General features: G+C 42.7%; 1 protein-coding gene and 1 long non-coding RNA gene across 6 annotated transcripts; one reads left to right on the forward strand and one right to left on the reverse strand.

The window, feature by feature from the left end:
- Nucleotides 1–2,458: 2,458 nt before the first annotated feature.
- LOC110122594 (TLE family member 1, transcriptional corepressor) lies at nt 2,459–95,474 on the forward strand. Of its 5 annotated transcripts, none has more exons than XM_070480308.1 (20): nt 2,459–3,737; nt 4,515–4,615; nt 6,060–6,123; nt 6,237–6,281; nt 33,623–33,685; nt 35,246–35,350; nt 50,393–50,594; nt 51,341–51,357; nt 62,508–62,624; nt 66,000–66,053; nt 66,556–66,708; nt 68,114–68,258; nt 69,310–69,500; nt 70,896–70,972; nt 85,645–85,894; nt 87,599–87,846; nt 91,233–91,380; nt 93,617–93,767; nt 94,661–94,737; nt 94,881–95,474. In XM_070480308.1, the coding sequence occupies exons 1-20, from the start codon at nt 3,714–3,716 to the stop codon at nt 94,986–94,988; spliced, it is 2,340 nt and encodes a 779-aa protein (XP_070336409.1). In that variant the 5' UTR covers nt 2,459–3,713; the 3' UTR covers nt 94,989–95,474. The 5 variants fall into 5 exon arrangements, with proteins under 5 accessions (XP_070336409.1, XP_070336410.1, XP_020725761.1 ...); XM_020870102.2 differs by having other exon boundaries at nt 2,460–3,737; nt 50,390–50,594; XM_020870104.2 differs by having other exon boundaries at nt 2,460–3,737; nt 35,246–35,320.
- Nucleotides 95,475–108,511: 13,037 nt separating this feature from the next.
- LOC110122595 (uncharacterized) lies at nt 108,512–123,254 on the reverse strand. The gene is made up of 4 exons (XR_011492678.1): nt 122,844–123,254; nt 122,084–122,172; nt 110,072–110,190; nt 108,512–108,585 (listed from the first exon to the last, which is right to left on the reverse strand). It is a non-coding gene; the product is annotated as an uncharacterized lncRNA (long non-coding RNA).
- Nucleotides 123,255–144,179: the final 20,925 nt, after the last annotated feature.

Genomic DNA, 144,179 nt, shown 5'->3' on the forward strand with positions numbered 1-144,179 from the left:
CCAACTCAAGGAAGCTATGAAACAAGCCGTGCAGGGCCACCCAATAAAGACAGGTCATGGCAGAGAGTTCTGACAAATTGTGTTCCACTGGAGAAGGGAATGGCAAACCACTTCAGTATGCTTGCCTTGAGAACCCCACAAACAGTATGAAAAGGCAAAAAGATATGACACTGGAAGATAAGCCCCCCAGGTCAGTAGGTGTCCAGTATGTCACTGGGGAAGAGTGGAGAAACAGCTCCAAAAAGAATGACTCAATGGACATGAGTTTGAGCAAACTCCGGGAGACAGTGATGGACAGGGAAACCTGGTGTGCTGCAATTCATGGGGTGGCAAAGACTTGGCCTGAGCGACTGAACAACAGGTTGCCAACCCATGGTTGTATGATTCAAAAAGTCCTGTATGTGGAGCAAGACTGCGCTCATCGCTAAATATAACCAAGAAAAGGGGCAGTGCTTCCTTGCTATTCATTTCCAATGTCAGCAGAAATGAATAATAGGACCCACTCCCTTAACCCCACTTAATGAGCCACAATACTGAACTTGTTTGAGAATTACTATAGCGTTGTACAGACTGGCTAAAATCGCTCCTTTAATTTTTCATTTATAATTGATATTTGGGATTGATCCAATTATAGACAAATCAATATCATACATATTTAAGAACTCCACCAGTGAAATGTATTATCTAAAATGATTCTTTTAATATTTCAAGGAAAAGATCTCTGTAAAAGCAAATCTTCGAATAAATTGTATTTCTATTTAAATAAATGCCTTTCTATAATTCTCTTGAAAGTAAAATAATGGGAACATGGGGCCATTAACACCAAAAACTGAAGTATATTCCAACATTAGATGAATGCTTGTCAAAGATGTGTCTTTCTCATGGAAGAATTCACCCCTATTTGGCTAAAACAGCATTATTCACTTACCAATCATGTGGAAATAGCTCAACCGAACTGCTCTTTAACGTATAAAAGCAGCAATATTGAAGGTTTTCTGTGGGATGTATTTTAGAAAAACTGACAAAAACTGGAGATTTACGCAGTATGCTCCGTTTATTTAAAATCTTAAAATCCTTTTCAAGTCAAGTTCCAGCTCATAAGAATTTTTGCGACGTCTTTTCCACAAAGCTTCCCATTTAGCTCCTTACATAGTTAAGGGGGGGGGGGGGTGCCACCCGAACTGTGGGGGTGGAGTGGGCAGGACAGGTTTTTCAGGTCTCAATGCTGTTTATCCCATTGTCTCCCTTTGTTTCTAGAAATTGGAAACAGAAACTGGAAACAGGTCGTGTTCCTCAGAGGCCCCTGGAACGCTCAGTAACCCTCTTCCACCCAGTACAGCGAAATCGGTACTTTAAAAGAGAAGGACCCGAGATTTCGCGCGGCGGGCAAAACATATCCATGATCGGGAGCGCCAGCCTTACCCTGAACAGCTCCTCGGGTATCCTTCCCGCCAACTTAGCAAGATCTTTTTGCAAAGTGGTTTGAAATACTACAATAAAAACCAATTCCTACCACCTTGACTGCAAAAGGGGGCGTGAGCATTTAGAAGCCTAGTCCTAAACCGCTGGTCTATCTACGCAGCCAATGAGTTGCCTATTTATGCAGTTTCCATGAAGTGCACAGTCCACTCCTCGGGCATCCGCGAAAAGACAGCTCAAGGCAAAACAATCCTCACAGAAATCTTGAATATGAAAGTGATTTCAAGAGTGGCATCGAACAGGGGGCTCCGAAAGACACCTTTGGCTTGAACTACCAGAAAGCACCCACTCTCCCGCTTAAGAAACTACGCGGTTAGTCTCTGGGTTACTTTCACTGAGATCTGAGGATTTTCATTAAAGGGAAAAGTGAACAAGTGGCAGGATTTCTGCAAACTCGAACCCCCGGCTTCCGAGGCTGCACGCTCGCGGGTCCCTCCAGCTCGCGCGCTCCCGCGCGCTCCCTCGTCAGCCCCACGTTACTTTGATTGACAGCCCGGCCCCGCCGCTCTCCTTCCCACCGACCTTCCCATCCACCGTGCCAATCTCCGCGTCTCGCTGCTTCCCATTGGCTGGTTTCGGCGTCCCGCGGCTCCTCCAGGAACAGTTCCTCACCGAGCCCGGGAGGACGCGGCTGGCGGAGGAGTGGTGGGGGTGGATGGGAGGGGAGACGGGGGAGACGGCGGAGATGGAAGCAAGTGGGGTGGGAGAGAAGAGGGGGACCGGGTGAGACGGGCTGTCCGGTGCCGCGCTGCCATAGGCTCTGGGGAGGCGTCTCGTCAGCACCCCACGTTGGGCGCGCCGCAAGCGATTGGCTGACGAGGGCCTTCCCCCCGCCCCCCTCCACCAGACAGGCTCGCGTCCCCCGCCGGCTCCGCGCTCGCGGCCCCCGCCCGCGCGGTGCTGGGCGGGGCCGGCGCTGGTTAGCTCCGGAGTGTGAAACCGCGTGTTAATGTAACCGGCGCGAGAGGCGCGGGCGGCGGCAGCGGCTGGAGCGGCGGCTGCTGGAGCAGCGGCGGCGGCAGCGGCGGCGGCGGGTACCCTGTGTCCTGCGTCCCCGAGGCAGCCGACTGCGCCACTCCCGCCTTCGCAGGACCGGGCGGGAACCGCGCCACCAGCCGGGACCTCCGCCTGCCCTCGGCAACTTAACCGCCTCCGCGACTACTCCGGACTTGCCCGCGGAGTTTGCCGGCCTGGGAGGGAGGCCGAGCGTCGGAGCGCACTCTTGGGCTTTTCCTCACCGTCTCTTGGATGTCTTTCCCCGGGTCGTGAGAGAACTTTGCAGCGGGCTGGAGCGCCCGTTGAAGAGAGGCAGACGAAAAGGAAAGAAAGGGGGTCGACGGAGAGGCTCTGAGAAAGGGTCCGGAGAGGTCTGGCCGGCGGTGCAGGACCACTGCGCGCGGGCCGCGGCGCCCGGATGCGCCGAGGTCTGGAGGAGCAGCGGGCGGTTGCGGGACTGCCCTCGACAGAGTAGACCCGTCGGCCCAGGAGGGTTTGTGCAACCTCGGAGAACACCCAGAGCCGGCTGCACTGGGCGTGCCAAGCCGCCTTCTGGCGCGCCCTCCGCACTTTCCCCGCCTCGTCGTCATCCCGCGCTCCTCGGCTCGGGTTAAGGCTGCGGAGCGCCGGGCGCGGAGCCTCCGCGGCGACCGGGACCTCGCACCCCGTCGCCTCACGGGAGCCCGCGAGCTCCCGGTGGTGAGCGCTGCCTGGGCCCGAGGGGGTCACCCCTGAGCACCGTCAGGTTTGTTTGTGTGGGGTTAGCCGGGGGCGCCGCGCCACCTGCATCTCGCTGGCGGGCGCCTCGGGGAATACCCGAAGAAGAGGCGGACCTGGAGAAGACCAAAGGAGAGCAGTCTTCCCCTGGATTTGTTGCCCGGGACCGCTGCGGCGCACGCGGATCGCCGAGAGGAGCACCGAGTCACATCTCAGCCCGGGCGGCCGAGGCCCGCGGGTGGAAGCGCAGCCCCCAGCGCCCTCACGAGCTCCAGCGGCGTCCGCAGGTTCTTGGTGCGGCCGGGCCCGGAGTGCCCTGTGATGTGGCCCTGAGCGCGGGAGTCCGCGCGGGCGGGAGCAGAGCGGCCTGTGCGTCCCCCCGAGCGCGCCTGCGTGCGTGGCCAGCGCGCTGCCCGCTTCTGCCTGGCTTCCCGGCTTAATTTTCCTCGGCGGGATTAAAGTTGGAAATTGAGCGGAGAATTGAGTTGCCCGGGAACAGAGCCGCGGCCGCCGCCAGAGCGATGTTCCCGCAGAGCCGGCACCCGGTGAGGCGCGGTGGTGGTGGAGTGGGGGGCAGGGAGGTGGCGGAGTGGTGGTCGCTCTTTCTGTGCGGTGAGGAGATGGGTGGCTGCTACCATCTGGCCGAGCCCCCTGGCCTCCAAGGGTGCAAGACTTGGGAGGTCCCGGGCCCTCTCCTCCTGTGTGGGAAGGGGGCTGAAACTCTCAATTCTACCCCTTTGCTCTAGGCTCCCTCCTACTTGACGTCTAGACCGGGCGGGCGGGGCGCTTAGGGAGACTGGGGTTTCTCCCGCGGCCGCATCCTCGCCCTTCCCCAGGCGGGTAGTGCGCCCCCCGCTTTGTCTCTCGTCTCGCCTATTTACATGTCAATGAGGCCCCGGTTCCGGCGCGCCTGGAGGTGGCCCCGGCGACTCTGGGAACGGGGAACATCAGGGAGTTTTCTCCTCTGGTCCCCGGGGTCATTATCTCCCCCTGAGGGAGGGGGCGGCGTCGTCGACGACAATCTGGCCAGGTCCTCCAGGGCCGCCGCCGGGGACCCTTGTCCCTTCAACCAGGTGACCCAGGCGCACTCACCGCGTCCCACCCTGGAGGCTGGAAGAGGCTGCGAGCGTCATTTGAGGAGCTTCAGATCTGGGAAGGTCCATCTTCCCTTCTCCCTAAGTGAAGCGCAAACTCGAGTTCCGGACTCCGTTTGGCGCCGCTTCTAACTTTATTTTTTGTTTATGTCCCACCCACTCTTGGATTGTGCTTTATCCACCCGCCCGCATCCCGGTCGCTCGGTCCCCCTCGCTGATCGCCCTTAGACGCCGCACCAGGCTGCAGGCCAGCCCTTCAAGTTCACTATCCCGGAGTCCCTGGACCGGATTAAAGAGGAATTTCAGTTCCTGCAGGCGCAGTATCACAGGTGCGTGTCGGGCCGCGCCCGGTGAGTGGTGGCCCGGGCAGCACTGTGCCCCGGGTCGCCCCTCCTGGTGGCGGCGGCGGCTGTACTTAGTACTTGCGTCCAGGCGGTGGCGCGTGGAGTCGCGGTTAAGACCTGTCATTCACGTTACCCCTTTCCCCTGCTCTTCCCGGGCCGCCTCTTCTCTTGTCTCCTCCTCCTGCTCCCATTGTTTCCCCTTTGCCCGTTTGCTGCTGTTCCAAGGAGCCTTTCTTCGTGTATTTAGGAGTTGCATGAGAACTGTCAATATTTGTACTTCATTTATTTATTTTGCAACAGGCTGAGCTTGGTTCAGTCGATGCCCCAGCTCAGGAGTGCAGGTTCAGAGAGGCAAAGCCAGTGTTGAAATCGCTGTTTGCCATACTAGAATGGGTTCTTTGAGGCAAAGTCCATTATGGGAGGGTAGATGCTTTTAGCTGTGCCCATCATTAGTGGGGGTGCTGTGGATGTGTTTAGGGGACAGCCCACCTGCTTTGACTTCATTCTGTGTTGGTTTGGGTAGGGCAAGGGATTGGAATCACATTTGTAGTCATCTCATCTTTAGTCTCTTCATCTAATGAAAGCTGCTTCAGAAAATTTATAAAAGAAAGCTATTTTTAAAGCACCCTGTCCATAGTAGATTTTCTAGAAATGTTAGTTTCTTCCCCTGTTTCTATGAAATCTTAGCTCATTAGAGCTAAGAAATAACTATAATGACAGGTTTTGTTTTTATCATGCCAGAGAGAAAACACACAGCTGCTTGGGTGTGAACTTTCTTATTTTTGTCAGCGGCTTTCTGATTATTGACCTTTTGTCTACTTGAAGATAATAATCTCCAGAGCTTGAAGCATCCCTGCCTACATGTTTGCCAGGAAGGGAAGAATTCAGCCCACTTTTATTGCAGAAGCTACATGATATATTTTGGCAGGGCATTAAAAACAAAGGTATTAAAAGGGACCAACAATTGTAGAAGTAACTTTACAGGTACAGTTTTCAAACCAACAGACTGTTTGAGTTGGCAGAGGTGACATAGCCTGTGCCTGAGACTGAAGGTTATACAAAGGCCAGATTTTGGTTAAGTCCCGGGAAGCAAACTTTGATGCAGGAAAGCAAGTAGGAGTGAACAGATGACCATGAGGAGAAATCAGTCTTCTGAGTAGATCAGAGGTTTTGACAGATCTTTTGGTCTTGGCATCAGACCAGGTATGCACCAAGAAGGAAAAGCTTAGTTTTTAAGTGGATACCTTGCACTGTTCCTCTTATTCCTTTTCCCTATTTAATGCAAGGACAAAGCTTTTGGGTGTTTACCTAGATAGTTTATGGCTTTTCCAAATTGGTCTGTGTTTTCACTTGAAGTGCAAATATGTGAGGCAGATGTTAAAACAAGTGACATAATATTTACATTAAGTTGCCTATTTTGTTTTTGTAGCCTTAAATTGGAATGTGAGAAACTGGCAAGTGAAAAGACAGAAATGCAGAGGCACTATGTGATGGTAGGTATCAAAGATTAGCTTTTTTCCCTTTTCATGTAATAGTAACAAATATGTGTTCTCAGCATTACAGAACATGAGTTAATGAAATGCTTGGTTCTTTTTTCTTTTTACAGTATTATGAAATGTCATATGGATTAAACATAGAAATGCATAAACAGGTAAGCTTTAGTGAAGTCTCAAGTTGAAATGAGAAATAAAGTCATGATTCTATAGTACTGGCTTTGTCCTTAGTAGTGGGAGGTATCTGCATGCCATATTTCAGCCTTGGTTTCCCTTCTTGGGAATTGGGGGGTAGTGTTCTGCAGCAAGTGCTGGTTCTTGACAGTTTTAGAATGTTTAAGTTACTAGGTGAGAGGTGCTTTGGAAGTGTAAACTAGCCTGTTTATAGGCAGACTGGAATTGAGGCTTTGACTTGACTTTACTGCCTGGATACATTTATTCTCTTCTTGGAAGATCTGGCTGTCAAGTTCTGAAGTTCAGAATAGCTAATGTTTTTGTGCTGATTTGGAAAGAAGTGTGGCTCTTTGGGGGAAAGATGGGTATTCAGGAGTTTCTTTACTCAGGTTAAACAAGGTATAAGACGAACTGTGGAGTTTTGGGGGCTACATAAAGCGACACTCAGGATTAGTGGCATATTAGCAAACAACTTTTAAAAAAAAGTCTCAGTTGATACAGGTTTGGAGGTGAAAAAAGCATCCTTTTATGACCACAGCTTATGTTGGGAGTTGTTTCAGTCCTAGTGGTTTTAAAAGCATGAAAAGATTAGTGACTGGAAAGCTCAAGCTATGACTATGAGTTTGCAAGTTCCCATAAAATTCACACTTATGGCTACTATAATGGTGTATAAAAAGAGTATTGAGCTGGAACAAGGCACTAAGGACCTCATAAGAGAAGAAAAGCTAAATGATTGCTCAGCCCAAAGGACCCTCAATTGAGTAGTCATTGTCTGCCAAAGAAAGCATTAATGGCAGGGTATAAGTATTCTGGAGATATGCTGACATTCACTTTTTCATCAGGGCTCTGGTACAATAAGTCTTTTAGAAATCGATTGCCTCTTAAAAAATTATCATCAGATAAAGTTGCACAGTTGGACACATTTCAAAGTGCAACAATACAATTCTTACTTGATGTATATGTGCTATTTCATCTCAAACCCTTGTTTCATTAAATTAAAGAGCATGGCTGACCGGCTGGGGCACAGTGGAGAAATTGATTAGTTCAGCCTTCAGATCTTCCTTATATTCAAAGACTTTCATTAAGCAAGTGTGTTTCAGAGTTGAATTCTGCTTTTGTAACTCTGCACTCTTTGATTTTTAATTCATCATAGATTTCATAATGTTATGTTATCATCGTGTACCTTAGATCTGTTCTCAGATATGTGTTTGGAAGGAGATGGTTAAGTTCAGGGCTTTTCATTAGCAGTGTAATTGGGCCTTTAAAAATGCCAGTTCTGTTCTGATTTGCAGAGTTGGTAGCCTAGTTTCTGTTGGGTTTATGTCTTTGTTTCTGTGTGCTTAAAGGGGCCAGTGCCTGATTGAAGCAATTGTAACTTGTTGATAGTAATTATACTAAAAGATATATGGTCATTTAAATGAATTATGCAAATAAACTTGGTGGAGGAGTTCTTATGTGCCACTTTGTTTTTTTAAAGTTACCCTAAAGGCACATTTTTTCCCCCCAACAAATTTTCTGGAAGGGTATGGAGGAGATTGAGCTTTCTCTTAAACTCATAAACTCAGAGGGTGTAATAACCTCACTGACTCCATACAGGGGAACGCCACCTCTGTGTGATGTGTATTGGTGCTGGATTTATTGGGGGAGCTACAGGAGGTGTGAAATTCTCCTGGGTTCCTGTAGGTTACTTGGTGGGCCTCTATCAAAAGGAAGAAGGGAGAAGGAGGATCAGGAACCCCATGGTGTGAAAATAGTTTTCTAATGAGTTTCTGGACTCCATTGGGCATTTGTGGGTATATATTGTCTGTTCATGAGCCAGTGTGCGTTAATAATATGTTGTGTATAATTGGCTCAGTAATTTGAAAAATGTGAAAAGCTGAGAGATGTTGTGTTCTCCATAGTAGGATATTAAGCCCCCTGAAATTTGGTTTATATTGTAAATGCTGACAGACCCTTAACTAGAGTGGTATGCAAAGCCGTGCTGTAATTCAGTTTGAAGTGGCCTTACATTTGAAAAACATCCTTCTGAATGTCACACATTAATAATAACTTCTGAGGAGGCATTTGGTGCAGCTAGTAATCATAATTCTTATTAAAACTGGTGACGTCTGGCCCCCAGGGTGTAGCCAGGCTCAAATTGATGCTTTTTGCCGCCTGATCACCAGCATGGCCTAAGTGCTCATTATATTGTGGAGAGGGCTTTTGGAGCTCTCATTAGATTTGACAGGAATTCTCTCTAGGGGGAAACTGGGCATTAGCAAGACTCCTGACAGGCTGAAATTAGTCCTGCTTTATGGCTTATGACCAAATGCTAGCAAGGCATCATCAGGGGACTCAAAAAATTGTCATTTCTGACAACATCTTTGTTACTGGAAAAAAAAATGCAGTGATGGGGAAACTTTCCATGGAGAGTGCTTTAGTGTCGTTAAGGTTTGTCTCCCGTGTGACGACCGCTCTCCTCCTCACCTTTCAGCGGCTTTGTTGAGGGGTGAGTTTGAGAGATTTCAGCGTCAAATCTCACCACCACCTTTTCCGTCTGGAAGTTTGAAAGTGGAAGTACATCCAGATCAAGAATGGTATAATTGTGGTTTCCTTAGCTGGTTTGGTGCCCGCAGTCCGTGTTTATGTTGTGTCAACACTTCCTGATAAGCCTTCCCCTTACTTTCTCTGCTGCCATCTGTGGCCAGTTACCAAAAAGTCAATGAAATCAGGGTGGTCATGGATATTGAAATCTCTAATTGCAGCATGACGACAAAATCTTTTTTCCTTTGTGCTTTTTATAGTTTCCCGCCTGTCTGTCTCTTTTCAGGTAGGTCATGTAAACTCTAGGTATCTCTATACAGGAAGGCGGAGACTTCTCAGGAAAGTTGGAGTGATACTGCTACCACCAGTGTTCAGGCATATGAAAAAATAGGCTAATGTGACTCCAGCTGTTTTTGAGGATAGGACTGTGCTTAGTGTTTGGCAGCTTGATAAAAGTTTTTTTTTTTTTCCCTGTCATTGGCATGGTATTGTTTCATTTGATATTTTGGGGAAGAAGATGCACTGTAAATCCTTACATAGGGCTTATTTATCCCACTTGTGTACCTGTTCAGCACACTGATAAAGCCCTGCTTTGTAAGTTGTCATTAGTGGCATGAATTTGTACAGCACTTAGTTTTCAAAAGCACCTGGCCTTGTCCTGTGAAGTAGATTGGGGAGGTGTTGTGCTCTGCCTTGTCATGTGGGGGCAGATGCTCAGAGTCTGCAACTTGTCAGGGCCAAGAACCTACTGACACTTGAGTTTGGGTCCCCTGGTTCCGCATTCAGGGCTTCTCCCCTGTCTCCCCCAAACCTGCTGCCTTTGGAGGGTGAGGCCAGTAGTGGAATCACACTTGAGCCTGTGCTTCACGACCAGCATCTACTCTGCTGCAAGCCTGTGTTCGATCTTTATCTGTCTTGACCAATTTCACCATTTGCAAGACACCCTGGGGCAAGGCGCATATTGTAGAAATTAGGAAAATCAGCAGTACTGACTGGTGGGTGGGGGCTACAGCTGTGGGCAAGTAGAAAGTTGTAACCAACTGAGCAATACTGTCCACAGGTTAAAATAGGCCTAAGAACCAAAAAAAACCTGAAATGCGTTATCAGGATTCCTAGTTGAAACCCAGCAATGCAGTGAGTTTGATCGATTACTTTGCCTCTGTGCCTGTATTCTTTTGAAGAGCAGGCAGTGCTTAGGGCTCTCCCGGGTGGTGGAAGAATTTAAAAATAAATGAAAGGACTGATAGGAAAGTTTTCTGCAGTGCTGATTGTGGGGTGGGGAAGGAGAGGAGAAGGAGGGGGAAAAAAAAAAAAAAGATGAGAGCTGAACATTTCCAAACTCTGTGTGATAATTCAGCAAGCATAGTGTCTCAGACCATATAAATTTTGAAGTTAAAACTGCTTTCACAGTTTTGGTAAGTGCTTTAAAGTTCCTGTCTAGAAAGAAATGTTCTTCAGTAGTATATTAAAAGTGTTGTGGTGGAACTGTCAGGGCTTCACTCGTGGGTTAATTCCTTAGATATGACCCTTATTATTTTGTCTGTACGTTTTCCCTTTCTTCCTGCTTTTAAACCATGTGGGTTTTCAGTCTACACCTTCTCATTTTGAGATCTTGTTTTTTTTTTTCTTTTTTAAGTCAGCGTCTCCGAATGGAACTGAGTAGGCACTTGGAGTTAAAGCTCCATCTTGTAATACAAAGAAGATAGCTGTCATCGAGGTTGGAGTGGTCCCTCCCTTCATTTCATTAGCCAGGCCTGTCCTTTACAAGTAGGAGTTAAGAGATAAAGCTCCCTGTGTGTAGAACCTAGATTCCGAGGTGCAAGATTAGCCTTTGTTTTTTTTGTTTGTTTGTTCTTATCAGCTAGCCAGGCGAATCCTTCACTCCTTACACAGCACCCTCCTGACCCCTTCCACAGCTGGGCTCATTGTGGGTTTCTTTCCGGGCCGGGACTAGGGTAGGCGAGTGAGGCATTTGCCTTGGGCACAGAGTTTGAGAGAGGTGTCAGAAAGCCTAATTGTTTGTTCAGGCACTCAGTTGTGTGCCACTCTTTGCAGCCCAGTGGACTGCAGCACGCCAGGCTTCCCTGTCCTTCACTATCTCCTGGAGTTTGCTCACACTCATGCCCCTTGAGTCAATGATGCCATCCAACCATCAAGCTTTTTAAATACTTTTTTCCCCCATTTATTTTTATTAGTTGGAGGCTAATTACTTTACAATATTGTAGTGGTTTTTGCCATACATTGACATGAATCAGCCATAGATTTACATGTGTTCCCCTTCCTGATCCCCCTTCCCGCCTCCCTCTCCATCCCATCCTTAAAGTTCGAAATCAAAGTTAAAAAATCCATGAGGAACAAAATGCCAGCAAGTTATGTAGGGGCAGAATCTGACAGGGTTGGGAATAGGGTGAGGTGAGGCCAGGGAGGCACCTGTGGGGTCAGAGAGCCGCCCTCCCCTCCCCTCCGCTCCGCATCTCCGGAGGGCAGGGCGAGGTGGAATGTCCCAGTGATGTGTGGGATCTGTCTTGGTGTAAGGTAGAGCTGACTAAAGTCACTCACTCGGGACTCTGTTAGTGATGGGGTGAGTCATGAACAAGTTGCTTGGACCCTGGTTTCCTGCTCTGAGAAGAGGGTAGTGAGACTAGACAGACTCTGACAAAGAGCTCTGTCCTCCAGAGGGGACTCACTCCTCCAGAGCAAGGAGCATCCCCCACCGGGCTTCAAACCCAACTCTGAGTATGTGTCAGCTGAGGAGAGTCTGTCCAGAGGCTTCAGAGGTCCCTTCAAACAGTGTTTATTAAGAAACGCAGAAAGGAAAATCTGTTCTTTAGCAAATATTCAGTTACTGGCTCCTGGAACCATTTTGAGTTTCCCTAGATCTGAGTCTTCGACTTTTCTTTTATTAAACTTTTGTGGTCTCCAGGCTTACATTAAATTTGAGGAAACTAAGAAACTGACTGGGCTCTCATTAAGCCTTGATTGACTCAGTCGTGTCCTGTGACCCCCGACCCTTCCCATCCTTGGTACTTAGCTGTTGCTTCAGATTTTTAAAAATTGGAATTCTCAGGACTAGTATGCTTAATGCAGAGTATTTGGTGTAATGGTCTTTAATTAAATTTTAGACAGCTATTTTGGGAGGTTGGTTGATTTGACAAGATTAGGCATTTATAGCTTCAAAAATAGTGTTCGATAATGGAACTGGTGAATTCTGTAGTAAGAAATGTGCTATAGGAATCTTCCATGAATATGGCTTGGTGCTTGAAGGAGAGAGAGAGAGAGAGAGAGAGAGAGAGAAAGTGTGTGTATGTAGGCATGGGTCCCTCAGGTGTGGGAGAGATTTTCTAACTTTTTTCTGAGGCATGGTTTGATTGGAAAAATGAAAAAAATTTACACTGAAATTTTAACATAAATTAAGAGATTCTTGTATTACTATTCACTTGGCTAAAGAAAAAACAATGGTTTCTAAAATTGTTTGCAAGACCACAGTGATTACAGAACTGTTCAGTTTATAGATCACCCAGTCACCATAATGCTTTTTGTGAAACTACAAGAAATATTGACACAAAGTTTTACCAACTAACCTGTGATTGCAAACAAGTCTGTATTTCATTATTTTACATTTCAATTTTTGGTACCTAGTAAATTTTTAATTCTGTTTGCCTACTTTAAAAGCAGCGTAGCAGTCATAACCATGAGAATATTGTTGACCTTCATCCCACCCCCCATGTTTTCATACTAGATGTAACAAACACATTTTTCTAGTTTTTCTAGTAGCATTATTTGCTACTTGGTCATTTTTTTACCATAAAATATGTTTGCCGGAAAAGGGATGGGGGAAGGCTATTTTGAGTATAAGGAAAATTAGACCAGAAGAATTCTGTTCATTGAATCAGCTTTTTCACCTGCCAAATAGAGGGAAAATTGCTATTAAGCATGGTGGGTGTGCCTGCTGAAAGGGGTAGTGTACCTATTTTTAATAGATATTCAGTTCAGTTCAGTCACTCAGTCGTGTCCGACTCTGCGACCCCATGAATCGCAGCACGCCAGGCCTCCCTGTCCATCACCACCTCCCAGAGTTTACTCAGACTCATGTCCATCGAGTCAGTGATGCCATCCAGCCATCTCATCCTCTGTCGTCCCCTTCTCCTCCTGCCCCCAATCCGTCCCAGCATCAGGGTCTTTTCCAATGAGTCAGCTCTTCCCATGAGGTGGCCAAAGTATTGGAGTTTCAGCTTCAGCATCAGTCCTTCCAATGAACACCCAGGACTGATCTCCTTTAGGATGGACTGGTTGGATCTCCTTGCAGTCCAAGGGACTCTCAAGAGTCTTCTCCAACACCACAGTTCAAAAGCATCAGTTCTTCGGTGCTCAGCTTTCTTCACAGTCCAACTCTCACATCCATACATGACCAACTGGACAAACCATAGTCTTGACTAGAGGGACCTTTGTTGACAAAGTAATGTCTCTGCTTTTTAATATGCTATCTAGGTTGGTCATAACTTTCCTTCCAAGGAGAAAGCGTCTTTTAATTTCATGGCTTCAGTCACCATCTGCAGTGATTTTGGAGCCCAAAAAAATAAAGTCCGCCACTGTTCCCACTGTTTCCCCATCTATTTCCCATGAAGTGATGGGACCAGATGCCATGATCTTAGTTTTCTGAATGTTGAGCTTTAAGCTAACTTTTTCACTCTCCTCTTTCACATTCATCAAGAGGCTTTTTAGTTCCTCTTCACTTTCTGCCATAAGGGTGATGTCATCTGCATATCTGAGGTTATTGATATTTCTCCTGGCAATTTTGATTCCAGCTTGTGCATCCTCCAGCCCATCATTTCTCATGATGTACTCTACATATAAGTTAAATAAGCAGGGTGACAATATATAGCCTTGATGTACTCCTTTTCCTATTTGGAACCAGTCTGTTGTTCCTTGTCCAGTTCTAACTGTTGCTTCCTGACCAGCATATAGGTTTCTCAAGAGCCAGGTCAGGTGGTCTGGTATTCCCATCTCTTTCAGAATTTTCCACAGTTTGTGATCCACACAGTTAAAGGCTTTGGCATAGTCAATAAAGCAGAAATAGATATTTTTCTGGAACTCTCTTTTTCGATGATCCAGTGGATGTTGGCAGTTTGATCTCTTAGATAGTCATTATTCATTTGATGAAGTGGAATAAGTTGTCTTTGAGAACATAGGTACATTTGAACTTGTATGTCCAAATCATGCTACTTGTTAAACCGCTGAAATAAATACACGTGGTACTAGGCTGTGATTTTTTTTTTTTTTTCTTTTTTCTTTTTTCCCCTCTGCTGCATGGCTTGAGAAATCCTAGTTCCCCAACCAGGGATTGAACCTGCACCTTCAGCTGTGAAAGCACCAAATCTTAACCACTGGACTTCCAGGAAATTCTCTAGGCTGGGTTTGATAGTATTGTCTTTAGTGATCTCACTAGCTTTGTACAGCCTGTCAGTAAAAAGTTTAAAAACATATCCCCAGACTTGTTTACTTATGAATTGGTAAGTTCTGTAAGCATGTTACTGTGCTGATTGTTGTATACATGTATAATAAATGGAAACTTTAATTGGAGGGGTTAACGTCAAAGTTCTCACAGTCTCAGGGCTCCCTGTCGGCTTGTCCGGTGTGGCCCCTGGGACACCCTGACTCCAGGGTCCATGTTAACCCACATTGTAAACAGTCTTGGAATGCTTATCCTGGAAGGGAGCATCTTTAAGGAAGTGAGTGAGGGGCTTGGGTCTTTTCATCTCTTTGGTATGCCCAATTTTCCTAATTTCTCTGGTTGTTGCCTCTTTGCCCATCACTCACAGCCTCTGTGTCTGCCTCTGGTCACTGTCACTGCCAGCCTTACCTAGTCACCTCCATCCTCTTCCCTCCAGGTCGTTTAATCCAGCCAAATGGGTCCATTCTTCATACCTAAAACATGCTTTGTGTTTTTCTGTTTTCTTAAATGTCCAGGCTTTTTGGTCAAGTTCACGTGGCCTTCTTCAATATCCTTCAAGATCCAGTTTAAATACCAACACTACCTTTTTACTTCAAGACCTTCCATGGCTGCTCCCAGCAGGAGGCTGTCACGTCACTTATTTTTGCTCTGATTTTTGTACTAGTGTTTTCATATGCCTTTTTCTGTTACTTCAACTATGCTGCAGTCTGCATGAGGCTTGAGTTTGAGATTTACATCTTTCCCAGTGAGTTTGAGTAGGCATTTAAAAATTTTAAAAAAAAAAAAGTATTTATTTATGTATTTGGCTGTGCCAAGTCTTAGTTGTGGCACGCAGGATCTTTTTTCTTTTTTTTTTAATGCAGTGTGTGGGATCTTTAGTTGTGGCATGTGGGATTTGGTTCCTCAACCAAGAATTGAACCCAGGCTCCCTGCATTAGGATTGTGGCATCTTAGCCACTGGACCACCAGGAAAATCCCTAAGTAGGCATTTAAGTAGCATTTAATGTGCCCCTCAGAAGAGGTAGAGTAACTATTTTGGATCCTGAACCCATATGAAAATCAGGTAAAACCTGCTTGGCAAAAAACCATATGTATTTTGATACACATGGAGCTCTGCCAAATAATTTTGGCTGTTTGTGGACATCTTGAGATCCATCAGCAAGTCCATGGAATCTAGATTAAAAACTTGAATTTAGAGTACCAGTATGAGTCCTTATGATAAAATTAAGAGTGAAATCTGTTTGGTTTCACCAGATGTTTTGTGGGATTACAGTTCTAATCTCATCCAACCACTTTTGCTTAGATGTTTTTCTTTTGGAAAAATGATTTATAGTCAAATATCTACAGAGGCTACTTAGGGAAGGCTACTTAATTAGAGTAATATATTTCAGTTTATAGTAAAAAGATAAAAAGAGAGAAAACAGAAGTAGTATGTTGCTGAGGTCTGGGTTTCCGTGTGAATTGAGTGTGTGGATGCATTACTGCTCTGGGAACCACCATTTGTCTCCTAAGGATGACCACAGCCACTAACAGAACTGCAGATAAGCTGCATTACAAGCTTCTCCCAGGACATTAGACTTGACTTAGTCACCAGGTTTCTTAATAATTATACTATTGATTATTTACTTACAGAGGCTTCCCAGGTGGCTTCCCAGGTGGCTCAGTGGTAAAGAACCCACTTGCCAATGCAGGAGATGCGGGTTTGATCCCGGAGTCGGGAAGATTCCCTGGAGAAGGAAATGACAACCCACTCCAGTATTCTTGCCTGAAAAATTGCATGGACAGAGGAGCCTGGTGGGCTACAGTCCATGGGGTTGCAGAGGGTCAGATCCGACTGAGCATGGGCATGATTTACTTGTCTTTACAGAGTTCATCCCCCACCCCAAACATTTTACTATGAAGAGTTTAAAATATATAGAAAAGGAGAAAGAAATGTAAAGTGAACACCTTGTATTATACCCACCTATTTGATCCCAGGAGTCTGTAAAGGAGCATTTTTGTAATATCTCTGCCTGTCCCATATCTTGCATAGAGCGCACTTGCCTTCTGCTCACCCTGAAAGATAAATAGATAATTCAAGCCTTTCTTTTTTTTTAAATTAATTAATTAATTTATTTTACTTTACAACAAGCCTTTCTTTAGCAACCTTTGAGGCTGATGCACATGGAAGGGGAGTTTCTCCAAGTATACTCTGAAGAATTCCATCTGAATAGGTGTTTATTGCATTTTGTAACATTTTCCTTCAAACTTGTCCTTTGTGTTTTTGGTGTGATTGTGTTAGATGATCCACCATTAAGTGGTGTTGGGGTGCTTGCTCTTACGCTGTCATCTGAAAGCAGAGGTTTGTCCTTAAAAAAGCCAGGTTCCCCTTGCCCTTTTGGCGCTGGATAATGCACCTTTCAGATGTGATCAGCCAATTCACCAGGGGAACAGCTTAAGTGTTGATAGGTAGGAAACTGGGAAGGACTCTGATTAGGACTCTGATTTTGAAGTTTGTGTGAATGGAAGCTCTCCTGATGGAGAATTGAAGGTGGCCTCTCAGATGCTGTGGGCATAAGTATCAGGATGTGGATTGCCGGAGACCGAAACCTCTTTCGGGATCCTGGCATGAGGAGGAGGCCCTCCAGTGCTGGGGCCTCTAGGAGTGTAGCCTTTGTCCTCTGTGCCCTCCTGAAGCCTTGAGCAAATAGCCGGGCAGAGCCTCTGACAAGTAAGGTGACTGGCCAGTGTATTGACACGCACAGATGCGATAAAAAACTGCATTAGGAGGTGAGCCATTGGGATTTGCAGTAAATATATTACAGAACACAAGTGACTTGCCGATACTGCTTGTTTAGCAGTTTGCAAGGGCAATGGCAGTATGGATTTTTGAATTAGAAGGGAAGGGCTGTTCTTTCTCTGCGCAGGAACATCTAGTTGATGGCTGGGGAGAAAATTGATTTAGAGAACAAAATGCAGCCGCCTTTATTTGTGCCATTTGAAAGGCTTCTATGGATTAGTGAGTGTAAGTAAAAAGGTTGCTTTTGGTTTAGGAAAGGGGGTCTTAAACATTGATCTGCATCTTGGTCTGGTATGGAGAGAAAAATGGTTGGGCCCCTGCGATGGAGGACCAGGGCATCTGGTCCCCATGCAACCTGCAGCTGCAGGTGCCCACTCAGTTCTCCGACACGTGTCTGTTTCAGCACTTTGGCTTTCAAAAGTCAGCTTCTTGGGTTTATTATTGTTGGTTATTGTTCAGTCGCTAAGTCGTGTCAGACTCTTTGAAACCCCATGGACTGTATCCCTCCTGGCTCCTCTGTCTATGGGATTTCCCAGGCAAAATACTGGGGTGGGTTGCCATTTCCTTCTGCCAGGGATCTTCCCGACTCAGGAATCGAACCCGTGTCTCTTATTGGCAGGCAGATTCTTTACTACTGGGCCACCAGGAGTAGGCTTATTTGGGACATGAGAGGAAATATTCTTAGCTCCATGTATTGAGCTCCATGTGCCCCAGAAATTGTACAGTAGGTTGTTATTGAGTCACTGACTCATGGCCAACTCCTTTTGCAACTCCATGGATTGTATCCCGCCAGACTCCTCTGTTCATGAGATTTCCCAGGCAAGAGTACTGGAGTGGGTAGCCATTTCCTTCTCCAAAGGATCTTCCTGACCCAAGGATCAAACCCTTGTCTCCTGCATTGCAGGCAAATTCTTTACCATTTAGCCACCTAGGAGCTCTCTGTAAATCCTTCCAGCCTCCCTTGGATATTAATTATCCCTCCCTGCAAAGGAAAAAACAGGCAAGAAGGTTAGGGGATGACAGTAGCACCTACTGGATAGGGTAGTTTTCAGGTTTGAGCAAGTTTCTGTGTGCAGGCGCCTGTACTTGGGCAGTCTCAGGACAGCTGTTCTCAGAATCCGTTATTGGCTCTATTATTGATTCCTTTTAAACTGTACACTGTATTTGGAATTCTAGGCCATGCTCCTTATTGTTTTTCCAAGTCCAGTTTCCTTCCTTCCTGCATTTGAACTGTTTGCTTTCCAGTATTTCCCTTCAAAATTTTTATTGTTTGTTTACTTCTAAGATCAGGAGCATTTGTCTGTAGGTTCAAAAGGACATTTTTTTTCCCCTCTCCTTTTTTAATCTCCTGTTGGCAGTCTCTGTGGTGGCTCAGTGGTAAAAGAATCCACCTGGAGTCCAGGTGGATGTAGGAGATGTGGGTTTGATCCCTGGGTCGGGAAGATCCCCTGGAGGAGGAAATGGCAACACACTCCAGTATTCTTGCCAAGAAAATCCCATGGACAGAGGAGCCTCTAGGGTTGGAAAGAGTTGGACACAGCTGGGCACACACACACAGATACACACAGACACACAGACACACAGACACACACACACACACACACACACACACACACGGTCTAGAGGAATTAAGATGCCTTATTTAAGTCAAACAGCAAAGTATGCCCTTGGAAGGCAACAGCGTTAAGTAGTTAATACAGCCACCAGTGAGAATAGCTTTGTGTTGAGTTTTTTCATTTAAGGGGATGGGTGAACAACATAGTACAGTTTTGGTTCATTTTTATGGAAGTGAGTTCTGGCAGAATAAAGGATGGGAGGTGTGTTTCCTTTTTTTTCTTTTTGATGTAATGTAGAAAATCAAATTTTGAATTGGAAGAGAGTTTTATTATCCTGAAAAAAAAAAAGGGGGGTGTGTGTGTGTGGGTGAATTAAAGACAGTTGTTACTTTGTTGGAGAAAGGGAGAAAAAAATCGTGTCTTGATGACGTATACACGGTTTATTTTTTTATTGAGGGATAATTGCTTTACGGTGTTGGGTTGGTTTCTGCCATACATCTACACAATTGAGCCACAGTCATACATACGTTCCCTCCCTCCTGAACCGCCCCCCCCCCCCCCATGTACCTCCCCATCCCACCCCGCTAGGTTGTCACAGGGCACTGGGTTGAGCTCCCAGGGTCACACAGCAAATTCCCGTTTGCTCTCTGTTTTACATGTGGTAATATGTATGTTTCCACACTGCTGTCTCAGTTTGTCCCCGCCTCTCCATCTCCCGCTGTGTCCACAAGCCTGTTCTCCGTGTCTGTGTCTCCATTGCTGCCCTGCAAATAGAACCATCAGTACCACCTTTCTAGATTTCATATGCATGTGTTAACATGCAATACTTGTGTTTCTCTTTCTGACTTCACCCTATATAACAGGCTCTAGGTTCATCCACCTCATTTAGGACTAATTGCAAATGAAACAACTGACAAAGGATTAATCTCCAAAACATAACAGCAGCTCATGCAGTGCAACACCAGAAAAACAAACACCCCAGGCAAAAAGTGGGCGAAAGACCTGAACAGACATTTCTCCAAAGAAGACATACAGAGGGCCAGCAGACCTGAAAATATGCTCCACATCACTCATTGTTAGAGAAATGCAAATCAACAGTGCAGTGAGGTGCCACCTCGCACCAGTCAGAATGGCCATCATTAAAAAGTCTGCAAACAGAATTGCTGGAGAGGATATGCAGAAAAGGGAACCCTCTTACACTGTTGGTGGGAGTGTAAATTGACATGGATAGTTTTCTTTGGCTATGAAAATTCTGAAGTGCATGCAAAAATTTGAGTAGATGTGTTGCAGTATTTTCCACGTACTCCATGGGCTTGAGATTTTTGTAGACTGTCAGTTCACAATTGCTACTTAAGTGCTAATATTTGAGGAAGCAGGAAAAAACACACACACCCACAAAACCCACAGGAGGGAGAGAAAAGCGAGACCATTGGGACTGGATGGACTGGAAGTTTAGGCTGTTGACTCTTACTGCCAGGCATGATGCAGTAGCGACTTTTTGTAAGTGTTTGGGTTAATAGAGAGCACAGCTGGACAAACCGTGCCAGCGCCTGCTCTCTCGCTTGCCTAAAAGCCCGGCTGCCTGCTGACTTCAGTGTGCTGAGATGCCCCACGTTGTGGCTCTGTGTTTAGCTCAAGCCTTGAAGTCCTCTGAGTGTCCGTAGGGGAAGCATGAAGTTCTTGACAACCCCTCGGCCTGCCAGTTGGCCTGGGTTGCGGAGCCTTTTCCTTTTGTAAGCCGGCTGGCCCTCTTACAACGCCTGGGCCCTGAGCTCCCTGGGAGCCAGTGTCCTTGTCCAGCTACCGAGAAGATTGGAATTGGACCATTGAAGTGTGTCCAACTCCTGTCCTTTTTAGCGGACCAAAGGCCAAAATCCTACCACTAACTCAAGAGCGGAACTGCTAACTTTTGAATCTTACGAAAAAATCTCTATTTCATAATTGATTATTCTGAATGCTGTGACTATTCTGAATTCATGAATGAAATGAATGGGTTGTCACATTTCGACTGGATTTCTCTAGGGATACAGAGATTTTTGAACTGGTTGCTAAATCTGTATCCATTCTTACTTTTTATAATGTACAACATCAGATGTGGCTTGCCCGCCTGAAAGAGCCCCAGACAGATCAGTGGTGGTGTACCACTATCATCTTGTACAGCCATTGTTTTGGTCATGATTTTATCACAAGGTCAAGTACCCACCAAAAGTTGAGATTTTTATTTTATGATTACTTTTTCTGATAAACTCATTGGTGTTCCTCAAAATGCTGAAATTGCTTAAGGTTTGTATGGAATGGGTACCAATTGTTGCTTTGCAAATTAAAATAGTATAAAAGGGAAGGGGCTTTTGGGTAGACTTTGCACAGTGAGGATATTGGTATTGACATCACTTAGAGTTTGGAGTATAGTTTGAAGACCAGACTCTACTGTTTGTCGCATACTGGTTAATATGGCTGTAAAGAGGAGATGAATGTGGCTACTTTTCCAAGTCTATTACTCAGGAGGACTGTAAATTTGATTGGCTGTTACAATTCTAGCAGAATCATTCGATTTGAGAGCAATAGAAAGATAAGATATCCAATTACCCAAATGATTTGCAGGGTTAGCCAACGTTGTCATGGAGACACGAGTTGGAACAAATTAAATTTTAAGCAATAAAATAATCTTAAAGCCCGTCTGGGAACAAGAAAATTTGGCAGTGGCACTTACCTGAATTGAATCTTAGCTTGACACGATGTTGTTTGACATTGATATACTGTGGGGGCCTAAACTTACATATGGACTAGCATTACCTTCACAAAGGAGCTTGACCGAACCAGTGAAGAGGAGTGTTAGCGTAAAGTCAGGATATTAACATTTATTCCGTGGCTTAAGTGATAATTAGGCTCAGGGTTCCCAGGAATATTTTGTATTTAATGATTGAAATGCTTTAATAATGATTAAGCAGCATTAATTGGACGCTTGCAAGAAAAAAGATTCCTCAGCAGCACGCAGCTTTTGGAACTGCTCTTCTCCTTTGTGTCAGCAGACGTAATAGAAATCGTGTGGATGTCTTTTGGTGGGGGGCGGAGGTGTGTGAGCTTGCATATATTTGCATGTACAAATAAGGAGATTTTTGGCACATGACCCTGCACTGCAGACGATTCTCCATATTCGTTAGAATTTCTCCTTTGCAGTACTGCTCGCAGACTGGAAAACTGCTTTCCAAACTTGAGCTGATGCCCTAAAACCGGAGTAAGTGTCAGTCTGGGGCTTAGAAGGTTGTTTCCCCTTATTAACGTATTGTTTAACTGGTTCCTGGCTTGTGCGGTGGGTTTGAAAACAGCAGAGTAGCCCAGAAGGAGGGAGGCTTTTTATCCACATGTCTATTAGACAGATGGAGATGGAAATTGGTCTGAGGTCAAGCCATTTGCAGCGTTCTCACAGCCTTCGATTTTCCTCTCATCCTCACCGCAGATCATCTCAAATGATTCAGTAATGACCAAAAGTGCAACATTGACCTTTATTCCCTGGTGGATTACTGTGTTTCACAGTCCAAATGGCAGGAAGTCTATTCTGTTCTTCCAGAAGAAGCTCGACATTATTGAGCCAGCCCAGCCCTGTGGGAACCATGCGAGTGCAGACCCGTGTAACACAATACGTGGGTTAAATTTGGTTTCTTGTGCTCTGGGAAACAAGAATTGACATGTCTTGAACCCACATAATTAATGAAAGAATATCTAGGATGCTTTCTAAAAACACACGAGCACAGAAGTTGATTTGTCCACTTGTAAAATAACTGGTGAATGATAGGAGTGGTAACTTCTGGTGGCCCCTGGTTTATAAACTGTTCTCACTTGGATTATCCAGTGTTCTTTCAGTATTCTTTCATCCCTTCTTGTTTAATTCTTCCCTGGTAAATGTTAGGCAACACATTATAACATTGATGTGTCATTTTAAAGTTACAAGGTGATATGACTGGTCATAAGGGGTCTTTTCTTTAAATACTTTTAATTATATATATATTTGTGGTCAATCCATGTAGCCCTGACTAAATTATCTTCAGACAGCACACTATTTACCCCCTGAAAGTAGCTTGATTGTTATGTTGAAGAAGTGATGATTATTTTTCTCTTACTGCTTAGATTTCTCTGTGGATCGTATTGTGATGCGATGTGATGATCAGGTGCTTTGTTTAAGAATTAATTTGTATTTATTTGTGCTGGGTCTTAGTTGTGGCATGTGGGATCTAGTTCCTCAACCAGGGATTGACCCAGGCCTCCTACATTGGGAGTCTGAACCACTGGGCCACCATGGAAGCCCCTTAATTTGTGTTTAAAATGCTGTTTCTCTTTGCATCTACCCGCATAGCCAAGTTAATAGCCTGTGGTTCTTGAGTGTACTAATGAAGTCTGTCCTCTAGGATCCTTGTACTTACCATCTTATAAATACTTAAAAAGTTCTTCCGAAAGGTGATGCTTTGAACACTACTTTCACCAGCCTGTCAGATTTCATTTTTTGTAAATTAATACTTTACTTTGGCCGCATTAGGTCTTCGTTGCTTTGAGTGGGCTTCCTTTAGCTGTGGTGAGCGGGGGCTGCTCTCTGGGCGCAGTGCGCCGGCTTCTCTTTGGCTCACGGGCTCACAGCCCGGCCTCGTTAGTTGGGCTGCGTGGACTTAGTTGTCTCACAGCATGTGGAGTCTTTCCAGATCAGGGCTCAAACCTGTGTTCCTTGCATTGGCAGGTGGATTCTTAACTACTGGACCACCAGGAAAGTCCCCAGATTTCATTTTAATTATGATCGAAGGTGCTTTTGAGAAAGGAATTTTTTCCTTGACTTTTGATGTCACTGTGCACTTTTTTTTTTGCCTCCAACTTTGATGCTTTTCTGGCACTTCTGGGTTCAGGAGAGGACTGTCCTGAGGCAGAAGCCCAACCCCAGTCTGCAATAGAGCCCCCTCCCTTCAGATTCATCCTCTGGCCACTATAGGGGGTAACTTGCATTCTGGAGTTTCTTGGCACATGATGTTGATGGAAAAGAGAGCCCCAGGTTTCAACTGGGAATGCCAGGAACCTTGTCTTCCTTCTCAAAGGACCACTTCTCCAGCAGTTCAGCCTGTGAGGAGTCAGGCCCAGAAATGGGGCTTTCCACCTGAGAGTTGAGTTTGGGACTCAAGGATGGCCTTACCAGTGCATACACACACGTGTCTCTCTGACTTGGGGCCATTCTCCTGCATGTCACATGGCTTTGATGGCTTAGACTTCCTTTGATGGCGTAGACTTCCTTTGATGAAGTAGCTGCTTTTCCCAGGAAGTTGCTCCGGCTCAAGAGTGGCAGCCGTCCTTCATGTGTATGGGTCATTCAGCTGCAGCATGCTTATAAAATTAGGGTCCCTTCAGGCAGGAGATTCCTTTCCCACCATCAAGATTGGCTGAGGATTCCAGCCTTTTAGGGAAACATTCTTACCTATCCAGTGATCTCCAGATAAGATGTGGGGTGTGGGGAAGGGGGATGATGAGAAAAACTAAAGCTGATGATAAATTGTGCTTTATAGTTGTGTGCACTGGATGTTTGCTTTATCATGATGGAGGGGCAGGGGCACAGTGATGCAGACTGTTGGAAGCCAGTACCATCCGGAAACGGGTTTGTTGTTGTTTCGTCGCTAAGTCATGTCCAACTCTTTGCGAACCCATGGATTGTAGCCTGCCAGGCTCCGCTGTCCATAGCATTTCCCCAGGTAAGAATACTGGGACCCTTTCCTTCACCAAGGGATCTTCCCAGCCTAGAGATAGAACCCTCGTCTCCTAAATGGGCAGGCAGATTCTTTACCACTGAGCCACAGGGAAACAGGCCTAAAAGGTTGCTCTGATGAAAAAGAAAGGGTTTAAGTGTTATTGCAAAGAAAGTAACTTTCCAAGTTTTGAATCAAGATCATTCTCACAAACCCGGTTTTCAGAGGCTACTTGGTTTTTGCATATTCTTGTGCAGTCTTTGTCTTTACGTAGGCATATTTTATTTTCGTAATTGTAATTTTAGCCTTCGTGCCATGATGATGTAGCTGGTTCTTCCTCCCACTGATCTTGCTGCTATTGTATGATACTATCTCATTTCTCATGAGTTCCCTAAACCACTTAAGACCTGTGAAGAGGGTGAAAGGTGTAGGCTTGCTCTCTTTCCATTCCCAGAACAATAGGTGATTAATTCATGGTAGTGTTCCGTGGTTCACCCCGTGGAGTTTGTCTTGAAACCCTTCTTGTGGCACAACAGAGTGCATTTTCCTCTGACACCACTGAATGCTGTCTTTTTCCATCATGGAACAAGTCAGAACGATTTCCTGTGAGCAGCACTTTCTGAACTCCACAACAAGGGTTTCTGAATAATGGAAATGTGCTGTTTAGGCACTGAAACAGCTGCGATGCTTTTGTCAAGGATGCATCTTTACCAAAATGACAAATTAAAGCCCAAATGCTCTGCTTGGCAACAGTTGGGTCAAAACATTTAAGTCATTAATTAGAAGGAACTGAAGGGGGAAGAATTTACACAAATACACAGCGTTGCAGACTCAACTTCATCTTGGAAAATGCAACTGAATTCTTTAAAAAAAAAAGAAAAAAAGAGTGCCGCCCTCAAGTGGGGCCTGCCAAGCTTGTCATTTGCAAATAAATCAGAAAACTGTCATTGCAGGAAGGAGGACCAATGAATAGAGTTGCTTTGTCCTTCTTTGATGGGCCCCACACTCAAGCCTGCTATTAAAAATGAATGCATTCAAGAGGCTCTGCATTAAGAACATAAACAATTAAGGGCACTTGAGTTGCTCTGCTGAGAGCTGCTGCGAAGAAGATCAGAGAGCTTTCTCCAAAGATGCAGGCCCCTGCGATCTGCCTCACAAGGAGCCAGAGAATGGGAGCAATTAGTGTTGCTATCTCCGCCCAGGCAGCCTTCAGCACGTTTTTCTTTCCCTTTATTTTAACCCCTCCTTGCTCTGAGAGAAACTGTGAGCGTGAAAGGTGAGCAGGGGAAGGAGAGAGTCCTGTTGGAAAGGCTGGGGTCTAGAATGTGCTTGTAGAAGCTGCCAAATGAGGAGGAGGCCGAACATGAAAGTTATGATCTGCCTGTAATTGGCAACTTTGTATTCTGATTAATTGAGCCACTGAAGGGGTTCTGTCATCTGGTCCTCTTTGTTTTGCTTTAATTATCGGGTTGAAGAAGGGATGAGATTACATTGCCACGGGTGGACTCATTTAAATGAATATAGTTTGAGGTTTCCCACAGCAGGCAAATGGCTTCCTCCAGCCTTGGTTTGTGTTCTTGCCTTGGTCTGATTTTCTAAAAAGGCGTGGAGAAAGGCGATCGTCTCTCTCTGTGGCAAGGCTTTGGAGAGGGACAGATCTGACCTCCCTTCCTGCTTAATTCTGACCCTGGGCGAGTTATTTTAACCTTTCCAGTCCAGTCTCCAAGGGCACCTACACCAACTGACATTTAGAGCCTCTGTGTAATTGGAGCTCAGGTGTGTTAAGCAGTAGATGCTGCCTCTGTCATGATTATTCAATTTCCAAGGTTCTCAAAGTGTGGTCCCTCATCCAGAAATCTGCAGAGCACCTGGGACCTTGTTAGAAAGGCAGATGCTGGGGCCCCAGACCTCCTGGCTCAGAAATTCTGAGAGTGGGTCCAGCTGTCTGTTTTATCAAACCCTTCAAACCTTCAAACTTGGGGCACTCTTAAACATGATAACCTCATCAGTATATCCTCAACTTAAAGAGATCTCAAGTCCTTTTCATTTGGATTTCCCCCAAATCGTGGCTAGTCATTTATCTCCATCATTATATTTTAAACAGAAAAGCTACTCTGATGCGTTAGAATTTCTGATAAAATTCCCTTTTCATGAGTGTGCTGGTGAAGCAAGGTGCTAGTCTGGTGCGTCGCCGTTGTTCTGAAGGCGCTCTCTAGCCCAGGAAGCCTTTTCCCCTCCTAAAGGGGTGGGCAGAATATTGGAAGATTATTTGCAGAGTTTTGCATGGATGATTTTGGGTATGCAGTATTAGGCAAACATCTTGAATTATCTTAAGGTACGTCAGAGACCGTGTTCAGGAAATGGGAGATGTATTTGTGGCTTTGTTTTCGCGGATTCTGGTTCATTGGTGGGCCAGGCTGTCTGAAGTTAGTGCTGAGGCTCTCGTTCTCTTTGCCTCTGAAGGGCAGGACAGAGCTGTGCTGTTTGGCTGCTGTTGTTTATTTAAGGTTTGCAGTGTAGGACTGAGGCTCCTTGTGAAATACCTCCTTTGCCTTGCACAGTACTCTGCCCAAGGCAGCAGGAGTCCAGTGACCCTGTGATTGACATCCAGGGGCCACGTGTTGTGGTCCCGTCGTTGGCTCCGCAGTGACATGGCCTTGTGCTGCTGTGGTCCTGCGTGGGCTCTATTGCTTTGGATACAAAGCTGAGTGTTTAAGCTTTGTTTCTGGTCTAGAGTATGCTCCAGTTTCCCACTTCCACTTCCCTGGAGAAAGAACTAGGCAGTGAATGTGGCTGCTTATCTTCATGATCCTGGGCAAATCGTTTCATGTAGGCATTTGCTTCTCCATGTACGATAGGATGATGGTGAGAGGGCTGGGCACCCAAAGGTTGTCAGGTTTGTCAGCATTCTTAGGACAAAGTGCCAGGGTCCGTCACAGGAGTGGGGGGCCTGATCACCCTTCCCCATTGAATAGTACAGTCAAACGGTAAATCAAGGGTAGGCAACATCTGCAAGGTCACTCTTGGCGGAAATAAGGCGTTGATAATGCTGCCATTGCAGGATAATCACTGGTTTTATTTGGGGTATCAAATTACAGTGCTTCGCCACGTGCATATGTTTTTTAAAAAAAACAAAACAAAACACAAGCACGTGAACACCACAGCTTTGTTCTACTCCTGGTTCATTTAGTAAGTATGTTGGCTATTTAAGCATCATTATCATAAATATGACTTTAAAATGGTTACCTGCCATGCCTTTGGGTTGATGTCATGTATTTAACCATTCTCCTAGTACTAGACAGCTGATTTATCAGGAGAGCAAATGTTAAGTTTTTAAAAAAAGTCTGCAGATGGTTGTGATGTGTCAAACTACTGTTATATCTTTACCTGACTTTTTCTCTTTTGCTTTGAAACTTATGCTGCAGTGAGCAGCTTCATGCATGGAATGCTTTTCATTTGAACTATTTCCTTAGGATAAATTCTTAGCTGTGGGAAGCCTTACCAAAAGGTTTGAATAATTTCATGCTCTTGAAACGCATTGCCCAGTTGCTTTCCAAGATGACTGTACCAATTTACCCTTGTCATCAGTAATGTATGATTGCTCCAGTTTCCCAGAAGACTCATCAGCTTTGGATTTCATTAATTTTTTAAAAAATAAGCTAACATAACCGGTGCAGAATGACCCACCTTACTTAGAACTACATTTGCATTTTAGTTGGTTGCTGGTGAGGCTGAACATTTTTTCTGGATTGAAGGCTGTCATTTCACAGACTCTGAACCTTCTAGTCAGAAGGGATTTAGAGATTATCTATTTATTTCCTTTTGTATGCTTTGTTTTCATGTTCTTGCCCGTTTATCTTTTGCCAGATACTTATGACCAGCTCTCCACTGTGTTTTTCTCTTGGCCTCCCGCTTAGTTCGAGGAAACCAAAAGATCAGTTTGCCAGCCCTCAGCATAAGCGGCATTTTTTATGATCCATCAATTTGCAATTTAATGGTGGTGGAGTTTCGCCTCCCTAAGCTGACTTTGGGCAGGGTGCCACTGGATTGCTGTGAGACCCATGGGCAATTTACTCTTAAGCAGTCCCCGCCCAGCTTTGAGCCCGCAACAACCCTCATTATATATTACTCGGTGTGTAGTGGAGAAGTGGGCAGCCGTTGGAAAGCGGGCTGGCTCTTCAGTCTGGTAATTAGATGAGGTGGAAGGAGTATGAAAAGGTGGAGAGCTGAGCTTTTAGGAATCATGAGGTCCAAAAACGTAAGTTCAGATGCCCAGAAGATCACATCTGCAGTTTAAGAGCTCGGTTCATTGCTGGCCTTTGAGGTATTTGACCTCTTTAACTCTCTTAAAACATACGTGTATCTGAATCTTGCCGGCTTCCCAGATGGCTCTGTGGTAAAGACTTCAGCGGCAATGCAGGAAATGCAGGTTCGATGCCTGGGTTGGGCGATCCGCTGGAGAATACTTTATCCAGTATACTTTCCTCCTGGAAAATCCCATGGATAGAAAGGAGCCTGGCAGGCTACAGTCCATGGGGGTTTCAAAGAGTCAGACATGACAGAGAAGCTAAGCAACGTCAGCAACCTGACTCTTGTACTGAGATGTGATTTCTTACTGGAAACAGAGTCTTTTCCTACCACTGGTTAGGAATGGTTTATGTAGTTCCGTGTTGGTCATTGCGTTTAGGACGTATGGGGATTCTGTTTTGGTTCTATAAAGCATTCCTTTGAAAGTTCCAAATGTAGAAAGGGTATTCTGTGGTCAGTTTCGGTGGGGAGGGTTCAGCGAGGAGCTGTATTAGGAGTCTTCTCCTGCTTTCCTGTTAGGTTGAGATACATGATGCCGGCCTTGATGCCAGAAGCTGTAGGAAACTGTCCAGAAGCTTCATGCCAGATGTGATTTTCAACATTTAGTCTTAGTTTGCTAGATAAAGTTAAATTGCTCTGGAGGATCTTGAAGGGCCTGGAGTTTGTTTATTGGTGTTACAGGGGAAAGGCAGCTTCTGTTTGGATTTGAGGTCGTCCTTAAAGGATTGGGCTGAGAGCACAGCACGTTATAATAGTGCAGCTGTAGTTTACGTATTAGCTTATGTGATTCTGGTAAATCACTGAAGGAGATTGGTGATAAGAGACCTGGCGCGCAGCCGTTGAAGGGACTTAACTCAGGACACCTAGGACTACTTTGCTGAGATGCAAACCCAAGTTCTTGGCTTATGAGGGCTGACTCTTATTACCGTAAGCAAATCAGTGAGAAAGGAGTTGGCACTGATGAGAATAAAAGCTGGTTCTGGGGACTTCCCAGGTGGTCCGGTGGTTAGGAATCTGCTTGCCAATGCAGGAGACATAGGTTCGATCCCTGCTCTGGGAAGATCCTACATGCTGCAGGACAACTAAGCCATGAGTTGCAGCTACTGAAGCATGCGCACAGCAAGAAAGACTCAGTGTAGCCAAAAATAAAATAATACATAATGCACTTTTTTCAAAAAGCTGGTTCTGGTCAGACGGACTCCTGTGGCTTCGGTGGGTGCTTGCCGTCCCTGAGGCAAGGCCTGATGCCGGCGCCTTTACCAAGCTGGGTAAGCTTTTGGGTGCAATGTTTCCATGCAAATCTGGTTTGGGGCTGGCTCTTGAATGCTGACTTAGTGTTGTTGCCTTACATGGTGTCAGAAATACAGACAGAGGGTAAGTTTACTTATAAATAATATGTCTGTTAGAAGGTCCCAAATACAGCTTCAGTTTTGGTCAGGAAAATGATTTCTAGGGGAAAACACAGTTAGCCTGCAGTTTTTTTTTTTTTTTTTTTTTTTTCCATTTTAGTTGTCTGGTCTTTGAAAGAGGTAGAAAGAAGGCAGTCTGAAAAGGTTATGGGAATTTCTCAACACCTCCTTAAGCAGGGTCAACTATCCAGTTTAACCTGCTTGTAAACTCTGTGGTCAGGAATAGAAGCACAGGTAGAGAACACTACTGCTCGTTAATTTGTGCTGAGTTCTTGTCAGAACATCCTTATGTTGAAGCAAGAGATGATGCTGGAGAATCGCTGTCAGTTGTCATGCAGACTATTTGAAGGGCGGCAGTGGTGGTGATGTGTTAGACCTCCCAGAGCACTGTCAGGGAGATCAGATGCGTCCTCACTCTGCCAGAAGCAGGGACTCTACAGCTGGCTGGGAGAATTTCAAGGTAAATCAGAGGTGAGATTGGAATCTAGATTTCCTGGATCAAGGTCAAGCTCACTTGTCAGAGGATGGTTTTAAGATTAGGGATCAGAGACCTGGCAGAGGAAGGAGACAGCTGGGACAAGATCCTTCTCTGTTGTTCTCGTTTCTGTTTCTTTCCCAAACCATTTATTTAGAATTCCCAGGACAAATGGTATGGCTTTTGATGTTTCTGCATCAGTTTGAGCTTTGATCTTTAACGCTCGTCCTCCTGTTGCAGTCTTAGCTGCTCTAACCCAATTTATGTGGTCTGTGCTTTTAATCCGTACTTCTTTTATTTTCCTCTTAATATTAAAGGATTAATATTAAAGGTTTATGAGTTCATTTCATTCAGACCAGGTCTTAACTGTCCCCTGACAGTGAAGTTCACTTCTACCTTGAAGCCACTCTGTGTAATAACATATATAATTATTAATTAAAGAGGAGATCATCTTTCCTTCTTAAACTAAAATAAATTCCATGTAGGTCAAGTAATTAAATGTAGAAAGTCCAGCCATAGCAGCACCAGAGGAAAATTAAGAATGGCTTCTTTAATTTGGGAGTGTTCTCATCCTGAACCAAAGGCCAGGAACATAGGAAGGCTATTCTTTAGTCCAACCATGTAAAAACGTAGTTATGTACAGCAAAAAACCCATACTAAGCAAGGCTGAAAGACAGGTGACAAGGTGGAAAAACTGTGGAAAAGTCAGTATTTATCTTATGGAAGGAACTACTACAAAAAGACAAGGGTGAATAATTACCAAAAGAAAAATAAAGTGGGCCAATCAATAAATGAAAAGAAGTTTAACTTCAGGAAGAATCACAGTAATGCAAATAAAAATGAGATCATTTTTTTAGTCTATTAGATGGATAAAGATTTTAAAAAGGTCAGTGAAACGCAGTATTGACACTGCATGGGGAGCAAGCACCATCATAGACTGATAATATAAATCAGTAAGCTTCTCTGCTAGGCAGTTTATCAGCATGCATTACAGTTTAAAATATGCAGACACTTTGACCTAGCAATTTCACTTCTAGAGATTCCTTTTAGAGATCTGGGGAAAGGGTTATTTGATGTAGAGCATGTAATTGTGGAAAATTAGGTGAAAAATAAATATCCCCCGATGTTGGGAGTGTTCACACACCTGACTGCTTGTGTAGTGGGGTATACTGATGATGATCTTACTCACATCTGTTTCTTTGGAGTGGAAGGGTGTCCGTGACACATTTGAGGAGAAGGAACAAATTACAGAATAGCAGTATACCTCATGGGACGCGTTGATATCAAGGTGTCTCTCTGTACTCTGGCCTTGTGCACACACAGATATTGAGAGCCTGGGGGTTGCTTCCCAGGATCACCACAGGGTTACTGTGGTTGTCTCTGGATGGCGGACTTAGTTCTTGTGTATTTCTGTGTAGCATACATCTGCGTATATGTACTCAGAGTGAGCAGATGTGATTTTTAACATTGGAAAACATGAAGAGAATTTTGGAGGCCGGGTAAGAACAGAATGCTCTTGGAGTGTGTGGCGGGTGGAAAGTGGAGAGCGAGGACCTCAGACCCCACAAAGGGCATCTCTGCCTCTTTACACCTACCCAAACACACAGGGTGGAACCTTGTTGCGAAGGCAAGGGTAGCCGGCCCGTGCTTTCCAGGAGAGCCATGACCTTGTGTTCGCTTGAGTGGGTGGCTGTGATCAAACGAGCTAGGTGGGGCTGACCCAGTTTTGTGATTGCACCTGCTACAGCTCTGCCCTTTTTGCATGTACGTATCTGTCAGCTCCACTTGTTCAAGCAAGGTCATGGGATTGTTCTCTATACCAGTGATTTCCCTTTCCAGTACATTTCTTCCAAGGCACGGTCTGTAACCCTGTCTCAGCGGTGGTCAGGGAGAATTGAGTTGGATTGGCATAAATCCAATCCCATAAAAGGAAAGGCTTGTTGCTCAGTTAACTGGAATCCTCTCAGAGGACAAAAGGCAGCTCTTTTTTATGTACTTGATTATACAGTTCCTGAGGTTTCTACTGTATCTCAGCTATTCCATTCTCTCTTTCTCAAGGGCATGGGCTGTGCTCTGCTTATTTTTTTTCCTCCCCATAGTTCTTTTCATTGCCTAGTTCAGTAATGGAGGTGGCATCAGTAAGCATTGACAGAAATGATGAAATACATACATAAGGTCAACTTGGGACTCTTCAGATGTCTTGCTCCCCCCAACAGAACTGTTCTTCAGAGTTGGAGGAAAGCAGGTTCCTTCGCACTGCTGCAGGGCTTGGGAGGAGGGGTGGGCAGGGGGATCCCTCCTAGTCTGGGAGCAGAGCACACTCTCTTCCCTCCTTTGCCAGTTTGTCCCTCGTGTGGAGGGATTCCTGTGCCTTTGGAGCTGAGCAGGGACTTTTCCTCCTTGCTCTAGAGTAGCCTGTGCCGCAGACACTCGGGACCCGTTTTCTTAAACTCATTGGAACCGTGGGCCCTGTCATTTTGCTCCTGGCATTTGATGCTGAATTGTGGTAAAACTTTACAGATATCCAGAACCCCTCGACTTGACTGTCTGGATTTGAGTCTGTTTCAGCAGTGTTTTCTAGGCTTGTTTGCAATTTTGAAACTTGGTGAAGGCTTACTAACATTAAAGTTCAATTTCAGTTGTGCAGGAGTCAAAACAAGTGGAAGGAGGTCTTCCACTCTCTCGCTCTGGACCTTATCTTGAGAGCTAGTCTGCTTTGGCAGTGCTTCTGCTCTCCAGGGTTCTTTGTTCGAATGAACTTGCTTCATAAAAGTGCTCTGGTATGCCATAATTGAATAAGTGTACAGAAGGGTTTGGAATCACCAGGTTAAATGATTATATAGCCTCAAACTGCATAGATTTTCTGACTCAATTAAACTACCCATTATCTCTTATTTAAGTGACCAATAAAACGTGCGATTATGTCTTTCTTTGCAAGTGGGATTAATATCTACTGTTTATCTCAAGATAAATATTGCTCACATAGCCTGGGAAAGCAGTTTTATGCCCTCAGTGAGGCAGTAGAGGACTCCACTGTTGGGTATGAGGTTTTATCTTTCTGAACCGATTATGAAATATGCTAACCATTTATATGGCTTTGTCTTTATAGACTGAAATCGCCAAGAGATTGAATACGATTTGTGCACAAGTCATCCCATTTCTGTCTCAGGAAGTAAGTAAAGCTGTTCAGCTGTTAAAGTGCAATTATGTTGCTTCTCTGTTTGCAAATTAGCTAGTTTTAAGATGTTAATTTTATCACGAGGAACAAGTGTGAAGAACATCTGTTACAGCTGAAGTGTGTAAACCCCCTGCTATTCCATCTCATAGATCTAAGGGCACACTGTGGAAGTGGTGACGATAGCTCAACCTTAAATTAATTCTTTTCTATGGAAAACTGCAAAATGACTATCAAGCATAAAGCTTTTCCTAGAGTAGTGTAAGCTTGATAGCTTCTGATGATTAATGTGTGCTTTTACTGTTTCTTTTACTGCTTTTTAAAAATGGTTCCATCAGGGTTGACTTGATCATGGGAGCAGGTATTTCGTTTGTCCTTGTACCTCAAGGCAGATTGACTTAATGCTTTCTGTGGAGGGAGTGGATGCCAATACTCTTAAGGTTAAGAGCATTCATGTTACATGTTCATGTTACCTTGGCTTACAGAGTTATATCCATATAGGAGCCATTTTATTAAGTTGCAAAGTCATAGATAGGAGTTTAACCTTCATATTTTGAGAGGGGAAAGCTCTTTGTGTGAGTAAACCTATGAAATTGACTCAAAACCAGTTTTAGTTTTGCCTTAAAGTTTATTTTTGGATACAAGCTAATAAATGTAAAACGGTGTGTTAAGTGTGTACAGGATGCGTATATCTTGAGACAGAGTGAAAAGCTTGTGGGCCTTGGAGCTGGAATGCTGAGTGTCTGTTCTAGTTGGCGTCTACTGCTCCATGCTGGGTAGCACCATCTCTGCTCTTACTATGGCAGCCTTTGCCAACATAGCATTTACGTGATGTTACAGTTCAGATTTGTGGGCCTTTTGAAACCTTTAGTAATTCGGGTCTCTGCTATATATAGTCTCCTTTCTCCCAAAGAGATGTGCAACTTTGTTTTTTTTTGTGTGAGTGTACCTGGGAGGTGTGCAGGCTATTTCCAGCCTGTGATCTCAGAGAGAGAGCGTGTGTATGTGTGTCTGTCTGTCTGTGTGTCTTTCCTTTCTCCTCTGGATGGTGAAACATCTAAGGACTAAAGGAGGAAAGGAATTCCCAGAGTCCAGAACCAACTGGTGGGTTGAGATTTGTTGACCGGAGAAGAGATTGCAGGTTTAATGTTTAATATTTAAGTATCCAAAGGGGTGTTTTAAATGGCTGTAAATTTCTCCTGCTCAAATTTACCATAGCAAACCCTTTCTGAGAATCAGGATGATCTTCCAGGTCCCATACGATTGATTTCTAAGGCTTCACATGACCATTTTTTATGTCTTTTTTTGACTTTCTACCATTCTGAACCCCAAATTCCCATCAGAAGTTGACTGGTGCTGCTTAGAAGGATGGGCAGCACCACGGTTTTCCTTTCCCTGGTTGTCTGTGTTCTGTGAAATGATGTGTGCTCCAGCAAGTTCGCATTTAAACACATTTTACACCTCAGTCTGCACCACATGCAGCATTTGTCCTGTTGTTGGAAGGTACAGTGAAGTTCTTGGCTGCCTCACTAATACCTTTTCTTCTTGTTTTCAAAGCATCAACAGCAGGTGGCCCAGGCTGTCGAGCGTGCCAAACAGGTGACTATGGCAGAGCTGAATGCCATCATCGGGGTACGTGGCCTCCCAGGTCTACCTCCTACAGTGTGTATAACCAGCTTTCATTTCTTCTCAATTTGTTGGCTTAATCTATATCTAATCTGTATATAATATGAAGTTAACCTTGACCTTTTTGGTAAGTGGGAGGGGGGAGGCAGTTTCAGGTATGGGGAAGTGGTTTCAGGTATACCGAGGTGTATAAGGGAAGAACACTTGGCGATAGGGAGGTAGTAGCAACCTTTTTTAGCATGGGAACAAAATAAATCTTCTTTTCAATGGGAAAATAAATATAGTTTATCCTGCTCCCTCAGGCTAAAGCTTTAGGTGAAGGTTTTAAACACCTACTTTCCTTACTTCTGTCATATAACTTTAGATCCCAATTGGGGTCAAGACATCACTTGGAGTTATTTCATTTTGTTATCTTTTGCTTCTTTTGCCTTTTGCTTTCCCAGGGTATTAGAACCCATGTGTAACTGTTTTGCTTTCCTTGTGGCTCTTTCATGAAGTTTTAAGTGGCACCCGGACGAAAAGAAAGCCCTCTTGCCGTTGAAGAAGTGATAATTGTCTGCCCTGGTGCCCTCTAGCCTTTCACGAGGTTTCTGCTCTTCTGGGTTGAGTTCAGTTGCTCCTTGCTGGCAACTGGTTGTCAATCACAAGTCATTTGCTCTGCATTAATGAGCCTGGTGAACCGTGGGGTCGTCTCCTGCTTGAGTTCATTCCCCACCCCCCGACCACGCCCCCTTCCTTCCCCCCAACTGCAGGATCCAGGACGGTTCTCAGGTTTTTTCTGCCCTTCCAGCCTAAGCGAAAGAAGTAGCTGAAACAAGGGACCGTCCTTTCTGATTTTATTCATACGTGAGTGCCTTGAGCGGATTCAAATCACTCATTTATCAATTTATGTTAATTGCTTGTGAGAAGATGCCCTGCTGGTCTTTATAGTTCCCTCAGACACTTTGTAATGATAATTAGACATGCTGCTGTACGGATTAAGAGTGCCATAGTGCAGTGACGGCCACAGACAATGGAACCAGTTAATCCATCAGGGTTTAAAATTACATCCCAACTGGAGATGGAGAAAAACAGAAGAGCCAGGGAGGATTAAAGAATGAGCCTCAGCTTGAAAACTCTCCTTTCATCAGTTTCTCAATTGCAGATCTGCAGTCGGGTTGCCTGTGGTAAGCTATTGGCAGTCAATTAGGTGAAATAAACTGGGAGGGTGACCTTCATTTCCTTTTAATAGCTTTTTCCTCCCTGAAATGGGGAGCTTCAGTGGATTTTCAGCTTAAATTTTATTCAAGCTGCTTTATTACACTTGACAGCTTAGCTCTGCATAAACAATTCTCCCAGCCCCCCCTTCCCCCCAGATCCGGGCTCTGCATCTCTCCCCCTTAGTATCACATTTTTGACTGTTGCTTAGTGGGCTCTAATCACATTCAACAAAAAACACAATTACATCTGCATTTGTCTGCTGCCTTCTGTACCCTTTTCTTGTGTAATGAATTGCTTTATTTCAGAGATCAAATCAAATATTCACTGGTACTTTTGCATGTACTGTGTTTGATTAGCAAAGACTAATAGCAAATTGTACTTGTAGCTCGAGCGCAGAATTTTATTTAACCCAAATGAATGAGGATGGAAAAGCCTGTTTTGATTAAAGGAAAACATATGCAAAGCAGTTCTCAAGTACCCAGTTCAACTTTGTGGAACATGTTTGTTTTCTGATAGGCTCTAAATTTTTACATATCATTTCTTGATGGTAAAACTTTGTACTCTTTACGTCCTCAAAGCCACTGCCCAATCCTACCCATTAGAAAGGAGGAAATTGTGTTAACCAGATGTTTATAGGTAATACTCATTTCAAGTTGAATCAGAAAATAAAAATAACAGGTTGTTTTGCAAGGGCAGATGAATCGCTAATTTTATGAGTGGCTTTAGTCCAGGAAACATGTTGTTGAGATTATAAAGGCAGATTAGCTCTGATAGCTAGCAACAATAACCCAAATCAGTGAATTGGGACCAGCACAAGACTTGACGCCAATTACGAGTTTTCAGCATATTGGCATGTGCGGCTTTTATAATTGTAATGTTTGGATCAGTATATTAATTTATGTCGGCAGGCTCTTTTAAAGTTTGTAGTGATCAATAATTATCCTGCACCATAAGTTTCATGCTCTGGCATATGCTTGATTTTTGCTTGAAAGGAACTGTGCGCGTCCTGGAAAATCGAAGTAGCATAAAATTGGGTTGACAATTCAGTGGACCTTTGCACCCCTTCATTGAACATGCAGTGTGTCGACCTGTCTCCCCAGAGGGGAGGAGGCTCTGGGAGGCTGTCTGTTCCTACAAGCAGCAGCTGCGCGCAGAGTAAATGCAGCCTGGTTTGATAGCAGCTGTCAGTATTGTTCAGGGGCCGACTTAGGGGAGAGAACAATGGGAGAGGCCATGCTCTTCGTCTGCATCGACTTTCAGGCTAAGAAAAGAAATAGTAATTTAACGGTTTAGACATCTATTACAAGTGTGAAAGATCATGAAGGGGTACCCTTTAAAATGCAGATGAACCGAAACATTCTCATCCCCTTTAAGGTGCAATCAAGGAGCTTACTGCTTGCTTGACAGGGCTAAAGATATTTCTCTTTAGCGAACCTGGGAGAAGTTATATCTTCCTAAGGACACCAGGCTTCTAGGTGAGGTTAGCTGTGTCCTGGGACTGTGGATGCTCTTTTAGGAGGAAGAGAGAGGTTCTACTTTTTTCCATTTTTGTGGAGTGAATTAATGGTACCCATTTTGCACTGGCATAGGACACTTAGTTCTCATATCTGAGGGAAAATACTGAATTATAAATCTTTTCCACTGTAGCACCTGCCTTCAACTTACATAGATTACTGGTATTTAAGAAAGATAAGCTTCTTAGATACTTGAGATATTTTTGGTTACACTTTTTAAAAATAGTTTTGATGGTAGATTTGATAATCAGCAGAATAATAACTGCAACCCTACATTTTGAATTTTTTTAAGCTCTCTTGCTATTAAACATATGTTCTTGTAACAATAAAAAGTAATAATGCAGAGATCTTAATAGGCACAGGGTTTATTCAGTTTGACACAAGCTCACTTGTACTTTAGAAAGCAAGTTCATTGTGGGAAGGGAACTTACTTGAACCTTGATTTCCGCCCCCCACCCCCCTCCATTTAATCAGCATTCCTCAAATATTTTTTCAAACTTGGAATGCTAGTAAAAATGCTCAAAATGAAATAGTTTATTGACTTAATGTAACATTTTATTTGTGGAATAGCTAATGGCTACCTGAAGGAAAAGAAAATTGACCAAAGGACTCTAAGTTCATTACTCCCCATTGTAGTATTTAGGTAGTTGGGGAACTTCTACCTGCTCTGACACTAAGTAACTGATTCTAAACTGAGATTAGGATTCCAAATAATTAGTGTTGTCTTTTAACTGGATTTATTATATCACATATGATTGGTTTTATATCATAAAATTAATATGTCATACAAATGTAGATATAGCTATGTACATACCTGTACACACATGGATTTTTAAAAATTGATGTGTAATTCACATGTGAAATGTACAGTGTACAGACCTGACCACTGGTACAGGCACATGCTCTTTGGGCCACACTCTCTCAGGGTACAGATTGTCCCCACCACCATAGGAAGTCCCCTTGTGCTTACTGTCAGCCAAGTTTTCCCACTCTCTGAAGAAACGTGGTTGCTTTTTGATTAAAAAGTGAAAGAATAATTAGCAGAGTGCAATTTCTTTTTTAAAGAGAACAATTGCATAGTTTTACTATTTCTAACCAAATACCTGCTGCCTGACTTCTCAGTGTTTCATCTGTGCTCATGTTTCTAAGACCATTTACATCATGTTCTAGAACTAACACCCCAAAAAGATATCCTTTTCATTATAGGGGACTAGAATGCAAAAGTAGGAAGTCAAGAAACACCTGGAGTAAGAGGCAAATGTGGCCTTGGAGTACAGAATGAAGCAGGGCAAAGGCTAGTAGAATTCTGCCAAGAGAACGCACTGGTCATAGCAAACACCCTCTTCCAACAACACAAGAAAAGACTCTACACTTGGCCATCATCAGATGGTCAACACCGGAATCAGGTTGATTATATTCTTTGCAGCCAAAGATGGAGAATCTCGATACAGTCAGCAAAAACAAGACTCAGATCATGAACTCCTTATTGCCAAATTCAGGCTTAAATCGAAGAAAGTTAGGAAAACCACTAGACCATTCAGGTATGACCTAAATCAAATCCCTTATGACTATACAGTGGAAGTGAGATATAGATTTAAGGGATAGACAGAGTGCCTGATGAACTATGGACAGAGGTTTGTGATATTGTACAGGAGACGGCAATCAAGACCATCCCCAAGAAAAAGAAATGCAAAAAAGCAAAATGGCTGTCAGAGGAGGCCTTACAAATAACTGTGAAAAGAAGAGAAGCAAAAAGCAAAGGAGAAAAGGAAAAATACTTATTAAACTATCCATTTAATAAATACTTATTAAAAAACTCTCCATTTAAATGCAGAATTCCAAAGAATAGCAAGGAGAGATAAGAAAGCCTTCCTCAGCGATCAACGCAAAGAAATAGAGAAAAACAATAAAATGGGAAAGACCAGAGATCTCTTCAAGAAAATTAGAGATACCAAGGGAATATTTCATGCAAAGATGGGCTCAATAAAGGACAGAAACGGTATGGACCTAACAGAAGCAGAAGATATTAAGAAGAGGTGGCAAGAATACATAGAAGGACTGTACAAAAAAGATCTTCATGACCCAGATAATCATGATGATGTGATCACTCACTGTCACCTAGAGCCAGACATCCTGGAATGTGAAGTCAAGTGGGCCTTAGGAAGCATCACTATGAACAAAGCTAGTGGAGGTGATGGAATTCCAGTTGAGCTATTTCAAATCCTAAAAGATGGTGCTGTGAAAGTTCTGCACTCAATATGCCAGCAAATTTGGAAAACTCAGCAGTGGCCACAGGACTGGAAAATGTGTTTTCATTCCAATCCCAAAGAAAGGCAATGCCAAAGAACACTCAAACTACTGCACAGTTGCACTCATCTCACATGCTAGTAAAGTAATGCTCAAAATTCTCCATGCCAGGCTTCAACAGTATGTGAACTGTGAACTTCGAGATGTTCAAGCTGGATTTAGAAAAGGCAGAGGAACCAGAGATCAAATTGCCAACATCTGCTGGATCATCGAAAAAGCAAGAGAGTTCCAGAAAAACATCTGTTTCTGCTTTATTGACTGTGCTAATGCCTTTGACTATGTGTATCACAATAAACTGTGGAAAATTCAAAAAGAGATGGGAATACCAGACCATCTGACCTGCTTCTTGAGAAACCTGTATGCAGGTCAGGAGTCAACAGTTAGAACTCGAACAGTTAGAATGGAACAACAGACTGGTTTCAATAGGAAAAGGAGTACGTCAAGGCTGTATATTGTCACCCTGCTTATTTAACTTAAATGCAGAGTATATCATGAGAAATGCTGGGCTGGAGGAAGCACAAGCTGGAATTGCTGGGAGAAATATCAATAACTTCAGATATGCAGATGACACCACCCTTATGGCAGAAAGTGAAGAGGAACTACAGAGCCTCTTGATGAAAGTGAAAGAGGAGAGTGAAAAAGTTGGCTTAAAGCTCAATATTCAGAAAACTGAGATCATGGCATCTGGTCCCACCACTTCATGGCAGATAGATGGGGAGACAGTGGAAACAATGTCAGACTTTATTTTGGGGGGCTCCAAAATCATTGCAGGTGGTGATTGCAGCCATGAAATTAAAAGACACTTACTCCTTGGAAGAAAAGTTATGACCAACCTAGATAGCATATTAAAAAGCAGATCACCAGCCCAGGTTGGGTGCATGAGACAAGTGCTCGGGCCTGGTGCACTGGGAAGACCCAGAGGGATCGGGTGGAGAGGGAGGTGGGAGGGGGGACTGGGATGGGGAATACATGTAAATCCATGGCTAATTCATTTCAATGTATGACAAAAACTACTGTAATGATGTAAAGTAATTAGCCTCCAACTAATAAAAATAAATGGAAAAAAAAAAAAAAGCAAAGACATTACTTTATCAACAAAGGTCCCTCTAGTCAAGGCTTATGGTTTTTCCAATGGTCATGCATGGATGTGAGAGTTGGACTATAAAGAAAGCTGAGTGCCAAAGAATTGATGCTTTTGAACTGTGGTGTTGGAAAAGACTCTTGAGAGTCCCTTGGACTGCAAGGAGATCCAACCAGTCCATCCTAAAGGAGATCAGTCCTGGGTGTTCATTGGAAGGACTGATGCTGAAGCTGAAACTCCAGTACTTGGGCCACCTCATGCAAAGAGCTGACTCATTTGAAAAGACCCTGATGCTGGGAAAGATTGAAGGTGGGAGGAGAAGGGGACGACAGAGGATGAGATGGTTGGATGCATCATCAATGGACATGGGTTTGGGTAGACTTTGGCAGTTGGTGATGGACAGGGAGGCCTGGCACGCTGTGGTTCATGGGGTCGCAACGAGTCGGACACGACTGAGCGACTGAACTGAACCTTGGATAACATGGTGCCCGTGTTGGTACCCGTGTTACCTGGGCCTAGGCTAAGACTGGACTTGATTGGGACACTTTGGCACGACCATGCTTTGTGATCTCATACAGCCAGTTAACCTCCATGAGCGCCCATCTTCAGGTGGACAGTACCGTTTACCTTGTATGGTTTTTGTAGAGGGTAAGACTGACTGGTAGCCTTTTCCTGACATGTAGGTGAACTGACTTCCCTGAACTGCAGTTTTTCCTGCCTGCTTTCTCTCGGTACCTACAGCAGATCTCGGGGTCCAGTTGACCAAGCTTCTTCAAGGGGTGGTTACTCCAGGCAGTGGGTCGCCTCCTTTTTTGTCTTTTCTGGTGGTTATGTGGATGTTGGTGTTTGAGATTAGACCCAACCAGATGCTCTGCTTCTGCAATTAAATTGTGTGTGAGTGAGTTTTAATAAGGACACGGCAGTGCAGAAGCACTGCCATTTAACTTTTGGTGAACAAACTTAAAATTCAGAACCGAGGGGAGAAGTTCACTTTGGGGAACAGATGGAGAGAAGTTTGAGAAGCAAAAATGTGAGGATCAGGCACTTTTGGCTTCCTTACTCAGCATAAAGGGGGAAGGGATCAGTTCTTTTGTTGGCACTGCAAATTGGCAGGGATCCTTGAGATAGAATTAGAAGGAGGGCAGAATTAGAAGAGATGCCCAGATGACCAATTCCCCGACCACAAAATGCCAGATTTCTGATAGGTGCTTCCATGCTGATTGTTGGATATAAGAAAGTATATGAACATCAGGAACTCGGGGAAATTTGGAGTTAATATAAGCAGCCTTGTTTATCCTTTCTCATTTATTTGGATGTGATCTAACTTACTTTCCCCAAATATAACTTCTCTCAAGGTCTGTGAGGCTCTGGTCTGGGGCTCCGGTTTTGGCCAGGTGTGTGTATTCTTATTTCATAGGCAAATTTATAATTCTCTATACTTTAAAACAACTTAGTATGAAATAAGCCTAGAGTGGTTTGTGGTATCTGACTGTGTGTGTTTGTGTAGGTGATGGCTGTGAATACAAACTCCTGATGTGACTGTAGAAGGAGCCTTTCTGTCCTGAAGAGATTGAGTTGTAGACCTAAAGGACTCCCCATTGTTGCAAGAGATGATTGGTTTAAGGATTAGCAGAAATGTTGGATTATTTTTCTCCTTGGCTGTAGCTGTCAGCCATCTATAGGATTGTAGTGTGTGAAGTTTAAGAGGATGAGGTTAGCCTCTTATTCTTATGAGTATGCAGTTAATCCCCGGAAAGCCCATCAATAACCCAGCTGTAACTTTCTTTATAAAACAAATTCACTCTAGGAGAATAATGCATAGCCCGCTACCACAGGAAGTAAATAAAACAACAAACATGGGTCTTCCAGCTCTACCAGCTTCTATTTAGTGACTTACCTGCCACTTAAATTCCAGTAATTCAGCCCTTCTATTAATTTTCCAAAGGGATGAAGCAATACAGCTGAGAAGTCTTCTCTGCATCTGACTTTTTTTTTTTTTTTTACTGAGGGTACAGGTAGGTATCTCTAGCAAATGCAGGGCTTGGCTTCAGTGTCTCAGTTCTTCTGAATAGGCAGTGTGCTTTTAATTATTAGGAAGCTTGCTGAAGCATTGTTTACTTGTTCATGTCCCCATATACTTTCATATGATTTTTATTTGGATTTATTAGAATGCATTATATTTTCCCTCTTCTCAGAGGAAGAAGAAAAGTCTTCCGAATAGTAGAGCATCTCATTTTAATTATTAGATCTATGTGGTTTTTTTAAATTGATGGGTGATTTATGTACTGTATCATTCACCCCGCTTTTTTTTTTCAAAGAGTTTTTTAAAATGTGGACCATTTTTAAAATCTCTACTGAATTTTTCATGGTATTGATTCTATTTTATGTTTTTTTTTTGTTTCTGGCTGTGACACATATGAACTTTTAGCTCCTCAAGTAGGGTTTGAACCTGCACCCCCCTGCGTTGGAAGGCAAAGTCTTAACCACTGGATCGCCAGGGAAGTCCCTCACTCACCCTTTTAAAAGCACAGTGCTCAGTGTTTTTAATATATTTACAAACTTGTATAACTATTACTAATATGTAATTCATGAACATTTTCATCACTCCCAAAATAAACCCATATTCATTAGCAGTCAAGACCCCCTTCTCCATCCCTTCAACTCCCTGGCAACGCCTAATCTTGCTATCTTTTATGGATTTGTCTGTTCTGAATGTTTCCTATAAATGGAATCACATAATATATGGCCCTTGTGTCTGGCTTATTTCACTTGGCATAATGTTTTCAAGGTTTTTACATGTTGTAGAAGGTATGTATTTCAGTCTTTTCTGATGAACAATATTCTATTACATCAATATACTCCATTTGTTTATCTGTTCAGTCACTTGCTGGTCATTTAATTGTTTCTACATTTTGGCTATTATAAATAATGCTGCTGTAAACATTTATATCAAGATGAGATGGATGGCATCACTGACTCAATGGACATGAATCTGAGTAAATTCCGGGAGTTGATGATGGACAGGGAGGCCTGGCGTGCTGCAGTCCATGGGGTCACAAAGAGTCAGACACGACTGAGCGACTGAACTGAACCATTTGTATAAAAATTTTTCTGTGGACATGTTTTCTTTTATCTGGTGTTTATATCTAGGAATGGAGTCTCTGGGTCATACGGTAATTCCATCTAACTTTTTAAACAACCCAGTGGCTGTACCGTTTTACATTCCCCCCTAGCAGTGGGTGAGAATTCCAGTTTCTCTTGCTTCTTCAACACTTGTTATTGTCCATTGTTTGATCCTAGTCCTCCTAGTGGGTGTGACATGCCGTCTCATTTGTGGTTTTGATTTATATTTCTCTGATGGCTGGTGATGGTGAGCATCTTTTTATTGAAACCTTATGTGGTTTTAGAAGTGGATCTACTTAAGTAAAAATGGCTTTTAAAAACTCACTCTAGTTTTAGGTCTTTAAGTCATGATGGAAACAGGCACCCAGGGCAGATAGAATGAATAAGTCAGGGTGATGATGCAGAACAGGTTGGCCTGTGCAGATTAGCTGAGAAACAGAAAAGATGAGTTTAGATCCTTTTCAGAATCTTAGGCCTTCATCTGGGTGCCTGCCTACATGTAGATCATCAGTTTTGCTTCTGTGTCCTCCTGCATCAAAATGGGGCCTTTCAGTGGATTTATTTATTTACTTACTTTTTATTGTCTTCAAGTGGCTTGTGAATTCTTGGCCCCAGCAGGCAGTTCCTGCCTGTTCATCAGCCCTGCCCCTCTTCACACAGGGAGGCCATCCACATAATGGGGGGTTTTCAGATCACTCCCAGAGCAGTGTCCTTGATGTCTCTGCTGCCACACAGCCCTTCCCCACCTCGCCCACTTGTTTATCGTAGCATACCAGTTTTCTTTTTCTGCACTCTCCCGAGATAAGAACTGAGCATTTTAAAGAACAGAGTAATAGCAAAAAAAAAATCAAGGAAGAATGATTTGGAGAAAACTGTCAACAAATGCTCCTTTTCACTCCCCGCCCCCCACCGCCCTTTTAAAAGTGTTTAAATACCAAGTGCTATAAATGCCACTTACTGTCACACTTTTAGCATTGGAGATGCTATTTTGGAGCATGGTTTTAGTTCTGGTTGGGTTCAGTTTGTGGTCTGTGTGACATAGTTTTCCCAAAGGTTATAAAGTGGGTTAAATTTCAGAAATTCAAATTGATTCAGTGGTTGGTAATGAGGAACTTATTAACATCTAGTGGGGGTGAGTGGGGACATTGGTCTTCATTTTTATTCTGGTTTCCTTCTTACTTGTATAGGTAGCTATGTGGTGATAAATCCTGTGCTATACCTGTTTTAGAAACAAAAATGTAAAAACCACCTCACTATTATTAAAGCTCTGAATGTAAACAGCAAAGTCAATTTCATTATAGCAACATAATTGACCTGGGCTGCACTAGGTAAAATGTGAATTAAGATTCTAAATGCATGGCTGTTGTTTGACATGGATGAGGTTGTTTTATTCCTTGTGGGTTTTCAGTATCATTAACTCAGGGTTTGGTGTTTGTTTTCCTCATTTCTTTCCCAGCCTATTCAAACTGTTTGGGTAAGAATGAGTGCATTTATCTCCTCATGCCCCAAACTAAACCTTTCCCTAATCATCTCTGCGGCACCAGAACAGTCCGTAAAAGTTCCCAGTGTCGCTCTTTCCCCAAATTATTTTGTACAATGTGAAGTTGCTGTTTGTTTTGAATTGTTAACTGGAGTCAGCGTAAGCAGCTGCTCATTTTGGGGGGTTGTGACAAGGTACTTCATGGAGAAAGGACAGGGAAGAATTGAATACTGAGAAGTACTTTTGGGTTTTAAACAATTTGGCAAATCCTTTGGCATATAAGAACATGGATTCTAACATAATGGTACAGCATTCTAGCTTAGACCTAGACCAGAATTTCTCAGTTTCAGCATTACTGACATTTTAGGCTTGTGGATTCTCTGTGATGAGGGCTGTTCTGTGCTTTGCACGGTGTTGAGCAGCATCCCTGGCCTCTACCTATTGGACGCCAGTAGCACTTCTCCTCCTCTCTCCCTCCCAGCTGTGACAACCATAAATATCTCTAGATGTTGCCAAATGTCCCTGGGGTGGGGGGGAAAGGGTGTCAAAATTGCTTTGTTTGAGAACCACCTGTCTAGATCGATACATATTGCCTCAAACCACCACTGTTCATCAAAAATGCCTTTTCTGATAGCTTTGTAAACTGTTTTGCTTGTGTGTTCTGTGGTTATAAATCTATAGCCAATAAGGTTAAAAAAAAAAAGTTTACTAATTAGTGCAAGCTGATGAATGGGTAGAAGGTTGAGTTTTCCCAGCCTTGCCGTCATGTTGAGAAACATTTTAGTTTCCCCGATGACTTGGGCAGGTTTGGGTCTATGGAGGACTGATGCGTGTAAATTCCCTTAATTGGCAGAGCCGTTGGGTTTTTTGAGGTGTTGTTGGCTGTATAGCAGTGTCTTTTGTTCTAACATGTATTTTTGAGTAGCATTCATGTTTTTTCCTTTTAGTGAAGGTGATGGGTATTAGGTTGTCTCAGGTAAACTGCGGGGAGGAAAAACATAAACAAGCATGTTCTTTCAAGAACACATGGGACAGGTCAGCTGCTCTTTTGGAGTCAGCTGTTTTAATCTCCTGGATGTGAGCCCTCTGTTCATTTCAATGAATGTTTTATCTTACAGACAACACTTCTTATGTACTAAGCATCTTCTGAGAGAAGCCGGAACTATCTCTGTTTCAGCTTGATTCTTCCTTGTCAGCTTCCTTGGAAGAGAGCTAGAGTGAAAGATGTTTTCATTTCTCATGTGTAGGGTGTTGGGAAGTGGAGACTGGAGAGATGGCACTTGTGAGTTGTAAATCTCAGAACAAATTCCCATCTGTCGCTGCTGCCGCGGCTGCATTGTGGAGATCGTTCTATTTCCCAGTAAACATCCGACAGTGAAGTGGATTGTCTCTTGGTGCGCAGTGTCGCGTGCCCTCAGGAGTCTCTCCTTACCTGGGAAGGGAGAAACGTGAAGTTGTCAGTGGAGAAAGAGCTTGCCTGCTTCCTTCCACCGCTTGGTAACCCTGGGTCTGTCCCTGACTCCTTGTGAACATGCCTGGGCTGCTGGGGTCACAGGAGAGATGCTGTTGAAGGGAATGAAAGGTTTTCAGTCATCATTCTGGCTGAAAACCCAGGGCAAGCCACTCTTTCATCTGTGAAAAGAGATGGGAGCCGTGCTTCCCGCCCTCCCTCCGTCTGGTGTGTTCTAAGCTGAGGCCAGATAAGGAAGCTGGAATCATGATCTAGGTGCTCTGCGTGGCAGGATAAAGAAGTAGCATCTGAGGCAGCAGGCTCATGTTTTCTGGGTCTGCAGCATCTTCAGTAACTGTGATTCATCCTCTTGCTCTCAACTTAAGTATTCCTTTCATTTTGTGAGAGAATTATGCTTTTTTTAAAAAAGGTGGAAGAAAGCACTTTCAAGATGGCCATGCTAAGGCTGGAAGAACCTCATTGTCTCTAATAATAGACTGTCTTCATGGGGCCTGATAATCTAGAGCAGGGTAGAGGTGGGGTTGCCTGTGGCCAGTGTAAGCTGCTGGATAGCTAGCTCTGCTGAGAGCCATTTGCCTAAGTGTTGGGCTTAACCTTTCAGGTCTGCCTCACAGCTGAAGCACGGCCTCTTTATTTTGTAAGCCCAGTCTTCTTTTTAGTAATGGAGAATGCTTTCCAGTTCATCTTTCTGAAAACCAAGTTGGCTTGCGCAGAAAATTCCCTTGTCTAGCGTCTTCAAATGTCACCTGAGACTGCCTTTACTCTGACATAAAATCCCACATCTGGAGTCATTTTTTGGTGACTCCATTTGGGGGGGAACTTTAAGGGGGGTAACTGGGAGGTGTGGGGTGCAGGCAGGAGTGATGGGGCTGTATCCCCCACCCTGTAGTTAAAGTCCTTCCCCTCCGCTTAGCCTCGCTCATCTTCTTTAATCAGCGCTGCTCTTAATTACCCCACTGCGCCCACTTCTGTATGCATCACTGCCTTCCCCCTGCAGCAGCCGGACATAGCTCTCAGTCTCCAAGTAATGATAGTAATCGCTTGTAGGGCAGACCTGTTCCTCATCCTTCTCTGAGCACATTTCTTATGGCAGGTGTCTAGTTCCTAATTAAGTGCTAATGAGCATGCCTAGTGGACCGTGATGCCTCTGCCAGCTTCTTCAGTTTTATGTCCTGCTATTGCTGAGCTCTTAAAAGGTGACAGAGCAGGAATTAGTGTCTTTGGGATGACAGGAAGGTGATTTTATGCATAAAGAAATTGTTATTATGATCTCGAATGGTGAATGAGTAGTTTATAAATACTTTCCAGAAATACTATTAATGTTGCTCTCTCTGACCTCTCTCCGTTTGCCAGTTTCCTTCTCATTAGAACTGTGCTCACTTTGGAAGGAATGGAAGTTTAAAGGAGTTGGCTTCTAAAGATTTTTAAAAAGATACTAGTGGGGTTGAAAATTCACTGTAAGATAACTGTAGACACTGATTTCTGCCTTTTAGCTGCTGCTTGCTCTTGAGGGCTGGAAACCTGTTTAGTATTCAATCAAATATCAGTAGTTGGGGTGGAAATTACTGAAGATCTGGCATAAAGATCTAATATATTCAGTACACGCAAGGGGGTAATAAATAAAACGAGTAATTGAGTCCCAGGGAAGTGAGCACAAATCAGAATCTTCAGAATTTCCTAACATTACACCTTAGAAATTGAGCTTTAATCGTTTTTACTATCTCATCAAAAATGAGTTTTATGTTGGACAGCTGAAATGCAGCCAGATTTATGGTGGAGGGGCCATTTCTGGGGTACTCTTTCATTTCCTCTAGTGTGTCTTAAATATAATATATGAGAGCAATGGTGCTTTTTAATATGAACCGATTTATAACTTCTGGAATGGGTTAAGCGATAGAGGCGCAGGCATTAAGGAATGGGGACTTGGTCATCAGAGTGTTTTCCTCTGCAAGCTTCTTAGCCTCACTGGGTCCCGGTGTTTTCCTCTGTGACGTACAGAGGGGCTGGGTTTGGGGCCTGAAGCTCAGGAGAAAGGAAGGGATAATCAGAGTTCTGCCTCTGTGGTCTCTTTGGGTTGTCACATGCATGTCCCCCTGAGGCCGCCCTCTGTGTGTGGTACCATGACGGCCGTTCCTGTGTCCACTTCACTCCCCTCCCGCCTGCTGGGAGAAACTCGGGGCCTTGAGCCTGGTCATCTGTGAAATGGGAGTATCAGTACTTCCTCATTTCTCTGAGGGTTTGATGAAGTAAGGGCACGCAAGTGCATAAGAGATGCTAGTTCTTCCTTCTTTCTGGGTTTGTTAACTAAAGTTAATATTTGGTTTTGTCTCATCCTACCATTGTGTCAAGTTAACACAAGAATGCTGGGGTAGAATGGAATCGCCTAGTAACCTGTGACTAGTTGAGAATATAGATACTGTATGGTAGGATGTATGTCTGTGCCTTCCCTATTTTAACCTTTCTGAAATCAGAATGAGCCCCAAATCTGTGGCATCTTAGATTCAGTGACGGCACTGGATTTCAACCCTGGAGCTGCCCAGAGATGGGACTAATTAATATGTGAGGGCTCACTTACCTATCCAAGCTTGCATAGTTACATACTCAGGGTGTGAGTTAGGCCAGGAAGTGACAGTGTGAGTCTGAGGATTATGTTTTGGGAAGATTATATGATACAAGGTAACTAAGCAAATGAAGGCCTTTGATGGACTGAAGGTACTAACCGCATTTTTTTTCTCCCTTTCCTCCCTCTCTCTGTCTGTCTCTGCTGTGTGTGTGTGTGTGACCTGATCTGTCTCCTCCATCCTCTCATGTCATGTCTGGTTTCTACCCGGATGCCGCCGCCGCCACCACCTTCTCTTTCTCTCTCCCTCCTCTTCCTCTCAACCACCACCTCCAACAGCAGCAGCAGTTGCAAGCCCAGCATCTTTCTCACGGCCACGGACCCCCCGTGCCCCTCACCCCTCACCCCTCGGGACTCCAGCCTCCCGGCATCCCGCCCCTCGGCGGCAGCGCCGGCCTCCTGGCGCTGTCCAGTGCCCTGAGTGGCCAGTCTCACTTGGCCATGAAAGATGACAAGAAGCACCACGATGCAGAGCACCACAGAGGTGAGAGGCCGGGCAAGCCAGATTAGGACCTTGTCCTAGCGCTCTTACAGTGCTGCAGTTTGTGCACCGCTAAAGAAAGCCCCATCCCATACAGAGCGCAAACAATGAGCTAAGAGGAACTGTCTGTCGCAAAGCTTGGCCACTGAAACACAGTTCACCCTGGAGGTTTTCAGGCTTTAACGTGGGCATCTGTAGATTTCTCCATCTCTTTAGATGGCAGGCATCTTGACATCTTGGCAACTGCCTCGTTAATGCCAGTGGCCTGTACCATATTATGGAAAACTGTTAACTGCTTAATTGGGTAATTTTCAAAGAAAGTAATGTTGTTAAATGGGGCGAAATAAGAAGTTAAATTTGAAAGTGAATGTGTTCAAATGAAAGGTTTGATAATTGCATCTGTTACTACTTAGCTTCATAGGCTTTAATTCTAGTATGCATTAAATATTGGGCAAAATTGCACTTGACTAATTTTTTGGAAAAAAAAAAGAGTAATTTATTCTGTCAAGAAATTTTTAAAAAAATAGGCTTTTGTGTATGGTTAAACTGTAAATCTTATGTTTACAAAATACTGTAATTTTCAGGAAATCACTGTATTAGGAATGTGCAATGACTTATATAAATAAAAGCCATTTTTAAAACTGTTTGGGGCTTGTGTTCTAATTATTCCCCCCTTTTTTTTTATTTCTGTCCTTGCCTCTGTGTCTGAACGGGCATGTCTGTGCGTTTCTTGGTAACCTCGGGAGCAGACAGAGAACCAGGCACGGTAAGTACCCCGACTCGATGCGCCTGCTGCTCATAGAAGCACGTTCCTCCCCCCACCCCACGGGGCGCCCAGCGCCTTTCTGTCCGCAGAGGCACAGACACGTGTGTCCTGCCCTATCTCTCAGCAACTTGTTGTTTTCCTTTTTTTAAAAAGTGTGTCTGTTCTCTCCCCCACTCCCCCAACTTCTGTATGAAACTTTTATCGGATGAGAGGGAGACAAAGCTGCTTGCTAAGATTACTCACTTGAAAATACACTTTGATCCTTACGTGCCCCATTTTAAAATACGTTTATCATTGCACTTCGAGTCCAGGTTTACTTCTAATGTAAGAGAGTATTCATTTTTTTCTTAAGTCAGTTCTACAGGCAAGAGGTCATAATCCATATGTGAAATTGGTTAGTGTTATTTCTACCTAAACCATCATTATCCTCGCGAATGCATCTTAGTTGCTCGGTTTCTATCTAGTTTTCTTTTCATAATCGTCCTTGGAGTGTGAACTTGAACTTTATTTTAGTCCAGAGAACTGAGTCTTTTGGGTCATCTCTCAAAACCAAGAAGATTGAGTTCACCGACCTCTGTGCTTGTTGTGTTCATTTTTTCACCAGCCTAAATCTCAGTGTATATACTGAGTTTCCTGCATAATTATTATAGAAAACTCATGGTAATGGTTGTATAAAATGGAGAAACCCACTTTGTGTAATGTTTGATCTGTTCACGTATCTGCCAGTTACTTCTGGGGCTGCCTGTCTCTAGAACTCACCTCTCATGTTGTGGAGCAAAGAGTGAGAACCTGGCCCCTCTTCAGCTAAGATAACCTATTGTTTTTGCCCCTTCCCTCCTTCCTTTTTTCTTTCTGAACATGGCAGAATTTGGACGATCTTCAGTCTAAATATGGTTTAAAAATGGGATACCGAACTTTTAAATCACTCTGATACTTTCTTATGAGTTTGCGGGGAAGATACGTAATTTTTTTCAGTTTGAAAAGTTTAGCTTCCCCCCTCCCTCCACCTTCTGTGTAGAATAGTAACAGGTTTTAAAATTTTCTTTGGGATTGAGCTTGGTATACTTTTATGTGTCAGAGTATATGAGGGGAGTAGATAATGGTGAAAGGATGAGGTAGTGGTTTTGAAATTCTTGTTCTGTAAGTTTTCTTTGGAAACTGTTAGGAAGAAAAAAGAAGGGAGAAAAAATTAGAGCTAGAGAATAAAATCACCTACTCCCAAAGTACAGATCTAAGTAAACTGATTTATGGAGGAACTAACTTGATTTATGGGAAAGTTATACCCTTAAAGAAGTACAAAATAGTTCTTCAATTTCAGGCAGCTGTGGATTGGTTTTCAGTCCAGTTAGTTTAGTTATTAGTAAGTCTGTATTGAGTTAGCAGTCAGTGAACTTTCAAGTCCAAATGTGGTAGATACATTGCATAAACCAATCTATAAAATAATATAAAATACATGGTTACTTAATGTGTTATTTGCATGTCTCCTTTTTTACACCAAACTCTTGTCAAGTCTAATTATAATTTCAACATTTTCAGAAGTATATATACTGAGTTTCCTGCATAATTATTATAGAAAACTCATGGTAATGATTGTATAAAATGGAAAAACTAGACTAATTTGTAACCAAAACATTTAATTCAGTCTGTAGAGAGAAATTAAATTGTTCACTGTCCATATAAGTGGGATTTTGCTGCAGTTATGTAAAATTAACTAACTCTCTTCAAACTTTATGTAAAATTAAATATGAGACTCAGTGGGTAATGAGATGATGTGTACTATTAACACTTAAAATATTATAGTACTTAACTATTTAATAAAGTGGTTGAATTATGAAGTTGAATTTTACTTGGCAGATAAAGTCATTTGATTATACAGGTGTTTTGTTTAATTTTTTCACACAATGAGGGCTTAAGAGCGGTGGCTATCTAGGGCAATGATTTTCACACCTTGTGGTCTCAGAACCTTCATATCCTTAAGGTAATTAATTTATGACCCCAGAGAACTTTTGTTTATGTATGTCATATATTTTGAAAAGTCTCTGGGTTAGAAATAAAACAGATTTTTAAATTACTTAAACAGATAAAGAGTTACTTAATTGTGTTAAATAACATTTTTAGTGAAAAATAACTAATTTCCAAAATAAAAAATCAGAGTGGGAAGAGTGGCTTTGTTTTTTGCACGTTTGCAAATGTCTTTAACGCCCGGCTTAAAAGAGGGGAGCTGAATTCTTGTCAATTTTTTGCATTCTGTTTGTTGCCATATATTGTTTTGGTTTAAGTATTAAAATCTGCCCACAAAGAGACACCCTTGAGGCTTGGACCAAACTCTTGAGCACCTCTGCCATAAATAAGACCAAGGAGTTCTGAGAAATTGTAGGCTGGCATATAGTTTTATTTTCTTCCTGCTCTTCTATGTTGAAGAGACATTTTTTATATCCAGTGCAAAAATCAAGGACTTACAATAGATCCAGAGGGAACTGTTGAATGTGTATGTATTGTTATCTCTTGAGTCTAAACTATGTCGTTCGCTAGTAGAAGGTTTTATGGTGGGAAAACAAATGAACTATAATGTAACCTGTTTTATGTAAAATCCAGGAAAGAAAAGAGCTAAGAGCAGAGTGCACACCATTTTTAAGTTTCTCATTTCTGAAAGGGATGAGTGGTAAAGCTAGTAACTCAAGAGAGTTGTGATTTGCTGTTTGGCTATTGATTTTAAATTAAGATTTGACTGCTGTTTTTCTAATTCACAAACCTTTTTTTATTTTAACGTAAGCCTATTTATCAGTGCTACTACTGAGCAAAGAAATGACCTGACGAAAGCCTTTATTTCTTCAAGAGTAATAAAATTTAGATAATTCAAGTTAATTTAAAGATGAATTGCACCAAGTTCATTTTGGCTGAAGAGAATCTCCTTTAAATTAAGTCTGCCTTGAAAGACCTGGAGTTAGAGAATTGACACAGAGCTGTATGGCTTTTAAGAAAATGTGATAGAATGTTTATTTAAGTACTCGTTCATTTAACAAATACTTATCGACCATTTACTATGTGCCAGGCACTGGCTCAAGCACTGCGTATACGTGCTGCCATTTTACAGTGATGGCTTGTGATGTCAGAGTCAGATTATGTGTTGAATGAAAAGCACTGAAATACCTCACTCATGTGATCATTATTTGGAACATCTAGAAGGAGGAGGAGACTTGAGCGGGCTGTCTGGGAGAGACTCTAGAATGGGACTGTCTGTAAACTTAGGCAGGTTCCTGAGTGGACTTCAGAAGGCCCTTGAACACCGCTAAGATTGTATGTACAGTACTGTGGGTGAGTGCTCTTACGTAATGCTGGGAAAAGATCGTAACTCATTAAATTCTCCACGGAAGTTCCTGGCTCAGAAACGTCTCAAGCACTTTTCACCTGCTTTAGTTCAGAGTAGTGCATCACTATCACTTTCTTCGTAGGTGGTACTAGTGGTAAAGAACCCACTTGCAGGAGACGTAAGAGATCCAGTTCAGTCCCTGGGTCCAGAAGATCCCCTGGAGGAGGGCACGGCATCCCACTCCAGTATCCTTGCCTGAAGAATCCCATGGACAGAGGAACCTGGCAGGCTACATCCATGGGGTCACAAAGAGTTGGACCTGACAGAAGTGACTTAGCACACATCATTTTCTCAGACACAAAGCCCAAGGAGGCTGGGTGTTTTTTGATTCACAGAGATCATCTTTCTGAGGGACCCCATTACCACTCCCGTAACTGATTTCTACAGTCACCATGTTCACATTTAGGACTTTTAAATAAGTGATTATGACAACCATCACTTGATGTTAGGGTGGTATCTTTATTTTTTTCTTCTCTAGCTGTTGTACTTGACTAGTTAATTGGCAGAGGTAGGACCAGATCCTAACTCTGGACCACCTGTCCCTTCCCTTTTTCTGAAATGACACTGTGCAGAATAGAGGGCAAGGAGGGAATAAGCTATGAGGCTTGCTCTGGGAAGTACTTCACTCTTGGCCTGTTTCTGAAATTTTAGTTTTTTGAAAGTCACCTTGTCTCCTCATGCTTTTTATGACCATGGCAGTGTGTTGGGGGTGGGAAGGAGCAGTGATAGAAAGAAGGTAGGTTTTGGACTAAGGCAGACCCAGTGGAATTCTGGCTGCGCAGGCGGTATTTCTCCTGCTTTTGGACCTTCTTGTCTCATCTGTGAAATGGCGATGGTGGCTATCTGCAGGGTGCGGGTTTAGGACCCACAAATGGGAAGTCATCAGCCATACCTTTGCAGGCCTTTAGGAAGGTCCTCCCTGCATCTACCTGCAGGGGAGCCAGACAACAGGAAACGTGTCGTTGGTCACCCTCAACATAGTTACTTGTGGTTTCCTTTCCTTTTCACACAATGTGTGAGGCTTCTGTGGCAATGGGGGCCCGCTTGACTGAGTGGCTGGTCCTGATGTTGTTCTATGTGTCAGCATCACAAAACACACCCCAGTCTCTTAGGAACTTGATCAGTCGAATGATGCTGGAATTCATCAAAGGTAAATGGGGGCTCAGAGGAGGTGTTTTCACCTAAACATTGATGACTTTATCTTGGCCTCTGTCAAGGAATTGTGTGGAGATAAAGGATAAAACTAAGATGAATTACCTGAAATCTATATTTAAGGCACAGTAGGAAACACTTAAATTTTCTGAAGCAGTTTCCTCAGTAGATTTTTCCTTTGGTAGCACTTAAAACTCTGTACTTAAAAAAAAATAGATCCTGTGGGAAAACCAGCATCACTGCCGTGAGAAGGTTGAACCCCCAAGGGAAGGAGGACCCTGGAAGTTTCTTGCTTGTTGGGAATGGTGTGTTCCTGTGCCAGGTGAGGTGTCTGCTCATCATTTTCAACATCCCCTCCTTAACATAGTACAGCAAACTGTCTGCATCTTTCCGATGAGGAGAGATGAGTGTAAGTGCCGTTGGATATCAGATACCACAGTCCAGTCCTGACCCATTGCTTTCTAGTTTCAGGACTTTTTTTTTTTTTTTTTGCAGTAGAAGCTTCTCACCAGGGGCTGGCAAATGAAGAGGGGCAGTAGCACCTAAGAGCGCTTTGCAAACATGCTTCTAGAAAAGGTTTGAAATACAGCTTGACTTTTGTTGTGACCAAGGTCCTAATTAGGGGAATAAAGGTGTTATGAGGTCATTTAAAGATTATTCTTAAGTCGTTATGTTTCTTTTCAGCTCCATAGTTTTTATTGAAAACGTTTTGTTTTACCTGGAGAAGGAGGGTGGAAAAGCAAACTGTGGACATAGAGAGTGACGCTGAAGGCATTTCATGGTTTAGCACTTCTTCCAGCTCAGATGTCACTGGGTGTGTGTCTGTAGCTCTTTTATCTTGGGCATCCTCTCGAGTCACCCATCTGCATCCGACAGTGCTGAGTTCCTAAATGGAGGTGCAGGAACATGTTGGTTTTTTTTTTTTTTTTAATTTTTTTATTGTTTTGTTCTCCCCATATTTTGCCTTCAAACCATGTGAAAAATAGATGTTTACCCTTCAGACCTGCTTCACAGCCAATCTTCCGAGACATGTTTTCCACGTTTCCACACATCTCCATTTGCTTCCACTTTTTGCCATTGACAGGTGGGGATTCTGTTAGTTTTATAGGTTAAAAGTGCATTTGTCACACAGAATGCGTGGATGACCAACTGGACTGCAGTGCAGAGTGCTGCGTGGAGTGATGGCTTAATTGGTACCAGGTGTGGGTGAGGCGGCACACAGATGTGATGGGGTGTGTCGTCACCTAATTGTTTTAATGTTCACCGGGAAGTTAATTGTCAGCGTAGAGTGTGCTAGCAAATTAGGTTCCCACTGCCTTAGTGTAACTGAGGATAAATGAGGTGTCATGAGTTCCCAATCTGTACCTCTGACACAAACACTTTTCCTGTGAGGAGGAGACTGTTCCCAAGGGGAATCAGCATGGCAGCTAAAGAAATCCATTTGAATAATGTGCATTATTTTCACATTAGGGAAACCTGTCTAGCTTTTGCTGTCTCCATGAGCGGGTTTTCCTTTCACATTTGCTGCTGGTGGCTTCAAGCTTTAGATTTGGTGGGCAAAAGAATTGCTTTGAGGTCTCAGAGTAGATGAAGGAGACGTGAATGCTCTTATAAAGTGTTCTGGCAACATTAACAGTGTAAACCAGCTCTCTTTCATATATCTGGAGTTTACCTTCCAAAATACCTCAGTATACATGAACAGCCATTCTTGTTAAATTGCCCAAGAAAAGTAAAATTCTTGGAAAAAGACTATAAAGGCTGTTTATTATTCATATTAAAGCAGCTAAGTCTATGTTGGTCTTGAGTAGGTGGGTGTTCAGAGCATGAAATAGAAACATTATTTTCTAGAATGGTCAGAATAAAGGTAATGCAAAGTCCAAATCTTGACATTTTCTTCTGATTCAACTGAATGCTCTTTGAAATTCAAAAGATTCTTCTATTGTAAGTTTTTATAGGAAGCTATGGTTTGTTACTTACATGTCTGGATTTTATTTTTACTTTAAGAGACTACGTTGTCCACTTCTACCCACTAGTTCAAATACCACCAACTCTCTAGTTAACTTGGGCCCACTCATCTTGAGCAGGGAATGATTCTGGTGTGTTTTTATGCAACATGTTTCACCTATTTGGGAAATTGTGCCCTGAATCTGACCACAGTTATAACATTTGAAGGCTTCCTATGCTTTCTGGGTAGCTTTTTTGCTCACTCTTGTTTCTGTTCTTAACCATCACATCACTGTTAGTGCAAGAAGTGACTCGGGAAGTACAGGGTAACCATAGTGAACAATTCACCTGTTAATCAGTTCACATGCCTAGTGAGGTTTTAGGTTCTCAGATATTCCAGATTTTGGAAGGGATGGGTCCCTTCTTGTGGTTCATACCTTTTCTCTGTTCTTAGACCTCATCTAATCATTTCATGAATAGTCTGTTTATATAGATGGAGAGAAAAGTGTGCCAGTTGGGACAACGGGTCTTTTAGACACTCTGTCTCTGGGCTGAACATTCCAGGGGGACCTTGTTTTCTTTAGAGACTTGTTTCATCTGCCTCTCCCTTTATCGTTTTACTTGGCTTTGTTCCCACCAGTGTGTGCAACTTGAAAGGTGCAGAAAATCATCAAGGTTTTCAAATTTTAGCTTATTTTGAAAACAGTGTGTTTTTAGATCTTGATTTGCTCAAATTTGTAATATCCCCCATGGGCTGTATGAAACTTCTATTTTTGAGTTCTTCTAGGGAAGACATCAGGTAAATAAGATGATTTTGTTTGGTTCTTAAGAAAAATTTTAAACAAACAAAAACTTATATACAGTCTGGAAATCCCAGCTCTCGGAACATTTGTAGTAGATGTCTGCCCAGTAATTAGTGTTTGAAAAATTCTGGCAGATAATTAAATTTTACCAGCTGCAAGGTGAAATAAAACATCAAGTTTCTTGGCTAGAGTTAGAGTCTTATCAGTCAGTGTGGTAACACTAGTTTTCATGTTGATTAAAAAACTCTGATTCACAATTAAATATTTATTTGGCAAATAAATATTTGAAAAGTGAATTTTACTTGATGAATGCTGTTTGGGAGATAAATACCTTTCAAAATACAGACTCCAGGGGGAGAAAGCAGTAAATAGGTTGACAATAATTGATGGGGCATGAAACTGGGGCTGTGGATACCTGGGTTATTTTGTTGCTCTCTGCTGGGGTGTTTTCTTAGTGTGATTCTTGGGTTATAAATGGCAGGAATCGTGAGTGGAAAGCCAGGAATTTGGGATTTTTTTCAGGTCATTTAAAAGTAAGCCGTAAAATGTTTTTGTTTTTTGATATTATGTTCATAATTTTGTTACGGTGGGCATGTACGAAGTAAAGCAACATGGGTCTGTGGTTAGGAGGAAATCCAAGGGAGGATGCATTAGTCGTTATGATATCACATTAGAATTTTAGGCTCACTAGGTTAAACAGCCAATATGACTTTTAAGTGAGAGGTATTGGGGGGGGTCAAGTATTTGGGTACAAGTATTCGATGTACATAAACTGAGTTTTAAAATCACTCTTTTGGGAGTGCAGGCCCTTTGACTTAATGGACCGAAGCTTCTTGACTTCAGGAAAATCACCTCCCCTTCTGGACGTCCCCTACATAAAACAAGGGGGATAAAGACAATGAATATGTGTTAAGATTGCTTTAGCCTCATCAGAGGTTTGGTCCTAACTGTCTTCTGTGTTTAGAATGCATGACTCTCTCAGTAACTTGAAGCAACCTCAGTTTTATTCTTTTACAAACAGGCTCTTCTTAAATGTTGATTGAATATTAAATTTTCATGTTAAATATGATTCTGTCTTCTCTTTCAAATCTAACAAATCAGAATAGAACCCTAAATTTTGAAGGACCCAAAGGATATTCAGTCAGCACCCAGGTATAGTCTCTTCACTCTTAAAATGTGTGTAAAATGTCTCAGAACAGCCGTCAGAATGACTATTCTGCTGCTGAGCCCTGAGGAGCATAAGACAGTGTGTGAGAACAAAACATAGCCAAGGGAAGAAGACTTAACGGTGTCAGGAGACATCCAGCCCTACCCATGTGGTCACTTGCAGGTTCTGAGGATCAAATGAGGGAATGGTGAAAAGTGAGGGTCACCTAGGCAGTAGTTAAGGAACACTGTTGCTGCCAACAGTGAATTGAAGTTCATTAGGCTGGAACTATTTGCTTAAGCCAAGAACAACAATGAAAGCAGTGTCGGGGCTGGAAGATGTTGGGGACAATCACAGCACACAGGGCACATGAGAACCACGAGAAAGTGGTTCGTCACAGGTGGGGCTGCAGCGTGGGCCGGGCGCTCCCTGGCTCCAGACTGTGCTGTCCCAGGCTTCTCCAGCCCACACTCCTTGCTGCCGTGTCTTGAATCAGTTTTATACCATCAAAGGTATGATGAGACATTTCATTTTGTAACTTGTCTCAATCTTCCATCTGAATGGAGCCAATTTTCAGATAAGCAGGAGTGCTAATTACCAACCCCATCTAAATTTAGAAGTACTTGCAGAGCTTTGCAGAACTCATTCAGATTATAGGCCTCACTTAAGCTGCTCAAACAGGAATGAGAATTTAACTTCTGACTTGGGGATGCAGAAGCCTCTCGGCTCGCCAGGGTCCAGCCAGAGGAATGTTACTGTTTCTAGCAAAAATTGCATTGTTCCTAGAAGGCACGTCATTTACTTTTGTGATCACAGTCCCACTTGACATTAGAAAAAAATCAGATCATTGGAAAGCTGTCTTTGAGTAGCTGAGTGGTTTGGATGCCCAGTGCTAGTCATAGCAGGAGAGCTGCTCAGGAGATCCTGGAGAAAGAGACTTTAAAATTGCCAGTGGACACCAACACTGCTGTGTTATGCTGGGTGCATGGGTAGATGTCCGGTTGAGAGTGGTGCAGCCTGGCCCTCACTGCCTCCGGTCTGAGTCTGGAGGAAGAGACTTGGGGGCTGATACGATCTAGAACACAGACAAACGTGTTTGGACACTTTTTCCACGTGAGTGCAAGCTGCTGCTCCCCTCCCCGGTGCGTGTGTTAGCACTTCACAGGAGTTTTGTAAAGTCTCCTGCGTCCTGTCAGGCATTTGGTCTGGGTCAGAGGGGTTAGTTTTTAGCAGATGCTTGCCAAGGTAATTAGTTCAGGGATCCAGCCAGCTCACCTTTCAGCCCCACACTGTGCTCGAGACGTTATTCTGAGCTTCTCTATATTGAATTGTGTTGGTTCCTACCACTGCTTTTATGTAAGCCTCCCGGCATTTGTGGAGCTTGAACAGTCATGAATGAAAGCTCAGCTGCTTCAGAGGCAGCCTCTGAAGTGGGCAGAGGGGCTTCAGCATGCCTTTTGATTTCCTCCTGAGTGTGGTTGAGCTGAGAATGTTCCCATGGTGGGGTCCCCAGTTTTCACAGGGCACAGAAGGGGGGGCCGTTTGAGAGCAAGCCACCTGGCTAATTTCCTTGGGCTGGTTAGGACGGAAGACCCATCCAGGGCCTCTTAAAATGGACCTTTATTTAAAGATTTGCTCCTGGTACTTATTGCATTAGAGGTGGTCTTACTTCAAGGTTTCCCCAAGCCCCTTTATATTTTAATTTGCAGCCTAGAAAGGTAGCATCGCTGTTTGTTGGCCCTGGACTGAGTTCTCCAGCATCTTTCAGAAATTGGGGTTATCTGGGCTTTGAGAAAGGAAGTTTTTATACAGCCAGTTCAGCATTGTTCAAGGCAGTAACACATCACTGAGCAAATTGCCCTCTTGCATATGCTAATCCCACACTTAAAAGAACTCATTGTAACATGTTCTGATGCTTTAGCCCAAGGGGAGATGGGAATTGAAGGGATGTCAGATCGTGTCATGTGACCCTCAGATATCTAAAATGCCTATTTTCTTTGGGTCAGCAGTTCATACTCAGCACATGTGAAGGAAAGTATCCTGTGTGGTTTGTGGAAAAGATTAGTCCTTGTTCCTGCTTTTGTGTGTGGGAGCTGGCCTTGCTGTTGAAGATTCACTGGCTGGAATTCCTGCTTTGGGTCTTAAATTTCAGTGCTCTTGGCAAGGAACACCAAATCTTATTTTCAACAATAAATTAAAAGAATTCAAAAGAGTTCCTTCATTGTGACTGTGGAAAATGTGATTTGCCTTTTAGGAAAGCATGCTGTTAATCCCACCCGCTCTCTTTGTGCCTTTTTAGAAAGGCCCACGTTGACTCTTACAGTGACAGAATATGTCTAATAGAGTGATGTCAGGTTTTGCTGATAGACCATTCATATTCCAGACCAGGGAGTCTCAGTGGGAAAAAATAAAAACACATCCACATATAAACAGCAGGCTCCCATTTCTCTAAGAACAGACACAACAGAGGAGCATTTTAAGTGAGTAGGGCCAGAAGGATCCACGAGGCTTTGGATGGCTTGATTGCATAGTCAGGGTCTCCCTTTTAAGTGCTTAAATCTCTATAAATGTTTGCCATCTACGTCTTCAGATGAGACGAATTAAATGGAATGAAAGGCTGTGTAGGTATCACCTTTCCAAATCGGCTGTCACATCCAGGTTGGGTTTTCATGTGTACAAAGAGACTTGGGAAGAAATCTTTGATTAATTTTTTTTTTTTTTTTTGGTCTTGCAGAGTAATTCCCTCTTGGTCCCAGACAGTCTAAGAGGCACAGATAAACGCAGAAATGGACCTGAGTTTTCTAATGACATCAAAAAAAGAAAGGTGGACGATAAGGACTCCAGCCACTATGTAAGTAAATAAGGGGCTTGAAATAATATTTTGTTTGTCTTCTTGCTCACCTTCTAAGTGAGTCTACAAAAGACTCTAAGATCTTGCTGATAATTTCTCATACCTTAAAATAATGTATCAAGAGGATAGATTCTTCCATTGTAGGATATTATTTCCCTCTCGAGCTGTAAATTATGTATCTTCTAGGTTTGCATATTAAACTTTGGGCTTTCTACTACAGTTATTCCTAAGAGGGGATACAGAAATGTAGGACTGGCTTCATGGTGTGTGGTCTGAGCCAGCTGCACTGGCCCTGCTCTTAAAAGGAACCTGTCTCAGCCTTAGTTTCATCCTCTGTTCTCCACCATCTTTAAGCGCTCAATTTTTGAGCCAGGGCCTGTGTTTTAATTTTGTCCCAGGCCTTGCAAAATTTTGTAACCTGTCGTGCTGAAGTAATGAGGATAAGAATTTGGTGTCATCAGCTGCCTTTTTGGATGCCATTGTGGTAATAGATTCAGGTCCATATTAGATCTTAAGTCAGAGTCTGTCCTCCGCTACAGCGAGTGGTGCAATGATAGAAGTCCGTGGTAGAAATGGAAGAAACACTGGGGGCATCTTGTTCAAACTCTACAGATGAGACCACACAGCTCGGTGTGAGGACTCTTGATTCAGATCAGGCTAAAACCACATTCGTGAGGCGAGCACGCCAAGCCATGTGGCCATTGACTGTGGTCTTGGGTCATAAACATTGCATCTAACCGATGCCTTGTCATTTCCTTGTGTGTCCGTGAGTTTCTGTTTCAGGATGGACACATTCTCAGAAGCAGTGCGAGTGAATTAAGCCACTCCCGGATGCCCCTGGAGGAGAACGTGTCCACCTCCAGCTGGCTCCCGTGCAGAGGTTTCCATGCTGGACCTCTGTCTCCTGCTAGCTGGCACGAGCTGAGGGCTAATATAGTATTTAGAAACGGGCAACAGTTCTTGAGCAGCACCTCAGGGTGGTGCCAGCCACTGAATCCTTCTGTGTGGCTTGTTTCACTTAACTCTCAACACCACCCTGTATGGTTGGTGCCTTCCCTCCATTTCACAGATAAAGGAACTGAGGCACAGAGCTCTTACGTGATTGGCCCAAGGTCAGAATTAGTAAGCAGAGCCTGGAGACAGTCTGACTCCAGCATCCATGCTCTGGGTAACCATGCCAGGATTTCCAAAGCAGGAGCCTAGGATTGGATGTTTTGCCACAGAATATCGGTACCTACTTTGTACCATAATAATACTCTTAAGAACCCGAATTGTTGATCTCCCCACCCCAGCCCAAGCCTTTTTAGCATGTGTTTGCCCAGAACTTGTGTTGCACACAGATACTTTTATATATGACATTGTTCGCCAGCCATGACATACCGAAATTTGCACACTTGCCAATGATACAATTCCAAGTTGCTCTGTGCAGGGCTCGTGTGGATAAATTATTTAGTAGTGAGTGATGTAGAATCCATGGCCCTACATGACTTTTTCGTAACCTGCTGTTACTAGCTGTGTCTAGTTGTATTGGTAGTTGAGGACAATGTATTGAGATGACATTGAAGAATGTGGAGTGAAGGATTCAGACCTCAGATATTTGATGACAGATATGTACTGTACTGTGAAGGTTTATATTTTGGAGATGATCTGATACAAAGCTAACATTTACATTTCAGACAACTTAGGCACTCACTTCACAGTTCCATTTTAATCAATGTGTTGTTTGCTGCTGCTTACCAGTTGGTCTGTACATTACATTAACCTTTGTTTTTTTCCTAAAGGGAAACCCCTTCAGCTTATATTTTGTCACCGTCACTCTGGGTTTCTTTTTCTTTCTTTGAATCAGTGTTTTTGGTTGTTGTTGTTGTGTCGTTTGGCCGCACTGTGCAGCATGCAGATCTCAGTTCCCTGATGAGGGATCACATCCATGCCCCCTGCAGTGAACGGGTGGAGTCCTAACTGCTGGACCACTGGGGAATTCCCATACCTTGGGTTTCTTAGTACCTGAAAACGTTTGTGATTTTCTGTGGGCTTTGTTAAGAGAAAGCAAATTTTTTTAGTATTAAGTTTTTCTTTTATTGCATGAAAAAATACTTCTTTCAAAAGACTTATTTTAAATTACCCAGGCTTCCTCATTGGTTGTAATTTCTTGTTATTGCTAGTGAATTGCATGGGACCTTTATAACTATGACTAAAGTATATCTAGTCACACATTATTGAAGAAAGTCAGTTGGGTCTCCCTCATATAACACTTTCGGTATGACTAGATAAAACATTTAAGACATGCATTTAGAGTTGGGGGTATCTTTCTAGCTGGACTTGGGGTCCACAGAGAGTTAATGGGTTTGCACTTATACTAATATTTTTCAGACATTATTAGTGTATTCTTATTTGACAGTGACATCAGTATAAGAACTGTGTAGATCATAAACCCGGGGCCTGCTCCTTTTTGAGAATTAGGGCCTATTTGCGATAACCTGTTTTTTTGTAGTCCATTATATGACTCTGCACTAAAGGGCATAGAAAGCCTTTTGGCTAAGGAAGTAGACTTCTTCAGCCTGCCCTGAACTTGTTGTAGGAGTGATCACGTTATCAAATTGAACAGTTTTTTTCTGAAGCTTTTTCAAATTCAGTGCAACCATGAAGTTTCCTCTAATGAGCCAATTTTATGGCTTCATGTCAAGACCATAAAAGCTCTACTGCAGGATGCCAGTGCCCTCCAGACACTGCCACCCTATCTTCCTTCCATCTCAAGAATATTCCAAGTTGATTGCCAAAGAGCCAATGTGAGGTTAGATTAGATCTTGGTGGTTATTTCAGCCAGGACTTCGCTTTGTTGTTTGCACTTCTTTTGTTTTTTGCTTTATTTATTTTTTTTGCAGTAATTAGTAACCCCATGGGAACAAGGTCCAGATTTGTCTTTATAATTATGAATTGCCCATGAACACTAGAATTGCTGACCGCCTTCAAGGTGATACATGTAAAAGCAATGGTATGAAATTGTGTTCTTAATTTGAAATCCGGTGGGGAAACATCTCTTAAAGAAGGACATGCAGTTTTCGGGTTATGAGAGATTCAGCTGTTGCAAACATTTATTGAGTCTTTACTGTGCGCCAAGTTTTACAAGCTGCCACCACCTGTATACACGCTGTGACTGCATGGCTGGTGTGCTGTTGTAACAGAGTTCCCGCCGGGGGCTCCCCGGGTCAGATGAGAAGGGAAGAAGGTGATCTTAATTACCAGGGCTGGCATTCTGTAAGGGAACCTGTAGGCATGTCCCAGGTCATTTTCTAGTCTGTCTGCTACCAAGAACTATAGGGATTTCATTGAGCCTCAATCCCTTTAGTAAATGGCATTAAAATCTCTTTTTTTCAGGACAGCGATGGTGACAAAAGCGATGACAACTTAGTTGTGGATGTTTCTAATGAGGTAACCGTTCTCTTCATCAAGCTTTATTTTTAGAGCAACTTGGGAGAGAAAGGATGTGGAGCCCCCGTATGTTGGTCTTTTGCGACTTTACACATTAAGAATTTACTGAGTGTTCCTAGACAGAGCAGTAATGGTCTAAAAACAACACAAACGTGTTTCTTTAAAAAAAAAAAAAATCTGTCTCCCTGACCATTTTGGATTCCTGAGTTAGTGTCTGGCTCTCCTGCCTGTCCCGTGCCCTCTGGGCAAAGTATTTGAACATGAGGGGAGATAGAATTGTTCCTAGATTTTTTTCTTTATGGCGTCTCCATGGGTGTGCTTGCAGACACCATCCTGTTCATTGTAAGGACAGAATTAGGTGCATGCCCTCAAGTCGCCCAGATCTCACGGGCTTTGAGCACTCTCCTTTAATTTGGAGAACTGGTATGGAAACAGAGTCTGTAAAGGAAAAGAGCCGTCTGTTGCGAGTGAAGTCATGAGACCTTTGCTTGTGCTTCTGGAGGACCCCTCATCTCCCCGCGCAAGCCCCGCGCATTCACCCAGGGAAAATGGGATTGACAAAACCCGCCTGCTGAAGAAAGACGCCTCCAGCAGCCCGGCGTCCACTGCCTCCTCGGGAAGTTCCACTTCTTTGAAATCCAAAGAAATGAGCTTGGTAGGTCATAAGAAATGTCACTTGCCTATTTAGCAGTTCGGTTTTCTTGGGGAACCAGAGGTTCCCTAATGTATTTGAAATATGGGGTTTTTAATGACTGAGTTATATTTTTAAGGATTTTAAAGTGAAACTCATGGTTCTGCTCTCTGTCCCTGGGTAATTCCTTTTTCCCTCTGGTTCGTCTCTTCTGGGCCATGACTAGAGCAAGATAAGCTTCCATGCCTGTTGCCTGCTTTCTTGGGGGATGTGTCCGTGGCACAGACTCTCTGAAACTTCTTACTTGGCAAATGGTTTGAACGCCTTAGGCCCCATAAAGTCCTTCACTTTGTTAAGTGGTGCATTTCCCCTGGTTTTAGACTGACCCATCCTGTCGGGTCATGTTGTGATTGGGTTATAGGGCAGATGGTGATGTACTCAAGGCGGCACCAGGGGTAACCTGGAACTGGGGGAGGGATGAGGGTGGTATCAGGCCCATTCATGCTCTCAGTCATTCACCAGACATTGTGGAGTGTCTCATCTCTCCACTCACCATAACAACCCTGCAGTTAATCCCTGTGTGGTCTCCCAAGGCATTATCCCATTTCACTGACAGGGAGGCAGGCCTGAAGTTGGCAAGCTTGAGGAGCCTGCCAAGTTTACACATCACATGGACTCCCAGGCCAGAAAGAGCTGGGGTCTCTCTAGCCTGTGTTCCTTGCTGTCCCAGAGCACTTCTCAGAGTGGCTAAAAGGACATGAAGGGTTGAGATGCAGAAGAAGGTGCCCTGTGACCCTGTTAACCATCTTGACTCCCGAAGATCTCTGCACTAGTGGGTCCACACTGTTTATGTAGGCAAATGGGTGCTGCTGCTGAGTGCCAAAGAGTTATTTTTTTAGGTACATCTCTTAAAATGATTGGGCTAGTTCTAGGGCTTTTGCCTCTGAAATGCTAGTTTGCTTCCCATCAAGCTGATGGCTCAGCTGTCTCTCATGTCAGTCTCAATCCCACAGCCACTAAAAGGCAAGGGTGGAAAGGTTGGTAGGGGGGTTCCTCCCTCTGTTATTCTCGGTGCTGAAGGCATTTGTTTCTGAGTGACCGAGAACTTTCCTCTGGGTGGTCATCATTCTTACTTGGACTAGATCCAAAGTCCACAAGCCTGATGGAAAAATACTTTTTAAAATAAAATCTGTGGAGGAAGGCGTGTGATCATGTTCTGTGTCTCTAGCTAGAGTTTTAATTCTGGCAGGAAGAGGAAAGGTCAACATTTCTCACTCACAAGTTAATGCTGTCAACATTGTGTGGATTTATGAAAATTGGCCGAGGGAATAGCTAGAAGGTGCCCAGTGTTCCAGCTGCTGTTGTGATAAATTGTGTAATATGGCTTGGATTAAAAATAATACTCATTTAATTTGTTTAATGATACCAGCATGAAAAAGCCAGCACGCCTGTGCTGAAATCCAGCACACCGACGCCTCGGAGTGACATGCCAACGCCGGGCACCAGTGCCACTCCAGGACTCCGTCCAGGCCTCGGCAAGCCTCCAGCCATGGACCCCCTCGTCAACCAAGCGGGTAAGGCCTCGCCTCTCGTGGGCTGTGTTTTGTTTTTCTCTTTTCCAACTTGATTTGTCTGTTCATCTCATTGTGCTGTTTCCCCGTGAGTACGAGAGGTGCTTTCTGCCTGCCTCCCTCCTCCTTATCTCTGAAAAGCTGTGATAAGAAACAGATGTTTGTCCTTGGGTTTCAGCAGCTGTACCCTGTTCAGTCTCTGACTGTTTACATTTGGCTTTTCTTTTATTTCCAAATAATCCAAATCCCAAGGACTTCAATAAAGTTTCTGATAATTATTCTGCCCCTAAGCTCCTTACCAAACTATCATTGTGTGTCTGAGATGGCTGATGTTGACCGAAACAGCCAGTCTGGCCGGCCCACGTGTGTTTCTTGCGTGCCTTAGTTGGCCAGTGTTCTGCTGGTATATCCCTTAGGGATAAGTGGTCTCTCTTCCAGGAGAAATCGGGAGGGTTTCACTGAGACTCCAGCCCCTGAACAAACTCATAACTTTTAACTGTATCTTCCTCTCTGGGAAAGGGAGAATGTAATACCCTGGGCCAGGCGGTAAAGAGGCCCCAGAATATTCCTCCTCAACCTTATCCTCTGCTCTTATTTACATAAATCCAGGATCAGGTTTTTATTTGAAATTGGTACCAGAAATGGAAAGTTCAAGCTGAAGGACAAATCATGGATTTTTATCAGGAAGACCTTCTGAATTTAAGTCAGAAGGTGGTGTATTCTGTCAATTAGGTGCAGTAACGCTGCTTAATTCCCCTGGTTTCCCAGTGTTGCCAAGTGGATGTACAAGGGGGAAATGTGTAGGCAGTTCTTGCCTTGGAGTCCATTCTTTCCTGGAGAGGAATTCAGCTCTAGGGAAGAAGGGACCAGGACCCTATGTAGGAATTGGAGGTGATACCCCCTCCACCCCCGCCAAAACCCCCCCGGGCCCCCACCCCCCACACTCCCAGCCTTCCCTCCTTCCCTATAACAGGAGGCCTTGAAGAGTGCCCTGGAATTGATCAGGCCGACGTGAGTGGCCAGGTGAGTCACTGCGGCTTGTGCTTCCTTGCAGCAGCTGGCCTGAGGACGCCCCTGGCGGTGCCCGGCCCATATCCTGCGCCGTTCGGGATGGTGCCCCATGCGGGCATGAATGGTGAGCTGACCAGCCCCAGCGCTGCCTACGCCAGCCTCCACAACATGTCACCGCAGATGAGTGCAGCCGCGGCAGCTGCCGCCGTGGTGGCTTACGGGCGCTCCCCGATGGTGAGGATGGCAGGCACTGGGGAGGGGTGTGGGTGGGGCCCCACGGAGCACCCGCGGCCGGCGGCCCCCACACCTGCAGACAGAGACCCAGTGTCTCCGCTGCTCCCGCCTCCTCCTTGTCCACCTTCATCAACATGCCGCTTCATTAAGTTAAGGCTAAACACTTTTTGTTTTACTGTTTTTGTGGATGAAAAAAGGCAGTGTTTCGGAGCTCCTTCAGCGGTTCAGGGGACATCTGGTTTTCTCCCACCAAAGTAGGCTTTTTTTTCCCTCTGGAAGGCGATGAAATGACTCCAGTAGCTCACAGAAGCCTTTTCATTCGTTTCTTGACATTTTTTTTTTCTCCTCTTTAATTCTTAGGAAAAAATATTTGAGAAGCTGTTATTTTCTCTTTCCACCCTTATATTATTCTTTAAACCTAACTGCATGATTTTGGTGTAAGCAGTGATCTCAGCTCAACAGGGAGAAACACAGAGGGACTGAAGCTGTGGGGCAGGGTCTCCTCGTTCTGCCTTCTCCCACCCTGTAAATGACCTCATGCTTGACCAGGAAGAGACAGAACTGCCAGTAAAGGGGAAAGTTGACCGTGTGGCCCTTGACTGCATTAGGAAAAGGGACTAGATTATAACTCATAGCAAATGAAAGTCCCTAGATCATTTCTGTTGACTCTTTGAAATATGGCATGTGCATTTCTCTCCTCTCCCTTCTTCATTACCTCCAATAACTGGAGATGATACTAAAGTGCACCGTCTTTCCCTTCCTTTTCACTCCTAGGAAAGGCTATTCAGTGGAGGGCAAGATCAGTCGAGGCACTAGGTGCACAAAAAAGAGTCCGTATGTGAAATTCTAAGCGTTGACTTAGACCAGTGGCATGAAACTGGGGTGATTTTGCCCCCTTGGGACATTTGGTCGTATCTGGAGACACTTTTGTTCATCAGAACTGGGGGTTGCTATGGGCACTTAGAGGGCAGAGGCCAGTGATGCTCCTCATTATCCTGCCATTCCAGGCCAGCCCTCAGCCAAGAATTATCTGGCCCAAAACGTCGATATTGCTGAAGTTGAGTCACGTTGTCCTGGCTCAGACTGCATATGTCCTCTGTACTTGTTTGAACAGGCAGAACATCCTAAGTCCACAGGACGTATTTACCATGGGAAGCTGGTTCTCAATGCACAGATGGATCATGTGCCATCCTGCCTCCCAAAAAAGAAGTGTGTCTTGTGGTATTTAGTGGAGGCTGTATTACTTCTTGCATTATAATTTTTCTTTTGGGAAATGTTAACACGTGTCCCTGTTTCTGTTGCTTTGGGGATTTCTGAGTTTCTAGTAAAAAGTTTTTAGAGGTGTCACATAGTGCCTACCCTGCATAAACTGAGTCTGCCTTATTCTGTTTCCAGGTTGGGTTTGATCCCCCCCCTCACATGCGTGTACCTACGATCCCTCCAAACCTGGCAGGAATCCCCGGGGGGAAGCCGTAAGTACCTCTAACTCTTGGGTTCTGTTTTAAAGGCGGTTATTTAGTCACAGGTATCAGCGCACTAGAATTCCAAAGGGAGCTCAGGCTTGGGCGTTTCCAAGGAGATTTCCAGTGTCTTTTCCTGAGGAGTGTTAGCACTTTCTATAAATAGACACCTGGTAGGTGTCATGCCTCTGTCTTCTCACTGTGGGTGATCTCATGCATTTAGTTATTTCTGGAGAGAAGCTGTTGGAGACAGGGCCAAGGAGGGCGGTGAGAACCAGGGATGGTCGGCCCCCCTCGCTTGACCGTTCCTCAGAAAGCTGCTGGGCTTTGCCCTTGGGTTAGAGGGTGCCTGTTGCAGGTTTTCCACAGGACTGTGTTGTGGGCAGTGAGCTGTCACAGACTTGAAGTCTCAGAAACGTGAAATGTGCTCTTTCTTTCCCCGGCTCAGCGCCACTTCTTCCTTATTTTGGTGGAAGTATGAGTTGCATGAAATGTGGGGGAGCACCCCCCGCCCACCACAGTGAAGTTTTGCTGGGTGCCCTCCTCTGAGAGAGCCAGGATTATAAAGTGTAATATGGCATGATGGGAAGCAGTGAGAGGTAGATTAAAGGGCAGAAGAGCATTCAGAATTTGAAAAGCCCTGTGGATTTTTCTTCCAGAGTCACTGAAAATCGCCTGTTTTCCGTAATATGTTAGTAATTAGAAATGAGATTTCACATAATTCTTAAAGTTGTCCATTTTTGTACAAAGCAAGCTTAAAGTATGAGAGTCTGTCTTACTTCTCAGCAAACACTTTGTTTCCCAAGGTAGAAGATGGCAGAAAGCTGGTTCCAATTCACTGATTTTTTTTTTTTTCCTCCCAAAAGAGGTGCATGTCACAGGCTTTGTTTGTTTGTTTGTTTGTTTTTGCTTATACCCTTTACTTTCGAACAGTTGCATTCACCTATTATTTACATGTCTGTTGCAAACTGCATTGTTTTGAGCAGTCCGTTCGACTACCTGGTCATCCTTGTGTGGTTTTTATTGCAGCCTTGCTTCAGAAGACAGAAATCCTTACCCTATCACCTGCTTTTAGAAGGCAGATTCCCACTGCTCCTCTTTTCCTGCATTTTGATATCCATCTCACAATAATTTGACTCATGATGAACTGCAGCTTTGGTGTGTGCTGGGAACTAGTAGAGACGTTAGGAGTGTACAGTGACATCTTGGCCCAGGGAAGAGCAGGGCTGGGAAGTGGACAGTGTTGCAGAGACTTTCTTGGCTGGGAGGTCTCTTCTGACTGAAACCTACCTGTGAACCACTGTGTTGTATTTTCTTAGGAAGGCCTCTGGGTGCTTATAGGTATTTCTTGTGGTTGCTGGCAGAGCAGCTAGCTGTCATGTGTGCTTCTATCTGGTGAGTGGATAAAGGGCAGATGAGTACTGTTGAGCCAAGAGACAATAATTAATAGTAACTGATGAATCTTCAGGGAAATATTAGGCAAGTAAGGCCACGTTCAACTAACCATTAGGGAAAGCCAGTTTCTGCAGTCAGAGCTGTGGGGGGGTGTGTCCAGGACTCCAACCCTGGATGTGAAATGTGAGGAAGGAGGGGTGGGGTGGGCAGAGCTGAGAGCCACAGAGTTGGTCCTGAAGGCTGATGTGAGGGATGGTTAGCTCACCCCCAATTCCTAACAATTGTGTGTGCAATTAGATACCAAGTTTACACCTTCAGTGAACACGCTTCTTAGAGCCAAAATAGTCACGTTCTTGACTTGCCAGCACCTTGGACTTCCTTGTATTCACGGCTCTGACCGCAACAGCAGACTGAGAGGCAAAGCTGTGAGACTCATGTTTAACGGTGGTTTTCTCCCCTTGATCAAAAAGGGCACTGGTCTGTGGATCAGAGGGGTCACTACTTTCTAAAACAATTAAGATGCTTTTTGGATTCTCTTTCAAGATTAAGGTATTCTCTTTTAAGATATTATGGGAGGAAGATCAAATTAATTGGTAGCAGAGGGAAAATTGAACTTGCCCACTGTCCAGGATCTGGGCTATGCAGTCTTAGTCCATGTATTAATCCATTAAGTAGTTTGAGAAGACACACTGTTCTCATCGTTTAGTAAAGTCATACTGCCCGAGGCAGTGCTGTTCAAACCAGCTATGATGACAGACCAGCTTTTCCCTGAAATGACAAAGATTGAGACTCCTATAAAAGATAAATAAAGATGAGTAAGAGGGAGAAGACACAAAATACCAGTCCCAGTGTTTTATTTCAAGAGACAGCAGTCGTGAATTGACTTGAGTTGCTGTGTAAAAGTCTCTGGGAAAGTGGGCACCTCACCAGGGGCAGCACTGAATGTTTGCCAACCACGCTGAGCAGTGCTGTCTGAGGCTCATAAGAGAAATGGTGACAAGCCACCATGTCTAGGGTAGGGTGAACAAAGTGGTACAAATTTTCCAGTGTCTTTCTCTGAGAAATTCCAATGGAAATAATCATTGGAAAGGGCAAATGGAAGCTCTTTGTAGATGTTTGATGGAGAACTGTGTGTTAGGTACCCAGCAGGCTCCAGGAAAGACAGTGTTGGTCTTCCCGTCTCTGGCGGGGGGGTCTACTGATAATTGGGTGGACCTTAAAGAAACAGTAAATACTTGAGTTAGTTTGTGACAAGTGCTAAGTGCTGTGAAGGCAGAACAATGGTGATAGGCAGACAGGTAAAGAGTAATAGAGTTGGTAATGGGTTCCTTGGGGTAGGGTGGATACACAGAAAGCTGATGTTCACGCACGAGGATAGCCAGCTGGGCAGAGGGGGCTGGGAGGGTGGGCTGTTGCAGGTATAGGGGACAGCAGGCTTCCAGCACAGAGAAGGAGCTTGACAATTCACGGGCAGATGGTTGAGTGTCTGAGAAGTGTGGTACAGCCGGGAACGTTCATTTAGGGTTGGAGGGACCTTAGAAGTGCCTCTAGTGTGGCTGCTCATCTGTGGTTCAAGTTTCCTATAATGGCCTCACCAAGTGTCTGAGCATCTCTGACCCAGCTTCTCTAGTGATGTCAGCTTATTTTCCCTGGCCCTTTGAAAACTCTTTGAGCCCTGGGGTTGAACTCTGTCTCCCTGGAACTTTTACCCATCAATCCTGTTCTTACCCAATCCCTGGGACCACAGAGTGCTCCACTAATCCATGCTTCTCAGGACAGACAGCTCTTGAGATCTTTGGAGACCACATCTCTCCACCAGGTGTGTCTTCCGGCTAAGTATGTCTGTTGCTTCAGCCCTGACTTACGGGATATGATTTCAGGTTCCTAGGCCGTCTGTCAGTCCCTTCACTCCCTTTCCTCTCTTCTACAGATGTCATCCAAGTTTGCTGAGTAGGCGAGAGGACCCTGTTGGGAGCTCACAGCCTGATGATGGGGAGATGGTTTTGATCAAGTAATCACCAAAATAAATGTGTGATTAAATTGAGATAGCTGTGACCATACCATACCAGTCAGGTATGACCTGAGTTAAATCCCTTATGATTATACAGTGGAGGTGACGAATAGTTTCAAAGGATTAGATCTGGTAGATGGAGTGCCTGAAGAACTATGGACAGAGGTTCACGACATTGTACAGAAATCAGTGACCAAATCATCCAAAAGAAAAATTCAAGAAGGCAAAGTGGTTGTCTGAGAAGGCTTTACAAATAGCTGAGAAAAGAAGAGATGTGAAAGGCAAGGGAGACAGGGAAAGATACCAACTGAATGCACAGTTCCAGAGAATAGCAGGGAGAGATAAGAAAGGCTTCTTAAAAGGTCAATGCAAAGAAATAGAGGAAAACAATAGAATGGGAAAGACTAGAGATCTCTTCAAGAAAATTGGAAATATCAAGGGAACATTTCATGCAAAGATGGGCTCAGTAAAGGACAGGAATGGCAAGAATCAAGCAGAAGCAGAAGAGATTATGAAGAAGTAGGAAGAATACACAGAAAAAACTCTACAAAAAAGGTCTTAATGACCCAGATAATCACAGTGGTGTGGTCACTCACCTATAGCCAGATATCCTGGAGTGTGAAGTCAAGTGGGCCTTAGGAAGCATTACTATGAACAAAGCTAGTGCAAGTGATGGAATTCCATCTGAGATATTTAAAATCCTAAAAGATGATGCTGCAAAAGTGCTGCACTCAATATTTACACAGCAAATTTGGCCACAGGACTGGAAAAGGTCAGTTTTCATTCCAATCCCAAAGAAGGACAGTGCCAAAGAATATTCAGACTACCATACAGTTATGCTCATTTCATGCTACCAAGTTTATACTCAAAATCCTTCAAGCTAGTCTTCAGCAGTACTTGAACCAAGAACTTCCAGTTCTAGTAGCTGAGTTTAAAAAAGGCAGAGGAACCATAGATCAAATTGCCAACCTTCGCTGGGTCATAGAAAAAGCAAGGGAATTCCAGAAAAGTATCTACTTCTGCTTCATTGACTACACTAAAGCCTTTGACTCTGTGGATCACAATAAACTGGAAAATTCTTAAAGGGACGGGAGTACCAGACTGCCTTACCTATCTCTTGAGAAACCTGTATGCAGGTCAAGGAGCAACAGTTAGAACCTTACATGGAAGAATTGGCTGGTTCAAAACTGGGAAAGGTGTACAACAAGGCTGTATATTGTCACCCTGCTTATTTAACTTCTATGCAGAGTACATCATATGAAATGTCTTGCAGGATGAATCACAAGCTGGGATCAAGATTGCCGGGAGAAATATCAACAACCTCAGACATGCAGATGATACCACTCTAATGGCAGAAAGTGAAGAGGAACTAAATTGCCTCTTGCTGAAGGTAAAAGAGGAGAGTGAAAAAGCTGGCTTGAAACTCAACATTCAAAAAACTAAGGTCATGACATCCAGTCCCATTACTTCATAACAAATAGAAGGGGAAAAAAGTGGAAACAGTGACAGATTTTATTTTCTTGGGCTCCAAAATCACTGTGGATGGTGACTACAGCCATGAAAATAAAAGATGCTTGCCCCTTGGAAGGAAAGCTATGACATACCTAGACTGCATTTTAAAAAGCAGAGACATCACTTTGCCAACAAAGGTCCATATAGTCAAAGCTATAGTTTTTCCAGTAGTCATGTATGAATGTAAGAGTTGGACCATAAAGAAAGCTGAGTGCCAGAGAATTGATACTTTTGGATTGTGGTGTTGGATGGAGAGGACTCTTAAGAGTCACTTGGATGGCAAGGAGATCAAACCAGTCCATCCTAAGGAAATCAACCCTGAATATTCATTGGAAGGACTGATGCTGAAGCTGAAGCTCTAGTACTTTGGCCACCTGGTGCAAAGGGCTGACTCATTGGAAAAGACCCTGATGCTGGGAAGGATGGAATGCAAAAGGAAAAGGGGGTGGCAGAGGATAAGATTAGATAGCATCACCAACTCAATGGACATGAATCTAAGCAAACTCAGGGAGATAGTGAAGGACTGAGGAGCCTGTTATGCTGTAGTCCATGGTGTCTCAAAGAGTCAGACATGACTTAGCAGCTGAACAACAATAACAAGAACTGTGACAGAGTATCGTTTTCTGAAACTCTGAAAGGCTGATCCCATTTGGAGGGTTAAGGGAAAATTCTCTTAACCTTAATTCTCTTAACCTTAAGGAAGAGTTTGAAGGGGAAGGGCATAAGCCTCTAGGTAGAGAAACCAGCATATGCAAAGGCCCTGTGGTCTTCCATTGTTTCTTATCAAAGAGCTTGACATTGCCACTGTTCTGTACTTGTTTTGATGTCAGTGTGATCTAAGATCTCAGTAGGCTTTCCCAACCAACCTGGACATTTTTCTCTCTCCCACTTCTAACTTCTCTTGACTTCTTTTTGTTGAAGGCATCATCCCAGTTCTTACAGCTGTACTCAGTTTTGATGCTTTCCATTTTATCCAGTCTTCTTATTTCTTAAAATCCTCACCAAGATTATAGGCGAGAGTTTCCGTTATCTGATCGTGTCTGTTTCTTGCTCAGAAATCTGCAAAAGGTGCATATAATCTCCTGATGTAATCCCTCTGATAGAGTCACCTCAGCTTGTTTTTCCAGCCTCGTGTCCTATATGCATCACATCTCATGCTCTGGCTGAATGGGATAACCTTGTACTCCGTGAATGGCCCTCCTCCTACCTGGAGCAACTTCCCCTCTAATTTGTCTCTACCTGTTCCTGCAGAAATATTTTCTTTCCTTTAAAGACCACTTCAGGCTGCTGCCACCTCCCAGAAGCCTTTGCTGATGCCTTTCCCACATATGATCTCTCTCCACCAGCCCCTTGTAAGTCTTGTGACACTTTCCACGCTTTGGCCTTGAATTATAATCATGTGTACAAGTCCTATCTCTGTTTGCTTCTTCCCCACTAGAATTAAAGCTTCTGAAGTCCTCTTGTTCCCTTGAGCCTTGATAACCAGTAAACAAATGCTTGCCGCATTGACAAGGTGGGGATGAGCCCAGGATTGTGTAAGGCCCTATGATTCATCCTTTTCCAAGGGAGAATGCAGTTTGCATTTTAGAGACATGCAATGCTGATTTATAAGCGGTTGCCCTGACTGGGTTTCCAAACCCTCAAGGCGAAATTTAATTGCTACGTTTTGTCGACTTAATTTGAACTTACTTTGAGTTTTAGGAAATTTATTCCCTGAACTCTGTGGAGCTCACTGATAAAAAAAGAAACCTGAAGTTTAGACAGATTGACATCTTTGTTATACTTCGTGCCTCCCTCCCCTCAAGATGTTTTTTCCTGGCCCAAGGCCACCACTTTCCTCCCCACAAATACTTGGGGCCGAGGTCTACTTGCCTCGTACAGTAACATCTAGAGGTCAGTTGTAACGCACACTAATAATAGTTTGACTCAAGATTCCAGCTAAGTTCCAAGTTCCCTCACCCTGTGTTTTAATGCTAGACGTGTAATTGAGAAATCTTCCACCCACTTGTTTAGTGTTTAAATAAACCTTTTAAACTACCTTTTTGGAGTTGGAACCTAATGGGAAGAGAAAATCTAAACTACACTTGGGGTAAAATTGCCTCTTAAGAAAATACGTTTTGCAGCATTGAAAAAAGGCCATCTAGCTTCTAGCTGAGAAAACGTTTCTGTGGCCAGTCCCCTCCCCCTCCTCTCCATTCCTGATCTTGCTTCTGATCCCTATGCTGACCATGTCTAGATTCCACACTTGGTTTATTTAGTGGATCTGGAAATCAATTCAGGCCCCCCCCCCTTTTACTTATTATAATACTTGGGTACTTTTTTTTTTTGTCTATTAAGTGCAGAAAGGAACATGCTTATTTTGTGCTATGTTGTCACCACATGTGTTTGAGTTTAACTTCTGTTTTTCTACCTTTGAATGGTTTAGGACTACGTACCTAGTTTCTTAGGATTATACTGAAGTGTGAGTCCTTTCCTTTTGATGCGAGTTATGTTTAGCTGCTGGACAATCATCCCTTCCTTTTGTCTCCCTTTTTACCTCTTCAGAAATGGCATCCAGCTTACTAGGTGTAGTTTGTCTTATCTGTTAAGTGAATACTGCTATTTACCTTCAGTGCTTGGCTCCTTTGCTAGGACTTTTGAAGGGACCTTTGAAGTGGCTGTATTTTAAACTTATCTCTATCTTTGTCTTCCTTTTCATCCACGTGTCTCTTGGTTTGCATCTTGTCCTGCATAGGAGCCCCGTTGCTGCCCCAGCACATTTAGTTTGGAAACTTTTCATTGATGGAGGAAGTAGGTTCTTAGAATCATCAATGCAGACTTTGATCAGAGAACTTCTAGTATATCAGCTAGACCATCTCTTCTTCTTTACTTTGTCTAGTAATTTTTTTTTGTATCCATTTTAAAAAGTTCTGCATTCCCCTTTTTAAAATATGAGGATAGCTGTGTATTCAACTAAATAAGGGAAAAAAGTCTCCCATCTTAATAGTTCAATGTCCCCTCTTTGTATTTTGTTACTAAAGCCCTCCATTGATGTAAAAATGCTGTCTTTAAGCGGGGTGAGGACTGTGGCTTGATCTGCATGTTTGGGAGGATGCTCAGAGGCCAAACTGGGAAAATCCTATGAAAGAAGTAAAGGGTTTAACAGATGTTACAAGTTAGGCATGCAGACCCTAAAAAGAAATATTAAAGGTAGAGCTTGTTAGATTGGCAAAAAAAGATTTTTATCATTAGTAGATGAATTATATACCTGAGGACTTTCCCCTCCTGAATCTTAGAATAATATGGCTCTGATTTTCTTATGAGTCCACATCCCAGCAGTCCCAGCCGCCACCTTCACTCTACTAGTTCTTGAGGCTGAGAGCATCATCCAAAATCATAACTTAACATTATTCTTATCTGTCTTAGAATGAGCTAGATGCCACAGCCCTCAGTCCTCGGGGCTCCTTCATGAAGCACATGGATGATGCCCACGGCTCCTCTTGAGGCGAGAGTGTCAAAGGTAGTGCTGACTTGGAAGCGAAGGTAGAGATTAGAGCCCCGCTTCTGTGATTGGCTGACCCCTCCTAAGTATGAGCTGAGTTGGACCTGTTATGCATGCTGTCTTGTCCTACTGTCCCTCCTCTGTAAATAATAAGGGATGGCGAGCTGCCTCCTGTGACATGGGAACCAAGGTTGAATCTATGTTATTCCTACTTTCCTGCAAGTACTTTCCCACGTGACATCATTTCCCCCACACCTCATCAGTCACATTTACAGGGTATGTTTTGTCACAGCATGCTGTAAAAATAGGGAAACGCAACCCAGATAAGTTCTATATGGTCCCCACGTCTCACTAGTGACTAAACCGAAACTCTGGCCTGGGTCCCCTCACTTCCTGAGCTTCACTGTATGCTCTTCAGCACCCTGACTCCGGAACCAACTTGTCACACGTGACCCACGGCAACTTCTGCCGCAGCTGATGTCTGAGGGGTCTCGTATCCACCGGGTTCTGCTGATGGGGTGGCCTGTGAATTTCACAGTTACTGTTGTTCTCATTGCCTCTTGTTCTGCTCTTCATCAGCTTTGTATCTCTGGGACTGCCTCTCCCCTTTGAGAAACCACCTCTTAGGCACATTTGGTATAAGTTCTTTGGGAAAGTTGGCTGGCAGAGCCCAAGTGGTTAGAGGACTCCCCACCTTTCTGTAGCTCACTTTCCTTACTGGAGCAGTCTTTCATGCCTCGATTCGTAAGTGATTAGGTAGCAGTTAATGAGTTGAGACATTCAGATTCTGCTGAGCGCCAGCTGTATGCTCACTGGTGCAGTCATTCCACCTGTCCCCAGAGGGCTCGGAAATGAGACAGATATAACTGTGGGCAGTTGTCCTCAGCGTGATGCCGATTTATGTTGAATCAGGGCACCAGGAAGGACTCACGGCACCTGGGGAGTCGAGCCAAGCCGCGAGAGTGGGGAGGAGATGCGCACTGAAGGGGAGGCGGTGCTATTCTAGGCAGGAGGGAACAGTTTGTGCACAACGTGGAGATGTGACAGCCTGCGATATTTTAGGGGACTGGCCTGTTGTGCCACACAGCTAGGAATTTAGGCTACAAGATGGTCACATGAACTGCGGCTCATAGGCACTCAATCGTGAAGACTTGGTGAGCCATAAAAAGTGAGTGAAAGTTTTGATCTGATGAGATTTTTTTTTTTTTAATATCTGTTAATACAGCAAGAAATTCTCGCTCAGGAGGGCCAAGTCGATAGGCAGCAGGGTCTTGGCCACAGCCTTCATCGCCGGGGTCCCTGGTTCTTCATTACTGTGTGCTGGATCCTGCCTACTTCCAGCAAACCCACAACTCTAGCACTGACCACAGAACACAGTGTGGTTTTATGAACAGGGGCCAGTCTGCTAGGGAAAGAACCTGCTTGCTGGAAACGCAGTGCTATTTCCCAGTTCGCAACACCTGCAAGGACCCGGGGCGCCTCCACCTCTGCTGTGTGCCCCAGGAGTGAAGAGTCCCTGGTTCCAAAAGAGTTCAGCTTCATTCAGGTTTTAAATCTGTGATGTCCTTCCAAAAAAAATAAATAAATAAACCTGTGATGTCCAGTGAGCTTGCTTCTGTTCAGTTCTGCCACCAGATTTCAGAATTAGATCCTGATCTGCAAGTGCTTGATTCAGACAGCCGGGTCTGGGCACACAGCTGTCTGAGGCTCTGGGGTGTGGGTAGGTGGTCCCTAACCAGGCCCCATCACCCAAGGCTCCTCCTTTCTACCCCGCAGTTGACCACAATGCTCTCTCCAGACATCCTCCACTCGTCTTTGCCTGTGCTGTCTCCCCACCTAGCCTTTTAGGATTTATGGATATCCTGGTTTTCCTGGCCTCGCCATCGCCACATGCTTTCCTGGCTCCCACCCCACGCCTTCTTCCCTTTCCGCATTCCTGGCTGTCACACTTGTTCTCTGGTCAAGATAAGAGCCCTGGATTCAACATCGCCTCACTTTCCTCTTTTTAAGTCACGGGTATTTAGTATCGATGCTGTCATTTCCCGAAGGGCCCTGCAGGTGTCAAGCACAGTGTTAAGTGTTTTGCACTTTTGCAGCTGGTGGCCCTTTTTTTCCTTGCTACCACCCCTGCGGCCTTTATGTTTCATTATTATTTCTATCTTGTCGATCAGGAAACAGATACATAATAGGCTGCAGGTAGTTAAGCCCCTTAGGAAGACCATAGTCAGTGATTTTGAGGCTGTGAACCAGGGCCTCTGAAGCTCACGTCCCTTTAAATCCAGGGTCTGGGCTCTCAACCTGGCTGTGGACCCAGCTTACAGTGGTCAGGAGTCCTCCTCTTCCCTTCTTTCTTCTTTTTAAAGATTTATTTGTTTGTCTTTGGCTGTGCTGGATCTTCGCTGGTGTGTGTGGGCCTTCGTCAGTTGTGGCGAGTGGGGGCTGCTGTCTCGTTTCCGTGTCCAGGCTTCTCTTTGCAGTGGTTTTCCTTGTCGCTGAGCACGGCCTCTGGGTGCTGGTGCTCAGGTAGTCGAGGCTCACGGGCTTGGCTGTGCCGCGGCGTGAAGGCTCCTCCTGTGTCCACTGCGTCAGCAGGTGGATTCTTTTCCCCTGAGCCACCAGGAAAGCCCCTCCCCTTTTTCTTGAATAAACACATCCAAGTTTGTTTGTTTAATTTTATTTTAGTTTTAATTAGAGGATAATTACAATATTGTGTTGGTTTCTGCCATAGGTCCCCTTCCTTTTGAGCCTCCTTCCCATGAATCTAAGCTTTAAAAATCGAAGCACATGTATAGGAAAGTACACAAATCATGTGTGTATAGCCCAGTGACTTTGCACAAAGAACGCCTGAGAAACCTTATCCATACCTCTTCCAGTCCCAAGGGGAGCCACCACCCCAACTTCTAATATCAGAGGTAAATCCTGCCTATGTGTGAACTTCTATCAATGCAGTCATGCCATATGCATTCTTTTGTGGCTGGTCTCTTTCTAAATTCAGGCATGAGAAATATTTATAAATGTACACTATCCATTTGTAAATCCCCCCTCCTAGTTGATCTTACTTTTCCTAGTTTCTCAGTCAGTAAAGAGGCAAAGTTTCCTTCTGGTACCTCGTCAACATTGTTAGGATGTGCCATTGAAGTGGGCTTTCTCAAAGACCCTCCTGTTCTTCCTGGAGGTGAATAACAGATTCCAAGCTGTTTCATTTGCTTCCCTGGTTTTTCCTTTCCATCTTTCCCTCTGTGAGCCGCACCTGCCCTGTACCTCGTTGGGGTTTGTTCATTTGATTAGGCTCTCCAGCACAGCGTGCAGCGCCAGCTTCCTCTGAGGCCCCCTGTGACTGATGTATTAACATCCGTATGGGTTTCCCCTGGGATGGACAAATGTTCACAGCTTCTGGCAGCAGTTCGCTGCACTGTGAATCAATTTTAAAACTGCCTAAATATGATGATCACAGACCTCCTGTGTGGTTTAAAGAAGAGGACACCTGGGAGAGAAGTGGGTATCTTCCAAAGACAAGCATACAGCTCTCCGTCTGTACTTCATGCATCCGTTTTAATCTGGAACATTTAACTCTATAATAAGCAGAGTTCGAGGGGAAGCAGATAAAATTTCTTCCCCTAAAAATCCAGAATTGCTACAATGGCACCTGATAGAAACTGCCTACCTGGAAGTGCCCACCTTGATTTATGGCAAACAGAAAAGCTAACCCTCACATCTGCCGTAACTCCTTAGAAATTATGGAAAGCCCGAAAAAGCAAGTGTTCTCCCCATGTTGACCACCGTTCATTTGTTATCCTCAGACCTAGATTGTGGTGCCTGGTATCTGGGTCACATAACTTGGAATGTGGATAGACTTCAACCCCAGTTCTTGTGGTCTTATCTTCAAGGGCAATAATACAATGCTTTTTGATTCCAACTCCAAATACCCTGTAATAAATGGCATAGGTTCAATTAATTCTAATGTGCATGTATTGAAACATCATGTGGACTTGATAAGGACTAAGAACACCAAAGGATACTGTGGGCTAAAAAATAGAAGATTTAATAACAAAAAAGAAACAGACTAACTGATGTAGAGAACAAACCAGTGGTTATCAGTGGGGAGAGGAAAGGGGGGGAGGGACAAAGGGTAGGGAATTAAGAGACACAAACTATTACGTGTAAAATAAGCTATGAGGATATATTGTACAACACAGGGAATATAGCCAATATTTTACAATAACTATAAATGGAGTATAACCTTTAAAAGTTGTGAATCAATATGTTATATGTCTGTAACTTATATAATGCTGTACATCAATTATACTTCAATTAAAAAATACAGATTTAGTGGTTTAGTGACGTAAGTGCCTTGATCTCTAATTGTTTCATTTGCATATTTATTTCCTATGACATTCTGCATGGTTCCCATCATGTGTATCCTGTCATTCAAATTAAGGGTAATGTTAAGGATTTGGGCCAAATAGCCATTTAATATTAGTTATTGGAACAGTTTGCCAGGAGATAACATATCTAAGATTCCTTTTGCCTTTTCGTACTCTAAGATTCTTAGAGTCTAAGGAGTCAGATATTTTATTTTCAAGCTAAGAAGTTATGTGGGTTTTATGTGCAAGCAGGTAAAAACCTGATATCTTGTATCAGTTTTCAGTTTTGTGCATGCTTAGTTATTTTTCAAACTTTGAGTTAGCATTAAAATGAAAATTTAAGTTATATATTTAATACCCATGGTCTTTAGAATCTGTTAAGGAACTTCAAGGTGCCAATGATAAGTTCCAGAAGGAGCCCAGACTTACCCTAGAGGTTTATGGGAAGGAGAAAACCCTACATACTTCGTTTGTTGTTTATGCATGCAGACTTATAGAGGTTTTATGTTACACTTCTGGATTACCAAGTGATGCTTTGAATAAGAAGAAGGTGAAAGCAGTGGTCTTCAAAGTGCCTAGTTCAGATGTGGATGGGAAATATCACTCCTATTTCTTCCATCCCCTACAGGGTCTTTTCTTTGTAGAGATTTTATAGTATCTGTAATATGTTAGTGCTTGGAGTTTAAGTAATTAGATTGTTAAAGAAAAAATATGCTTTAAGATTTGGGTTTGGAAACAAGTGTACACTGGGATTAGGTTTGTCTGTATTTAACAGGGGAGAAAATAATAGCCAAAATAACATAGTTTATTTCTCTCTCCCATAAAAGATACTGGCTGCCAGCCCAGGGCAGGTATCACAGCCCCATAGTGTATCCGGGGTTTGTGCATCCTATCATTTTGTTTTCTGCCCCTCAGCAATTGATTTCCATCTTCAAAGTCATGTTGTGACCCAAAAAGGCTACGGAAGCTCCAGTCATCATGCTCATAGTTCAGTTAGAAGAAAAGAGGGAAAGAAGAGAGAAGGCACACTCCCTTCTCTCTTTTTAAATTCTTTTTCTTTTTTTTTTAATTAATAAACTTATTTTTCAGAGCAATTTTAGGCTAACAGCAAAATTGTATGGAAAGTACAGACAGTTTCCATATCCCCCAGATTCCATTTCTTTTAGGTTATGAACTAAGGGCTACCCAGCAGCTTCCGCCTGCATCTCATCAGACAGAACATGGGCATACCTGGCCAGAGCAAAGCTGAGAGGAGTCATCTTTTACTGGGAGCTTTGCTACCGTTGATAGAACTGGGCTTTGTGGCCAGAGTAGACAGGGAGATAGTTGAGGAGGAAACTTGAAGTCTTTATCACAGAATCATTTAATTAAAGACATTCTCTTTTATTATTTTATGTCAATTATGCAGAAGAGAGTTTTAAGTCCAGACATTAAACTGGTACATTTAGAAAGATGTTTTTGTCTGTTGATTTTGAAATATACTGTACCATGTGTAATTATTATGAGCTCGTAAGGGCTTCATCTTAAGCATCAAAAACAATCATTTTAAATTGTACTAAGAAATCATACAATTATACTAGGTACATAGAAGGAGGAATTTTATGGTAATTTGGAAGTACATTTAGTGTTTTTTAGAAGGAATTCTTTTTATGAAATAAAGCAGCACAATTTAAAGATCTTTATAAAATTTTTAAATATTATTCAATATTTTTTTTATACCCTAGACTTTGGCTATTATTTATTTCATTTGTTCCATCAATAAACACTTCAACTTCTATTGCTTTCAAAAGGAAAGCAGAGCAAGAATCTTTCTTTTGTCTTTCTCATAGAAGTGTACCGTGGTAATGATTAATTGCTCTATGATAAATATTTTTTCTGTCTTCTCTCATGGTCTTCTCCCTAATCATCCCATCTCCAAAAGTGCATACTCCTTCCACGTTACTGCAGACGGTCAGATGCAGCCCGTCCCCTTCCCCCCAGATGCCCTCATCGGCCCCGGCATCCCCCGACACGCTCGCCAGATCAACACCCTGAGCCATGGGGAGGTGGTGTGTGCAGTGACGATCAGCAACCCCACGCGACACGTGTACACGGGCGGGAAGGGCTGCGTGAAGGTCTGGGACATCAGCCACCCCGGCAACAAGAGCCCCGTCTCTCAGCTCGACTGTCTGGTGAGTGAGAAGGAGCCGGTGCACCAGGGTAATTTCCCCCTGGAGACTCAATAAGGAAATCGCTGTCGGGGCCTGGGTTTTATTCCCATTATGAGGAAATGGAAGCCCATTCTGTTTCCTGTGTTAGCCATTTAGCTCTCCCCACCCTCTCCCCTCAGCGTGAAGGTTTCATTTGTTGCTATTTCAGTGGTTAAATCCCAGAGTTGATGGATTTCTCTTAAAAAAATATTTCAACGGTAGTTTACAGAAGCTGTTCTTGTTTGAATGTGTGTTCAGAAGGGGGTGTCCTGTTTAATGGATGGAGCGCAGCTAGGCCTGGACTCTGAGCCCTGTACTCCACTCCACTTTTAATTTCCCTGCAGCCTTTGGATAAATATTGAAGAGTAAACATTTGATAACGTGACATAGAACCATTCTGAACAGGGGCTGTGTTTTCAGGGAGATCTGGCTGAGTTTTATGACCTTAACTTCAGGAAAGAGTTAATAGATCACACTGCACGAAATCAGGGCTGCCGTCAGCAGAATGGGGGTGGTGGGGTGGGAGGGAGTGCTCCCTTCAAGCACCTATGCCTCGTCCCCACCCCCACTCCCACAGTACGAGAATACCATGTTGCAGTTTTAGGGATCATAGAACATGTTGGGACATGTCCCTTACACAGTACCCATGTACAGTACCCCTTCACGGACCACGGACCATTGGCCTTGAGCAGACTATAGGCTGCCTTGTGGTCCTTGACCCACAGCCTGCCTGGCACACAGCAAGGGTTCTGGAGAGGGTGTTTCCGAGAAGGAGGCAGACTGTGGTTTTGAGATGAAAAGGCTCTTTGGGATAGTCTTGATTTATTTTTTAAATCAAATAACTTAAACACATATCTATTAATGAAACTTAAACATGAGGAAACATACTTAAACACAGCTTAACATTCTATGGTCTTAGGAGAGTTTTGTAACACTCATTTTTTTGAAATCACACTGGTTACAGTTTCTCCACTCTTTGAACAATAGGCCATGGTTAAAGCACAGTAAAGACTTCGACTGTTTCTGCTGGGGATGTGGTTACTTCTTTGTTGGCGGTGGCGGGGGCGGGGGGATCATTATAGAATTCACCTTCCTTTCTAATGTGTTGGTTTTGATGGATAGATGCCTTCTTTTGTTAATTTCTTTGGCTTCTGGATTGAGAGGCTTAAATATGACAGCAGCCAGGTTACAACTGGAGAAAGCAGCTGCGTTAAATTCCCAGACACGGATCCATCTGGCTAATGAAGACACGGTACAAGCCTTAGGCAGAGAGACTTAAGAGTAATGAAAACCAAAACCCAGGCAGCAAGTCTGCACTTTCCAAATAGTAAATAACAGGGTAATGAGGTCAAAGATTTCTAAACCAGCTTTGAAAAGTGGTTTTTTCCATAGAGAAGTACGTGTACACCCGCCGTACATGTACTGACGGCCTCCGCTTTGGCTCGGCAGCAGTGGGAGTTACCCGTAAGCCTTCACATGCGCTGAGCGGTCCTGGGAGATTGCTTTGTTTACCACTCCGAAGGAGCCAGTGACCATCAGAACCGGATCTTTACTATAGAATGCTTGCTTTGCTAGTATCCGTGAAATACCACATTTTAAGTCAACAACCAAGATAGCCGTTAGAGAACACGGCATTGTTACTGCTTGGTCATGCATTATGACAATTGAATTATGTTTATTTCACAGAACAGGGATAACTACATCCGTTCCTGCAAATTGCTCCCTGACGGCTGCACTCTCATAGTGGGAGGGGAAGCCAGTACCCTGTCCATCTGGGACCTGGCGGCTCCCACCCCGCGCATCAAGGCAGAGCTGACGTCCTCGGCCCCCGCCTGCTACGCCCTGGCCATCAGCCCCGACTCCAAGGTCTGCTTCTCCTGCTGCAGCGACGGCAACATCGCCGTGTGGGACCTGCACAACCAGACGCTGGTGAGGTGAGCGGGGGTGGTGTCCTCAGCTGGGGTTCCCCCTCCCCCCATTTCTCCTGCTTCTCTGCCTGCCCCCAGGTTCTCAGCCCACAGAGGCCAGGCTTGGAATTGGGTGTCAAGACCGTGTCGCCGCCCTCAGGGGCTTACACTCTTGCTGCCATGCTTGGGTGTCGCCCAGACTTTATATTTAACTCCCTGATGTTCCTGTTCTTCATGCCAGATTTGTTTAAAAAACATCCCTGGCCTTTGCCAAGGGGCAGAATACCATGGATTAGATGGAGGTACAAAAGGTCCTCAACGCTAGATGTTTTTGGCTTTGCCTGGAACCTCATATGTGCAAACAGGAACCAACTGATACAGGATAGCAGAAAATCAACAAAAGAACATTAGAAGAGATTCCATGAATTTAAGCCACAGAATGGTTTTAAAGTAGCAGTGTTTCTCAATAACTAAATAAGCCCTGTCCAGGGGTCATATCCCCCAGGAACAAGCCTAGCTGCCTGGAATCTGCCACCTTTGTGTCCCCTCCTTGGCTCTGGCCAGCTCCCTCCCTCTGGCCAAGTTGATGCTCATGTCAGGGATGTTAGAGAAAAGCCTTTTGAAAAGAAAGCACTGGACTTCCCTGGCGGTCCAGTGGTTAAGAATCTGACTGCCACTGCAGGGGACATGGGTTCGATCCCTGGTCTGGGAAGATCCCACATGCCACGGGACAACTATTAAGCCCATGTGCCCCAACTCCTGAGCCTGTGTTCCGCAATAAGAGGAGGCACCGCAGTGAGAAGCCCATGCACCACAGCTAGGGAGTAACCCCCCACTCACCCCCAAAATAAATGAATGAATAAATAAAGGAAGCACTGATTAAACATCTAAGGTGGAATGGGCCTGTGTTTTGCCCTTTCTTGTCACAGTTCATCTTCACTTAGAAACACTGCGTGTGGTGTGTTTTTAGACTCATAGGTTACTTAGCAGAACTCCTTCCATGCTTCCAGGCCAAGGGCTGGAGGGAAGGAGGAGAGCATGGAACTCATTAGAGCGGCTCACTCTTCATCCTTTTCTGTAGAAATCTACCAAGTCTTACCACACCAGGCTCTGTCCTTGCATGTGGGTGAAAGTCTGCAGTTATTTTATTTTTTTTGGTCACTCTCTGGGCAGCTCAGAATGAGCAAAGTGAACAACTGGAGCCAGAGCCAGCAGCCACTTCAAACTTCTAGCCTAGTGATTGTTGGCTATTTTTTTCTTTGTTTTCTGCTTTTTTTTTGTTTAACTTAATAAATACACTTTCAAAATATTCATTTGAAGTGCTTTTCAAGTATTCCTCTCTTTAACCCCTGTCACTTGCGCCCTGTTTCATCCTGATGGTATCATGGAGGAGCTGCAAAGCAGTTCAGGCACCCTGCCCTCTCGTGTGCTCGGAGCCCCCACTCCGTGCCAACCCCCGGGGAGTAAGCACCTGTTGGATATGACGGGGTTGCGCCTCACACGTCTCTCCGTCTGGACTGGCCACACGCGGCTAGTGGCCACTGTGTGACAGGGCAGTGCAGAGTCTGTTGAATATCTGTGTATCTCTGTGACCCAGCACGTTCTGAACAGCCCTCAAAGCTGCTTTCTAGGAGCCTTAGTGCAGCGCTGAGATAGATGGATGGAGGGATGGAGAAATGAGCACCCACTACGTGTCTAGGTCCCCAGAGAAACAGTTCTTCTCAAGGAGTCCGGGTATTTCATGAGTTCCAGAGGTAAGAAGAATTCAGAGGCTGAAATGAAAAGGAGGTCCTTGGGTTTCACAAGCTTTTTGAAGATGGAAAAGCAGCACTTTGGAAAGGTGGGGTAGGACTGCTGTAGGCCTGGGGGACCAGCGGGGACACCTTGGATGCAGGCTGGGACTTTGAGGGACAGAGTTGGGGTGCATGGGGGAGAAGACCGTGGTGGAAGTTCTGAGTAGTTTTCAGAAGAGAGACTTCTGAAGTAATGCTTTGTATCTTGTCTCAGAATTCAGGGCAGCAGTGGAGCTCACATCCTGTCCTCCATGCCCTTTACATTCCAAGCTCAGCTTTAAAGTGTGAAGCTCTGTGGGAATAATAAGGTAACAGGAACGAGAGGCAGTGGAAACTGCTCTGAGAGTTGAGTTCCCAAACAGTTCTCTCATGGAGTCTGCCTGGCTTGCCATCCTGATCAAGCCTTGGAGCGCCTCTCACCTATTCCAGTCACTCCCCTGCCTGCTCCCCCTTGGTCTGCAAAACCAGGCCCACGACCCCCCACACCATCAGCCCTGTGGGGGGGTACATCACCCTCCCTTGAGCAAGCCCCACCTGAGGTCTGGCAGAGCATTTGTGCTCAGCAAACCCATGTTGGTTGGTCATTCTTAGTGGTGATTCATTGTGTTATTTATTTATTTTTTTAAGTATAGTTGATTTACAATGTTGTGCTAATTTCTGCAGAATGACTGTTAGGTACATATATACCTTCTTTTTTATGTTCTTTTCCATCATGGTTTATCTCAGGAGATTGGATGAAGGTCCCTGTGCTGCGGAGTGTGACCTTGTTGTGTATTCATTCTAAATGTAATAGTTTGTATCTACTAACCCCAAAGTCCCAGTCCACCCCTCTCCCTCCGCCCTGTCCTATCCTTGGCACACACAAGTGTGTTCTCTGGGTCTTTGGCGGTAGTTATTGACTGAGGCCCGAGATTCCCCTTTAAGAGAACAAAGGCCTTGTGCTGGGACTCCAGGCAGGACCATGCCCAGGGGTCAGTCAGCAGTCCGCTCTCTCTGCCCCGTGCGTCTGAGTCAGGAGGCTGGCATGCCCCTTTGTCTCCTGGAGTCCAGATTTCCTAACGCGGGGCTTTTTCTAATAGAGAACGCGAGGTTGAGTCAATACATGAGCTCATGCTTTGCTGGCACGAAGGGCATCTCTGTGTTACTCACTCATGGAAATGGATGTGCCCCCGGGCCCTGAGTCCATGATGTGGTGATACAGGCCCTTGTGGTTAGAGGTGAGGCCTGCCTCTTTCTATAAGGAATACACTTGGGATTCTGTGTGTTTGTCTTTTTTTTTTTCCCCCTTCTTTTCACACTTAAACACTTTTTCAGACCTGGGAGGAATTTCACCTTCCAGACAGATTTGTAAGAATAGCTCTTGGAGCGTATTTAACTTCTCCTGTGTGGTGACCTAAAACAGCATTCCATTTCTTCAGCACTTGGATCACGAAAAAAGGAAAAGAAAATCTGCAGGTGCCGTTTCCTCTCCTCCTCAAGGGAAGAAGGTTGGTTTGATCTTGCACATCAGCAGACACCGAGGAGATGACACACGCCCGGCGAGTCCAAAACTAACAACACAACAGTGTTTACCTTGAGCTCTGGCAGGAAATCATTATTCAATCTGGTTTGTTTTATCAGGCAATTCCAGGGCCACACGGACGGGGCCAGCTGTATTGACATTTCGAACGATGGCACCAAACTCTGGACAGGCGGCTTGGACAACACGGTCCGGTCCTGGGACCTGCGCGAGGGGCGGCAGCTGCAGCAGCACGACTTCACCTCCCAGGTGCGCGCCCGGGCCTGCCGGGGACCCACCGCGCTCCGTGCGTGGCGCCCCACCCGCGCCCGGCCCTGCCGGGGACCCTCCGCGCTCCGCGTGTGGCGCCCGGCCCTGCCGGGGACCCACCGCGCTCCGTGCGTGGCGCCCCACCCGCGCCCGGCCCTGCCGGGGACCCACCGCGCTCCGCGCGTGGCGCCCCACCCGCGCCCGGGCCTGCCGGGGACCCACCGCGCTCCGCGTGTGGCGCCCGGCCCTGCCGGGGACCCTCCGCGCTCCGCGTGTGGCGCCCGGCCCTGCCGGGACCCACCGCGCTCCGTGCGTGGTGCCCCACCCGCGCCCGGCCCTGCCGGGGACCCACCGCGCTCCGTGCGTGGCGCCCCACCCGCGCCCGGCCCTGCCGGGGACCCACCGCGCTCCGTGCGTGGTGCCCCACCCGCGCCCGGCCCTGCCGGGGACCCACCGCGCTCCGTGCGTGGCGCCCCACCCGCGCCCGGCCCTGCCGGGGACCCACCGCGCTCCGTGCGTGGCGCCCCACCCGCGCCCGGCCCTGCCGGGGACCCACCGCGCTCCGTGCGTGGCGCCCCACCCGCGCCCGGCCCTGCCGGGGACCCACCGCGCTCCGTGTGTGGCGCCCCACCCCACCGCACCCCCAGGAGGGCAGAAGCTAGACAGGCAGACCAGACTTTCGTTTGGGATACACACACGCACACACACATACCCCCCAGATCACCCTGAAACACTTAGACTGGCTTTTAACATGCTGTAGCGTAAGACTTCTTAGTTGTTCTGTTCATCGGTGAATTCATTGCAGGAATTTGTGCCGTGAAGAATGTACAGGGTCTGATGTGTTGTCTGTCCATCTTCTCACCCTCTGATGTAGGGGTGAGAGATGATTTGATTCTCATATAAATAGACCTTGAAAAATATGCAGGGATGTCACAAGGAGTAGAGAAAAATCACAACAGATCTACAAGTTAATTCATTTCACTTTCATCAGGGAGCTTAAAAAATACAGTGGTACCTCAGTGGATGCCTGTTTTATTAGTCATCCCTTAGAAATTGGACTCATGACTGACTAGATTTATGAAGTTTTGAAATGATAGGAAAATGGCAACTTTGTGCATTGTGGAAATTATTTAGAAATCAAGTGTCTAACTCTAGGCCTCTTTGGGGAAAGACAGTGCATGCCATGTTTAGTGTTTTCTGATGGTGGAATTGTTTTATTTTGTCATGACTTATTTACTTACTTTTTTTTTGGTAATAAAAATAATTCAACTCAGAAAAATAGGACAGAAATGGAAAGCAACTATACATTCAACTAAATTTCATGTCCCTGTCAAAATTTTGTTGAGTTCTTTATAGTCTTCCCTGTTCCCTTCCAGCCCTCTTTCCATTATGGTTAGGATTCTATTTTCGGTCTGCCTTTTTTTATAAAAAAACTTCTTATGAAAAATTTCAAATATATGTGAGAACAGAGAATATTCAAGCATATATGAGAGCACAGAGAATTATATGATAAGCTCCATATGCCCATCACCCAGCTTCAGTTCCTAACACATAACCCTTCTCATCTGTCATCCCTGCCCCCAAACACTGGATTATGTTAAAGTAAATCCCAGACATTGTATCACTTCATCCATAAGTATTTCAGTTGGTATCTATAAAAGACAGGCTTTCAAGAATCCACTTGCAACACAGGAGATGTGGAGTTCGATCCCTGGGTCAGTATTTCAGTTGGTATCTATAAAAGACAGGCTTTCAAGAATCCACTTGCAACACAGGAGATGTGGAGTTCGATCCCTGGGTCGTTAAGATCCCCTGGAGGAGGAAATGGCAACCCACTCCAGTATTCTTCCCTGAAAAATCCCGTGAATAGAGAAACCTGGAGGGCTATAGTCCATGGGTTCGCAAGAGTTGGTTATGACTTAGTGAGTAAACCACCACCACCAACTGTAAAAGACAACCCTTTTAGACAACACACATGAATACCTGTATTAGTTCTGAGGATACATTTCTTGTTTGTATCACCGGTGGAACAAGTGTTGTTTTTCCTTCCCAAGTTGTTCCTTAAAGGTCTTTGACGCTTGCCTTGTCTGGGTTGGGCTGCTTGTCCCGTAGGCTTTCCCACAGCCTCTGCCGTATTTATTACGTCCTCCTGTCCTTGCTGGTTTTCCCCTCTGTTGTCTGTTCACTTCCCGGGTCTACGGGCAAAGCACTCAGTGACCCTCTCTGCTTCTTGTAGATATTCTCCCTTGGGTATTGCCCGACTGGGGAGTGGCTGGCCGTGGGCATGGAGAGCAGCAACGTGGAAGTCCTCCACGTGAACAAACCTGACAAGTACCAGCTGCATCTCCACGAGAGCTGTGTGCTGTCCCTAAAATTCGCTTATTGTGGTGAGTTCAGCTGAGAGGAAACCAGAGGACGCCGGTGGCCGAAATGGAAAATACTTCTAAAAAATACAGTGGAGATCATAGCTGGAAAAAATGTTGTTCTCTGAGCAGCTGGATGCAATCATTCTATTGTCTTAAAATTGTCCCTCAGAGCATAGTGATGCCTGTTTCGGTCTGTTTCCCTAATTTGAGAAAAGTCAGCAGGCGATAAAATTGCCTAATACATGGTTTTGACGCATGTTTGTTTTTAGTGAAGAGAGTCAGAAGTGTGGGTGGAGGGCAGTTAGGCACCCCTCTGAGGGGGATGGGTGGGGATTTGTAGGAGAATGGGGCAGGAGCAGAGGAGGTCATTGTGGACTGACCAGGATGAGGAGCCCATGATCAGAGAAGGGAGCACTTAGGGGCGCCCAGACCATTACACTCTGCAGTGAGGAAAGTGAGGAGAGAGGCTCATGGGGAATCCAGTACTTATGCATGAGATGAGGGGTGGATTAGTAGCTTTCACATTACTGACCACATTCTATGTGCCATATATCCTGTCTGCCATTTAACTTAGATTCCTCATTCAATCCTTTCTAGTCCCATTTATCATAAGGAGACTAACAGAAAACAACTTCATTGATTGACAGAGGACCCACTGTGTGCTGGGTGTGAAGCTACCTGTCATACATCCAGTGGCCAATGGGACTGACATGGTCTCTGCTCCGCTTTGATTAAATCCAAGGTCACAGATGGTTCACACTGGAGCCCATGTTTAAAACCTGCCCTCTCCACTTCTGTCACACCCTTGGGCGTGATAGTTCATAATTAAACAATGCTCTGAGTTTGATTACGTTCAAGTAGCTAATATATACCAGGAATTTTGATCTTATTACCTGTTCTTTTGCTAATTCTAGGTAAATGGTTTGTGAGTACTGGAAAAGATAACCTCCTCAATGCTTGGAGGACCCCCTATGGAGCTAGCATATTCCAGGTAAGTCAGTGATCCTCACCTAGAATGGCAGCAGTTGGACTACAGTGTTCCTGATGATGCTGGAAGTGAAGGTGCCTTGGAGGGACAGGGCCTGGAGCATCTCTGTTCCACACCAAACACACGTCCATTGTTTTCTCTTCCAGTCCAAAGAGTCCTCATCTGTGCTCAGCTGTGACATCTCTGTGGATGACAAATACATTGTCACTGGCTCAGGGGACAAGAAGGCTACAGTCTATGAAGTCATCTACTGAAAACATTATGTGGTTTAATGTTTATAGTTGAATTGGGCCAAAATGTTTTGAATTTGTAGAAATAGAAAAGTCGTAACTTTAAAAACACGAAAACCTGTTTCCAAACCTTGACACGAAACTACTTTGCATCTACAAAGAGGAGGCAAAGAGCGCATCGAGAGAAGGTCACCGGTCTACCTAGACCGAACGGAGCACCGAGGCAGCGTGGACAGAGGGGTGAGGGTTGCGGGCTCCAGGAGCGGAGCCTGCCGGCCCAGGCAGAGTTCATCCTTTTCTTTCTGTGAGGTCTGCCAAGATTACCTTTCTGTTCCTTGTGGCTCCCCTCCTGTCTGTCCTTGGTAGATCAGTGGTGTCTCCAATGAACTTGTTTCCTGGTTTTGCATCTTGTGAAATGTTTTTTTTTTTTGTATTTTTGTTGAAGGTTAAACATTTGTATAAATTGTAAATATATTTGGTTTATTACAGTAAAGGCTTTAGTACCAATAAGTGGTTTTCCTTCTTCTTCTTCTTTATTGTTTTTAATCATCGGTGTGGGTTCTATAAGCAAAGTTCAGAAATTTGTAGAGGAACTTTTAAAATGCACTTCTCATTTTATAAATATATTTGGTCACAGACTCCTGGTGCTCTAGGACCTAATTACCTCTTCTGAGTTAATCAGGAAGTCAAGAGGAAGAACAATAAGTAACCAAAGGTTTATTAATGATGATTTTATTTGGGAAGCTGACATAACAAGACTTAAGCCAAGATTCATTCTTTTGTTTGGATACTCTTGTGATTCGAGGTTGTAAGTTAAAGCTTTATTTTTTCTTGGTGATTCACTGGGAGACAGAATACTCTTTTTTTTTCTAGCAAAGCCTGGCATTTTCAAATCTATAGTCTCCCTTTACAGGCTTTACATTTCAAGAAATGGAGGTGACTTGGGTTTAGTGCTAAGACTGGTGATATCCACAAAACTGTGGAGTTCATTAACCTGTAGAAGAAAGGTGGGGTGCCTGCTGGTTTTATCTCATTAATACTTATTTGATCTATTATATTAATTGACTTAAGCCAACCACACCCAGCACTTTGCTCCATCTTTCTCATTAAGGCTTTCCCTACAGCTGCAGCCCTTGCTGCCTGTCATTAGTCTGGTATTTATCTTTGTGGACAAGCTTCTACTAATTTGATTAGATGGAACCTGTAACCCTGGGCTTTTAATAAGTTGCCATGCATGATTCCTCCTGAAAAGGCCGCATGGCTCGTTCTTTATATACCTATTATTGACTGCTGTATTTTCAAAAATAATGGTTAATAACTTCAAGCCAGGTTTTGTGGCTGTTTAAAAATAACACCTAAGGAATTTTATAATGCCCTTGTTTTCTTATGATCCAGCAAGTTGTTGGCAGTTTGTCTCAATATTTTTTATTTGTTATCAGACCATCTTGTTTTCATACACTTAACAACATTATTTTGTTTACTTTTTGCCAAAATAATGTTTATGTACAGTTTGTTAAATATTCTCTCTTCTCATTAAGTGGATGGCAAAGGCCTAATTACTGAAGCTGATTTCTCTCTCATCCCTTCCCTGCATAATGAAGTAGGTTTCTGTACTACAGACTCTGATGGGTTCGTAACATGCTGTTCACTTTGCTGGTCTCTCTCCTTCCTGCCTCACCTTCCCTGTTTTCTGTAATAGTTAAGTAGAGGTTAAGTTGCTATAACAGAACCTAACAATACAGTGGGCTCCGAGACCACGAAGGGTTTATGTCTTACCCATGTATGACCCAGAGACCCAGGCCAGTGGTGTAGCTCTGGGCATCCACAGTTACTCCCGTGGTCTCTAGTCCCAGCCTCCAGGGGGACTGGAGTCCTCCTTCCCAGAGGGAAAGAGTGGGAGTCCAGGGGAAGGGTGTGCTCCAGGCAGGTGACTTGGAGTTTCTCTGTCATTTCCATCACCGGTTCATTGGTGGAGACCTAGACACAGGGGAGTCTGGGGGTTGTGGCCTCTTCCTGGGCAGCGGGTACCCATGGAGAAGGGAGAGTATATTTGGAGCGATTCTGGGTTAAGGAAATAGTCCCATTTTCTGTTGGTGCATTTTCTCTCTTCATGCTTTATGGTTTCCCAAGCTCCCAATATTCTTTCTCTCATGGGATTTTCTGAGGGTCTAGATCTTTTATCAGCTCATCAATTATCTTCAGTCTGATGAAACCACTTCTATTTGCTCTTGGTTGAGACTCTAGTCTGGTCCCAGAAGAGGTGTTCTCATCCCTCTGCTCAAGGTTTGGAATCTTGGGGGACTGCCCTGTTGGTTGTTTCTCCACTCACAAAATGGGAATGATAAAATAGTCATGCCTACATCTCAGGGTCTTGAAGGTCAGAATCTGGTGTGTGAGGCATGACCAGAGTACCATCTATGAGTGGGAGATTTCCTCCTCAACCGTAATGTTAGGAGGCCCCATCCCTTTTCCCCAGGAAACTGGAATCATGTGATTGTTGAAACCTGGGTAAGCCAAATGTTTATGTACCTCTTGCTTTGAAAAATGGATTAGAAGTTAGGGTTCAACAGATTCACATCCATCTAGAGAGCCGTGCAAGGCAGGTTTGCATATAAAAATATCAAGAGATGATTATCATTATCCCTGTAGAAGTAACCAAGGTTCAGGGAAGTTGTGTCCTCCCGACCTCATGGAAGACAGAACCAAATTCAGGCTTATTCTTCTGAGTTTCATAGAGTGGCCTGTGATTTTTCACAGCTCTCCAAATTTCATTTCACTTGAAATGTTTACAACTTGCACATTTCTCTGGTGTATATTGGCGTATGAAAGTGAAAGTGTTAGTCGCTCAGTCATGTCTGACTCCTTGCAACCGCATGGACTGTAGCCCACCAGGCTCCTCTGTCCATGATATTCTCCAGGCGAGAATACTGGAGTGAGTAGCCATTTCCTTCTCCAGGGGATCTTCCCGACCGAGGGATCAAACCCAGGTCTCCCACATTGCAGGCAGATTCTTTACTGTCTGAGCCACCAGGATTTATGACTGAATTTAAGCAAATGATTGTTTTCCCTATTCTTTTAAATAGGTTTTATTTAATATTTATTTAATCTTTTTTTTTTCTATCACTCAGTCTTTAACCTTGAATGTAGGTTTCTGTCATGTTTTCTTCTATGGCACTCAAGTTTGCTGGATAATAATTGAAGGCCTAGTAAGATTGGTTTTGTAATACCTTTTTCATTACCAGATGTTTCTAGTACTACTTATTTCATATTAACAAAATATTTCATCAGTATGATAATTAACATTTTTAAAGTTTCTGTTATTTGACAGCTGATAGGGAACTGTGTTATAAAAAAAATCCTTACAGTGGTCTGAGAGATGGGGCTTTCTTTTTTTCTTGGCTGCATGGCATGTGGAACTTCCCTGGCCAGGGATCAGATGCATGACTCCTGCATTGGAAGCATGGAGTCTTAGCCACTGGATCACCAGGGAAGTCCTGAGAGATTTTTCCATCTTTGAAGATTTCATGACTGGTAAGTAGCAGCTGGCTCCAAAGCATTCATACAGAGATTTTAAAAATTGCACTTTTGCTAATGGCACAATGAGGTGGTGACATTCCCAAAAGTTTTCCAGCAAATCAGACAGGATCAAATTCCTAATTTCAGCATGCTGTTTAATTCCATCAAGGGACTGTTGCCTCTGCCATCAGCTTGAGCATGAGGAAGGATATTTCATACTTTCCACTGCTAGATCATGGCTTGTTTGTTTCTCAAGAATGTCTTCCCTTTACTCTTCCTTTGGCAGTGAAATCATCAAATCACCACAGTTTCAGGCTTCCCTGAGCAAAATGAAGCTTGTGTGAGGCGCGTTTTCTGACCCAGCAAACTTACTCTCCAGATAGCCAAGGCTTCTTTGGCTTGGCTTCTCTGGCCCCAGTCTCAGAGTTTTTGATTCACTAGGTCAGGGCAGGACCTGAGAATCTGCATTTATGGCAAGTTCTAGTTGTTCCTGAGGCTGCTAGTCTGGAGACCACACTTTGAACACGGCTAATCTAGAATAATAATCTTTACAATAGAGCTGTCAGTGTTTATCTAGAGAGCTATCAACTATTAGAGTATATGCATATTCTCTCATAATGCTGTATTTTTAGCTTTGGATTAAAAGCAAAATGGCAATAAAACGTAAGACGTACTGTGGTGAAGTTGCTATTTCATTAGTCTCTGTTTCCAAAACTAACTTTTGAAGTTGACTATTATAATAGGTCTAAACCAAAATTGAGCCCTTAAAAAGTTGTTTTTTTTTTTTTTTTAAACTTATCCATTACTCATCGTGAATTGTGTGAGTCTTGTAAGGCTTGGAAAACCTACCATGATGATAGTAGAAGCCTTGAGAACGTACACAATGTTTGATGGAAGTGGAGATGCATAATTAAGAGTTAGAAATCATTCTTTGAAAACTGGAATACTTACTATATGTAGAACAATAAGCTGCTGACTTTATCAAATGTCTTCATTCTTCAAATTATCATACTAGATTCAGTCAATCAGCCAGTATTTATTGAATAGGGGACATCAGCATGTGGCAAGGTGGTCACTGGTCTGACTAAGGTGAAATTATTCCAGCAGGGGGCGCTGGGGAAGAATCTACTGGTGGTAATGGACCAGGATGTGGGAGAGGCTCTGCCCTAAGGAGACCCACAGTAAGGGATGGGCAGGCAGCTTGCGGCAGTCTTGGATGTGAATTACTCATTTGACATTAGCTGGCGAGGGCAGCCAGTGGGTACCATTCCAGCAAGCATTTGGAAGAACGTCCATGTGCCAGGCACTGGGCCAAGGGCTTCCAGATGTTTTCTCAGAAAAGATTTTTTTATTCATGAGAGTATCCTACATCTCTGACTTGGAAAATAGGGCAAGGTACAAAGAAGAAAATAAAAACCTGTCATTGTACCACTTAGAAATAATACATTATCGTTTTTATGCCAATTGTGTCAACTATAATATAGATGATTAATAATGGTGAGCATTTTGTTGAGTGTTTTCTCTGTGCCAAGGACAGTTGAATGTTTTGTCTTATCTCACTGAATTTTCACAAAAGCCCAATGAACTAGTTACTGGTTTCATACACATTTAACCAGTGAAGAAACTGAGATTCAATAACCAACTTGAGATCATACAGCTAATTGTTGGCAGAGTGAGATTTAACCCAGGCAGTCAGATTCCAAAGCCCAGCGTCTTAATTCTACAGTTTAACCTCCTTGCTCAAGTGGTTTTGGAAGCTGTTGCTCACTTTTTCTTTTTTGTTTTCAGCTCGAGGTATAATTGACAAGTGAAACAGTAGATATTTTGAAGTGTCCAACATGATGATTTGATATATGTATACACTGTGAGAGGATTCTCCACATCCAATTAATTAACCTAGGCTTCCCCCCACCCCCACATACTTATCTTTTTTTTTTTTTTTAAGTGAGAACGCAAGTTCTATCTTCCTGGCAAATTTCAGTAATATGATACATTATTATTATCCTCAATGTTGTTCATCTTATATCTGTAAATCTGTACCTTTTACCAACCTCTCCCTATTTCTCTCACCCCCTTCAGCCCCTGGCAACTATCCTTCAACTCTGAGTGACTTTTTTTCTTTTAAGATTTCACATATAAATGATACCATGCAATATTTGTCTTTCTCTGTCTGGCTTATTTCACTTCACTTAATGCCCTCTAAGTTATTCTATATTATCACAAATGCCAAGGTTTCCTTTTTAAAGGCTGAATAATATTCCATTACACACACACACACACACACATGTATGTATGTATGTATACCCATATACATACATATGTCACATTTCCTTTATCCATCTGTTGATGAACACAAGGTATAATGTTTTTATTATACCTTCACTATTGTGGATGCTGCTTCATGGGGGTGCACATATTTCTTCACGATGATTTCATTTCCTTTGGATGTCTACAAAGAAGTGGGATTGCTAGATCACACCGTAGTTTTATTTTTAATATCTTGAGAAACCTCTATAGTATTTTCCGTAGTGGCTGAGCCAATTTACATTCCCACCAAGAGTTCCCTTTCTTCATGTTCTGGCCAGTGTTTGTCAGCTCTTGTCTTTTTGGTTATTCTAACAGATGTGAGGTGATACCTCCTTGTGGTTTTGATTTGCATTTTCTGATGATCAGTGATGTTGAAAACTTTTTCATGTATTTATTGGCCTTTTGTATGTCTTTTGGGAAAATGGCTATTCAGGTCTTTTGCTCATTTAAAAAAAATAGGTTATTTGAAGATTTTTTGTATTCAGTTCACTTTATTATTAAAATTTATTCACAAACAACTTACAGTCTGAATTTACTATAACTTGCCCTATCATTTATTAGGTATATAGGCTATTCCAAACACTAAGATACAATTCTTATAAAGCAAATTTTTGTATATCATATTCTCACCTTATTTCTGTTCCTTTCCTTAAAATTAATCCCAACAAATGGAATTACTGCATCAAAAGATAGAATGATGTTTCAAATCTTTTGGTATTATTCGCTGCCAAATTGCCTTCCAGAAATATTACTACACCCAGTTACCACATAGCAGTGGTAACTTGTTTCATGGCAAATAGATGGGGAAAAATGGAAACAGTGATAGACTTTATTTTCGTGGGCTCTAAAGTCACTGTGGACAGTGACTGCAGCCATCAAAAGATGCTTGCTCCTTGGAAGAAAAGCTATGGCAAACTTAGACAGTATGTTTAAAAGCAGAGACATCACTTTGACGACAAAGGTGCATCTAGTCAAAGCTATGGTTTTTCCAGTAGTCATGTATGGATGTGAGAGTTGGACTATAAAGTAAGCTGAGCACCAAAGAATTGATGCTTTTGAACTGTGGTGTTGGAGAAGACTCTTGGGAGTGCTTTGGATTGTAAGGAGATCCAACCAGTCCATCCTGAAGGAAATCAACTCTGAATATTCATTGGAAGGAGTGATACTGAAGCTCCAATACTTTGGTCACCTGATGTGAAGAGCTGACTCATCTGAAAAGACCCTGATGCTGGGAAAGATTGAGGGCAGGAGGAGAAGGAGGCAACAGAGGATGAGATGGTTGGATGGCATCATCAACTCAATGGACATGAGTTTGAGCAAACTTGGGGAGATGGTGAAGGACAGGGAAGCCTGGCATGCTGCAGTCCATGGGGTAGCAAAGAGGTGGACATGACTGAGCGACTGAACAACAACAATATTGTTCTTATTCTAAAAAATATTTGCTAATATTAAGCCATAAATGACATCTCGTTTTCCCATTTAGTTTTGTTCTAACTTAGATTCGTTCTTTGAAAGGATCCTGATGAGCTTCAGTCAGTTCAGTTCAGTTCAGTTGCTCAGTTGTGTCTTTGATCATCCTATCCCCATACTTAAGGTGTCTGTTCTGTTAACAATTCCTAGAAAACCTTTCATAGACTCTGGAGAGTTTCTTTTGGCCACTTTAAGTGGATGCCCAGCTTTTTCAAGGTAGCTTTTTCTTGTATAAACTTGTAGGTTTTAATTTTGATATTAAGGACCAATAGTTTTTATTAATTAACTGTGTTAATATTTTCCATCATTATTCTTTGCTGGCCTCAAGGAGTTCATTTAGAAACCACAATGATGGTAAACCTTAATAATGAATTAAAAGCAGGGGACTAGGATGTACTTCTGTACCACTTTTGTTGTTTAAAATAAGAGGTTTTTCTATAGTTGCATGAGTAATATCCCACTTGTAATGAGGACCTAAACCTGGCACTGTTACCAGAACACCGCATTTGGAATCAACTCCCATCAGGTTAGGATCCCGGGGTGATTCATAGTTATCATTTGTGTATGGCCTTGGGCAAGCTTCTCAGTCCCTCGGGGTCTGTCTTCAACCGTCAAATTGGAATAAAAATGCCTATCTCATAGGACTGTTGAAGAAATTAAACGAGTTGCCTTTTTTCTTTTTTTTTAAGAATTCAACATTTGAACAATTTTAAGAAATTTGAGATTTTTGAAACAAAGTTTAAGAATTTTTATCAATTTTTGAGATTTTATGTTGAGAATTTAACGAGATGCTGCTCACAGTTTCTTTGAGAAACTGCCATTTGAGTCTGAGTTGGGCTAACCACTGAACTCACCTGCTGGTAATTACTTGTGACTACCTTGGGCAATGAAGAGATGTTCTCCAGAGTGAACTAAAGCTTATACATCAGTGACTGGCATGGTCAGCAACCCCAGTTTAGTCTGTTCAAGTGCATCTGTGAATCTTGTAAAGTCAGGGCATCTTTCCATAGAAATAACCAGACTGAAGTGTCAAGTTTTGAAAAGGCAATTTCTTTCCTTTTTTTTTTTTTACTTTAAAAAAATTTATTTTAATTGGAGCTTAATTACTTTACAATATTGTAGTGGTTTTTGCCATACATTGACATGAATCAGCCATGGGTGTACATGTGTCCCCCATCCTGAACCCCCCTCCCACCTCCCTCCCCATCCCATCGCTCAGGGTCATCCCAGTGCACCAGCTTTGAGTGCCCCATTTCATGCATCGAACTTGGACTGGTCATCTGTTTCACATATGGTAATGTACATGTTTCAGTGCTATTCTCTCAAATCATCCCACCCTCGCCTTCTCCCACCAGAGTCCAAAAGTCTGTTCTATACATCTGTGTCTCTTTTGCTGTCTCACATATACAGTCATTGTTACCATCTTTCTAAATTCCATACATATGTGTTAATATACTGTATTGGTGTTTTTCTTTCTGACTTACTTCACTGTGTCTAATAGGCTCCAGTTTCATCTACCTCATTAGAACTGATTCAAATGCATTCTTTTTAATAGCTGAGTATTATTCCATTGTATATATGTACCACAGCTTTCTTATCCATTCATCTGCCGATGGACATCTAGGTTGCTTCCATGTCCCGGCTATTGTAAACAGTGCTGCGATGAACATTGGGGTACACATGTCTCTTTCAATTCTGGTTTCCTCTGTGCGTATGCCCAGCAATGCGATTGCTGGACCATATGGCAGTTCTATTTCCAGTTTTTTAAGGAATCTCCACACTGTTCTCCATAGTGGCTGTACTAGTTTGCATTCCCACCAACAGTGTAAGAGGGCTCCCTTTTGTCTGCACCTTCTCCAGCATTTATTGTTTGTAGACTTTTTGATAGCAGCCATTCTGACCAGAGTGAGATGGTACCTCATTGTGGTTTTGATTTGCATTTCTCTGATAATGAGTGATGTTGAGCATCTTTTCATGTGTTTGTTAGCCATCTATATGTCTTCTTTGGAGAATTGTCTGTTTAATTCTTTGGCCTATTTTTTGATTGGGTCATTTATTTTTCTGGTATTGAACTGCATGAGCTGTTTGTATATTTTTTAGATTAATTTGTCAGTTGCTTCGTTTGATATTATTTTCTCCCATTCTGAAGGCTATCTTTTCACCTTGCTTATAGTTTCCTTCATTGTGCAAAAGCTTTTAAGTTTAATTAGGTCCCATTTGTTTATTTTTGCTTTTATTTCCATTACTCTGGGAGGTAGGTCATAGAGAATCCTGCTGTGATTTATGTGAGAGGGTTTTTTGCCTATGGTTTCCTCTAGGATTTTTATAGTTTCTGGTCTTACATTTAGATCTTTAATCCATTTTGAGTTTATTTTTGTGTATAGTGTTAGAAAGTGTTCTGAGGTCAAGTGAAGTCACTGTCGTGTCCTACTCTTTGCGACCCCATGGACTGTAGCCTACCATGCTCCTCCATCCATGGGATTTTCCAGACAAGAGTACTGGAGTACATTGCAGGTGGTTGGTCAGTTTTCCCAGCACCACTTGTTAAAGAGATTGTTTTTCTCCACTGTATACTCTTGCCTCCTTTGTCAAAGATAGGGTGTTCATAGGTGCATGGATTTATCTCTGGGCTTTCTATTTTGTTCCATTGATCTATATTTCTGTCTTTTTGCCAGTACCATACCGTCTTGATGACTGTGGCTTTGTAGTAGAGCCTGAAGTCAGGCAGGTCAATTCCTCCAGTTCCAGTCTTTTTTCTCAAGATTGCTTTGGCTATTGGAGGTTTTTTAAATTTCCATACAAATTTTGAAATTATTTGTTCTAATTCTGTGAAAAATACCACTGGTAGCTTGATAGGGATTGCATTGAATCTATAGATTGCTTTGGGTAATATACTCATTTTCATATATTGATTCTTCCAATCCATGAACATGGTATATTTATCCATCTATTTGTGCCATCTTTGATTTCTTTCATCAGTGTTTTATAGTTTTCTATGTATAGATTTTTTGTTTCTTTAGGTAGATTTATTCTCAGGTATTTTATTCTTTTCATCGCAGTGGTGAATGGAATTGTTTCCGTAATTTCTCTTTCTGTTTTCTCATGGTTAATGTATAGAAATGCAAGGGATTTCTGTATATTAATTTTATATCCTGAAACTTTACTATATTCATTGATTAGCTCTAGTAATTTGCTGGTGGTGTCTTTAGGGTTTTCTATGTAGAGGATTATGTCATCTGCAAACAATGAAAGTTTCACTTCTTTTCCAATCTGGATTCCTTTTATTTCTTTTTCTTCTCTCATTGCTGTGGCTAAAACTTCCAAAACTATGTTGAATAGTAGTGGTGAGAGTGGGCACCCTTGTCTTGTTCCTGACTTTAGGGGAAATGCTTTCAATTTCTCACCATTGAGGATAATGTTTGCTGTGGGTTTATCATATATGGCTTTTATTATGTTGAGGTATGTTCCTTCTATGCCTGCTTTCTGGAGGGTTTTTATCATAAATGAATGTTGAATTTTGTCAAATGCTTTCTGTGCATCTATTGAGATAATCATATGGTTTTTATCTTTCAATTTGTTAATGTGGTGTATCACATTGATTGAGTTGCAAATATTGAAGAATCCTTGCATCCCTGGGATAAAGCCCCCTTGGTCATGATGTTTGATCTTTTTAATGTTGTTGGATTCTGTTTGCTAGCATTTTGTTGAGAATTTTTGAAGTGGTAATTTCTAAAGAGACTTTCAATTGCTTAGCAACTCTCGTAGAGGTGCTACAGACTTGTTACTGTCCTGAAACCGTCTGCTGGCAACTGGCATGCATCTGCTCTACACAGCATCTCTCAGCTCTGGAAAAAAGATGCTGACAATGTCAGCAAATGGATTTCACCTTAACAGGTTAGATTGGGAGGACACTGTTCATCTCTTACAACAGGGGTCCCCAGCCTCTGGGATCTGATACCTGATGAGCTGAGGTGGAGCTGATGTAATAATAGAAATAAAGTGCACAATAAATGTGCTTGAATCATCCTGAAACCATCCTCTCCCTCGTCGCCTCCCCAGTCTGTGGAAAAATTATCTTCAATGAAACCAGTCCCTGGTGCCAAAAAGTTTGGGGACCAGTGTAACACTGATTATTCAGACTGTTCTCTCTAGTAAGAAAATGTGTGTTTCAGTATCCCTTAGAGTTTGGGTGGTGTATATCTCTTGCAATTTTAAAGGCTATATTATGCATTTTACCCAAAAGGGAATGTGCTATAAGGCTTGCACAACTTCTACCTGTTCTGTTAATTGTCAGTGTTAGCATTTTTTGGATGCATGTGGCCATTGCCCTTGCTGTGAGCAGAGCATAATACTATTTCTTTATTTTACTCACTCTGTGTCTAGATGGAGAGGTAACCAGTGTAACAACCCAGCTTTACTGTATGCTGCAGAACTGATAAGCAAGCAAGAGCCAACATGCAAAGCCACTTACAAAAGTGAGGCTGGAGGGTCCAGGAATCAAACTAGTGTGTTGTTTTATACATACAAATATCTTTATAGATCTATGTCATTAAGGGCTATAAAGCTTAAAAAAGAAAAACGCTGCAAACCTCTTCATTTCTATTTTTGGTGTATTTCCCTTAAGTCTCTTTCTGAGTATATTCACATGTGAGCACTGCACTCTTTTGACTCTAGTGTGTTCCACTCTTCACATTTAGCTATCACAAGTTCTTTCTCCCCATCTGCATAGTCCTCATTTATTTTTATTGGTTCCATCAAATGATACACCACCATTTATTAGACTACTTCTGCAGTGTTGCATGGTTTTTTTTAAACTACATTGTCACTAATAACTACTATTGCATTAAGTATTTCTATAGACAGAAACTTTTTCTTCTTTTGAACTATTTCTTTGGTATAACCTTAAGGATAAGATTGTTAGATCATAGGCTGTGAATGTTTTATAATTCTATTTTTCATGTCTGTAATTGATTTTCTTATTTGCATAAAAGTAAAATCTGTTCCCTCCACCCAACACAAGCATCTCAAGCAAGAGTTTTATTTTTATCAAGCATTTCAGGTGTAATATTTCCTGAGAATGTTTTATATGGGAAAATGAAAGAAAGGAACACACTGTTTCCTTTTTCATAATATGAACCATCAGCTCTCAAGTTGAGGCCTATGTGCCAAAACCTATGCCCTTCTGGTTTTCTTTCTGATATTGTATGAAGTGACCCATATCTCACTTCAGCGTAAAAGACAGTTGATGAGAAAGACAAAGCTCTTGTTCTTTAGGTGAGTGATTCGTTGGTTGATTGCCTAGAGTTTTCCACTTGGGAGCAAATTCCTTCTGTGGTTTCCAGAGCTTGAAGAGACATTAGTTTGCTTTTCAATTTATGTGACCATTCTACTGAATCCAGTGCGCAGCACTCTGCAATTGTGATAGCTCTGATACACAACTTCACATTTGGAATGTAAAGTGCAACCATTCTTAATAGTTTGGCTTAATGGCCACTCTTTTCTTTCCCCTATGGTTTCTTGAATATTACTTTTTTTAAGCAGACAGCCGTTCTAATGCTACCACCTTCTCCATTTAACATACTCTCTGCAGTGAAAATCCTTTTAAAAACAACTATAGTCCCTTGGAAAGCAAATCACTCCATATGAAAAAACATTGATCTATGGAAAAAAATGACCCAGTGAGTGCTAGTTTGAAATTTTTGTTGTTTTTTTTCTTCTCCTCTAAGAAAAGTGAGCATGATGAATAAGAAAATGCATGAGTAAGTGATCTGAGCCATGGGGGAAAGCTGTTGTGACCTTCAGGATGGCTGTTTGTAAGGTCCCTGGCAGACCATCACTTGTATATTTGTTTTACTTGAATGACTAGATGTTGAATTAAAAAAAAAAAAAACCCTTGTTTTATAGTTTTTAAACCTTATGAAATTTCAGGTCACTTCTAATTCCTTTTCGTCTTTCACCACTTTGGCTCATCCCAGGAACCATACCCTTCCTGAATCGCTCGCTCCTCAGTGCTATCTTCCAAGATGAGTAAAGTAAGAGTTCTTACTGTCAGCTCTTGGGGTAGAGGGGCAGCATCCCTGATTCTGTTACCAGGGAAACCAGTATCGGCTGGGTGCAAAAGGTAAAAGGTTCAAACATTTTATTTGAAATAATGAAATAACCAAACCCATAACTCCCCCTCCCCCCACCACCTATTTAATGTCAATTTCCATGGAAACAGGAACAGAAAAGCCAGCAACTGACAGTAAACTCACGTGTCTCCCGGTGGCAGACATCCTTTTGATATCCTCAGATGTCAATTTGCACAATCCCATGATGTATCCTTGGGCTGGAAAGACTTTTATTTGAAGAGTGAATAAAATAGAATTCACTCAGCCAAGATGTCTGTTCTAACCTTTTATCAAACAAATGATAACTCAGGAATATGGTTCAACTGGTTATTATTGCTTTCCATCATTGCCACTTCGACAATGTGCACATCTTGTCTACCATGTTTATCTTCCTAATTTCTGGACTAATGCTTAGCAGCAATGATAACTATCTCCTAGTGGCTGTCATTTATTTTATCAGCTATTTTGACACTCAGAATATATGAGCTTTTCATACCTTCAGTACATAGAATGTAAATCCTGGTGTTGTTTTTAGCCTTTGCCTATACGTTTGGTCATGCATGCCTTCATGCTTAGTCGCTGCCATCATGTCTGACTCTTTGAGAACCCATGGGCTGTAGCCTGCCAGGCTCCTCTGTCCATGGGATTCTCTAGGCAAAAATGCTGGAGTGGGTTGCCATGCCCTCCTCCGGGAGAAATTCCTGACTCAGGGATTGAACCTGTGTCTCCTGCATTGCAGGCGGATTGTTTACTACTGAGCTACCTGTGAAGTGTACATTTGGTCATATTATCTACTAATTCATACCCATTTTAGATGTTTTCCCTTCTAAAAGATGTGGGCTCTTAGGATGAAGTAGTTGGAAATCTTAACATACACATCTAAATAATTGAAAAGTTCTAAGTTGTCCCTAGCATCTGTGGAGCTGAATCCCCCACAAGTAAGGGCAATACTGTTTTTAAAAATGCCTCCTCATGGCTGCAGTTCGATTGAACATTTCACCAGAGAATGGTTACTTTTTAGTAATGTGAAAAAATTAGTAGAAGGGACTCTTTAAAAGGAACAGAGTGCTTCAGAGTGATTTCAGCTCTCATTGTTGCTGTGTAGCAATCCTGGATCACTTACAATGTGAGTTTTTGCCTCTCCAATCGGCTTTTGTTAAAAATATGCTTCAGGGTCCTGTCAACTCCAGGCTTCTCTACAAACATTGGTGGTGGTGGTGGTGGTGTAGTCACTGCGAACATTAGACTTACTTTGTTTAGATTAGGTCGACTAGATGTTCACTATTTAAGTTTTAAACCTCAACAGATTTTGTACTCGGTAAATATCCATTTCTACCTATTAATGGCGGTATGAAATGTAAACTTAAAATTCTTTGGCACAAACCTGCCTGATTTATAAAATGCATCTGCGGAGCAGTAACCCTCTATGACAAGTTTTGCCGGAGACCACTCGGCCCTCATCAGCCACATTCCTCTCAGCATCCATGGCTAGGGGAAGCTTTCTTTCCTGTTAGCCACAACTCAACACGTTTTCTTAGGGTGAAGTGTTGAAGAGTGGTTGGTTGTTGGTTGAATGACTCACACAAGAAAAGTGCTGAAATGGATTTTGGTGCTGGCCCTCCACCCCCTCCTGAGGGCAGAGAAACATGAAGATAAATCACCAGTTAGCCAATATTTTCAAAATCTTAAAGACATTAAACTTACCATTTTCTCTGCTCCTCCTCCTCTTCTTCCCTCAAATCGACTGTGCAGTGGGCGAGGATGACATCCCACCTGGCTTGTCTAAAGCCCTTTAGAGGCAAGTACAACTTCTTTGAGGTAGACTGGGAGATACAGAGATGTGTATAAATAAGTCTTTGATTTGATTTAAACAGAAATTTCATTGTGTGTAGTGTGTGGTTCCTTATGTCGGCTCTTGACAGCCGTTCAAAAGCAGGTTATTAAATATCTTGCCTTGAGTAAGTGCAAGAACTTTTGGAATAGCTTCTTGGCACAGTCACAAAAATATCAGTGACTATCCTGTTAGAATGGGAAAATTTTCTCCCGGAGTTTCCATAGGCTATTTCACAAGATTTTCCTGTCATCACTGTCTGTATTCTGAACAACTCTAGTTTATGACTGCTTTGGTTTTAGGAATTACAATTCTATACTTTGCCAGTGATTGAAATCCTTAGAGTCATTCGGATCCCCATGTCAAAGATTCTGGCATGTGAGGAAAATCATAGAAGAAATGAATGCTGATCAAACTCTAGTGGATAAAAATAAACATTAGAGTAAACCCTAAAGTCAGTAATGAGTTATACTTTATTTTCTGAACTTTAAATAGAAAAAAACGCAGAGACATGTAGTCGTGTAAGCGATACTGCCTGGTGCACTTTTTATTGAGTCGTAATGTTATTTTAATCACCAGTAAAATCCCAGAGCAAATGTGTATCTGCATCACACTCCATAACAAGAGAGGCAAGGGAAACCAGCTTTCTTTCTCCACCCCTCCCCGCCCCCCTAGCTTGATTAGAAAGTTTTTCTCCATCCAGGCTTCAGTGGAAGCATTTGCTACCTAAAAGCACTAGACTTTTTAAAATGCAATGTTTGAAATAATAAAGGTGGAAATAAACATATGGACAGGCCCCCAAACTCCAAGTTTGCTCAGCTTGACAAAACAGATAATAATGTGCCTTTTAAATATGTGAAAAGTAAGAGGATATTTGTTAAAAGCTATTTACTTCATTCAACAAACATTTACTATGTACAGGTCACTCAGGTGCTATTTAAAGGACATGACTGCACTATGGATAACATTTATTAGGACATATATTGGCATACAGTAGCATGTCAGGTACTTCTTACTCTATTTGCCATATTTTATTTTAAAATAATAAGACGTGGTTTCTGTCCTGATGGAACTGCATCAAGGGCCAGGTTTAGGGTGAGGTGAAGAATGAAAGTTTAAAGTGATGCCAGAAATCTCAGTGATCAAGATAAGTCATATTTTACTACAATAGTTAAAATATCAAAATTGGAAGCAGCATAAATGTCCATCAACAGAGGAATGGATAAGGAAGATGTGGTACATATATACAATGGCCTATTACCCATAAAAAAAGAATGACATTGTGCCATTTGCAGAGATGTGGATAGACCTAGAGAGTGTCATACAGAGTGAAATAAGTCGGAAAGAGAAAAACAAATTATTACAGGTTAATGCATACATGTGGAATCTAGAAAAATGATGTAGGTGAACTTATTTGCAAGACAGAAGAAATGGACACACCTGAAACCTAACAGCTCTATGCTAACTATGGAACACTTGGTGCTGATTCAGATAACGTTTGGAGGATTTACAGAATCTAGAGTATGTACTCCTGATTGGGGTTCTTTGCTTCCTAGTTAACTGCCTCTGGAGTAAGGGTTCTGGAGTAGGGTTCATGCTAACTCAGCAACCGGGGAGATTGACATTAACCTACATGCACATATGGAACACTGACTTTATTGAAGTCTCTCCCTTCACTTCTTTAACCAGGCAGCAACCTTAAACCCAAGTAGAACTCTGTTCTTTACAAGGTGCTGAATTGAAAGAGGGTAGGAGTCTCCAAGGGAGAAGGGCAGGGTTAACACTTGAGCTTGCGTGGACACCAGGGGCCCATCCAGGAGGAGTCAGGAAAAAAGCAAAAAGGCCTGCACTGACTTTTGACTCCCACTAAGTGTTTTTAAATCAGTATTTCCCAATCTTCTTCAGGTTGTGGCACATACAGAGAAGGAAAAATTCATTAGATGTAATGGGGAAACACAGAAGACTCTTGAGAGTCCCTTGGACAGCAAGGAGATCCAACCAGTCAATCCTAAAGGAAATCACCCTGAATATTCATTGAAAGGACTGATGCTAAAGCTGAAGCTGCAATACTTAGGCTACCTGATTCAAAGAGTCAGCTTGTTGGAAAAGATCCTGATGCTGGGGAAAATTGAAGGTGGGAGAAGGGGACAACAGAGGACATAGTGGTTGGATGACATTACTGACTCAATGGACATGGGTTTAAACCAACTCTGGGAGATGGTGAAGGACAGGGAAGCCTTGCGTGCTGCAGTCCATAGGGTCACAAAGAATCAGACACGACTTAGCAGCTGAACAATAGGGGTGCTGCTCCCTTTGTCTCCTTATCACATCAGTTCTTTTCAAAATAATTTCATGCCAGTTGCCTCTGTTTCTTCACCTTCAGACTCGGCAGGCTTTTAATCCCAGCCACGCCACAGAAACTGCTTTTGATGAGGTCATCGATACGCTCCTCACCAAATCCATTGGCCAATTCTTCATGTTTTTCTTGTTTGACCTCTCAGCAGCTTTTTAAACCCATTGATTACTCTGTCCTAGAAACACTCTTTTCTTGACTTTGGAGACAGACAACAGGTTGCTTCCTGCCTCTCTGGAAGCCAGCTTCTCCTCCCTGGCACTCCCTGTTTCTTTACTCCCTCCAGCCACGCCTGCCTTCTTTCTGTTTCTGACACATGCCAAATGCGTTCCAGTTTGTCCAATACCTTTGTACAAACTATTCTGCCTCCTTGATTGCCACATGGAGAGTCCTGACCATCCGGTTCAAATATCACTATCTCAGAGAGTCTCTGAGCTCATGATCTAAAGTTATCCTCCACCTCATCTACTTCTATTATTGTTTAATATTTTCACAATTTGTCTTAAGTCCTTTTCTGTGAACTTGTTTACTATTTTTCTTTCTCCTCAAGACTGTGAACTCCTTAAGAGCAAACTCAATATCTGCCAAACTGAAGATACCTGTGAAGGACTTTCCTGGTGGCCCGGTGGTTAAGAATCTGCCTTCCAATGCAGGGGATGCAGGTTTGATCCCTGATCGGGGAACTAAGATCCCACAGGCTGTTAAGCCTGTGTTCACCCTAACTACTGAGCCTGTGAGCTCTGGAGCCCACAGACCACAGCTAGAGAAGTCTGGGTGCCCCCACCAAAAGACCCTGTGTGCTGCAGTGAAGACCTGACACAACCATATAAATAAATATGAAGATACAAGTGTGACAGCTAGCCCCCAAGATGGCTTCCAGTTATCTTTGCCTCCTGGTACTCAGGCCCTTGTGTTTCCGGACTAACTTGTGTTAGTATGGGACTTTCTGCCTTGGCCTTTTGAGTGGCTTCCTTTGGGGGAAAGTAGCTGCCATGTTGTGAGGTCACTCAAGTAGCCACCCCATGGAGTAACACTGAAGCTTCTAACAACCAGCATCAGTTTGCTAGCCATATGAGTGAGTCATCTTAGAAGCAGATCCATAAGGCCCAGTCCAACCTTTGGTTGACTTCAGCCCGCCAGTATCTGACTACAACCTCGTCAGAGACCCATAAACCAAGCCAGAACTGCCCTGCCAAAAGAAAGGAAAGAAAGAAAGTGAAGTTGCTCAGTCGTGTCCGACTCTCTGTGACCCCATTGACGGTAGCCATCCATGGGATTTTCCAGGCAAGAATACTGGAGCGGGTTGCCATTTCCTTCTCCAGGGTATCTTCCCAACTCAGGGATTGAACCCAGGTCTCTCACATTGCAGGTATACTCTTTACCATCTGAGCTACCAGGTCAATAGTCCTTTACCATCTGAGCCACCAGGTAAATAGTCAAGCCCCAAATCCCCCAAAAAAACAATGAGAGATAACAAATGAGTATTGTTAAAAGCCATTAAGTTTTGAGGTCGTTTTTTATGCAGCATTAGATAATTAATACAAATACCTATATTTTAGTTACTTGAGGAGGCTGCTCAACCTAGCAACTAAATTCCTGCTCCTCACTTAAGCAAATTTGACTTCACTGTGGATCCACAAAACATCACCAGCCTGTCAACAAGTGGTTATTGATCACAAGCTACATAGCAAACACTGCTAAAGCAGTTAGAGATGCAGAAATGAGCAAGTTATGACCCGGCTCTCATAGCTCTTGGTATAGTTTGGAAGACAAAAGCTCTTGATATAACTTAGGAGACAAATAAGAGCATGTGAAAAGTCAAGGACATAAAATAGAGATTTCAAGATGATGATTTCAGAGGAAAGCAATGGATCTCAGGATCTGCTGACCATGAGAACTTTTCATGGTAGAGATGGTGGGGTACCTACATGAAAACATGGCCTAGATCTAGAATACTTGTGATTCTCAAATGTAAGAGTGCATCAGAACCACCTGGAGAGCTTGTTAAAAACTCAGATTTCTATTCCCAGAGCCTCTGATTGAGTTAGTCTGGGGTAGGGTCCACGAGTTTACATTTCTAACTAGTTCTCAGATGCTACTGCTGATGCCCGTCCAGGGACCACACACTTTGAGAAGCCATATTCCTCTAGATACCTGCTACTCAAAGTGTGGTCCACACACCAGCAGCATCAGTATCTCCTGGGAGCTTGTTAGAAATATAGGTTCTCAGACCCCACCCCATTCCTACTGAATCCGAATCTGCAAGTTAACATGCTCCCCAGGTGTCTCGTGTGTACACTGAAGTTTAAGAAGCACTGCTGCAGAGAAAAGGTCATGTTCCCTTCAGCAAGTTGGGTGAGAGCTTTATTTGCTGAGCACATATGAGGTCGGGCATGGCCCGTGTATATGAGAGAATTCTTCTCTACAGTCAGCCCATTTTGGTTTCATTGATTTTCTCAGGCAGACCCTTTTGTCACTCATTGATTTTTGCCGCAGCTGGAGTCTTCCTCATCAGTTCTCTGCAGATCATTTCAATTCATTTTTGAGTCATTTCCTCACCAGCTTGGCATTTCTCCCTTGGCACTAGGCAGTGCGGCTAATTGTGCTTGCCTGAGACTGACTGGTTGTGATACCACTCTGGAAAACTGCAAAGGCCACAGGAACACTGCCCTGTGCAGAAGCCGAGAGGTTTGGATGCCTTCTGGAAAGCCAGGGAATCTGAACCTAGCCAGGCTTGGGGGCCCGGTGATATTCCTGCTCTTTGCTAGGTGAGAAGCTGGTGACAAAACGAGCATGTCTGTGGCAGTGCTTTGAACACAACTGAAAAATTCCGTGCTGACTTGTGGAGGAATGCGCTGTGTTCCACTGGTGATTAGGAGACAGAAATGTGGTGACATCAGCTCCTCTAATGTTCAGCCCAAGGGTTTTATCTTGTGCCTCGCGTGCTCACGCCAAGGCCAAGCTGCTCCCACGAACTTAGGCAGCTGCTGTGTCTGCATTGTCATGTCAAGACACAAGAAAAGAAAACGCTGCCTTCTGATACCAAATTTTCCTCTTTTCTTCTCCGTTTTGTGGGTTTTCACATTTTATCCTTTTGACTGAAACCACTCGTTAGCTTTATTCTTCTGGGAGTAACATGCTCTCTTTAAGAAGCTTTCTTTTCCCCTTTTGGTCTTGATAGTCTCCAAACTCATCAAGTTGTATACTTTAAATATGTAGAGCTCTTTCTATGTCAATCTTATTTCAATAAAAGTGGCTTAAAAAAATAAGTAAAAGGTATTTTCTCCCCTTTAAATCACAACAGTCGTTAAGCAAACATTCTTTGTCTTTAGGTAGACAAACATGGTCTCTTTAAGGAGGAGAGACACATTTATTTTCAAAAAATAAACAAACAAAAATAAATGAAACAGTGTGATGTGTTACATATAAATAGTGCTGAACTTGTACAATCATTCAATTCTTTCAGGCAGAACTTTCCAAATTTTCTCTGTTCACAGCACCACAGCCCCAAAAGAAATATCTAACATTTAAAGGCCACCCACTCCAGTATTATGGCCTGGAGAATTCCATGAATGGTATACTCCGTGGGGTCACAAAGAGTCAGACACAACTGAGAGACTTTCACTTCACTTCCATTTATTAAATAGTTAGGATCAAACAACTGAATAATACTGTTTCCTATAGACTTGGTAGCCATTTAAACAAATACACATTAAAAAAAAAGAAAAAATTTTCTTAGATGACCACACTTACTAGTGGGATGTGTACCCAAGTGGGGAACTTCACAACTTCTTACATTTTGGAAGCAAGTTGGACACCACCACCCTTCATTTCCTGTTCCATAGTGATTTTTCTGATCTAAAGTTAAAAACTATAAATGAGTTTAAGCTGGTAGTTCGTACAGTGTTTGAAAGTTCCTGGGTACCTCTGTTTTTCCCTTGAAGATGTAAAATATCTCATGGCATCCCAGTGAGTTTATAGGAGCGTCCCAGGAGCCACGGACAGGAAGTCTTATGTAAATGTGAAGTATGCAACTCAAATAACCCTGGAGCCCCACATTGGGCCAATTTCCTCAAGGACTCAAATTTAGGGACTCAAACTCCAATGAAAAAATATAATTAAAAATAGAAAGTTTTTTCTGATGTTGTTGAGAGGTACTATCCCGTTCAAACTTTCACTGATTTTAAGGTTTCTAATATTACAGGGTAAATAATTTTTATTTTTGTCATAAATTTATTGTGACATACATACAGTAAAAAGAACGTTATCAGTGAAGTCAGCTTGCTGATTCTTCTCAAAGATGAGCACTATTGACATTCATCTTTGGGCTGGATGGTTATTTGTTATGGGGACTTCCCTGTGCCATGTAGGATGCTTGGCAGCATCCCTGGCCTCTGCCTTCTAGGTACCAGTCAGTATCGAGGCCATCCAAGTCATGACAGCTGAAAACTATCACCAGATTTGTCTGCTGGGGCTAAATCACCCCCACTGGAGAAGCACTGGTCTATACTCATATAACTACCACCTTAGCGTGGTCAGATTTAGCAAAAACAAACAAAAGACACACAGTTAAATGTGAATTTCAGATGACCTTTTTTTCTGATATGCACTGTCCCAAATATTTAACCTAGTTCCCTGTATTTTATCTGGCAAGCTTACACCCCCTCGATTAAGATATGGAATGTTTCCAGAACCCCAGAAGGCCCCTTTGTTCTCTTTCCCAGTCAATACCCACACCCACAGGCAAGCACTATTTTAACTGAAGTCAGTTCTCCTGAGACCCGCACTCACACCTGCCTGCCGCCTTCCGCATCCAACCCTTGCAGCTTTACGGTTTCCCTCACCCTCAGCGACCCGCCAGCTCCCCTTTAGCTCCCTTTCTGCCTTGCACTGCACAGCCCCCTGCGCCCCCAGAAACGAGGCGTTGAAGGGGGAGCAGCAAGCGGATGGCATCTACTTTCTTCTCGCCTTTCTCACCCTGTTCCTGCTGTGATATTCCTGCTACACGTTTTCTGGATTCTTCATCACCACTGAAGGCAGAACTAGGCTGACAGAGACTTCTCTGGAGGGAAGAGAGGGGTTTGGAAGTCGTATTAGGACCGAAGGTAGACAAGCGGTCCTCGCCAGTTGACCCAGTGGCTTTGGGGCTGACTTCACCCCTAGAACCTTCTAGTTCCTCCTAAGGCCCCTTTGGGCTCTTGCATCTAACTATGGGATGAGAGCAAAACACGAAGCCTTGTGTCTCATTCTGGCAAGGGGGTAAACTGTGAGTCTCCTCCTTGGTTTTGCTCCTCTCTACCATGCTCATTTTTCTTTTCTTTTAAATGTTTATTCTCGTACAGGATTATTTTTGTTTTTCTGTACTTAATACATAAGTCTCACCTCAGTCACATTTTACAGCTGACTAATAGAAAAATTTAGGTAGGGTTGAATTTGCAGAAATTGAGTGAATATTAATGGGAGCTGATATCATGAAAGAGGTAAGTTTTTTTTTTTTTTAATTGAAATACAGTTGATTTACAATGTCAATTTCTGCTGTTTGGCAAAGTGACTTAGTTACACATACAGCAATATATAGTCTTTTTCATACTTTATTCCTTTATGGTTTATCACAGGGTGTTGAATATAGTTCTTGTGCTATACAGTAGCGCCTTGTTGTTTGTATGACAAAAACCACTACAATATTGTAAAGTAATTAGCCTCCAACTAATAAAAATAAATTAAAAAAAAAGAAAAAAATATACATTTTGTATATAATAATAGTTTGCATCTGCTAATCCCAAACTTTCAAACCATCCCTTCCCGCATCTACCTTGCCAATCACAGATCTGTTCTCTAGAAATCTGTTTCTGTTTCATGGCTAAGTTCATTTATATCATATTTTAGTTTCCACATTAAGTGATATCATGTGATATTTGTCTTTCTGACTTACTTCACTTGGTATGATAATCTCTAGGTTCATCCATGTTGCTTCAGATGGCATTATTTCCTTCTTTTTTTAAATGGTTGAGTAGAACTCCATTGTTTATATGTGCCGTATCTTCTTTATCCTTTCATCTCTCAATGGACATTTAGATTATTTCCATATCTTGGCCATCATGAACAGCACTGCTATGAACATCGAGGAGCATTGTATCTTTCTGAGTTAAACTTTTGTCTGGATATATGCCCACGATTGGGATTGCTGGATCATATGGCAACTGTATTTTTAGGGTTTTTTTTAGCTCACGTCTTTTTTTAAAATTTCTTTTTAATTGGACTATAATTGCTTTACAATGTTGTGTTCATTTCTGCCATACAACAATGTGAATCAGTAGAGATGTACATATATCTCCATCCTCTTAAGCCTCCTTCCCATCCCTATTTTTAGCTTTTTGAGGAACCTCCATGCTGTTTTCCATTGTGGCTACACTATTTACATTTCCACCAACAGTGTAAGAGGGTTCCCTTTTCTCCACACCCTGTCCACATTTGTTTCTTGTAGATTTCTTAAGGATGACCATTCTGACCGATGTGAGGTGGTATGAGTTAAGATTCTGACACCAAGAAGTGAGCCATGACCTTTGTTGGGTGGATGTTAGTCAGGGAAGTTTCCAGAGAAGGTAAAGCTTTAACTCAGATTTTGCTAAATGGTTATAACTGAAGAACTGTGTTCTAGGTTGAATTAAGAAAGTTCAGAGGAAAGGTAAATATTGTAGTATGATTCTGTAACAGGAAGAGGGTGGAGCAGAGTTATCCTTGACTGAAACCGTGGGTATTTGGGTAGAATGGAGATGCGATGGAGTGAGGGTGAGGCTTCCACACTTTCTGTGGGTCACAGGGAACCAACAAAACCTGGTCCAGTTTTTGTTTTAGACAGCTCTGTTTAGGTGGACTAGAGAGAAGGGTCAGTTTGGAGACTGACTTGGAGGTTTAGGTCAAAGGGGTCAGCTTTTCACCTCAAAGTATAAATTTGTGTACACGCATTGTTGTTGTTTTTCAGTCACTAAGTCGCGTCCAACTCTTTGCCACCCCATGGACCGCAGCATGCCAGGCCTCCCTGTCTCTCACCATCTTCCAGAGTTTGCCCAAGTTCATGTCTATTAAATTGGTGATGCTATCCAACAATCTCATCTTCTGCAGCCCTCTTCTCCTTTTGCCTTCTGTCTTTCCCAGCATCAGGGTCTTTTCCAATGATTTGGTTCTTTGCATCAGGTGGCCAAATTATTGGAGCTTTACCATCACCCAAAGCTCTAGTTGGCATTAGCTGTGGGGAGATGGGAGTTTTACTGAGGCAGTGAGGAAACAGCCTTACATTTTGAGGTAGTGGGTACTGCCAGGGAGTCCAGGCTTATTGGAAGGGGTGTGCCTCACTGTGGTGGGGTCAGGGGCGGGGGTGCCTTTGGCAGCTTTCAGCCACTGAACACATGAAGTTGGAGCAGGGAGGCATGAGTGGGATTAAAGAAAGGTGGACAGGACAACGATGGCTCACATCATGAGTCAGCCTGGGGTTGGTGGCAGCCATGTTGATGGGTTGTGCCCCCGTGGGATTGCTGGGTAGTCTCAGAAACCAGAGTTACAAAGGTTCACGTGACCTCTCCTGAACACTTGTCCTTGTTCTTATTCTCGCCAGTGTGGCCAGGCGAGATTGAGAGAACAACTGGTTTGGAGATTAAGTAATCAAGCGTTATATGGTGGCAGTCGCCTGCGGTGCCTCGTTTGATTATAGAAGCAAGAGACAGTAGTTTACAATCTGCAAAGCAAAAGCTTCACTCCCAGAAAGGCCTGACTTCCTGGTAGGGGGAAAATGAGCTAGCAGGTTAGAGAGGTCACAAGTGGAGTTGCCCCATAGGGTGGAAAACTGAAAAATGACTTGTTATATCCCTTGTCATGGGTCTAATTTGTTTAAGATCAAATCCATCTGTTCATTCCACACCCTTTGTCCTACTTCCTTGCTGCAATCCATAGTGGATTACTCCATCACTTTAAAAACTGGCTGCCCTTACAATAAGCTAATAACTTACTTTGTGGTTAACTGCATCAGGATATTCTGGAACATGACCAATACTTATTTTCTCTCTCTCTGTCTCTCAAATGAACTTCTTAGTTCATTTAGTGTGGCACATTGGGTGAGAAAAAATTGTTGAGTCTCCTTCACAAAGCACAGCCTTTACAGGTTCTGAAGTGACGCAGGTAGGGGAAAAGATTTCTGCCACTCCACTAGGCCTTCCTCTCCCAGTACAACCTACAGACATTCATTTGCCTCCCATGTGCCGTACATTACAAAAGACTTCCTGGCTCAATTGATTCCATTTATGATCTCCAAATCTTAATTTCAAATGAAGCTTGCTCCTTTTCAGGAAAGAATTATCTTCTATGCAATAAACCAGAGTCCCCTGAGGCATGCATTTGAGATGTATTGATTCCCTTAAGGTCTTCTAACCCATTAAAATATGTACAGTATTTCTGGTTAACTAATGGATCATTGGAAAAATGGGATCGCATGCAAGATATAATTCAAAGAAATGAACCGGGGGTTGTTGGCCAATCCATTCACAGGAACATTTGCTGATTGGGAAAATATTTTATTTTTTTGGCTTAATCCTTTGCCAGACCACACAAACTAGTGAAAGTTGTTATTTTTGATTTGTTGGACCTAATTCTGAAGGCACAGCAGCAATGGAATTTGTGATTTTGTCACTGCTCCTGATTAAGAAATGACTGGCTGGCATTTAAACTCAGTTGGATCTGCATAGTTCGTGGATATTCCTTCCTTGTTGAGTGCAAGCTATTGCTAGATGTTATCTTGCATTCATGCCTATCTTCTGAATGGCCAAACATTTTGGAAATTAATATTTATGAAATCGGATATTAAAATGGCAAGTGGTTTAAAGCTAAGGAATGGGTGTTGAAAGATCCCAGCACAGGCGCTCACAGTAATTTTAACATTTTTCATTACTGAGGTAATTAAAAAATTCCTTAGGGCTGAATTATAGTAAAATTTTATGTATCTTTCTACTAAGCATAAACTAATTTTCTTTCCCACTGGACAGCCTTAATTTAAGTAGGAAATATTTTTAATCCTATCTCATTTATTCATATTATGAAAAATTACAAGCCTTACTAATTTTATTCAACATTATTTCTTTCTAAACATTCTTAGATTCAGTAACTGATATGCATTTAGTATTAAAGTTTAAACAGAAATGAAAGATGGAATTTTTGTCTCACCAGCAACCTTTCCTAGTTCATTTCTAATTCTTGGGTATTCTCAGAAAAGTCATAGGTCTGAACACTGTGTTTAAGTCCCTGAAAGTCATGAAAATATTTCCATATATTTTTCTTTTAACTTTGTAATTGAGGAATATACGAAATGCTGTGTGATCTTGGACAAGTCCTTAACTTATCTAAGAAATTTAATGAACTATATTTTCTTCCTTACTTAATTCCTGAAGCAGCAAGTGAAATGCTGGTAAAGCCCTTTGACTCTTTCAAGTCACAAGGTGCCATTTTCTATCTTATGGTTCTAGTGGTATGGATTTCTGATACTTACGGAAACAGAGAAGTGAATGTAGCATACAAGAATTGGTGCAGAATCTGAGTAAAAGCTGTTATGTCTGGCTCAGGTGGTAGAGAATCTGCCTGCAATGCAAGAGACCCGGGTTCAATGTGTTTCAGGAAGATCCCCTGGAGAAGGGAATGGCAACCCACTCCAGTATTCTTGCCTGGAAAACCCCATGGACAGAGGAGGTTGGCAGGGATGTGTTTTTTAAAACCATACCTAGCTTAAGTTTTTGGCAATAACTATCATTTAGGAATGAGCTTCATTAACTAGGAGTTCTGCTTGTGTCTCTGGCACTTCCTCTGCTCAACACGCTTTGCTGCGTGGGCCCCTGGAACCCTAAGGCTGGCCCCAACCCCCTTAAGCTGGGTTGAGGGTGTAATTACCCTGATAAAATGGTGCTATCAGATTAATCATTCCAATCTAGACTGTGTTGTCCAAAAATTTATAGTTTGTGTCCTTTTTTTCTGGGGTGGGGGTGTGGCTTATCGGATTTTAGTTCCCTGACTAAGAATGGAACCTGGGCCCTTAGCAGTGAGAGCGCGGAGTCCTAACCACTGGACCACCAGGGAATTCCCTGTATCTCTTTCAAGTGATAGTCTCTAGATGCAAGTGGCAAGAGTACCCTGATTTCTATTTCCATACTGATCTTCTCAAATAGAACCACTTTAAGAAAGCAGAGCTGACTCTGACTCTCTGCTGTTTATCCACCTGCACTATTTAACTCCAACTGAGTTTTTCTGCTTCTCACCTTAGCTTACTTTTGCAGGCAGTCTGTTCCTCCTTTTTTCAAAAGTGCCATTCAGACAGCTGTGGAAAAGTGTCTTCCAGTTTATCTGTTCGCATGTCTGGTTGCTAGACTATAAAATCCCCAGCAGCAAGAGCTGGTCTTATGCACTTTTGTGCCACACCTGGCACAGAGTAGGTCTTTTGCAAATTAATAAAAACAAAAATGCCTGAGTGGGTACAGTGACTAGTTGTTTCTTTAATCAGACTTTCAATTTCCTTCTCTTGTCTTTTCTAACTCTTTTAGGTTGAACCTGTATGACTTAGTAATAAGAAAAAAAATATTTAAATAAAAATATGGGTATTTATGTTTAATTATATGGAATTGTTAGGGGAAGCCCACTGATTGAAACCACCCACCCTGGCCAGGCACCATAGTAACCATTTGCATGAGTTGTTTTAGGACAGGAGGTTCTGATAAGGAACATGGAACTAATAAGCCTCCACCAACCGGAAGAGTTCAGGAAAGATCACAATGAGACACCACATGTCCGACCACCTCCCAGAATCCTCTCTGGCTAAACAAGGCGTGCACCACCAGTCAGAATGATTGGCTAAAGACAACCCGGAAACTAATCCCATCACCATAAAACCCGAGACTGCAAGCCATGAGACAGAGCAGTTCTCCTGGGTTCCCTCACCCTCCTGCACTCCGCCCGGGTGCCCTTTCCCATAAACCTCTTGCTTTGTCAGCACATGTGTCTCCTCTGACAATTCATTTCCGAGTGTTAGACAAGAGACCAGTTTCGGGCCCTGGAAGGGGTTCCCCTTCCTATAAGAAAAGCATTTCCACTGCTGTATTAAACTATTAACTTTTTAAAAAGCAGTCTAGACAAAGCATAAATCAGCCTTGTGGGCATGTTTTACAGATGTTTATATTATTTGTTGAAACACATTTGACTGTGCGCAGGCACATGGGCCTGTTTGAAAGAAGAAACAGTCTCTCTGTGTTCCCCCAAAGATTTCAACCTGTTACCCATTCCTTTTTGATTTTTCTTTCCAACTTTCCTATCCCATCACTTAAAACTGGTTGGTGTAGCCCTAAACCCCTAAACAGAAATTATTGAATGCTAATAATTTCTGGTAAGCAATTTAGAAGACGTTTAAGTCACTAATATATATGTGAGTCCCCTTTTTATTGCAATTTCCAGGGAAAGTGCTACAGAGTGATATGTGGCAATAACAAATTCAGAAGGAAGGGAATATGAAATTCAGCGAGCAGCGTGAATGATTTGCTGTTAGCATGGGGCCCAATAACACTACAAAGCTATAAACTCTGTCGATCTAGATTGCCCAGTTAGGTGGCAGAGATGCAATTTGTCTTTTCTGAAGCCGCCTGCTGTTTGCTAGCTCCATCTCCTGTCACAGCCTATTAGCTCCCCAAGAAAATTGGTGGGAAATTGCCTGCAGATTGTAGGAAATTGCATCTCCAGGCCCTGGAAAAAATGTAGGATAGCACAACACTGACCCTCCCAGAGCAGCTATTAATACAGCGAAGAGTGACCTTTGACTCTCCGGGAAACGACTTTGCTATTTGCTGAATAAAGTCTGTATTATGTGTGGTTGAAGGAAGGTGCAAATGATTATCCTGGGGAGGCTTGCAACCAACCTGCTTTTAAAAGCCTAAATATTAGTTAGAAGATTTGTTTTTTGTTTGTTTATTTGTTTGTTTTAGGTGCGGAGGGTTTGAGTGCTGTGGCTCTGCGGGGAGAAAACGGTCTAGTTGGCTTGTTTTTGAAAGCACCTTTTCCCTGAGTTAAAAAGAAGTGAATCCTCTCAAGGAAATGCTCATGAAGCTCTCAGGCAAAAATCCAGGAAGTGAATCTTTCAAAGACGAGATTAAAAGACAAAGATGAGCCCATCAGGGCCCTGGTTTGTTTTCCCCTTGGTGCTGTTGCGCATACACCTGGGGCTTCCCTGCCCCCCTTCGTAATTGCGTTTTACAGTTCCGTCTATTTCCACTCACTTCTGAATTATTTTCTTTATAGACCATCCCCAGAAGTTCAGACATCAAGATAATTCAGTGTTCCACAGGGGTACATATTGTGCATATTTTAAGCATCATTAACTTTATGTTACAAAAAAAAAAAAATCAAGATCCTGACATGGTATTTACAGGCTTGCAGTTCTACCTAGAAGGATCTGAGCTCCCATTTACAAGCCATAGTTTTGGAGAGGAAGAACAGCAGTTTAGCTGCTCGGAATGAGTCAGATGCCCTCACTACCTCCGAATCCTAAACATTGTCCCCTATTCCCACCCTCTCCCTCATTGCTGGGTTGGTCACATTTAGTGCCCTTGGGAGCAAAATGAAATGGCAGGACACAGATCATCATTGCTATAAAGTAAGATCTAAGCCATATTGACAAAGAGAAACCCGATACAGGGAGAAAGAACACCAATGGTAGCTCCAAATTTTTACATGACAGAATGCATTGCCCATTCACTCATGTGCTTTTAATTTAAGATCAAAATTGCTGCTTGACACCTTAGCTTCTCTTTCCTTGTAAACTGCATTGTTATTCCCTTTATGATTTGCACAGATTAAAAAAAAATGAGTCTCCTCTCATCTCTTTGCAGGATTTAGAGGTATTTTTTAGATCTGCTGCCTTTTTACATTTGATTCTTACTTCTAGAGAGAAAAGTATTGGACACTAGGTCGTATCAGAGTGCAGTGAATTTAGACTGAAAATTTCTGAGCTTTTGAATGGGCTCTGACGCTCTACCTGTCCGGTCTTGGGTGATTTTTTTTAAGCTTCTTGGGCCTGAATTTCACGATCTAAAATACAACGGACATTCTTTAACAACCTTTAAGATTTGAATTCTGTGATGAAGGGTAAAGACCTGGAGACTGAAAACTGAGCTGCTGCTCTTCTTCCTGCCTCCTTGTGGGGCTTTTCTTTGACTGATTGTTCTTGAAGAAGGGGTTCTGCTTGGTCAAAGAAGATATTTTGGAGTCTGCAAGAACCCAATATGCGACTGGCTAGCTTATCAAACATTGTATGTCAAGTGAATACTTGCTTATGACTATTAGAAGAGCCTGAAGAAGTTCTTAAGACATGATCCCTGGGGGTATACTGACTACCAGGGTGAGTGGATATTGCAGATGGGCAGAAGGCCCATCACAGGACAGCTGCTAGACAGTGGAATTTAGGTACAGAGTCCATATGTATGTAGCCCCACATTATAGGATATGGGAAGGAATATCACCTGAGGTCCTGTTAGCTTGAAAATATTACACTAATTAAAAAAAAAGACAAAAGTTACATACTATATAATACCATTTGTATGATGTATTTCATACATCCATAAAGACAAAAGCAGGTTAGTGGTTGCCAGACACTTGATGATAAGGAGGATGGGATAACAGGGAGTGGCTGTGTGATAGTTTTGGAGTTTCACTTTAGGGAGACGAGCATGTTTTAGAACTAGATAGAGGTGATGGTTGAACAACTTGGTAAATGCACTTAGTGACACTGAATTGTACATTTTAAAATGGTTGATTTTATGTTGTGTGAATTTTGCCTCAATCAAAGAAAAAAATCTACTTAAATTGAGACATAAAGGAACAAATGCAAGAGTATATAATTACTTAAAATTTAAAAGGGAGCTTTTAGCCCAGACAATATCTTGCCACAACACAAATCACCCTATAACCCTTCTTATTGGCCTTTTCCCACTCTAATCTTTGACCATAATGATGATTTGAGAAATGACTGGAAGTTCTGATGTACCAGAACTCTAAATAACCCCACAGCTTCAAAAGCCAATGCTAGGACTGATTTTGTGATACTTCTGTATTCAGATAATTTGTGAACACCATTTTTCCTACATATTCCGTCGAAATCCAAATCAGGTGCCATGTTTTTTTTTAAAGGCTTCCAATTTGAACTGAAAGAGATCTCTGCCTCCTCTGATGAATGGCATCTACCAAACTTTTTTTTACTCACTTCCCATCTTGGATTATGGTTGCTTATTTTTCCGACATGCTTCACCTCCCTTACTGGAGGCCAGAATCACAGCCCCCTCACCTTTGTGTCCTCCCAGACAGCAGAGCAGTACATACTCAGCCAACATTTGAACTCTGGCTCTTATTTTCTTCTCTACCTGGAATGTGCTTTGTAGAATTCCACAGCATTCTCTTCCTTCCTTCTACTTAGCTGCGGGGTTTTTTAAGAAAGGCCCCATTCCCTATTCTCAGTTGAGATTCAGAGTGGGTGAAATGCCTTCTGGTATGATGCCACCCCTCCAGCCAGCTTCACGGATGCTCCTATTTGCATATTCCATAGCTGAGAATCCTACGAAGATGACAGGCTTGGGCCCATGTCAACCTGAAGCCAAGGGCTTCCCAAGTGGTTCAATGGTAAAGAATCCACCTGCCAAGCAGCAGATGTGGGTTTCATCCCTGGGTAGGGAGGATCCCCTGGAGAAGGAAATGGCAACACCCACTCCAGTATTTTTGCCTGAAAAAATCCCATGGACAGAGACAGGAGCCAGGCAGGGTAAAGCCCATGGGGTCGCAAAGAGTCGGACATGACTGAGCTGCTAAACAACAATAAGACCTGAAGCTGAAGGTGACTGTTTGCCATGGTGTGGGGAGAGGTTGCCTGGGAATATAGCTAACAAGAAGAAAAGCAGGCCGGGCAGTGGAGAGAGACTGACTCTGGGAATGTTGTTTGGATACCAGGATTCCAGCAATGGGGAGCCAAGTTTGCCCCTGGACTTTTCAGTTCAATTAGCCAACTTTCCCCTTTTTTTTGCTGAGACCATTAGAGTTGGGTTTCTTCCTCTTGTCTTTGAAAGACTTGTCCGATACCTTCTTGGTATCTCTTCATGTTCAAACCATCTTGCAAGGCTTGGGTAAAATCAGATGTTCTCTGGGAAACTCTCACATCTCTTCTTATATTTGTATTTACCCACCCTGCTATTTATTATACTACTTTGAACAGAGGTTTATTGAGCATTAGAACAAAAGTAGATATGTAAAAGAATAAGATTGTTTTTGCTTTTAGGGAGTGATAGTTAAAGAAAATCATCAGGCAATTTTATATAGTTTATATCTCCCTTAATCCTTATATTAGTCTTGTGAGGTGAATACTGCCACCTGTATTTTATAGATGGTAAAACTGAGAATCAGAGGTTATACAATTACTCAGTTGCATAAGGCCACGGTTTGAACATTTGGACTCCAACTTGGAATTCTGTTTCCTTTGTCCTTCCAATGCAGTTTGTCTTACATTATGTCTTTTTTGTCTTCTCTACTAGACTCTGGATCCTGTAAGGGCAGGGACTGCAGCTTCCTTATTTTTCAGGCATATATTTTAGCAGAGTCTCTTGATGATAGAATTCAGTTTTTTTTTTTTTTTTTTTGGTGTCTTGATGGATAGCTGGGTGAATAATTTTTGTTCTCTGAAATCCAAACCAGAATTCACATCTCCAGTTCCAAAGGAGCTGGAAATGCCATGCTGCTGTTTCTGAAGCTCAGAATACTGTACAACCATCTATTTCCTCTGAGCAGTCACCCCCACAACACAGCCGTCTGTGGAGCCACTAGGACTCAGAATCAATGAAGATTTACCATTTTAACTTCAGGGCCATTCAACTTGCAAAGTCATAGCTATAAAATTTTGAAAATGAAATATTTTAAACATACTGCTTGAGATTATGGTCCCTTTCCATGGAAACATTCTTTCCACTGCATAGGGTCACACTGGAAAGGCCGTAAGTGTTGTGGATCCAGCTAAGAGGAAGTTGAGCTGGGGGTAGAATTTAGTGAGATATGTTTATTTGTTTCACAGTCACTTCCAGAAGTGTATAGTGGGTGTTTATTTAGAAGGAGAATTAGCCTAGGTGTTCAGCTGTGGGCAGGCTCCCAGGAACTCTCCTATTGCCAGCTGGCTACTTAGCGTTGTGCTCTGAAGGTGTGGGGAAGGAGTTACCTTGCAACAGGAATGCATTTCATAGCCCAGCACTGTTAGAATATGAGAAGTGGAGGAAAAACAAAATTGGAAGCTTATAGAATCAGAAATTGGTATGGAAATGTGTCTCATCATCAGCTCTTAATAGAAAATTTGATTCTCATCAGAGCCTAGTAATTTGTATGCAGGTCAAGAAGCAACAGTTAGAACTGGACATAGAACAATGGACTGGTTCCAAATTGGGAAAGGAATACATCAAGGCTGTATATTGCCACCCTGCTTATTTAACTTATATGCAGAGTACATCCTGTGAAATGCCAGGCTGGATGAAGCATAAGATAGAATCAAGATTGCTGGGAGATATATCATTAACCTCAGATATGCAGATGACACCACCCTTATGGCAGAAAGCGAAGAGGAACTAAAGAGCCTCTTGATGAAAGTGAAAGAGAAGAGTGAAAAAGCTGGCTTAAAACTCAACATTCAGAAAACTAAGGTCATGGCATCAGTCCCATCACTTCATGGCACATAAATGGGGAAACAATGGAAACAGTGACAGACTTTACTTTTGGGGGCTCCAAAATCATTGCAGATGGTCACTGCAGTCATGAAATTAAAAGATGCTTCTTGCTCCTTGGAAGAAAAGCTATGACCAATCTCAGTTCAGTCCAGTTCAATTGCTCAGTCATGTCCGACTCTTTGTGACCCCATGGACCACAGCATTCCAGGCCTCCTTATCCATCACCAACTCCCAGAGTTTACCCAAAATTATGTCTGTTGAGTCAGTGATGCCATCCAAACATCTCTGTGGTCCCCTTCTCCTCCTGCTTTCAATCTTTCCCAGCATCAGGGTCTTTTCAAATGAGTCAGCTCTTTGCATCAGGTGGCCAAAGTATTGGAGTTTCAGCTTCAACATCAGTCCTTCCAATGAACATCCAGGACTGATCTCCTTTAAGATGGACTGGTTGTATCTCCTGGCAGTCCAAGGGACTCTCAAGAGTCTTCTCCAACCACAGTTCAAAAGCATCAATTCTTTGGCGCTCAGCTTTCTTTATAGTCCAACTCTCACATCCAAACATGACTACTGGAAAAATGACAAACCTAGACACCAAATTAAAAAGCAGAGACATTACTTTGCCGACAAAGGTCTGTAGAGTCAAAGCTGTGGTTTTTCCAGTAGTCATGTATGGATGTGAGAATTGGACCGTAATGAAGGCTGAGCACCGAAGAACTGATGCTTTTGAACTATGGTGTTGGGGAAGCTCCTTGAGAGTCCCTTGTACTGCAAGGAGATCAAACTAGTCCATCCTAAAGGAAATCAGTCCTGAATATTCATTGGAAGGACTGATGCTGAAGCTGAAACTCCAATACTTTGGCCACCTGATGTGAAGAGCTGACTCATTGGAAAAGACCTGGATACTGGGAAAGATTGAAGGCAGGAGAAGGGGACGACAGAGGATGAGATGGTTGAATAGCATCACTGACTCAATGGACATGAGTTTGAGCAAGCTCCGGGAGTTGGTGAAGGACAAGGAAGCCTGGCATGCTGCAGTAAATGGGGTCACAATGAGTCGGACATGACTGAGCGACTGAACTGACTGAAAGCCTAGTAAATGGAAGTTGTTTCCTCTCAGGAATAACCCGATAATATAACATGCAGAGTTACAAAGACATTGTAATTTTTTTTTTCTTTTGTGAAGGGTATTGAGGAAAACCCAAAATTCGTATAGGCCCTTGTAAGGGAACCATGGGAATGAGGGACCTAAAGCTAAAGCTTCATTCCTTTCATGGTAAATCTGCCTCAGAAAATGCCTTTCAATATTGTTGTTGTGTGAAGAGATGGTCAAGGGTGCAGACAAAAAATGTGGGAAAAAATATTATGGAGGTGTGGCATATAGGTTAAAATGTCAGTATTTTACATGTTTTGTGACTTTGTGATATTTTCCATAAAAATTAGCAATGTGTTGTGACTTTTTTTCATTCTAAAGAAATATGAAGTATGCCTTTTATTAAAGAGCACCTTCTTCTCCCTGACAAAAACATTTTAAAATCTCCAGAGCTCCCCCAGATCTGAATTTGCCACTCCTGAGATTAACTATCCCAGTTTCTTTGGGTCAGTCATTTCCCTCGACATTCATGAAATTCACCTCAAAGTGTTTCACATAGTTCTGGAGAGGCATTCACATTCAGTTTTCTTCAGGGACGGGGGATGTGGCATTTTGTGATTTCTGTGTTTGTAAATGCTAAAGCAATAAGATCCTCTTGCTTTCTAATTGTGCAGCAGTCATTTTGGGCTCCGTAGTAACCTAAGCTTCTGGATCTGGGAGAACATCATTTCTTGCCAAGAAGTAGTACATAAGGCAAGACGTTTTGGCTTAGCATAGAATAGGGTTGAAATTGCATATGGTGGTAGAGTACTGTTAACTACCATTTATGTCCAAATAGGCCAAAGCCTGGGGGGAAAAAATGTTCTACCCAAGTTTATAGAATAATGAATATCAGAGCTGCAATTATAATTTTCCAGCTCCCCAACTGTACATGCAGTTTGCAGGTTTACAATCGTGCACAAAAACCTGAGAGAGCACAGATGGGCTTCTAACCCCTGCTAATGAGAGCATCACTCTTCATTGCTGGGATAATTAAGCAAATATTTAGTGGTCAGAAACCCACCCAGACTTTAAGTAAAATCAATCAAACCCCAATCCCTTGGGAGGTGTTGATTTTGGATTTTTTTTTTTTTAACATTGACATGTAACTCCATGTGTGTGTGTGGTTCTTATTTTTATAATTTAAAGCAGAGGAGAGTTAATCCAATTGCACTATGCCTATTGAAGAGCCACATTCCCCAGAAAGGCCCTGCTCTGACATTCAAAAAGCACCAGGTCAGAAGAGTGTTTTGTCCCTGGTAATTGCTCTTTTCATCCTCAGAATTTTCCTTCTTTCTTATGGAATTAGGCGCTTTAAGTAAATTGCAAACAGTTTCCCCTGTGTGAGGCAATGTCTAGCCCATCATACTACAGGACACAATCATTGACATTTCTTGTGTAAATAACAGCAGTTGGATTCAGCACTTTCAAGGATGGGAGTTGAAAAAAATAATGGACTGTTTTTTTCCAAGATAAAACATACTGTTTGTTCCAGAAATTCTAAGGGTCTGAGGAATGGAAGGAACAAATTAATACATAATTACTGTGTTATTTTTGTTACAACTCATCCACTCCACCTATCTCTCCTAATTCTCTTTACTCAGCTATACTTTTTTTTTTTTTTTCTGTAGAATTTATTGCTCTTGAACAAACTCCGGACTTTTATTTATTTATTATGACTATAGTTTATTATCTGTCTCTGCCTGCTAGAATGTAAGATCTAAGGGGATAAGAATTTTTATCTGGGTGTATCCCAGGCACCTAAAATAGCACCTGGCATACAATAGGAGCTCAAGACATAGTTGCTGGATGACCGTGTGCTGTGTGTCAGCACTTGGAGAATAAAAAGTGAATATGATATTATACTTTCCTTTGAGGCACTTAATTACTTTCTCCGTGGATTGAATTCTAGAATTTTGGCATTAAATATTTATACCATTCTTTCTTATCCTTCCTAGTAGAACCCTGATTTGTTTGAGGTGGCAACATGTCTAATAAAAACAGCCTATTATGTAGCCTGCCTTGCAGCTTTTCTTTTAATTCTGGCCAACATGACACAAATCAAATTCTGCTAGGAATGACTTGGAAAGTTTTGCTTTCCTGATGTAGACGTTTTCTTTTCCTCTTTGACACTTGTTTCTTCTTGTCTGGAATGTGGATGTGATGCCTGGAGGTATAGAGGCCATAATGAGGCCAGGAGGATGAAAGTAAAATGCTAACGATGGCATAGTGATAAGATAGAAAAGGATATCTGGTTAACCTTTTTTTATGTGAATCTATATTACGTTGAATCAAAGACAATCCTACAAAATATACCCATCTCAAATTGTGACTTAGCTGAATATCTTTCATAGTTTTCATGATCACAGTCTTTCAGAGAGTTAAGTTTTTTGGATAAATTCTACATTTTGGTGCCTTACTATCATGGACCCAGAAAGTCTCAGAAATAGGGGGGAAGGAAGATGACAGGAGGGCAGGAGATGCCTGCTACAAGGAATATACTTACCAAATAAACCGAGTCATTTAAAATGCTAGAGGGCAAAATATCTCTACTGTAACTGCTCTTCAGAAAGTAACCACTTTTTAGCAGAGGCTTTATGTTTTTTTTCTCCCCTCTTGGGGCACTAGATTATAGTAGATTTATTGCTATCCATGTACAGGGACTAAATAGAGATATTGAAAATAGGATATTGGATAGGACTGCTGAATCATCTGGAAAACCTTTGTACTAACATAGTGGTTACTGTGACTCACACACAACTGGATGCATATAGGTATATAAACATGCATAATGTGTAAGAATATCATCCTTGCATCCCCAAACCAGTCCATAGTTTAGTTCTCTCTTTAGTTCATTTAGCCAGAATAGCCATTCTTACCAGTTGCTCCCATTTTGATACTTGCACAACAATAAATTTTATTTTGTTTTTGGTAGATTAGCTGGCAGCACCCTACAAAAAATAAAATATCTCTATTATTTCTGGGACCTTTCACATGCCTCTATTATGGATTTTCAGATTTGCTGCTGTGATTTTTATTTAATTTTTATGTAAAGCTAGTCCTATAAAGGGAAACTTACAATTCTCTCTGCAATGAGCATTTAGAAACATTAGCTGTGGCTTTTTTTTAAAAGATGCTATCTTATTATAGAAAATGTATCTTTTAAAACTCTTTAAAGATGCTGCTGCTGCTAAGTTGCTTCAGTTGTGTCCGACTCTGTGCGACCCCATAGACGGCAGCCCACCAGGCTCCCCCAATCCCTGGGATTCTCCAGGCAAGAACACTGGAGTGGGTCACCATTGCCTTCTCCTTTTAAAGATGACAAAACCTAAAACAAACAAAAAGCCTTAAGTAAAACATTCTACCAAAAAGAAACCATCTATTCCCTTTTCTAGCTCTGCAGGAGGGTTTTGCTTCTATGCTATTTTGAGGAAATTTGCGTTATAAGGACCAAAATGAGAGCGAATAGGTAAGAAATAAGTCCACTTCAGTTCTGAGCAGTTTTGTCTATCCTAGGAACTTCAATCTCCCTGAGAAAAAGAACTTTAATTGTAGTTTATATGATTTCATGCTCTTGGATTCCTCTTCCCTTTATTACTTAAGAAATTGATTTCCAATTTCAAATATATTTTGTACCTAGTTATCTTTTTTTTAATGAAAATTTGAAGACAAGCAAAACCAATTTATTCTACAGTGAGACTAAAAAAACTCCATCTATTACTAACCGGTAAGTCCAAGGATCATGTTTTACCTTAATTGTCTCTTGGGAGTTGTCTCAATATTTGAAGACAGAGGCAGGGCACCCTACCTCTAGAATTTATTCTTTCATTTCTCTCCATCAGTAGAAACTTGGAACCCAGAATAAAGACAGCACATATAGCTCGGTGTCATCATAAGAGTAAATTGTGGCCAGAATTGGTGTGTACTGCTTCTGGGAAATGAAGGTGGCTTTGTTTCTCTTTTCTTCTTAGCATGTGGATATGATGTGGCTTGATCACTTAAATATTTTTTCTGTATGTATTTTTCTGGGAGTCACACAGACAGAAGGAATTCTTACATCCCACCCACACAAATAGGACTTGTGATTAGAAATTCTCAAGGCTTAATTTTCTTTCGACTATCCAAATCTGAGGCCAAAGCCCAGTGAGGCATATATGCCCAATATCTCCTTCTGTAAAATGTAAGGAATGTTTTCCCCCCTACTCTCTGAGACTATATATATTTGGGTTTAGGAGGGCACTTTATGTTAGAGCTTTTTAATCTGACCTGCTTGCTTGCTGGAGCCCCAAGTTTTACTGGGTGCAGCCAAGTAAAAAATGAGCTATGGGCCTCTTGAGGATTTTTAGATAGTCCTAAGATAAGTGCTTTCTCTACTGCTTGCTTAGTTCTGAGATTCACATTCTTCATTTCTGGCCTCGGATCCATCCCTATATTTCCCTGCCAGCCACGCCATGCATTCAAATGACATTTTAAATATTTTATTCAGCATTTTAGCTATGCCTGAAGGGATTAGTCTGCCATGTTGCTGGAAATAGAATTCTAAATTCTGTTTTGTTTCATGTTTGAAAAATAGTGCTTACTTGATCACTTTACATTCATCAGCATTACTTCTTTTATTAGCCTGTCCTTCCTTATGTTAAACCCAGAGCTATGGGTTTCCCTTCATTTTTTTCCTTTCCTTTCTTCTTCTGCACCTTCCTTTTTATCTTTGATTTTACTTTCTTCCCTTCTCACTCATTCTTTCCTTTTCTTCTTCCTCCTTTCTTCTCTCACTTCCTTCTTCTTCATCTTCTCTCTCTCATTTTTAAAAGGAATCTAGGATCACAGAGCCCAAGATATCAGTGGGTTCTAAGGAAGAAGTAACAGAATCACTGTCCATTTCCACATTTATTGAGGACCTAGTGTGCGTCAAGCACTGTGCTAGGCACTGGTGCTCTATGTACGCACCAAGATCTATAGATGAATCTATGGATCCTTTCCTCAGATAACCAGTTGTGTGGGTGATTGTACAATGTTGAATACTGTGACAAGTATAAGATGCTAAGTTGATACAGGAGAGGGCAGATGTAGAAAGTTTTCCATGGGAGCCCATCATAAAAGGTGATCTATATATGGGAATTCCCTCTCAAGAGAGCCACATGAGTAAATCAGGAGTGAGTGACTAATGTAGTATAGCCCCTGGAGTTAGAATTTTATCTGGGAAACAAATACTATATTATTATTGCTTATATGACACAGGTATGAGAGTGTTTTTAGCCTCAGAAAAATCACAAAAAATTTTTTCCATGGTAATGTAGTTAAACTTTCATACCCAGGAAGCCCAGGAGGCGTCTTTTGCTCTTGAATGGGTAGATACAGCAATCCAAGCTCCAAGTTCAAGAAACAGACCCTCATTAGTCAGACTGCAGACCTTCAATCTCATAGGATAACAGAACTGCCCATGGTTTCTCTCCAACCACAGCATGGTGGCCTGAGATAATCCTTTGCAAAGAGCTGACACAAACCATTACGAAAAGCATTATATTGCACGTCAATATTTGAACCTCCTAACTGAGAAGGGTGAAATAATGGCCTGCAGATAGGACTGTTTCCACAGGCTCATTTTCCAATTTCCATAATGCAAAGTGGAAACACTTTGTTAAAATCCAGTTTATTAAGGTCATGTTTTACACCAGAATCCCCAGACACATGTAGTTTTTATTAGTACAAAAGTGCAAAGTGAGAAAACAGACAATTCAGGGACCTGTAGGCTGCTGGGCATTTCTCTGTATGTAGTACCACCTGTTTTCTTGGTTACACCCGTTGGCTAAAGCGGGGCCCAGTGGATGACAGACTGCATGTACTCTTGGTTGTAGATCACAGCTGAACAAATTGCTCCGGAGTGTGAAAGTTCAGCACAGTGTAAACAGAAATCAGCAGTGACCTATAGAGTCGTCGCGAGACATAATAAATACCGTCTTCATGCCCCCTCCCGCCTTCTGCTGATTCAGGTCTTCTCCAGCACCATGGGGCTTGACTCTGGAACAGTATTTCAAAGCCAGCAGATCATTGTATTTGGAGCAGATTTTCTAACTGTGCTTTAAACCTGGGGAAAATAGCTTTTAGCTTCTTCTGAAAATGTCATCATACACGTGGAGCTTCATTGAGAAAGAGAAAATACTTTTTAGAACACTCCATTAGCTTTGGCTACCATTAATTTTGCTATTCTGAAAGAATTTCTCCTAGGTTTAAGGGCTAAAAATAGGGTTCTTTTTTCAATCCAGAATATAATTTTGTGGCAGAATCGTTAACTTTTTGTATCCTTAAAATCCCCTAGTGACCATTTAGTCCTTCTGTATGCCTTTATGAGGGCTATCCAGGCCAGTGCAACCTCTTGCCAAAGTAGGGATAGGCCCATATTCATCCTATTCCTTTCCCTAGGACAACTGTGAATTAGACAGGAGGGCCTATTCTAGTCGCTGCCCATGCTGGGCAAAGAGACCCTCTCAGATTCTGCTTTGCTATCAGCTGGCTTATACTCACCTATGGAGGGGTTTTAAAACAATATTACTCACCTGAACCTGAGGTGATCACCAGCCCACGTTGGATGCTTGAGACAAGTGCTCAGGCCTGGTGCACTGGGAAGACCCAGAGGGATCTGGCAGAGAGGGAGGTGGGAGGGGGGATCGGGATGGGGAATACATGTAAATCCATGGCTGATTCATGTCAGTGTATGACAAAACCCACTACAATATTGTAAAGTAATTAGCCTCCAACTAATAAAAAATAAATAAATAAATAAAACAATATTACTCACCTGAACCTGAGGTGATTGGATCTGGTGAGAGTGGATCTTACAGTGTGTTCCCTGTGAACTCCAGGGAGGAAGAGAAATAACTTCAGGAGGCTGTATGAACATCCAGGAGTGTGCTTTCCAATTTCCATCTTGTGCAATATTCACATAGACTTGCTTGTCCAATGGGGTAGCCTTGCAGAAAACCTAAAGCCACTCATAGAATAATATCTGACTCTGTGTTCCTCGGCAGAAGTATAAAAGAGTGGTGGGAGGGGAACTTTTCTGCACCGAGCCAAACCAAACAGAAAGCTCAGTCTATAACTTAACCCAGATGGTCCTGTTTTCTTTAGACTGCAAACCACTTCCAGGGAATTCACTAGTTTTAGTGTTTCTTGTTTTCTATTCTTACAGTTAACGTTTGGCTTGCCAAGTTCTAGCCATCCCAGTAGAGGAGAGATGAGATGCTTAAGATTAAGCAGTTCAAAGTTAATGATATTTGGTTAAAATAAACAAATGGAATGAAACAGACTGCAGATTCACTGGTTCAAAAGTTAAAACTTGTTGATTCAGACTATGCTATGAGATGGTCGGTTTTATCTGAAAGGAAGGTGCTCATGAAAGATACATTTAATAACTGTGTCACCAAAGAGAAAAAGAGGGGTATTATGTTGAAGAAATGGTCCAGGCCCACCTGTTGTGTGGCCCCATTTTAAGTCCCAGCAAAATTTCCCAGTGAAATAAAACAACAAAAACAACAAGAAACTGAAATAGTGTGCTAGAATATGTTGGTCATTAACCTCTTCAACTTGGAGGCCTAGGATGACTCAGGGTAGGAAATCTGATGGGAAGAAACAAAATTAAAAGTTCAAAAGAACAAGAACCCAAAGAAATTTGATTTAGAGAATTATGTGCATGCAATTTTATTTTAGCCTTTCTTCATCTTGTGTTGGATGCATTTAAAAATGAAAAGCAAGGGCTTATGACTGGCTAAAAATAACTTCAAGGCCTTTCATCAGTCGTTTTTACCCATCATCACTTGGTTTCCAAACATGCTGCTTTGCTTGGCAAATAAATATGTTCTTAGTCTACTTTGAATACTATTTCTTTTGTGGCCTTTGTGTCCACAATGTATATGTGAAACTTTCCATGCTCAATCTCCTTTTTCTTCTTCATAGCACTGCTGAAGAAGTGCTGGCACCTGCCTAAAACTTTGCAAGGGCAAGAGCCAGGTCTTTTGAAAGCTTGCATGGTTCCTACTCGTGTGTCATGACCCAGATGGGCATTCAATAAATGTTGAATTGAAGTGAATAGCTTCCCAGTGCATTTATTGGCACATGTACTTTGGTAGGTCAAGATCCATCTCTTTTTGCAATGCGCAGTGGTTTTCTTTTTGAATGCATTCCCAACCAGGCCAAAGTTGTTGGATGTCTCTGAACATTGTTCACAGCTTCCTATACAAGGAAGCAGCATGACTGCATTGTTGTATTGTAGCTATGGCCCAGGTTTACAATTCACTTATATTGTACAAATGGTCATGCTTTTCTCTCTTGTTCTTTACTTTTTCTCCCTCCCTCCCTTCTTTCCTTCCTTTCTTTCTTTCTTCATCTTTCCCTCTTTCTTCTGCTCTCTTTTACTTTCCATCTATCAAAGCTCTCTTGTGAAGCTCAGACACTGATGACAGGATCAACAGCCTTGAAGGGCTGTCTTTTTCAGTCTAGCCAAGCTAGACAAATGCAGCTCCAGAAACCTGGCCTCATACCTCCATTGAGGAAGGTGTCAGCAAGAACGAGCTGAATCAAGTCTGGCCCTGCTCTCTGCCTGGGGATGGCACTGGCCTCACCAGCGGGAACACTGAGCTTCTAGCTTCAGGCATTGAGTTCTCTCTGTAGTTTAATGGCTCACAACCCTTTTATGAGACAGCTGGATAACAATGTGCCTTTATGACTGGCTGACTCTTTTTTCCCCTTTCAAATCTTAAACTGTACTGTATAAAACATTCTGTCTCCTATCGTTCCATCAATGAGACCTGAATAGCTGCGCCAACAGCACTCATTTATTCCCTTGGATTTTTTTTTTTTTAAACAATAAAAGACTGAAGGAAAAGAAGGCCCAAGATATAAGAAATGGCTGGTAAAGGCCTCTGTGTGAGGTCCTTGGTGAGATAATCTCATTCTAAAGATCTGGGTGACTGGAATTTCCCTTCCTCCCATCCCCCGCAGAAATCCCCTCCCCAACATCCTTCTAATACAAATCCTTAAGCATTAAGTCAGGCGGAAAATGAGTCTACACTACATTTATCTTCCTGAATGACAGTCAACTCCCGCTTAATCTTTCAACATATATTTGTTCAATGGATCAACAGATTGTGTAAGCAGCATGACGGTTGGGTTTAGAAATGTGTCTGCTCATGTTTGGTTTGTTCTGAACCATTGACCATTTTGTTTGTGAATCCATCATAAATTATATCTGTGAGTTACCCGGCACTAGGGACTGGGGACAGTGGAGGGTGCACATACAGGCTGAAAGACTTTTTTAGTCACTGTCATTTTCCAGCCTCGAGAATGCTCCCTTGTTTTGGAGTGCTTTTTAATCTTTCAAACTAGGAAACTTCAAAGTTAATTCCTTCCTCATTTCCCCAAGATATCTCCTACATATTCTTCTGCAATCCTTTCCCCATGAAAACAAAGTAGGCTCTGAAGACACCAAGGAAGTAATAAAATAGTAAAATGTATCAATAAGAAAGAATTTAAAACCTTATAACTCTCCAATGTCTTATATGAACATATTGGTTCAAATCACCACTCCTTAAAAAAGAGGAAAGTTTGTTTGGGTATTAGAATATTAAGGCATTGATCAGTCAACTCACGACGAAACTGATTTGATCTTTTTTTAAAAAATGAATTATCAGTTTGTTTCACTCAATTTTCAAGTTATCATTCAACCAGTCAACCAACATTTATTGAGCATCTACCTCATTGAAGGCAATGGAGAGAATACAAAAAGCGAAAGACAAATTTCCTGAACTCAATAACAAATCAAGTTGGAAGAGTGAAAGTATTTTGAGAATTCCTGAGTATAAGTGAAGGGAAGAGAGAATTTGGATTATCGTAGTATAGTTTGTGCATAAGCAGGAATAGGTTTTGAAGAAATTTTATTCATTTATTTGAAAACTGTTCAACACTGTTTATTGAACACCTAGTATGTTTTGAGCACTAAGCATATAATGCAAAGTAAGATAGATTTATTTGATATTTTAATGATCATTAAGTTAGAAATAGGGAGAGTGGAAGTAGGGTACAGATGAGGAAGGAAAGTTGATGTCAGCCATGATGTCCAGGGCATGCCCAACACATGTCCAAGTCAGGCCAAGGTCAGGAGCTGCAGGAAGACTTCACTTGCTGGTTCTCCTAAGTAGATTTTGCATATCATAGTGGAGATTTGTTAGATAAAAAGACATTTACTTGTTAGATATTTTGAATATCACATTCTTCCTTTTCAAAATAGAAGTATAATCATTACTTTGAAATTATCAAGGCAGAATTTTACAACATACTGTTTAATAATATATTGATATATAATATTTTTGATAGTATGTATTGTTTTTTAAAACCTATTACGGACGTAGCATTCTAGCTATTCCATCACCTCTGTGCATGTGTTGCCTTACTGACTCCCCGTGACAACTCTATCAGCTTGGGAAAGAGATATTGTCATCTTTAAAAAGGTAAGAAAACTTAAAGTTCTCGTGGACAAATACTGTATGATATCACTTTATATGTGGAATCTAAAAATAACAGCAAACTAGTGAATATAATAAAAAAGAAGCAGCACAGATATAGGGAACAAATGAGTGGTTACCAGTGGGGAGATAGAAGAGAGGAGAGGCAATACAGAGATGGGGGAATAAGAGGTATAAACTATTAGGTATAAAATAAGCCACAAGAATACATTGTACAACAGGGAATATAGCCAGTATTTTATAATAACTCTCAATGGAGTATAACTTTTAGAAATTGTAAATCACTATATTGTATACCTCCAATTTATATAATATTATACAGCAGCTATACTTCAATAAAAACTAAAACAAATGAAACAAAAAAGTTCTGGTGGACAAGTGCCCAAGGTTATAGAACTAGTTATTAGGAGATTTTGACATCAGTGTCTAGGGCTCTTGATTCCTAGCTCTGGGAATTTAAAACTCATCTATTGATTTTTTTTCCTGATGAGAAACATTAACCCATGCTTTGTTGTTTTTGTTTTGCTTTTTTTTTTTTTCCGCTCAAGATATGTTTTAATATTTATAGGTGAATTTGTCTTTAGTTGCCAAGACAAATTCTTTGTAAATGGTGATATCCTATTATGGTGATTCAATATCAACTGACTCATATCTCCACACACTTTGGATGTGCAGTAACAGTAACAGAACAAGGATACATAACATCTAATAAGCAAAATACCAATAAAAAATCCTTTAGGAGCTGCTAGATGAAGAGACATTCAGGCTTTGGAGGATTTTTCTAGATTTAGGGGCATTGAAAGGCACAGAAAACCTGCAATCTTAGATCTAAAATCAATAGTGATGGTTCCCTTGATTGCAGAAGAGAAGCTCACCCAAGCCAGCCCATGAAAGGAGAACGGTTTCTTATAATGTTTCAGGAGGTTTATTAGGAAATAGAGCTAAAAGATGGGCTTTAAGGGCCCTGTTGCTGGGAAGGCATGGGAACCTTGGCCTTTTCTTAACTAATACAGGTTTAGGCAATTTTGGGTTCAGTGTCCACCCTGGGTCCAGTGACCTGATCCCAGGATGTTGCACATCACTGTGTCCATTCCAGAGAGGGTATGGGCAGAGCTAGCAATGGTCTGTGTCTTTCATTAGGAATATTCTATTTATTCTGTTTATCTTACACCACAGCTAATGGATTCAGTAGACTCTAAATGTTTCTCCAATTTGATTAGGGTTGATCTGGTTATTTATAATTGCTGAGAAGCATAACATAGTTTTGTTTGCACTGTAGTTTATTATGCAATATTTGATTTCCTCTAAAAATAGAGGGAAATTTTAATATTCAAAATGACCATATCAGTCAATGGCAGGGACAGAAATTAGAATTCCACATATTCTGGTCATATGGACAATGGTTATTCCAATGTTTCCTAATACAAGAGAAGAATAAAATTTTATATTATTTGATTACCTCTTATAAATATAGAATCTTTGCTAATAAGGGCCTGAGAAAACGTAAAAGCTCAGTTTTCTTTTTCACAGAGATGTTCCTGAAACAATGCTGCCTTGATTTGCCTTCTTTTTCTCCTCTCACCTTCTTTGTACATTTCAATGCAGGAACTTCCATCATGGAGTGTGAAAACTCTGGGAATCCTTGAAATTTTTCAAGGGAGGTGTTATAGGGGACTGGATTTGTTAATGTGTTGAATCCCTAAACCTCAATGTGACTTTTTAGCGATAGGGCCTTTAAGAAGGTAATTAAGGTTAAGTGAGGTCCTAAGGGTAGACCCTAAAATGATGAGACTGGTGTCCTTATAAGAAGAGAAAGCACTAGAGAACTCTCTAAAGTTCACACAGAGGAAAGACCACATGAGGACAGTATGAATAAAGCAACCATCTCCAAGTCAGGAAGTGAGGCCTCACCAAAATCAAACCTGCCAGCACCTTGATCGTGGACTTCCAGCCAACAGAACTATGAGAAAATAATTTCTTTTTGTTTATCCCACCCAGTCTGTATTCTGTTACAGCAGCCTGAGGTGCCTAAGACAGATACTTTCATATATGAGGAAGCTGAAATGCTCTAGAGGCGAAGTAACATAAGGCATGAAATTGGAGAAACCAGAATTTGAAAACTGGGTGTTCTAAATTCCGTGATGATGATCTGTCTCCTCCCTGGTCTGTCTGCTTATTTCTTTCAAAATCGTAGTGTTGAAAAGCCTTACTGGTGTCAAATTTACAGGTGGGTCCAAAAGTTTGCTAAGCTGTGAAATTCTGGCAGAATCTGGACAGTCTCCTCTAGTAATTGCAGGTTGGCTATGATGGAGAGCAAAGCAAAAAGCCCTGGCGATTTCTCCAGGCAGATACCAGATGCCGAGTCACACCAAGGAAGTCAGTTCTTCAAGGCAAATAGAGCAATGGGTCTATTGTAATTATCAGCTGGAAAGGGAATTGGGGAAGATGGGAGGAAGCGGGCCAATCTGTAGACTATCTCTTTGAATTAAGGCTGGGCAGAACTGAGACCATTTGAACAGTCCAGGAAAGCAGATCTCCTGGAGAGGGGGTCTGAGCTGTGTAGAACTGACAGCGACATTCATTGCTAAGGGAATTCGAAATGCTGCCAGTTAATTTAACAACAGTCTGCCTCAAAAAAAAAAAAAAAAAAAATCACGTGGGTTTACACAGCCTTCATTTGTATTTGCCATGCAAAGCTTATCATCATATTTCCCTCTTAATTTTTTATCTTCCTCGTACAATGTTCAATGTTGAATATCATCAGAATTTCCTTTTTATCCTTGGATGATGGAAACCCCTGATTTTTTCCCCTTTCCTCTTTACTTTAGAGAGAAGAGGCACACTTAGAATTTGCCCTGGAGATACAATGTCTTCCAAATATTAGCTCAGGGAATAGAAAGGCTCTGAGTTGCCGTGTGCTGTTGTTTGCTGGAATAAATAATCATACAAAGGCCTTGCTCTTTCTGCTCCTATCTCTTTCAGCAGAGTTCAAACCAGGGTTATTTGCAGGTATCCTTTTGAATCCAATTGAAAGACTCTGAATATCTTGGCTTTTCAATCTTGCTTTTGCTTTTCCATCACCTCATTCCTTTTTATTTCTTTATAGGTTCTTGACCTTATTTCTTTATTTCTCTCAAACAATAGAAGCTCTTCTGTGTATGAGTGCACGTGAGTGATACGTGTGTATGCCTTTGTGTCCGTGTGTCGATGTTTGTGTATGTGGAT

This window comes from Odocoileus virginianus, chromosome 18, assembly GCF_023699985.2.
Source record: "Odocoileus virginianus isolate 20LAN1187 ecotype Illinois chromosome 18, Ovbor_1.2, whole genome shotgun sequence".
Classification (NCBI taxonomy): domain Eukaryota; kingdom Metazoa; phylum Chordata; class Mammalia; order Artiodactyla; family Cervidae; genus Odocoileus; species Odocoileus virginianus.

What these genes read in the sequence shown, in the direction of transcription:
- LOC110122594 (XM_020870102.2), top strand. Translation starts at nt 3,714, where the DNA reads ATGTTCCCGCAGAGCCGGCACCCG. An exon ending in TCTCTCAGCTCGACTGTCTG is followed by an intron (nt 85,895 to 87,598) that starts GTGAGTGAGAAG and finishes TTTATTTCACAG; the next exon opens with AACAGGGATAACTACATCCG. An exon ending in ATGGAGCTAGCATATTCCAG is followed by an intron (nt 94,738 to 94,880) that starts GTAAGTCAGTGA and finishes TTTCTCTTCCAG; the next exon opens with TCCAAAGAGTCCTCATCTGT.